A 144,179-nucleotide genomic window follows, 5' to 3' on the forward strand; every position below is an offset into this window, starting at 1 on the left:
AATGATATTATACTATTGATAAAGCTCACTTGGTTGAGTGCTTGCCTAGCATGCATGAAACCCTGGGTTTGGTCTCTAGCGTTAAAGTAATCTACTGCTGAGATAGCTCCAAATCCTTGATATTTTGAGATAAGACCAAATGATATATCAGGAGTTGGCCTTGAGTTGCAGTTCACTAAGTCTCTCAGGCTGACCACATACTCGAGATCATCCTACCTCTTTTCAAGTGTTTCCTTTGTTAAGTATCCATCGACAAAGCCCAGGAGGATGGTTCATCATCTGTAGTTGTTTGTTTGCCTGTTTCATAATTGTAGCAGCTTTGGAAAGTTTATATTTCTATTTATTTGAAAATATCATTTTCCCCACAATATTACTTAAAAAAAATGTTTTCCTTCCCTAGTCTCAAATTTAAAATAAACACTATAATTAAAGGTTGTTGTCCTTTCCTCATTTAAATCTTACCATATCTGAAATTTATTCAGATGTGTATTCTGATATGTTCTCATTCACATGTGAATACCCTGCATCTTAATGATGGCTTACTATCTCTGCAAGATTTCTGGATTTATATTTCTTTTACAGCCTCTTGGCAGTTTTACAGGATTTACAAAAGTATTGTTTTCATGTGAGAAGATAAAGATAACTGAAATTTTCTTGTTTTCTCTAGGAAATTTACATTTTTTCATTTACAGGTAGAATAGCATTTAACTTTGACTTGCAGTATTTTTTCTTAAATTTGCAATAATTACTTTTTGACTCTTTCTGAATCATCACAAGTATTATGGTCTAAACTTCACTTTCTCAACTTGTGGTGGTTTGAATTAAACATTTCCCATAAACTCATGTGTTTTGAATGTTTGAATTCTTGGTTCCCAGGTATTGCAGTCAGGTTCACATTGCTGGCAGAAATCATCTGACCAAGAGTAGCCTGTGTGTAGGGGGGGTATTTTGTCTTACAGACTCGAGGGGAAGTCCATGATGGCAGTGGAATATGATGACATGATCAGTGTGTGGACATCACCACCTGGCCAACAACAGGAGAATATGCACAAAACTGGCAAGGGAAAACTGGGTATACTATCCATAAAAATATCCCCAACAATACACTGCTTCCAAGATGTGATAGTTCCCAAATTTCCATCTGCTGACAACCTAGCATTCAGAACACCTAAGTTTATGGGGGACACCTGAATCAAACCACCACATTCCACCCCTGGCCCCCATAAACTGATATCCATCCATGAAGAAAAATGGAATTAATTAAATCCATCTTTAAAAGTCCCCATAGTTATATTAATCCTAATGGTGTTCAAACATCCTCATAGTCTGAAATCTTATTTTTATTAAAATATTATTTATTAATTTAGTTTTATTTGTCAGAGAAAGAGGGGGAAAGAGAGAGAGAGACAGTGGGCATGCCAAGGCCTCCAGCCATGGCAAATGAACCTCAGATGCATGGACCCCCTTGAGCATCTTGTTAACATGGGTCCTGACAAATTGAACCTGGGTCCTTTGGCTTTGCAGGCAAATGTCTTAACCACTAAACCATCCCTTCAGGCCTCTGAAATCTTTTAACTTAGCCATAATACCAAAAAAATCTCCTCTAAACCCATAATGGAATAGAATATGCATTCACACTTCAAAAGATGGCATTTGGAATAGAAAAGAAATATTAATCCAATATAAGAATTAAAACAGGAAAAATCAAACTCTATACTCCAAGTCCAAGGACTCTAGTTAGTGACAAATCTCCAAGTCTGATAATTCTAACCACAGACAAGTCTCTGGAGTTCAATTCAGCCCCTCCAGTTAGGCTGCTCATAATATTGGAAAACTTTATCTGGGGCTGTCAGCTTTCCTTAGCAACAATCTCATGGTCCTGGCATCTCCACTGCATCTCCAATGCAACCCATGGTCCATCCTCATGGCTCCATCAGGTCTCCATGCAGGCAATCCAGAAAACTGCTACACACTGCCCATGGCCATTTCAAAAACATGAGGATATGTTGCAAATTCAATGATCCTCTCTTTCCTGAAGTTCTTACATTTCATAATGCCAGGTCAATTCTGCAGGGAATAAAACAGACTTTGAAGAACAGGACACTCCTTCAGCATTGAAGCCCCTTTAAAAGACTGAATTCATTCTGTGGTTCCAGTGCAGGTTAGCTACCCCATTTCTCAATTGAAATTTCTCAATTGCAGATGAACAGGTAGCAGTTTTATCCAAAGATTTAATTTTTTTTCTGTGTCATATCCCTCTACTCACACCAGCACATTTCTGTGCAATGCTACCCTGTACAACTTCTTAGGACACAGACATAGCAGCAAGGTACTCACACAAACTGCTTCTAGCCCAGTGCAGGGAAAGCTCTTTTCACCCTTATAAGCCAAACCTCATAGTCCATAGTTCTTACTTCATTCATGTCTTTCAACTCTGACCAGAATAGTTCATCAAGCTATACTTACAACACTGCAAGGCAGCACTTAGGCCAGGGTTTCAAATCCTTCCATATCCCTCTTTAAATTCAGCTCCAAAAGACCAAAGCCAGGCAGTCAGGCCTCAAGCAACAGTGACACCACTCTTGGTACCAACTTTAATGTTGCAGTCAGGTTCACATTGCTGGCGGAAATCACTAGACCAAGAACAGCTTATGTGGGAAGAAGGTTTATTTTTACTTAAAGACTGGAGGGGAAGCTCCATGATAGCAGGGGAAAATGATGGCATGAGCAGAGGGTGAACATCACCTCCTAGTCAGCATCACATTGACAGTAGGAACAGGAGAGTATACCCAAAACTAGAAAGGGAAACAAGCTGTAATACCCATAAGGCTGCCCCCAACAATACACTGCCTCAAAGGAGATGTTAGTTTCCAAATATACATCTGCTGGGAACATAGCAATCAGAACACCTAAGTTTATAGGAACTACTGAATCAAACCACCACACCACCTGATGGCAACTTGAGAGACAGAACCTTGCTGTGGAGGTGTTCCCCTGAGGGTATATTAGATCCTAGCTTGCCATTATTAGTTTGGGTTCAACCTCTTGCTGCTGTTTTCCAATTTCTGTGGCAGAAGTGATATATAGCCTATGATTATGCCATATTTTTCCTGCCCTCATGAAGCTTCCACTAAAAACTCTAAGCTACAATAAAGACTTTCCTCATACAAGATGCTTTTGGTTAAGTGATTTATATTAGCCACAAAAAGGCAATTGCATTGGCTGGAGAGATGTCTTTGTGGTTATGAAACTTGCCTGAAAAGCCTGAAGATCCAGGTTTAAATCTCCAGAACCCATGTAAGATGTAAGTCAGACACACAGATACACATGTTGACACATGAATCTATAGTTCATTTGCAATGACAAGAGGCCCTGGCTCACACTTTCTCTCTCTCTCTCTCTCTCTCAACTAAATAAAAATAAAATATAAAAAAGAAGGTAAGTTTAATGTCCTCAATATATAATATGTGAATTGACTTGTTACAAACTTGTCTTCTCTTAGGGTACAAGAATATGTTGACCTAGAGGATAAGGCATAATTCAGGACCTTCCTAAATTGCTACAGTTCAGGAAGCATTCTCCAATTATATCTATCTCCAAATACACTTTCATTTTGCATTTTTCCAGTAGAAACATAATATTTGAAGGACATTATAGAAATTTGTATTTTGACAAATCAGAACAACTCTTAGATCATATTTAAGTTACGGTTTCCAAGGACAACACACTATGAATGAGAACTATGTATTAAACACGTTAATGTTTCAACCAGGATTCTTTGTCTATATTCTGCATTGCTCCCATCCAAACCATGAAGGGAAGAGACTGGTAATATAAACAGGTATCATGTGAAAACACTTGTGAGACAGGAAAACTCTATTGCATACCTGTTTTCTAGAAATAGTGCAAATTCACTTCCATGTATGAATTGTAATTTTTGTCCTATACTTTTATTGTTTTTCTTTTTTCATTTAGCAAAAAATTACAACTGGAACAATTCTCAAACTTGTCAGAAACTCATTTCTCTGTGCTTTCAAATAAATCTATCAGATAAATATAAAGAAAGAAGAAATTAGTGTCTTAGTATTTGTTTTAAGATAAATCTGACTTTGTGAATGTGGCTTTTGATATAGAATATAATGCTTTAGCAGCTTAGTGGTTTGAATGTAACTTTCCACCATGGGCTCCTGTGTTTCAGCACTTAATCCCCAGCTGATGGTAGTGTTCATGAAGTTTGTGGAACATTTAGGAGGTTGAGCATTAATGGAGGAAATATGTTATTGGGAAGAACTTGAGCTCCATGTCCAGTTTATTTTCTCTCTCTCTCTGCCTCCTTCTTTCCTTCCTGCCCATACCATAGGATTGTGTATGGGTGGCTTCCTGAGCCATAATTCCCTTTCCATGATGGGCTCTAACTGTAAGCCAATAAATAACCAACTTCTCCTTCCTTCCATAAGTTGCTTCCAGTTGAATTTCTTTTTTCCAGGCAACATGAAAAAAAAAAAAAAACTGATACAAGCAATTATGTCATAATGCATAATACCAGAGAACTTACATTCCTTATCATTTAAGTCATTTATCTATCAAAAAAAAAATGCAGATGTGAGCTGCAGAGATGGTTCAGTGGTTGAAAGCACTTGCTTACAAAGCCTAAGTGCCCAGGTTTGATTCCCCCAACTCACTGGTCTGACCTTTGTTTGCAGTGGCAGAAGGCACTAGCAAACCTGTGTATTCTCTCTGTGTCTCTTCCTCAAACATATAAATAAAAATATTTTTAAAAATGCAGATGCTACTCATTTTAAATGATTAGACATTCCAATTTTCACACTCTTGTATATTGCATTTCATTTTCTTTCTTTTTTTTTTTTTTTTTTTGAGGCAAGGCCAGAAGACTAGTGTTTTCTTGCAAGAGCACATGAGAGAAAGAGAATATTGGTATACCAGGGCCTCCAGACACTGTGTGTGCCATGATGTGCATATGTGCAACCTTGCATGCTTGTGTTACCTTGAGCATCTGGCTTATGTGGGATCTGGAGTATTGAAGGTGGGTCCTTAGGCTTCATAGGCAACCACCTTAACCATTAAGAAATCTTTCCAGTTCATCATTTTTAACATTATCTTTTACACATATATGTTGGTATATATTCTTATATTTGTTGTAATTTTAAATTATATTCTTAATATATTTACCTCAATATCCACTTTTTAAGGTTCGTATAAAACCCAGATATTTTAGCCTTTTCAGGATTATTGCAAGTTTTATCAAGTATAACTCCCACATACAGAAGTTGCCTGTTTCCCATAATCAAGATAAAACAGTACATGAAAATAATTAAATATTATATAAATTCTAAATACATTTAAGAATCATCATCACTGAAGCAGACCAAAAATGAACCCAACATAGCTCAGGGAAATTTTGCGGAAGAGGGGGTGCAAAGAATGTCAGAGCCACATTGGATCATGATATGCAGAGGCATTTATCATACCAATAACTGTGGGCTAACTCCACAATGCACAACCCATATACGTCAACAAGGAGGGGCCATTGGGGAGAGGGTAGGTCACAGATGAGCCTAATAATGGTACCAAACTGCCTGTATTTGCTGAATAGAAAACTAATTAAAAGAAAAAGAATCATGTTACTTGGGCAAACAATCTCATATTATCAATTAACTTTTATAGAATAGGTATTTTACTTAAGAATCTATGTGTTACTTACAAATTGATTCTAAAATTGTATAAATTCTTAAAGTCGATATATCTCAAATATCCACAACAGTTTCTATAATCTCTTAGTCTAATTTTAAAATTTGTCTTTAAAATAATTACACTTTACAATCACATAATCATCTTTACTTGGCTTTAAGGAAAGTTCCACCAGCATCGTATATGACACCCTGTGAGTCTTAACAAGAAGTGTTTTTGTTCTTTCATTTCTCTTTATCTAAGCTATAAAGAAACATCTGCATGTTTGAAAATATAGATGCTTTCGTATAGTATTCCTCTGGATAATTTAAAATAAAGTGTTATTGCTGATTAAACATTTCCATTAATGTAGAAATCAAGAACATTTACAAAATATTGTCCTACTCCTTTTCTTTCTGAACAATTGTCACTAAACTAACAAAAAATAGCATGATTCATCAATGTTTGCTAATTATCAGTAACCCTTATCTTGATATTTTTTATTAACTTTATCACTTAATTGTAAGCCTAATTTTAAAGATTAGTTCAAAGTTGTCATTTTGTTCTAGAAGACATAGAATTTTGTTTTGCGTAGGAAGAAGCTAAGTAGGTATTCTCAAAATGTGTTACTCTTGTTTGTTAAAGAGCACTCCTAGGAAGTCAGAAGGCAATAGATGCAGTGGAATCACTAACCAGTCACATTAATATTGAGCCTATGGATGAATAAATGATGGCATTTGCTGGAAAGAGTATCCCTGGAGTTGAAATGTTTGTAGCTGAGCGCCAGTGGTATTACTCTGCTTTAGTTAACCAATCAAGAATCTAAGAAAATATGAGGCTTTAAGCAATATCATTCATGCTGCAGTGTAAATTGGGAGTATTTTAAGCTCTATGTTTCCTGTTGTATGAAGCATTATATGCAGCTCCTAGAGTGTTCATATATTACTCTGTCCCACAGGCAAAATTCAGTATAAAACCATGAACTACAGAGTTATGCTTCTTAGCACAAATTCCTTGCTTTACCTTGTTTATGATCTAAAATTATTGGCAAAGCTTCACACTGGAGATACTACATTGTGTGAGTTTGATAGTTGGATCCTTAACATTACTCCAACTTATTGATCATTGCCACAGTAGTCATTCATAGCCCTAGGATGACATTTATTACATAAACATATTCTATTATCCTTATTTATCTTTCTTACTTTATCATTTTAATACAAATAATTTATATAGTTATGTTTTATAATTATTATAATTCTGTTTTTTAAATATTATAATTATATATTTTATAATTATTATATGAATATAATAATGTGGCTGTTGTAAGTGAATCTTGATCAGACACAAGTTTCATTCCTAACAAGGCAGATTGGCACCTTCTGATTGTCTCTGTGGACTCCTGTCCCTAACTGAAACTGCCTAAAAGAAGCTAGCTTTCTCTGGAGCCTCCTTCAATACTGCTTCATATAAAAAGAACATTGAGAAGAGAAGCAGTTTATTTATAGCTTAATACCAAGGAACCATTTATTGGGAAAGAGTAGTTTAATGATAGAAAGCCAATTGGCTTATTATTGGAAGAATGATGTCAAAGTTTAATGTCAAAAAGCCATACAACTAAGTCCATGATAAAGTTACCTGTGGGAAAATGATATTCTTGTCATAATTTATATCTTTAAAAGCATATATTTTGCATGGAAGTTGTTAATAAAAATATTTTTAAAAAACATATATTTTGCATGAGGGTATTATATTTCTCATAAGATTTCCAAAGCTAAGGGTCAGCAAAAATGTGTACCATGTTGCAAGTAAAACCACAGCATAAGCATGATGTACAGTCACAGCATGCAACATTGCAGTAGCCATCACTTTAATTGTGTAATTCAATCAGCCTCATATGACAATTGATGCAATAATCAGGACCTATACTCACATACCAAAATATGACTAATATTTTCAGGTACAGTTGCTAAAAATACAGACATAAGGTTAATTAACATCAACTGAACAAACTAATTCTGCTCAATTTTTTCCCCAAATGCCATGAAATATTTTCTGCCTATTTTTATTAAATACTTAGAATTATTTAATTTTGTTAAAAACATTTCATTTGTTTATTTATTTGAGAGAGAAAGAGAGAGAATGAACATGCCAGGTCCTCTAGCCACTGCAAACGACTTCCAGATGCATGTGCCACCACGCGCATCTCTCTTATGTGCGTACTGGGGAATCAAACCTGGGACCTTAGGCTTCACTACCAAGTGCCTAACTGCTCAGCTATCTCTGTAGCTCGAAAATTCTTTAACATTCATTTCATAAAATTCACAAATGTCTACATGTATAAGTGTTTTTCGACATTTCAAACACCTGACAAAGGATGTTTGAATTCATCGATGATCATTTATTGTGTTGGTCTGAATGTAAATGTTCCCCACAGAATCATGTGTTGGAATACTTAATTCCTATGCTGCTGGGGAAGGTCAGGGGACCTCTGGGAGGTGGAGCCTTGCTGAAGGACATGATCAACTGGCATCAGGCCTTGTGGCTTTAGAGTCCAGCCCTGTTTACTGTTCTCCCAAGCTCTACTTTCTCCCTGCTGATATGGTAGTGAGATGCTGGCTTCTTGCTTATTCCAGAATTTTCATGCCATAATCCAATCTACCATCAGGAACTGTAAACTGAATCAAAGCCTTTTCCTCCTATATGATGCTTCTGATTGGATACTTTATTTTATCAATGGGCAAGTAACTCACATATCAATCTTTATTCTTATATATGGTAATAATTAATTAATGTTTGTTCTCCAGATATCTACCTATTGAGATGTTCCTACCTATATAATTTTCATGGATGTATCCATGATACTCAGTATATCTAAAATTAGATGAGCTTGTTGACAGTATTTTTAACAATAAAACAGCCAAATTTTTTTACTTCTAGGAGATGACAATCTTTTTTTTTTAATTTTTGGTATTTTTATTGACTTATTTGAGAGCGGCGACAGTGAGAGAAAGAGGCAGAGAGAGAGAGAGAGAGGGGGGGGGGAGGGAGAGAGAGAGAGAGAGAGAGAAAGAGAATGGGCGCACCAGGGTCTCCAGCCACTGCAAGCGAACTCCAGACGCGTCCGCCCCCTTGTGCATCTGGCTAACGTGGGTCCTGAGGAATTGAGCCTTGAACCAGTGTCCTTAGGCTTCACAGGCAAGTGGTTAACCACTAAGCCATCTCTCCAGCCCGAGATGACAATCTTAATTCCAAGTAATCATTATTGCCATTAAAAGTATAATTATTCTACTTAGTACAACAAAATTGTCACTCATTCAAATATCTGTTCCTCCATCTATACGACCTAACTTTTTAAAAATAAATATTTAATTTATTTATGGAGAATGATAGAGAGGGACAAGGACAGAGTGTGAGAGAGAAGGGTATAGATAATTGGTCATGCCAGAGCCTCTTGCAGCTTCTAATGAATCCAAATGCATGTGTCATTTTTGTGTCTGGTTTTATGTGGGTACTGGGGAATAGAATGTGGAACAAATGTTTGAAAGCAAGCACCTTCAAGAACTGAGCCATTTCCCCAACCCCATTTGATTTAAATGACTGTCTTAAGTCATGTTTTTATTATAGTATGGTAAAAATAGAAGTGTATACAATTATGTTAATGGGTTGGAAAAAGTAACAACAATAGCTGATCTTATCTGATTTGTAGCAAATTGCTGCACAGTAAAAGACAGGGACTTCACAATATTTTATGAAGAAATTAATCTAACACAGAAATTGTCATCTATATAGGCTTCCAACCTTTTAATCTTACTCATCTTCCCTCAATTCTTCACATATTCCAATACAATAAGCAAAATATGTTCCAGACTTTCATACCTGCTCACCTTTCTTACTTTTCTGTGTTCCTTCTGTTCCTGATTTGTACGTCATGCATCTATCTTTATGCTCTAACAGCCTGGGGATTATTGTCTTTTGTCCTGGATTGGATACCATACAGATCTTACAATTTTAATTCTTTTGAAAGGCTAAAGTTTTTCCACATGTATGAATCGTCCCTGATATTTTTTCATCATAAATATCTTCTTTATTGTCATAATATGACAAGTATTAATTATTAAATAAGCTAATACCATTAATTACTAACTATGCTAATAACCACATGTCTTTCCTACACCATACTCCCACTAGTTACGTTTCCAAATGCAAATATGCTACAGCTATTCTTCCTATCCTTTTATTGCATTACTATTTTATATTAGGAATGCTTCCTAACTCCTGCCTGGCCTTAAATCCCTATTATTCATTTTCCCTGTCTTTCTTACTTTCTCACTTGTATATGTTTAAGCTCTGCTGAGAATACCCTTCTCTGAATCTATAAGATTCACATATCATGTTTTCAAGAAATCTTTTTTACCAGTAGCCAGTTCTCAAAGTAAGTTTCTAAATATGCCCATTATAATGTACAGGATGTAGTCTTACATGTACAGAGAACTTATCATTTTATTTTTATTCTTCTGGGCAATTATAGAACAAGATTGGACACATATCAATAACCCAAATAATTTTTTGAATGTATAAGCTAATAAATCAGTAAATGCTTTTAATTGACCTTGAAGGTAGGTTTAAATAGAAATAGGTAATTTTCAGTGTAGATTTTGTGATTCTTAAGCACACTTTCAACAAATTTATCATTTCTTCTTTAGTATTTGATATAGTATAATTACATATTGATTATTTAGTTCCCTTTTATGCTACATATTTTAAAGAAAATTTCAAACTAGGATATTCTTAGTTAACCTTGTTGTGATATTTAATATGTATGGATAATTTGAATACATCTCTACAACTAATAGAACAACTTCAGTCAAGGACTAGTATTTTTTTTTATAACATCTGTATCATTATAAAGAAACTTATGGGTGGTTACAATTGCTAGTTTTTTTTTTCTTTTTTTCAAAATCGAGGCAGATTGAAAATCATTGCACTATGAAAGAACTAACAAGAATGCATTTTGTGTGCTTTCTCATGCTAATGAGATATCAAATGTTTAAATCATAACCTCTTCCCTGAGCTGACAGACAGTAAGTACTAAATTGGAATATGTCACTTCATTTGAAATATTTTCATTACTTAGTGTCCCCGTCTTTACCTCACTGGAACCAAATAAAGTACTCAGAGGAAGCATGACTGATATACCCATTGTCAGTGCTGCATAATAGGTTCCATTGTTCTCACATTTAAATATTAAATTTTAATATAGCCATTTCAGAATTACAGAATTATGAGAAGTCTAAGGAAATCAGTGCTCATAAATAGTGCTTAAATGAAAGTTGTGATTAAAATTTTTAGAAATAATTCAAAATACTCAAAAAGGCCCCAGCTGCTTTATATTTGTAGATATTGATTCTTGCTCATTCATTTTGCATTTTAGAGAAAAACTCAGTAACACATTATTTTTAAACTTATCTTCACATGATGTGTGTCTTATTTCATGAAAATAAAATTTTAAATAATTTTAAGATAAGTTATTCAATCACACCATGAATCAATTCACCATATTTTTCACACAAATAAGAAAGAAATTCTGTCACTGAAAGCAGAAATATTTATTTAAAATCAGTGCAAAGGTTTTGTGATATTATTGGGTACTTTTTTGATAGAATATCGAAATTATTTTTTGATATTTTTAAGACTATTCCCTTCTCTATGAATCTTTAAAATTATGAGCTATAGGAAAAGGACCTTTAACACAAGGTATAAAAAATATAAACCTGCTTGAGAATGAAAATACTTAGTAGCAGAGGCCAGTAAGTTAAAAAGGAGACATAAAGGGAAGAGAAAAGAAGGGAGGAGGGTACTTAATAGGTTGATATTGTATATATGTAAGTACAATGATTGTGATGGGGAGGAAATATGATGGAGAATGGAATTTCAAAGGAGAAAGTGGGGGGGAGGGAGGGAATGAACATGGAATTTTTTTTATAATCATGGAAAATGTTAATAAAAATTTAAAAATATTTATATATAAACCTTACTTATTTCTCTTACTAACTAAGAGACCATCACTGACCATCATTATTATCTGTAAATTTTGTCAAATTATTTTAGGTCTGTTAACAGGATTAAGTTAATTCCAATAGCCATACTAGTATACAGTTCAACATTAATTTTAGCATTAATATTTTCATTTAACATTACTGATTAAAATGTATACAAATTTATAAAGCATATTCAATCATTGTATAAATAGCCTTTTAACATAGAATAGTCTGTTGATACAGTATTATATACCTATATTCCAAGAGGTGTAAAATAATTTAAGTATTTATTTTCAGTTTGGATAGCGCCATCAGTGTTAGGTTAATTGATGATAGTTTTCTCAAAATTGCTTTATATTATATTTTATTTATACTATTTATATTATATTATATTATATTTATATTTATTTATTATATTTTTGCCCATAGATTAATGATTATATCACTTTTGGTTAGAGAGGCTTTTCTTTTCAGATGCTAGTCACTACTGTGGAGACATCAAACTCACTAAAGTACTAAGAAGAAATGGCACTGGAATTTTCAAAATTGAGTAAGGTATATCTATCACAGCTGCTAAGGCTCAGGGACCATTGCAGAATAGATGAGTAGAAGAATATAAAAAACAAGGGATGTGAAGAAGTGGTTTGGGATGCTTTCTTCCAGACATATAGTGGCAGTTGCATTCATGATCTCATAGTTGCTATTTTTTTTCTAACCCAAGACCTTCATGATATGAGAGCAGAAATATGATGACATCAAAATTTAAAAGAAAAAACTGACTGGATAGGAACAAGTGGAAGAGATAGAGGGGAAGGACATGGTAGCGGGAGGCTATGATCAGGGTATATTGTGTATATGTGTGGATGTTATCAATAATATATTAAAAATAGATGTTGTCTTTAATATGACATTAGCATTCTTTTAATTTACCATTGTTATGAAAGCATGTAAATAATTTTCCAGCGGATCAAGCTAAAACAAGATCACAGAAAATGGGGAGAGGAGGGAAATTTCACATTGACATCCTTGAGTTAAGTGGGTAGGCATACATATTCCATATCTCTTACCCATTTGTTGAGTGCTCAGACTCAGCTCATCCACCTGTAAAATTTGATGATACAATTACCTCTGACTCATACCTTGCTATAAATTTAAAAATAAATCATTAATAATAGGCAAAATGTGAAGGCTTATGCTTACTACCAATTTTGACAAAAAAATTCCAACAAGGAGTTAGTATCACAAGTTCCAAAGGCTAATGTAATGCTGTGATGTCTTATTAAAAGTCACCGAGGGGCTGGAGGGATGGCTTAGCAGTTAAAGCATTTTCCTGCAAAGTCAAAGACCCATGTTTGATTCCCTAGGACCCACATTAGCCAGATACACAAGGGGCCACACACATCTGGAGTTCATTTGCAATGACTGCAGGCCCTGGTGTGCCTGTTTACTTTTTCTCCTTCTCCTTCTCTGTCAAATAAAGAAATATATAAAAAAAATTGTCATTGAAAGTTTCAGGATTGCTTTCATTTAGATAACTAGCCATAAAAGACAATAAAATTCAGTTGAGTAATTTAATTTGGTTACTCTAGCCATAAATTATAAAATGTACACTTTACTTGAGCACACCATGAATGTGTGAAGTATGTGATATTATGATATCTTGTTTATTTTGATGATTCAGCTAAAGCAGTTTAATACATTTTCACTTTGGAAGAAAGCTATTAAAGAGACTTATTAATACTATGAAATCTATTCTATGAATTAAATTATTTGTCATGCATTTGAAAATAAATTAAGAAAAAACTGGGTGAATAAATCAATAAATTAATTAAAATTACAGCAAAGGAAATAATAGTGAACTGAATATAGCTTCATAAAATATGTGTGAGTATTTGATTTAGAATCATGAATTTAGGGGACATTTAGCAATGTGATGAGTTAGAATTTGTAGGACATTTTTAATGCAGAGAGAGTGTAACCATGCCTTTCTAGAAATAATATTGATAGACTGACATAATACTGTTAATTGACTGTTCTGAGAAAAATACATCCTAGAGAGGCTCAGGCAGCAGAATACAATAAAATAAAAAAATAAAAAATAAAAAAAACAACACTTGTAATGCCCCTCCTGAACAACTTACAATTGTCACCATACGAATCTGCTCCTATTAAAAAGACCTGAAGAGCAAATTGAAAATAGCCTTTCACATCTCAAAATCATATTTGTTTTTCCTCTAGGTTTTCATATCTACTGTTTTTTGCTTATTTATTTATTGGTTTTTCAAGGTATGGTATCACTCTAGCCTAGGCTGACCTGGAATTCACTGTGATGTCTTAGGGTAGCCTTGATTTCACAGAAATCCTCTTTCCTCTGCCTCCAAGATAGCTACTACGTTTAAGGAAGTGTGTCATCAGAATTCAGAGTGACAATTAAGTCTAAATTCCTAGGGAAAAATATAATTTTAATAGAATGTTACAGAATTTGTCTTAGTATTCCTCTGCGGTCAATGTTACTACAAAGCAGTTGGGAAAAAAACAAAAAAAACTAAAGTGCAAGAAGGTTAATTGTCTAGTGGTGCTTAATAGTCAGTGCCAAATAGAGGAAAAAAACAAAACAAAACAAACAAACAAACAAACACAAAAACTCATGACCACACAACAATCTGTTTCCCACAGCTAAAAAATAAAAGAAAGGGGGCATTTCTGAGCACTGTTCCATGTTTTGGCTTACAGTTTAAGGGACATAATCTACCATGGTTAAAAAGGCATATGGACAAGAAAATGCAATAGCTGGCCACATTTATCTCATTGTGAGGTAGAAGCATGATGAATTGTGTTACTATGTTTCTCATTTTTGCATAATCCAAGACTTTATTCCATGGAATATTGTTGCCAATGAACATAACTGGCCCATATGCCGAGAGGGGCTCATTTATTACACGATTTTATGTCCTGTGAAATTTAGAGCTGAGATTAATCATCACATCTTGTCTTGATCCAAGGACTCTCACTTCAAGTGCACAGATCTGATAAAGGTGATTGGTAAGTTTCCTATAGGATTTAAAAAGAAAACATTGTTATCCTTACACAAATATAAAAATCACAAATGTTTGTGATTGGAAGTACTTGCTAGAGAGGTGAGGAGACTCCAGGTTAGCTCACCTTCCTGCTGGGAAGAAGGAAATATTGTGTTAGCAAGACTTTCATAAATCACTTCTCATATGCTATTTTAGAGAAAATAAAAATACAAGAGGAGAAAAATGGTGTAAGGAAGAAATTCACACTGAAAATTGTATAGGAAAAAATTGCATAGGAAGTTTATGTTATTTTAATAGTGACAGAGATTATCCATCAATATGCAAATCCTTCTGTGAGAGGGATCTCAAACACCCTCCCTTAGGTTTGATGAATTGTCTGAAAGCATGACTTGAAAACGTTTATGTCATCATTCCTGTAGTTTATCATGGTAAAAGATCACAGTGAACAGTCCAGAGGAAACCAGGTGCAAGCTTCCTGGGGTCCCAGTGGTCTAGGGGTATACAATTTTTCTAAGATCTATTTGTGATAAAACATATAAAGTTGTGTCAATATTGTAATAATCTATTATTTCATCTGAACATTTATGCCAAGAATGCATTTATTTATTTATTTGAAGACATGAGATTGAGCTACGATCATATAGGCCTTCTAGGAACAAATATATTATTTTCCTCATCAACTCAGAATCTTGCTTATTAGAACAAAAACAACATTTTTCATGTTATTAGCATGTTAATTTCTTTTTTTTTTAAATTTTTTATTTATTTATTTGAGAGCGACAGACACAGAGAGAAAGACAGATAGAGGGAGAGAGAGAGAATGGGCGCGCCAGGGCTTCCAGCCTCTGCAAACGAACTCCAGACGCGTGCGCCCCCTTGTGCATCTGGCTAACGTGGGACCTGGGGAACCGAGCCTCGAACCGGGGTCCTTAGGCTTCACAGGCAAGCGCTTAACCGCTAAGCCATCTCTCCAGCCCTAGCATGTTATTTTCATCTAACCAAAACACTATTCTATGGCACACAGTATCAGGCATATACGACTATCTCATCAGGTACATTATGTAAAAGTGTCAAAGATTATCTAGGAGTGCTGGAGGGATAGTCCAGTATGAATAGTTTAATGAGATGTATAGCCTCTGAGTAACCCAGATTTTTGTGCTGACAGCTTTTCTCTGAAGAGCTTTCTTGAAGAGACAAGTACACATACTTAAAAAAGAAACCTAGTCGGGCATGGTAGTGCATTTCTTTAATCCCAGCACTTGGGAGGAAGAGGGAGGAGGATTACCATGAGTTTGAGGCCACTCTGAGACTACTGAGTAAATTCCAGGTTAGCCTGGGCTGAAGCAATATCCTACCTTGGGAAAAAGTAAAAAAAAAAAAAAAGAAAAAAAAGAAAGAAAGAAATCTATTTTTAAGGTCAGTTTATTTTTTTATATATCTAAGTTTCTAAGAAAAGCAACAAGGAAGAGGTTTTCATGCATGAAAAATCATTAATATATCATTCTCTTCTGTGATCCTGCAGACAGTGATAGTCAAAATCAAACCATATATTCTGACAATCTATATATTCTAAGAGTAACTCTTTACCCTTCTGTCAAAATGTACTAACTTCTAGCATTTTCTCACACATAGGGATAAAGGGAGAATGTGATAGTTATTCTGCACTGTTGACTTAATTTGATCTAGATTCACCTAGCTCTGGGCATGGATAGGACAGAATTACTAGTTTAGGTGAATTTCTAGATTAGGGAACAGCCATGCTTAACTGTGGGAAGCCCTCTCCCAGACTGAATACAAAGGAGAAAGCTAGCTGATTAGCAGCATTTATCACTCTCTGCTTTTCAACTGTAGATAAAATGTGACACACTGTTTCATGTACCTTTTGCCATTCCTCTCCTGCCAATGGATTAGAACCTCAAAAAGTAAGTGAATGTAACCTCAATTAAGTTTATTTTGTCTACAGTTGTGGCAGAAATGTTAAAAGTAACCAATATGGATGGTTGCTAATAAGAATTACGGCCATTACTCTAATAAATCACCCAGTTGCTTGAGCCTTTGGTGTGGGTTTGTGTGAAGAATGTAAAAGAAATTGAAACTTTGGGGTACAAAAGCTCTTGAATGCTGTAAACGGAAGATAATGGACAATTCTGGTAGGATTATGGAATGTAAAAGTCATGAAGATTGGAGGCCTGAGTCATAAGTTTGTAGAAGATAATGAAAGATCTAACAGGGCCCCAGTTACAGGCTATTGAAGTTATATCTGTACAAAGAGTCAAGCTAAATTATGATTGTGTCTTGAGAACTTCAAAAGTAACTGGTTAATTTCTTTGTTGGAGGAGGTTTCTAGAGAGGTCATCATCTTTACTGTAACATGGCTACTACTCATTACTTTCATTAAAATCCACAGTGAGAGAGAACAAAAAAAGGAAAATATGACATTTGCTAATGATAGGAGGTCAACAAGTATAAATGCTTACAAGAATCATGCTAAGGAAAGTACTGTAAATGTTAAAGGGAAACCTGGTGATATACAGCTGTAACAAGAAAAGCATCTTGAGGGCAAGACTCCACTGCTGATACCACAGTCTGGCAACCATCTGTATCAGGTAGGGTTCAATAGAGGGAATAATCTCACCATCCTGTCCAAGAGGTATGTTTCTTACTTGTTTTCTGACCTAATCTACTTGACTTCAGATGTTAATTGGTCCAGAAAAGAAAAAATAAACAATCTATCTCTTGTTTTTTAAGTATTACAATATTTTATTGATTCATTTGTTAGGGGAGAGAGAGAGAGAGAAGGCATACCTGTTGCCACTCCAAACAAACTCCAGAAACAAGTGCGAATTTAGCATCTGTCTTTATATTGTGTATGAGGACTGGGAAATAAAACTGAGGCTGGGAGGCCTTTTAAACACTTTAAAATACTGAGCCACGTCCACAGCCCTCCCACTTATGAATAGTCTGTTGGTTACTGAATGTTACTGAATGTAACAACAGAAAACAAAAAAAACAAAACAAAAAAAAAAACACACCAGAATTTATTTTTTGAATATGTATTTTTTTTCTAGTATAAACAGCTTTGTTTTAATTTTTTATTGTTTCAACTCTTCCAATTATGTGTTTGGTTTATTAGAAGCAATTTTCTTTTAATTTTATGTATTAATACATGAGTGCCCAGTTTCATTATTGCACATATTTTTTTTAGAACAATAGCTTTCCTTTCCAAAGTTTTGGATTATTTTTTGTGTGTAGTTACACATTTGTGTTTGTATGTGTAAAGTTACACATTTTTTATGCATGAAGTTATGAAGTCTACATCAGGCGCCATCCTATACCTTATTATTATAATTTTACAGGGCCTGTTACTGAAACCAGACATCACTGACTCAGCTCTATTAGCTGGTCAAGAAGTCTAAGGGATCCTCCTAACTCGACCTCTTCAGTGCTGGGATAATAGGTTCCCACCAGGTCCAACTTTTAAGTGAGTACATGTATCCAAACTCTGGTATTCATGCTTCATTAGCTTAGTTGAGACCACTAGGGCTCTAGCCATTGCAAATTAACTCCAAACACATATACCACCTTGTGTATCAGACTTATATGGGTAAAGGGTAATTAAACCTGGGTTCTTGGACTTTTCAGGCAAGTACCTTAACTGCTAAGCCATCACTACAGTCCAGTAAATACAATTTGCAATTATGCTATTAAGTTCAGCTAGGTATACTCAATTTAGTAATAATATGTAATCATTTTGTTCTATCTTGAGTCTTTTAAAATTTATCTTTTAAATTGATGAGGATTTTTACAAAAAATAACAAATTATTTACATAAATTATTATATTAATCCCTATACAATTGAACAAATGCCATTTTGTTTCTTATATGTATACATTGACTCATCCCATTTTTTTTTTTTTTCAAGGTAGGGTCTCACTCTAGCCCAGGCTGACCTGGAATTCACTACATAGTCTCAGGCTGGCCTTGAACTAAAGGCAATCCTCCTACTTCTGCCATTATGCCATTATGCCTGGCTTGACTCATCCCACTTTCTAATTGTCTAGTCAGTGGCTTGAAAATGTACTGACATTTTCAAGAGCCTGAAATGTGATTCACTGATTACTTAAAATGATTCATCTTTGTCTTAATATTTATTGTATCCTTACTTCTATTTCTTTGAGTTAAACAAAACACTTGTCTGTTTTTCTAGTTCATAAATTGTAAAGTTAATTTCTTTAGTTTTAAGTCCTTTTGCATTTTCAATATTAGCAATTATTGTAATGAACATTCTCCAAGAAACATTATTCAAAATTTGTTTTTATTATTAGATATGGATATATTTTGTATGCAAAGATTACATGTTAGTATCACCCTTTCCCCCATCCCTGCCCCTTTTCTGAAGAGGCCTTTGTCATTGGAGATTCAGATCAACCCCATGGTATAGTGGGTCATTTGTTATGGGGGCAGCAGTCTGTTATGGGGGAGAGGCAATGTCTCTGTGCAAAATATCCCAACTTGTGGCTCTAACAATCTTTCTGCTCCCTCTTCAGCAAAATTCTCTGAGCCATGCTGGGAACATTTTAAGTCTACTTCAGTGATGGGCACTTAGGAACATCTGGATTTCTGGTTTGGTAGGTGTTAAGTGTCCTCAGTGTCTTTCCCTATCATTCTTGTGCTGATAATAGCTTAACTAAGAAAGTATGGGGTCAATTAAATGGAATAACCATGATTAATTTCGAGAGAACTAGCAGTGTTTAGACAGTCCTATAGACAAAAATTAGTTGGAGCTTGACATTGGAAAGCAGAATCATTATGTAGATATGATTATGACTTGTTTCCCAGTTCCAGATATGGTTTCCTTTCCACTGAGCTGATTTGTTAGCCAATCTAAGAACAGTTGGTACACCACTGTGGCTGTATGCCACTATTGCACTTGTATGAACATCACATCAGGTTGCTTGCTTTGGAGTCACTTAGGCTTTGAGTTGCTTGGGCAGCTGTTGACCACATCCCCTGGTAGATCATGTAGCAGCTTCCAGCACTAGATGGGCTAATTCTCTGGGGATTGGTTCTCCTCTGGGTTCCAACCAGATCACCAGATCTCTCTATGGTCCATGCCAACAGTGTTTGGTATCTTCAAGAGGCTTGTGTTTCTATTTTTATTCTAGTAACATGCTGCTTTTGTCACTATGGTTTTGCAATATAGCATTATATCAGTATGGTGATACTACTAGAGATATTTCTATTGCTGAGGCTATGTTTGGATATCGAAGTCTTTCTGCCATTTCATATGAATTTTGAGATCATTTTTCAATCTCTGTGAAGAATGATCCTGGTATTTTTATTGGTATTGCAGAAATCTCTATATTGCCTTTGGTAGAATTACCATTTTTATAATTTTTTATTAATTAGTTTTGTACTCAGTGAATATATTCAAGTTGGTTCCAGTGTTAGCTTCCTCCATCTCCTACCCACCCCACCTGGCTCCCACTTGTTGAGGCATATGGGTCATGTATTGTGGAGTTAGCTCACAGTTAAGGGCAGGAGGAAATGTCTCTGCGTATCCTGATCCAACATGTGGCTCTGAAATTCTTTCCAATCCCTCTTCCGCAAAATTTCTCTGAGCCATGTTGGGTTCATTTTGGAAGCATTTTCACATTATTAATACTACCTATCCAGAGCATGAGAGGTCTTTCCTTCTTCTCAAGTCCTCTATTTCTTTCTTGAGTGTTTTTATGTTTTCATTGTATAGTTCTTTTACATCATTTTTAGTGTTATTTCAAGGTATTTATTTTTGCTATTGAAAATGGAACTGGCACATAGATTTTATTCTCTGTATATATGTCATTTGCATATAGAAAAGCTAATGATTTGTCTTATTAACTTTGTAGCCTGTCACTTTGATTAAAGAATTTATCAACTTCACAAGTTTTGGGCTGGAGACTTTTGGGTCACTTCTATATAGGATCATGTCATCTGCAAATAGCACTAATTTGACTTATTTCTTTCCAATTTGAATCCCTTTTATTTATTTCCCCTGTCTTATTGCTTGGGCAAGTACTTCTAGTACTATGTTGAAGACCAGTGGTGAAAGTTAGTAGCCCTGTCTTGCTCCTGATCTCAGTGGGAACTCCCTGCATTTTCCCCCATCAAGTATTATTTAGGTTCTATGAGCTTTATATGTAGCCTTTATTGTATTGATATATGAACCCTCCATGCCTACCTATTCTGTCCAGTGTTTTGTTCATTAAGTGGTGTTGTATTATGTCAAAGGCTATCTCTGCATTAATTGAGATGATCATGTAGTTTATGGTTCAGTTTATTTAAGTGGTGTATTATATTGACAAATTCCCTGTATTAAAACATCCCTGCCTTCCAGGGAGGAAGCCTACTTTATCAAGGTGGATAATGCTTTTGGAATGTAGTTGAATTAGGTTTGCATGGATTTTGTTCAGGATCTTTGCATCTATGTTTATTAGTGATCTAGGCCAATAATTTTCTTTCCTCATTGCATCTCTGAGTAGTTTTGGTATTAGGATGATGCTAGCTTAATAAAAGGAGTTGAGTAAGATTTCCTGGTCTTCGAGTATGCAGAATAGGTAGAGGAAATTTGTTTCATTTCTTTTATGAAGGTTTGGTAGATTCAGTTCAGAAGTTATCCAGTCCTGGACTTTTCTTTTTGGGGAGGTTTGTGACTACCTGTTCAGTCTCCGTGGATGTGCTAGGTTTTTTTTTAGGAGATTAATCTACTCAGAGTTTAGTTTTGGTAGGTGGCAGTTGTCTAGGAATTCATGCATTTCTTCCAGATTATTTAATTTTGTGGACTATAGGTTTTGCCCTGATGATTCTTCCAATTTCATTGGTATCTCTAGTGATCTCTCATTTTTCATTTCTGATTTTGTTAATTTGAAACTTTTTTATCAGCTTGGCCAGGGGTTTTTCCTGCTTATTTTTTCAGAGAATCATGTCTTAATTTTATTGATTTAAAAAAAATGTTTATTTAGTTTCCAATTTATTAATCTCTGCTCTAATCCTGATAATTTATTTCCGTCTGGAGCTCTTTGGGTTGTATTCTTCTTGTTTTCCCAGCTCTTTTAGGTGGACAGCCAGGTTATTGATTTGGGATCTTTCTGTCTTTGTAATGAAAGCATTTAGGGCTATGAATTTTCTCCTTATGACTGCCTTCATTGAGTCCCATAAATTTTGGTAGGTTGAATTTTCATTACCATTCAATTATAGGAATTTTACTTTTTTTGTTTTTTTTAATTTCTTCCATGACTCTGTCATTGTTTAAAAGAGTGTTGTTTAGTCTTCAGGAGTTGCTGGGGTTCTTGATGTGTCTCTTGTTGTTAATTTCTAGCTTTAAAGCAGTGTGATCTGACATGATTCAGGAAGCTACTTCAATTTTTCTTACTTTATGAAGATATGCTTTGTGACCCAGTATGTGGTCAGTTTTGGAGAAAGGTTCAATGGGCTGCTGAGAAGAATTTGTATTCTGTAGAGTTTGGGTGGAAAGTTCTGTAGATATCCATTAGGTCTAGTGGATCTATGATGATGTTGAGCTCTTTTATTTCCCTGTTGATTTTCTGCTTGGATTATCTGTCTATTGATGATAGTGGAGTATTAAAGTTTCTGACTATGATTGTGTTGGTGTTTATTTCTGTTTTATTGTCAAGTAGATATTTTTATAAACTGTGGTGACCCTGTGTTTGGTGCATATATGTTTGTGATTGTGATGTGCTCATGTTGGATCATTACCTTGATGAGTAAGAAGTGGCCTTCTTTGTCTTTTTGATTACATTTGGTTTGAATTCTATTTTATCAGATAGTAACATAGAAATACCCACTTTTTTAAAATTTCCATTTATATGCCTGGAATGTAATTTTCCAACCTTTCACTCTAAGGAGGTATATTTCTTTAGTTGTGGTGGTGGTGGTGGGGGGGTTCTTGAGGAAAGCAGATAGAAAGGTCCAGTTTTTTATCCATCCTGATAATCTGTGTCTTTTGATGGGTGAGTTAAGCCCCATAATATTTATGGTCATTACTGTGAAGTTTGAATTAATCTCTGGCACAATGAGGTGTTTTATGGAGTTTGGTGTTTTCTTGGGTTATATACTATTTTGTGCCTGGTTTATTCTGGTTATTGTGATCTTCTTGTTGGCTCTCAGATTGGCTTTTTGACTGTTCTATGTGTTTATTCCTTCAAGTATTCTCTGTAGGTTTGGCATTGTGTTTATATAATCACAGAGTTGACTGTTTCATGGAAAGTTTTTCTTTTACCATCTATTATGGGGAACATTTTTGCTGGGTAAAGAAGATTGGGTTGGAAGCCACAGTTTTTCAGACTTTGAAGTGTTCCATTCCAGGCCTTTCTGGCTCTCAGAGTTTTCTTTGGGAAATCTGAATATTATTCTAATGGGATTTCTTTTGTGTGTTGTGAATTGCTACTCTCTTCCTGCTTTTAACACTCTGTCTTTATTTTCATTGCTAGGAGGTTTAACTATCATGTGTGTTGGAGAGTTTCTTTTTGGTCTCACCTATTTGATGTTCTGTGGGATTCTTTTATCAGGTTGGGCCTCTTTGTGCAAGATTCATAAAATTGTCTTCAATAATTTTGTTGAGTAAGTTCTCTATGCCTCTGGTATGGATTTCCTCTTTTTCTGCCATACCCATAATCTAGATGTTTGGTTGTTTTAGAATGGCCTACAGTTTACTCATATTCTGTTTACTTGATTTTTTTGAATTTAGCAAAGTATTTTGCCTCCTGATCAATTTCTTCTGTCTTATCTTTCAGGTCAGAGGGTCTGTCTTCCATGTGAGTAACTCTGTTGGTGAGTAGTTATAGAGAGATTTTTATAATTTCTACTTGATCTTTGTTTGCTGTTGTGTTGCTTTGTATCGTGTCCATGTCTTTTTTAGGTACAATGTTAAGTTCTGACTTTCTCAATGCTTCTTGTAGTTCATTTTTGCATTTGTTGAAGCCTTCATTATGCTTAATCAGCTGGGTGTTGAGGTTTCCATTTCTTGATTTACCTTTAATTTATTCATATTTTTGGAAGGTTCTATTGTTTTTATCAATCAGGTTATACCTACTGTCAAAGGCTGAATTATTCTGTTCAATTTCATTAATATGATTGTTGGTTCTTTGATAATTTGGTTCAAGTTCAACGTATTTCTTTTTAATCAGGGTCTCATTGGTTGTTGTGTTTTCATTTTTAAAATGAATTTCTTTTGATTTCTCTATTATTTCATTGGGGGCTTCCATAATAGGCCTAGGTATCCTTGGTGGGGATCTCAATTATCTGACTTTTGTAGGCTTTTTTTGCATTGTTTTCTACCCATTTTAGGAAGACTATTGTATTGAGGAAGAAGGAAGTTTTTGTCCTTTGGGCCATTCATCCTCTGACTCAGGTGAACAGGGATGCTGGTACATAGTGGACAGTCAGGATACCAGAGCAAAATCCCTAATTCCACAGCTCACACAGGTGTCAGGCTACCCCAAGCAAGGCACAATTGTACATACCAGGACCAGGGGACTAGGCGGAGCAAGGGAACAGGGATCTGGCCTACTTCATGCAGTGTCCTCCAGGACACCATCCAAAGCATTCAACCCAGGCTGGGAAGGTGGGAGGAGACCAGATACAGGAGTCTGACATACTCACCCCATACCACCATGCCAGCACACACACTGATCTTGGCAAGGAACTCAGACACTGGAGGTGAGAGTACCCCAGAAATGGGTCTGGTCTACTCAATCCAGACTCCCACACCTTCCCACACTCTGTGCACAAGAAATTTAGTCCCAGAGGTAGACCCCTACATACATTTTTGTGAGACTCCTGTTTAGAAATGATATGTAATTTTTTTGTCCTATCTCTTCTATTTTATAAATTTTCTTGTAAATTCTCCTTTCATTTATAATTATTGCTTAATAAATTATTCAATTTAAAAAATAATGTAAACTGTTTTCCTTGTTAATTTATAATTATATGTTTCCATTTCATCAAAAACACTTTATATGACATGTACCTTTATGGCAGGTGTGACTTTTCTATGTTTGCACATGCTAGCCTAGATTTCATAGTGTGATTCAGTCTAAACACAAAGTCATGAAAATCGTTGTGCATTTGACTCCCAAGACCTTCTTGATGGATGTGATGCACCTTGGCAAGGATTACATTGTTAAACTTAATATACATCCTAACATAATTTCTATCTCAGAGACTATTCTATATTCATTCAAGAAGTGTGTTTTAAATTGCTTACCCAATTTCTTGAGCTTTTACTAAGTTGGGTTTTAAAGGACTATTTTTTTTAAGTAGATATCTGGTACATCTGCCATCAGGTCTTTTTAATGATGAATTCCTGTCAGTCTATTGATTTTTTTGAATGAGTAATCATTTCTATTTCTTTTATACTCTTCTACTCTTGGTCAAAAACAAAATGCATATGTCTCTCCTCTCTCCACACACAGAAACAATCATGGTATGTGCATATAGTGTATGAGCAGGTGTGGTGACTTTCTGATTTATTTTCAGTGTGTGTGTGTGGTTCCTCATTGGTCCTAGTTGACATCTAGAAGGTGAAAATAATAAAAATGAAGAGGGAGAGAAATGGGAGGCATAACAAGAGGATGAAAAACTTAAAAAAATAAAGCATCTCTTGAAAGTCAGTTCAGTTAGAAGAGGATGTGATTATACCAATGGCTAGTTATCTCTTAGAAGTACTAAATCTAGGATTCTGTGTCCTAGAAAACAGAAAAGAAAAAAGAAAAAGAAGAGAAAAGAAGTACTAAATCTGTAATCATGGCATAAATCAACAGTAGATAAAATGGGTTGTCTTCATTGGCAACTCATGTAAGCTAAGAAAAGACAACTGCAAAATCATACATAGGGTGTCGAGCAATGGCCTGCAAAAGTTTGTGTGGAAAACATAGCTACTAAACAACAATCTAGAATTGTCCAAATTTATTAAATGTGTGTTCAGAAATTATTTGGAAATTGTTTGTCACAAGTTGATAAGAAAATCATCAAGACTGCTGGTAAAATTATTATTAATATAAGATGACATTTTCCTTTTTTCTCAATTTTTATTAATATCCCAAGGTAATATTCTCCATCCCCTGATTTACCCCTTTGAAATCCCATTCTCCATCATATCTCCTCCCCATCTCAATCAGTCTCTATTTTATTTTGATGTCATGATCTTTTCCTCCTCTTAGGATGGTCTTGTGTGGGTAGTGTCAAACACTATGAGGTCATGGATATCCAGGCCATTTTATGTCTGGTGGGAGCACATTGTAAGGAGTCCTACCCTTTCTTTGGCTCTTACATTCTTTCCACCACCTCTTCCTCATTAGAGCATGAGCCATGGAAGGTGTGATCAAGATGTTACTCAGTACATTTTCATTGTAATCCCAAATATACAATATTGCCAGAATTTTTTAAATCCACTTGTTATTATCTCAGTCTACATAATTACCAATGATTGGTCTCATGCTGGTACCCTATATTTGCATATCAACTTAGTGTTAGCTTTTGGAAATGATGGATGTATATCAAGTAAATTACATTGTGCAGAATTAATTTTAGTTTAATTTTTCTTTGTAACTATGTTTAAAAATATTCTTATTCATGATGCTAGGAAGAATGCTGCACTGTTTGAAGTTATTGAAGAAAAACATATTAAAGTCAAGTGACAAGGAGTGACACATCACTTTGAAGCTGCCAGATAGGAAGTTAAAAGCCAAGATTAATAGACACTGAGAATGATAGTTGTAAAAAGCATTAGTTCTATCCCCCACAAAAAAGAGACAAAAATTAAAGAGTTGAGAACAATGGTTTTACTCTTGCTGTTGAAAATGCTAGAATCTTCACACAAACATTCAATTAAAAGCATGGTGACAGCAGTTGAGGGGCATCTAACACTGAAAATAGAACCTAGAATTGCATATGTTCAGTTTAATAAGTGCTTCAGAGTTACAAATTCATGTCAAAGTAATATAGTTAACAGAATAAAAAAGATACAGGCCATGTTCGCTCTCTTAAATTGATTCACTTACAAATATTTCTTTTCTCCTTTGTACTTAAAAAAATAAGTCTTTATTTTTGTATCAGTTTATTTTTACCTCAGAATGGAACAGGATATACAAAATTTCCATCCTTTCACCACTCCCAACATATTCCTCACAATTGACATTCCGCATAGAATTGCACAGTTTCTACTTTTGATAGAGGTATGGCAACACATTGTTATTACCCCATGTCTATTGTTCAGATAAATGATCATTATTGTTGTCAATCTTCAGTTATCCACAGTTACACTGTGTTATGTATTCATAATTCCATCAGCATATAGAGTATTATCAAAAATCTTAAAATTGTCTGTCTACTCAACCATGTTTCCTTTACCTCTCTGATGGTGTGTATATATACATATGTGTATATGTATGGACTATATATACATATACTCACCATTATCTTTATGAACTGTAATACTTTTAACTTTTGATTAAATGATTTCTTTTAATAGCATATGTATGCTATTTCTCCAAACCATATCTTAAGCACTTGTTACTATTCAGAACTTAGTAATATCTAATTGCTTATAAATATCTCAGTTTATTTATACTTTGCCTACTGATGTATATCTATGCTCTTTCTAGGTTTTGGAAAACTTGAAAGAAGTTGCTCCTCAAGCATTCCAGTGTAGGTGTTAAACACATTTGTGTATATGCACAGGTCTATGATTGCTCAATCATATGAAATTGCTTGGGTAAGAAAATGCCAGATTATTTCTTAATGCACTGTGTGATTTGCATTTCATGCAAGCATAAGGTATCAATGTTCTGGATCACAGAAATTTGTTTAGTTGTGTGGTGAAACCCAGCTTATAGGAAGGACTCAAAACGATTGATTTGATTGTATAACATGTTACTTAGAAATTTCTGCTACGGAATATTCTGGATTTAGTAGAAATTAATTTCCTTAATCTTCAAAAAATGCAGTTTCTGATATTTTCATAGTTTTAATATATGATGAGTTAAATACAAAGAAATCAACACGTGAATGTGAAGATGGTTGTGTTTGTTTGATTCAGGTGCCCCCCATAAACTTACAGGGCTCTGAATGATTAGGTCCCCAGCTCGTGGCAATTAGTAATATGAAGCCTCTTGGAGGCAGTATACTTCTGGCGGTGGGATTATGGGTGGTACAGTGAGCTTGCCCTGCCAGCCTTTGTCATACTTTCCTGACGCTGTTAAACACCTGGTGTGAGCCAGAAGATGATGCTCATTCTACTCATGTCATTGTTTTCCTGCCGTCACAGAGCTTATCCTTGAGTCTCCGTGTAAGTCAAAACGAACCTTTTCCTCCCACAAGCTGCTCTTGTTTTCTTTTGCTAACAATGAGAGGAAGCTGACTACAACAACTTGGACTCATAACCACACTAAGACTCAGAGGGTGAAATCAGGCAAGAATTGGCTAAGGTCAGATGGGCAGCGTGGTTCCATCATCTGCCTGTCACCACCAGTTCTCAGACAGAAGAACAACCCACTGAATGCTACATGCAGATCCAGTGCCCACGTTTCAGCCCCACCCTTCTGTACCCTGGCAGGTCCCCCACAATTCTGTGCATCCCTTGCACACACCCCTCAGATTTCCCCCACAAAATTGCCCCTCTAGTCATCCACACACAAAGGCCTGTGCATGTGTGTGCCCAAGCACCCTGCACACCTTGCATCTCCCTGCACTAGTCACCACCCCCGACCCCTTTTGAGACTCTTACACCTTGCACCACTCGCAAGTCAACGGTGTCCCATTCAACCCTTGAGCCCCTGCAAGTCCCCCTTATCCTGCACCAACCCCGTGTGCCCTGGGTTGCCCAATCCCTGTGTGGCTGCACACCTCTACCGGTCCTCCACACCCTGTGATTTCCCCAGCTTGTTGGTTCCCCCATACCCTGTGCCACTGGCACACATTCTAGCGAGTCACCTATGCGCATTGCTCCTTTAAGGCCCCCACCCTACCCTGATGCCCTCATCCTCTGGATCCCACAAATTCTCTGCTGTCCTCTCACCTCTCACCCCTCACCACCAGCCTCAGCAGAGAGTTCCTGCCATTGGTCGCCTCCTCTGATTGCTGGCTGCCTCTGCACACCAATAACTCCACACTAGCCAACAGCCCAATTCCACAGACCCAGGTAGATCTTTCTTAGAGGAGCCCACCAACCCCACTACCCCTCCAATGTACCTCACACCCAGCAACTACTTGGGGCATTGCTTTGGTTCCAGATAGGGAGGACATGGGTAGCTGGCAACAGTCCATCAGGGGAATGAGTAACTCCTCCATAACCTTCTCAGGTGGTAACAGCAAGGTACCAGGGGTACGTGCTACTACTCTTCAGCCTCACAGGCAAAGTGCAGCTGCGATCTAGGTGGAAGAGATTCTGGAACTGCAACCACAGTTCTTGTATCAGCCAGCAGCTCTGGGATGGTGGCTGACTTGAATCCTCCACAATCTGTGCATCCAGAGACAATAGGCCACCCCCAAAATTCTGTTCAAACCATAAACAGTGCAATCACTGAAGATCCTACAAGATAAAATACTTTTTTCTCCCTGGTTAATAAAATAAAACTTTTTTAAAAAGCCAGCCATGGTGGCACATACATTTAATCCCAGCACTAGGGAAACAGAGGTATGAGGGATGAGTTCAAGGCCACTCTAATACTACATAGTGAATTCCAGGTCAGCCTGACCGATAGTGAGACCCTGCACACACACAAAATTAATTAATTAATTAATTAATATAAAACTTTTACACCTAGATGGGGAAATCCTAACACACACATACATACACACAGAGAAAACAGACTGAGAGACCTCAACCAACATTGCCCAGCTCCACAATGGAAGTCTCGGATGAAAACATGGAGATAACAAAAATACTATTCCACAATTGAAGCACAAAACATATGGGACCACGAATAAGTGAATCACTGAACTGGAAGTATCTCATCAACAACAACAAAAAAATTGCATAAGTGAAATGCAATGCAATAATCTCTTATAGAACATAGCCTTTGTCACTAAACTTAACTAAATGAACTGAAAATGAGTCAACAAATAGAGGATCTCAATAAACAGCTGATAAAATTTAATGAAGACATGATTAAATGCAAGAATGAATTTTCAGAAGCATCAAGAAAATCAAACTGCAACCTGAATTTGGAACTCAAGAAAGGTGTGGACATGATACAGAAAAATGCAGCAAAAAAAAAAAAAAAGTAAATCACATAGAAGTTGTTAATGTCTTTTAAGAAATCTCAATAATGGAGTTAACCATGTGTGGGACAAACCTCAGATATGGAAGACAAGAAAGCAGAAATTGTTCAAGACTCCCAAAACTTGGATAAGTTCAAAAAAATCATGTGAACAGAATATGAGGAAATTGTGGAATACCCTGAAATGAACAAACATACAGATCATGGTGATACCAGAAAGGGAAGAAACTAAGGCCAGCGACATGGAGAATATATTACAAAATTATAGAAGAAAAAATTCCAACCCTTTCAAAGGAGAGACCCACTCAGCTACAAGAAGCTTGCCATACACCAAAAAGAGGACCAAAGAAGAAACTCTCTGAGGTCTATCGTAGTTAAAACTCTACATAATGAAAACACAGAGAGATTGCTAAAAGTATCAAGAGAGAAACAACTCATTACATACAAAGATAATCCCACCACAATTATTTAAGATGTTTCAATGGAAATCCTGAAAACCAGAAGGGGTTAGCATGGAACACTTTAAAGTCTAAAAAAACTATGGCTTCCAACCCAAACTATTGTGCCCAGGAAAACTATCCCTCATAACAGTGAAAGAAAACTTTCCAATGTAAAATCTAGTTCTACGGTTACATGAACACATAGCCAAAGCTACCGAGAATATTTCAGGTACTATTACACACAGTAGAATAAAAGCAAACATCCTTATGTGTCTATAAGAGGAATGTCGCAATAACCAAAACTATAACACACTTAAAAAATGTACAAAACCAATGAAAGCACAAAACCCTATAAAGCCTCCAACATAGCAGGGTTAAATCAAACTTCACAGTTTTAACCTTAAATATTAATGGCCTTAACTCACTCATCAAAAGACACAAGGTAATAGCATGGATCATAAAAATGGACTCTTCTATCTGCTATCTTCAAGAAAACCACATCACCAATAAGGATATACACCTCCTCAGGGTGAAAGGGTTGGAAATGATATTCCAAGCAAATGGAAATAAGAAAAAAAGGGGGGTGGTGATATTAATGTCCAACAAAATAAACTTCAAACCAGAAGTAACCAAAAGGGAAAAAATGGCCACTTTTTACTTAAGGAGATGATAGAACAAGAGCACATCATAATTATAAATGTATATGCTCCAAACACAGGTGCAATACATTTTATACAACAGAGCCTAGTTGATATTATATTACTATTTCCAGATTCCACTGAGAAGAAATTTGACAAAAGATTGAAAAGGCTAATGGTCATGGTGAAGGTCTCTGGGAATAAGACCCATGTCTTTGTTTCTCCTTTTGTTCTCAGAGTTGACTTCCAGCAGTTATTTCTTCAGTGAGCATCATGCTTTATAGATACATATGAAATAGACTTTGGGAGGATATACTTTCTTATGCTAGAGAATGGGAAAGTGAAGGGGTTCCTCTGTGACTTGTTAACACTTCATCTGAGTTGTTTAGTCAAGACTTGACATTACATCAAATTCATTAGAGTTCCTTTCTATTAGCTTCATGTGAGTCCCTTGACAAAGCTATACCAACCAAAGATACAAGGCTTTTCATCTCTAGCTCTCCAGATGCTGTCTCAGTGTCTTGCTCGTTCCTTTTTTTTTTTTTTTCCCAAATAAATGGCAGTTCTCATCAAGCTTGGAATGAGAATACATATATTTATCTGAGTCATAGATACCACTGACTTCCAACAAACATTTAAATTAGAAACCAAGCCAAAAAAAAAAAAAATCTCCATTGTAACTGGAAACCCTACGTTCACACAGACGTAATTTCTATTTATATATAGCTCTGAAGAAATTTTTTACTACTTCTTACATGGCACACAATGGAACTTCATTTGGATTAATTTAAAGCCCAGAATATGACAAATCCAGTAACAATGAGCAAACAGGTTGCAAGATCCAGAAATTCTTTAACTGTATGTTTTGTTTGTTTTAGTCTCTGCCTAAGGAATAAAAGCCAAGTTTTCTTTCGAATATTCCCTTTGAAATGTTTCTAACAGCTAGACAAGACAACCTAAACAGAACATTGTTATGATTTCTTATTTTCCTTTTCATAGCAGCCTATGAACATATTCTCTCCTCCAACATATGTCAGATAACAGTTTGGCCACTGGGACTAGAAGCTATCTCAGTGATTGAGGAAAATGCCTGCAAAGTCTAAGGAACTGGGTGCAGGGAATCATGCATCTGGAGTGCATTTGCAATGGCTAGAGGACAAGGAATGGCAAGCTCATTCTCCCTACCTATCTGTGTCTTTTCCTCTCTTTCTCTCCCTCTCATAAAATAAATAAGTAAATAAAAAGGTTTGTCCACCAATTTCCCACTGTTTATTAGACATGCTCTGCCAATCCATACCTGAGTCCTTGCTACCCACCACCTGTTCCTATCAACCATACAACTACATAGAATTTTTCATTTTATATGTAGTAGGTATTCATTTAAGTTTACTTTTCTTCATTAATTTTTGTATATTTAATCCATTATTAGTAGTAAAATGCAAGTTCTGAACCAGTAGCTTTTTGTGGGTTTTCAGTTTAGCATATCTAACAAGCTCCTAGCCAATCCAGAACTGTGCTTTGGTTAGCAATATTAATATATGATGCTACTGCCATGTATAAATTCTTGATGGTATAAAATCATCAACTAAAAGCACACAATCTACTATGGTCCATTTAAATAGAAAGGAATCCATGTATAAAGCTCCCCTCATATGGAGTCACCTTGAGAGTTGAACAAGCTCACAGGGTGGCTCTCTGAAGTTCAATGAGCAAATTTCCAAATAACCCATTGGAGTTGGCCATAAAAAAGTGTTCCATCTTTGCCAAGAGATATTGGGTAGATATTAAACTTGTGTCATAAATAGTTCTTCCAAATCTATTGTTTCTTCCAAAACTGAAGAAACTGCTTTGGTAGCCCTTAGCTTTTAAGCAATAACCCATAACAGTAGAGTAGACTTTCCACCCCTTTGTGCATCTCAACACTTAATTCAGTAATGAATCCAACTTTTATGAAAGTGCTTCTGATGGGGAGAACCTAAGCTGCTCATCCTTCTCCATAGCCACAAGTGGCATGGAAGAATAAAATATAGTTTTTAAACATTCCCTCTCCTGCCTTCTATGTACAGGAGAATGTCTCAGGGTGTGATAGCTTTATCCATGGTCCTCATCCTCATCATCATACTTTGTAAGAGAAACATAAAGACACACCACTGTTTAAGTAACAGAGATAAAAAAAAAAAAAAGGAATCAGGAGAAATTCAATTAAATTGATACATATTTAGTGAATTTAATTCATATGGAGTATCTAGCTTTATAGTCAAACAGAAGCTTAAAATAATTACAAAAGAAAGTGAAACATTTAAAAGAGAATTTATATTTAATTTTATTTGTGTTTCAAGAATAAATGTATATACAAATTTTAAATATAAAACCCTCTACTTCCTCTGTTATACTCCTTCTTCCCCTGTTGAACATCTGTCTTCCCATCTCTCATCATTAGCTATACTACTGAAGAAAATGACTGTCTTTCCATTAACTGCCATTAGCTCCAGATACAGGACTATGGCCTCATGAGCCCCTCCCTCCATCTATAAGAGAATGTTGACAGGCTCAGTCTTATGAAGTACTTCTACAGGTAACCAGTGCTCCTGTGTGTTCGTGAGTGCAATGATCATGTCATGTCCAGATGCCAGAGCACTATAGGCCTCTTTCCTATCCTCTGATTCTAAATATCCCAGGTTCAGTGGTTTCCCCCTATTGCGGCACACTGCTGACTTATTATAGTTAGCTTGCTGCTTCTAGATTTATTGCTTTTATAAGTTTGAGTGTAATGAATGATCCTGTGACAGCTTAAGAATCTTGAAAATATTAAGTGTTTGGTTTTATATAACAGATATTTACAACAAACTATTCTACAAGTTTACTCAGGGAGGCAAGCTATGAAAAGCCAAGTTTTTGTTGTGGTTGCTTTTTTTTTTTTTTAATGAGAGTTATTATTGACTATATGTTACTAAGCCTGGCAACCAAAATATATTCATATGAGGTAGAAATATCTTCCAAGATTCAATATTCTGAAATATTTCATATGCTTTTATTCTCTCAATTCTTTTTATATATTTTTATTCATTTTTATTAATTTATTTGAGAGTGACAGAGAGAGAGAGAATGGGTGTGCCAGGGCCTCCAGCCACTCCAAATGAACTTTAGACACATGTGCCCCCTTTTGCATCTGGCTAACATGGGTGCTGGGGAATTGAGCCTCAAATTGGGGTGTTTAGGCTTAACAGGCAAGTACTTAACCGCTAAGCCATCTCTCCAGACCATTCAATTCTTTTTATTTTACTTTGAAAAAAATATGTATTACTTCATTGGATAAAGAGTTGTTACTGAAAAAGTAGTAATTCACAATAAATAGTCTAATGTTTTGTTAATGATTAATATGTTTCTCAGTTAATAAAGTGTTCAAGTAATATAATGGATCAAAACTTTACAGTGGTATTGAGACTTAAGCATTTTATAAATTCCCTTTATATCCTGACACATTTTATTTTTACAGAACCAGCTGTACACTGCTTAGTATCTGAGCTGAATATTCCATCTGTTACCTTCCTTCACACTTTGCTGATTGAAAGGAATATATTAGTAGATAAATTTGCATTTAGCTTGATTGCACTGAATGTTGTGTTAGTGTGTATTTGGTTAAGTACAAGAATTTCCACAATTTACAAGTACTTACTATTAAGGAGATGTAAAACCAATGATATAAAATTAACCCAGCTGTGAATATTTGAGGAGCTTTTTTTTTTGTTTTTATCCACTTAAATTGTTACTAACATAAAAGATTACTCTGAATTATATTTTATTTATTAGAAACTGAGAGAGGGAGAGAGAGAATGGGCATACCAAGGCCTCTTGCCTCTGCAAACGAACTTCAGATGCATGTGCTACCATGTGCATCTGGCTTATGTGGAAACCTGGAGACTCAAACCTGAGTCCTTAGGTTTCACAGGCATGTACCTTAACCACTAAGCCACTAAGTGCTGCAGCTCTTTATTCTTAGTGATATTAAGTAGTCCTGTTGCAGTTACCTTCTCACTGTTGGGACACACACCTGACCCTAGGCAGCTTGTGGGAGGAAATGGTTTATTTCAGGCTTGCATAACTAAGAGAAGATTTATCATGGCAGAAGATGTGTCTCACTTCATTATACATCAGAGAAGAAAACACAACAAGCACCACCAAGCATTAGCTGACTGTGAACACACGTAGAGACGGATTACACCCTAAGGTCTGCCTCTGATGACACACTACTTCCAGCAAGACTCCAACTCTCAAACAGTCTGCTAGACAGGAACTTAGTAGGAAACAATCACAAACACCTGAGACTATGGGGATATTTGTATTTGAAAATACCACAGTGATATTAACTGGTAACTATAAAAATATAAAATAAAAATCTTGTGCTGAAACTCTGTTTTCTTTTTCTTTTTCTTTTTTTACTTTTGCAGGTAAGATTTTACTGTAACCAAGACTGACTTGGAATTCACTATGTAGTTTCAGTGTGGCCCTGATCTCACAGTGATTCTCCTACCTCTGCTTCCCTACTGTTGGAATTAAATATGTGCCCCATACACCAGGCTTATTTTCATTTATTAATGGGTACTTGATTTATTAAACATAAGAAGAATAAAGAATAAAGTCAAGGAAAAAAACTCTGCATTAATATTACAAGTTATTTTATTATTAATGCTTATATAGTGAATATATAAATCTACTAATTCATATCTTTTATATGGTACAAGTCAATTGTTATCTCTAGTAATTTACTCTTCTATAAGTATGGCTTAGAGGGTGAAAATATTGTCAATAAGATGTAACATGTTTTTCTTTAATTCTGTCAGCAACTGATTTTTTTCCCCACAAATAAGAAGACAAATCAAAATAGGTTAAAGTGTTTACATGTTCTACAATAAGTAAGTAATGCAACTTGGAATCCATTCTGGAACAATTCATGTGTTCTATAGTGTCTACTATACCTTTCCCTGCAATAATCTTGAAATTAAAATTATGTTCCTGAGGCTTTATCACTGCACCAAATCAATTTTGCATTTGAGATAATTTTCATCATTGTTATTTAACTGCTGAACAGGTCACATGATAGAACAATTTCCTAGAAGACCTTAAAACGTACTACAGATATCACTATTATTCTGATCCTCATTATTATGGATTTTGTTTTTAAATCTTTATTTATTTGAAAGGGGAGAGTGAAAGAGAGAAAGACAGACAGAGAGAGAGAGGGGGAGAGGAAATATAAGTGAATGGACATTACTGTGGCAAACAAACTCTGGCTATATGTGCCACGTTGTATATCTGTCTTTATTTGGGTTCAGGAGAATTGAACCTGGGCCTGCAGGCTTGGCAGCAAACACCTTTAACTTCTGAGCTCTCTCCTTGCCTATTGTGCCTGTTTTAGATATGGTCTCATGTTACTCAGGCTACTTAGCTAGAATGACCTTGAAGGTGTGACTCTCCTGCCTCTGGCTCCCAAGTTCTGGACTTATCTGAGTGGAATACAGTATTATCTTAACATAATTTGAACATTTGTTATTGAATTAATGTGTGCAATAATATAAAATATTTTTGTGAAAATATATGTATGTAAAACTTAAAATGTGTTCTTTAATCACAAATACATAAATACATTTTGTCTGATGTTTGCTGTTCCCACATACAGAAACACTCTTTTGCACATACAGTTTGTTCTTTTCTGAGGACCCTTTCTTTCTGAGGCTTTATAAATGGCAACTACTCTTTCAGTAAATGTCCTCTCACCCTGAAAAAAAACGACCCTGACAAGTTTTTGACCTGCCTTACATTTTTATTTCTGAAGAACATTCTATGTAACCTAACCATATCACCTACACATCTATCACATGACTTACATCTTGAGCATATCTCCTGGTATATAAGAAAAACCCCTAAGTATTATCAGTTTCAGTGGGTGCACTATTATCACACCCACAACAAAGTTTTAATATGAAATATTTACACTTCATATTTATGTTTATCATTACAATGCCATTATAAGAAGAAACATGATGTTCCATCTGCCTTCTTTGCAAATGTTTTCAGTACTCAACAAAGTAATATAAACTACACTCTTTATGTTTTGCAGGCAATCTGTAAAATGTTTTCAGTTTGCAGAACCAAAATTTTATCAAATGATGGAAAATAATTTTAGTTATATAATTTATAGATTAAGTGAAATTCAGTTAACAATAGTATTTTATAAAACATTTTGTTATAAAATTTTGCACATGCAAATGATACACATGTTCACAATATATATATGTATTGGCATATGCATAAATTCCATAGATATATTACAGAATGTGCTAAATGTAGAAATGTATTTTAAAGTGAGCAAGCTTCCGGGTATGGTTGCACACACCTTTAATCCCAGCACTGGGGAGGCAGAGGTAGGAGGATTGCTGTGAGTTCGAGGCCACTCTGAGACTACATAGTGAATTCCAGGTCAGTCTGAGCTAGAATGAGACCCTACCTCAAAGCCTATATATGAAGTAAGCAGGCAGGGGATTTAAAATGTCACAAAATTGAGTAAGTAAATCCTTACCAATTATTTTATAATGATGACTGCACTGTATAAAGAACTTTACATAAGGCGGATTGGGAGTTGGTCACTTAAAATTCCTTCTATGGACTAATTGATGAAAATATGAGATGTGATGGACTCAGCAAACAAGATAACTCTGTAGGCCACTTTTGTCAATGATGTCAAAGGCATGAATAATAAAGTGTTCAGCAGATAGCACTGGACGATGAAGGCAGGCAGCCACGCAGCTATAGTGCAGGTGCTAACTTAGTGACTGTGGCAGCAGGAGTGCAGCTGCATGGGTGGTTGAATCATCAAATATGCAGTGGAATTAGTGGAGTCGAAAAGCCCCGCACTGTTACAATGCGTACATGAATCAGCAGAGCTTCCTGGTGATTGCTAAATACCCGAAGCCATCCTTGGTGGCTATGGTGCTTGGATAATTTCCTAAATAAATATGGAAATGGCAGCTAATGAAATGAAATAATGAGCAGAAAATAATGTTTGGTAAATTTGGAAAAAATGTGACATCATTTGAAAAGAACTGGATATGCCAACTGAACTATAGGGCAAACAAGAATTTAGTGGTCACTGTTTTTGTTCACTTAACTTTTGGGGATGGTTTAAGTGTTTTCCTCCAGGCTGTCCTCTCAATGGGAAAATTCCTCATCTAGAGAACCCAGAGGAAATACAGTATGTGCATTCCTTACAACAACAGCAATTATGACAACTATTATTTCCCAAGGGGGAAAAAATCTATGTTTTAAGACCTTTCCATATTGATAAGTAAGAGTCTGACTATTGAAGGAGACTCAAAATGATGTTCTGAAGATTAATCATCCCAGATAAGGGAAGTCTCATATGTATAAAAATACCAAAAAATAAAACAGTTTTATTTCCAAAGTGTCAGACAGGAATGCTGTACATGTGGGTATATGGAAATTTTAAGAAAATTTAATATGTGTTATGTTTTCCTTTCCTTCAAAGATTTATGTTTGGAAGTTTAAGGCCATAATTTGAAAACATTTTTAATAGTATTATTCAGTTGCAAAGGGCAAATATTCCTGAACTTAATACTCCATGTCCTAAATGAAATATTTGAAATGTTTTTTAACATAACCACATCATAAATAAAGATATTTTAACATTGTATTCTCATTTTTGAAAATCCAAAAAAAATTCAGTGGTAATCATTCAATGTCATTACCACAAAATATACAATAAGAGTTCATATGAAATTGGAAATATCCAGTCAAAGCAGTTTTAGCTTTTCTTTCTTTAAACTTCTATGCTTGTAGCTAAAAGTTGCAAAATGGGTATGGAAACCAGGTGATATTAAGACTGAGATTTAAAGACACAAAGAAGTCTGAATAGGTCTATAAAAAATAATAGTGCATGTGCTCTGAAGGGAAAACTATTTTCTACTCCATCAAAAAATTGCTGTTCAGTTTGATAGAGCACATAATTTCAATGCTGCTACTTTGTGGAAAGAAACCATAAGTACTTATATACTTTTTTAAAAAAATATTTATTTATTTATTTATTTATTTATTATTTGAAAGTGACAGACAGAGAAAGAGGGGGAGAGAGAGAGAGAGAGAATGGGCATGCCAGGGCCTTCAGCCACTGCAAATGAACTCCAGACACGTGTGCCCCCTTGTGCATCTGGCTAACATGGGTCCTGGGGAATCAAACCTTGAACCAGGGTCCTTAGGCTTCACAGGCAAGCATTTAACCGCTAATCCATCTCTCCAGCCCTACTTATATACTTTTAAAAATCATTTATTTCTATTTATTTATTTGAGAACAACAGACATCAAAAGGGCAGAGAGAGAGAGAGAGAGAAAGAGAGAGAGAGAGAGGAGAGAAAATGGGAGCACCAGGACCTCCAGCTACTGCAAACAAACTCCAGATGCATGCATCACCTTGTGCATCTGGCTGAAGTGGGTGCTAGAGAATCAAACCTCAAACTGGGTCCTCGGGCTTCACATGCAAGCACTTAGCTGCTAAGCCACCTCTCCAGCCCAGTACTTATATTTTAAATAACTTATTAAAACATGGAATTTTAAAAATATCAAAATGAAAGTATGGGGCAAACATAATAATCATTTCTCCATAAATTTTAGCATCTTTGTAATTTTTGCATGTGTGAGTGCGTAACATATGGGGGTGTGAAGTGTGACATATTATGTATGTGGTATGTGTTAGGTGCATACTCACATATGTGTGCATGCACATGCCTTGTGTGCAGGTATGGGGAAGCCAGAGGAGAATTTAATAAGTGTTGGCCCTCTTGTAGCCCACGATTGGTGGTAGCATCATAATGGAGAGTGGGCTCATGTTTGGATATGGTTCTGACTTGTTTCCCAGCTCCAGCTATGGGTCCTGTTCCACTGAGCAGATCAGTTAGCCAAATCAAGACCAGTTGGTTTCCCACCATGGCTGTGTCACTATTGCACTGTGTGAGCATCACGACAGTGTATTGCAGCTAAGTAGGTTAGACCATGAGTTGCTTGGACAGATATTGGTTATGTTCCCCCAGTCGCCCATGTAGCACCTTCTGGCACTAAACGTGCTGTCTGGGGACTGACTGACTCTCTTCCAACTTCCAGCCATGTCATTCCATTTTACTTGTCAACCACACAAGGTGTCTTCAGCAGTATGGTCTTATCACTGACCTTTGGTGGGTCATCAAGTACTCTGACAGAAATCTGTCATTCTTTTAGGAAACCTTGTAGGTCCTTCTGATCAAAAGCTCACTGTGTGTGTGTGTGTGTGTGTGTGTTATATACAGATGTGTTTGCAGGTGCTCAAGCTCAGTGTAGGTTGAAACCAGAGAAGAATACATGATATGTCCCCTACATAGCTCATCCACATGTTTTCTTAAGATAAAGTCTTCTGCTGATTCCAGAAGTAGTGGTTTTTGTGGATGCCTGTTCTTTGGTCTCTGTGCCCACAGGACTAACGTTACAGATGTGTATGAACCAACCCAGAATATTGATGCTGGGGAATTGAACTCAGGTACTCTCTTGCTTCCACAGGGAATACTCTTATCCTCCAAGCCTTCACTCCATTCTCAATGTGGGAAGTCTGCGAATAGTTACTTTTCAAATTTAATCTTCAAATATGTTCCATATTGTATAAATATTTAGTCATACTTCACAGGCAAAATATATTATGGCAATTGGGCAATATTATACACATGCTTAGTGGCAGACTAATGACCTGGAATAGGTTTCCTTACCCTTGAGCTAGCACCTTCCATGTTGTGCATTTAAAATAATGAAATAAGTAATAATTTTCTCCTATGAACAATAAAAAAGTGACTCTGGCTGAAGCTTCAAATTAATGCTATTCATGCTATTTACCCTTCAATAGAAATTCTGATTATTTACATTAGATAAGTCTGTTTTTTTTTTAATATTTTAATGTTAGCAACCGAAGACTGCAATGACTATTTCTGGTTATATCTGAAGATATGCTCTCTTTTTTCTTACTGTATACAAAAGCACAAGTGAACCATTTAAACCTTACTGTCTTCAAAATCAACCTCAGCTTGCCTTGTGCCAAGTGCCATTTTAGTGACTCCTCACATTCCAGCTGGGACCTGTGCCAAAGGGCTTTAAATGGTAGCAGACACTCACTGGGCTGTGCCTAGTAGTGTATATCCAGCCATCATCCTGGCATTGAGGAGTTTTCCACTGATATTACCGTAGATACCCCAGGTAAACCCAGCATAGGGTAGAAGTCACTTAGACTAAATGAGTAAAGAAACCATAGGTCTAATGTTGGCCCAAATGCAATACATGATACAACAATGTAAATGTAATGATGTATGATGAAAATTCTTAAAATTTGAAACAAAAATTTCTGGCAGCACTCTGATAGCCATGTACATATGTGTACTAGGGCAGCATTTCCATGGGCAGCTTCTAGCCAACTAGGAAACACAGCAATAATATTTGCTATGTGTCTTCTTAGAAGATGAATAAACCTCTGATTTGTCACTGTGACTCGAAAACTTCTCATCAGCCTCACTGATATTTCTTTATATTGCACAAGAGTTAAAAATTCTTATTTTACTCTCTGAACTTTTCATAACAGCTTTCCTAAGGCTCTTGGTAGTTTTCGTTAGATGTCTTCCAGTACATTTTTTGAGAACTTTCTTGGGCTTTTGCTATCAGCAAATTGAGAGACCTGGACCACTGTGGTTGGCTAAGATTTTTACACTACTGACATCAAAATGCAGTAAACAGATAAAAAGTAGAACACTTTTACATTATCTTTCTCATGTGAAAGGTGCCCTGTAAGTTTGTTAAGCATTGCAGATGCATTCCATTGTTTCTCATCACTATCAAAATCATCTATGATAGTGTCACAGTTAAATACCAGTATGAACAAATAAATCTTCAGAGTCAATGATGAGCTAGCAGCAGATGAATAATAAAGATTAATTTTTGGAAATTAGAAAGCAAGGGAAGGTTAGTAAATTAATTACAAATACCTAATTTCAAAGAGCCTCAGAATCAGTGTCAGCGGAAAATGGTTCTATACATTGACTTTCCCATCAAAATGGAAATTGAGTATGTTCATTGGTGATTTCTGTCTCTCCAATTGAACTGCATGCAGCATGGCTTTTTCCAGCTTTCTGTCAGCTAGCCTACATGGAGGAGGTTTTCAGCTCAGCTCCAGCAGGATTTCTCAGTGACCTTACAGCCCAAGTATGTGGAGTCTTTAGCAATAAACTCTTGCCATCTATTCCTGGTGGGAAACCAAGGGCCTCAGCAATGGCCTGTAAAGTTTTGGGGGCATCAGGGACCTCCCTGGCCAACAACTCACTGGAAGGAATCCCACCCCTGGCACTGAAATTTTTCTAGTAACAGTCTATGGTTCCTGTGTGTTATATTGTCCATAAAAGTAGATTTCCATATGAATTATTCATATCCTCTTAGATGTAGATTAGCCCTCCACCTTTCCTTACAGGTTGTTTGCATTGTACTTCACAGAAATTAAGGTTATGCCTGTGGTAGTTTGGATCAATGTCCCCCATAAACTTACGTGTTCTGAGTGCTTGATCCCAGTTGATGGGAATTTTGGAACTGGATCCTTGCTGGAGGAGGAGTGTTGCTTGTGGAAGGATTAGGGTTCTTATACATCGGTCCTCTTTGTCAGTGCTTGCCTCTTGATCTTGCTATCGTTTTCCACCTGCTGTGTCAGAGGTGATGTACACCTTCTGCTCAGGCCATTGGTTTCCCTTGCCAGCCATCATGCAGCTTCCCTCAAGAGAGTAAGCTAAAATGTTTTCTTTCCATCAGCAGCTATGGGCCAGGTTCCTCATTGCAGCAATGAGACAATAATGGTGTCAGTAGATTTCAGTCACTCAGAAGTTAAATTGCCTGCCTAGATTGGAAAAAAAAAAAAAATAACACATACATTTATCTTTTTTTTCCACATTTCAAATAACGTGTAATTTCATATCAGAATAACTGGAAATTCACTAAAGTATGTAAATTCTCCAAAATGGTGGAGACATCACCAAATGACCCAAATAAGAGAGTATGTAAATTCATAGAGACAATATTAAATTATGCCACCAAATTAGAAATGGAAAAACAATACTTCATTTTATTCAGAATCAAAAGTAGTTTCCAGGAAAAGGGGTCTGGGTAAAGGTATCCATCTTGATTGGAAGCTTGTTACCAGTGAACACAGCTATGCAAAGGTTGAAAGTGGAAGCTCGCTGTTCTGACCATGTCATTTCTTCTCTGCACCGTGTATCTCTTTCAGCCCCATGTGTCCCTTTCAGCTTCAGGAAGTCTTTCCTTATCCTTGTGCACAGAACCCAACCCATACAACTTCTTTCCAAGTTTCATTATTTTAACTCTAAACTGTCTTAGTTTCATCATTATACCAACTATATTTTTTATCAACTATTCCATATAAATATTTTGTGTTCTATTGTTTGGATTTAGAAGACAAAGGAAAAAGCAAATAATTTAAAACTGGTCCATGAGGCCAGTGGGACATCATGACAGAGGAATGTGTGCTTAAGTGCTTATAGAGGTCAGAGATCCAAGGCGGGGAAGTCTGGAGCCAAGGCGGCTGTGATTTGGAGCCACCCTTGATCCTGCATGCCCACAAGAATCTTCCAAAAGGAGAAGATGCTTCCTAAACATTAGGAGGCGTTACTTCATCTTAGAATTAATAATTTCCAAAATCATCCATAATATTAATAACAAAAGTAAGACTGAAGATTTTCTGAAATTAGGGGAAAAAATGGTGCTGGAGAGATGGATGAGGGCTTAAGGTGCTTGGCTGCTCAAAGCCTAAACATCTTGTTTTGATAAACATAAAGCCAGATGCATGAAGTGGCACATAAATTTGGAGTTCATTTGCAGTGGCTAGAAACCTGTTATCTCTCTGTCAGCCTGTTACTTTCTCTCTCCCTCTCAAATAACTAAATGAAAAAATAAAATAATTGGACACCAGTAAAAAAAGTCTATGTCCAGTTGTTTGATAGCAGTGAACATACCTGTCACTTCTGAGGCAAATTAACTATATTCATTAATCATAATCATGCAAATAGCTTTATCATAGAGTCCCAACAAGCTTCTGAAGTATACTTGTCATCAGATATTCACGACTCAAGACCCATAGTCCATCTTGTGTATGAACTTGGACACGTGGAATATCAGTTCTGCCAGAAACTGTACAGAGATCCTAATCCTTCCACTCCTCTCCCGCCTCTTGTCATGAGCCACAAAATCCCACTGTTCTGTTTTTCGTGGATCTCAGCTCATTTTCTCCATTCTTTGGGTTTTCCTGAACACCAGGATTTAGCAGCAAAATAGATGCGCAAACATTTCTTTCTGAGGTAAAAGAAAACAGTGAGAGATTTGAAAGCTGATGTGCTACACAGACTTCAAAACTACATAATTTTTATGAGATGTGTGAAGTGCATGATATTTAGCATGGAGTTTGGTACATATTTAATGATCACTAAATTTACAGTGAGCCAATTAACCAGCTTATTTTTCTCCTTATTCTGACTTCTGTCCTCCTCACTGGAAAACATGGAGTTTCTCTGATTATTGTCTATTTTAATTTTTATTACACCTCTTTTCTGCTTGGTAACATTACTGAGATTATCAATCAGTGACTGCCCTGTTTTTTTAAATGGTATGTTTCTAGATACATATATAATTTAATGGAAATAAAGAATTTAGGATTTTAACAAGAATTATTAAATCAGAATCTCAAAGAAAAGTCTCCAGAAAGCAAGGCCCTCTTTGCATTCTGAAGTTTGAAAATCATTGACTCACAAGCACATTTTAAAATGGTTATCATACTGTGTGTATCATGTCATTGTTTGGTCCTTAAGTTTCTCATCTGAACTTTTATGTTGTTGAAGTGCCTTTAGAGTTTTATACCAACACCACAGGACAGCTATTCTTTTTTTTTTAATCAAGTAATTTGTCTGTTAAGGTGTTTCCTCCCACTCTGTTCTTCGGGCTTTTTTTTTTTTTTTCTCTCATCCATTTACAAATTTCAAGTCTTATACTTCACAATCCAGATCAGGGATTATTTCTTCAGAAATCTCATGCAGTGTCTTACAAACCTGATAGATTTTATGGCATTATGGTTTCTTACAATTATTATACCTGCTTGGAACCCTCACAGGTACTGTAATTGGTTGCTATCTCTCTTGGTAGACATTAAACAGGTGTCTATTTCTGCTCATAGGCAGTGAATGTCTCAACTTCAGGTCTGAATTACTTCTATTTCTTTAAAGTTCTGGCATATCTGGGATTTAGTATATGCCACAGAAATATGTCATGGGTGATTGAATACAAATGAAGTTGGCTTTTCATTTAATATTTGTTGCATTTATTCTTTTTCTTTTCCAGTTATCCTTGAAACACAAATATGTACATGGAAAGCTTACGTATTTGTAAAATGACATCTTACTTATTAGAAAAATAGACTCCATATGGAATATACTGAATTTTAGTTACTAATTTATTTGTAATATAATTAGAGACCAAATTACAAATAAAGACAAGGGTAATCTAATGATATATTTTCAATATAAGTGAAAAACTACTTAAATGGGTTTTATACTGATTTTGTTTATAAATGTGGGTATTATTTGCTAAAATAAAAACTTGAGGTTGTAACAAAAAGAAATGTCCTTGTTTTTTCAGCTAAGACCAAATGCTTTCAAGCCGGTTTGATAGGGAAAAGAAGCCAATATCTCAGTAGTTTAAACACCAGATTAGCACCTGCTCAAAGAATTTTGGAGGTACTAATTGACCTGAAAACAGCCCAACTTGAGCAGCAGGCACGGTGCTATGTTTGCTTCAAAACCTCAGTGTCCTCGCCAATGCTTGCCTAATGTGAATATAGGAAAAAACAAATTGAACAGTCAAGGTGCTTCTGCACTAAGCTATTTCACATTGAGCCAAAATCTCCCTGGAGCATGCCATTCCTTAGAACCCAGATAAACATCCGGTGAGATGGATTAACACTTTGAAGCCACAAGGGTATCGTTCAGACTTTTGTTGATGACACTGTGTCTTTGGCACTGGGGGAATCTGGCTCATCTTGTTAGAAGCTGAAATAATGTAATTTAAGTGAGCTGCCAGGATAATTAGAGCAGGTGAACAGTAGACAGAAATAATGCCCCAAAGAGATGAGAGAAAATGTTTAGATCCTTTTACCCTTCCCCCTTTTTTTCAGTGCTTTTTAAATGCTATCTGTATCTGTTTGTTTCTGTGTACCCCCTTCAATCCTGAGAAGCAAATTGGGCAATTGGGGAGACATTAACTCTTCCAGAATAGTCAAAGACTACTGAGTATAATTTTAAGCAATACTGATTGACAGAGTTTTACAAGAAAACATAGCAAAAACGTGATATTTATCTGTACTGAATTAGGAATTTTACAAAGTTGTAGGAGAGTGACTTTTGCCATCCTGTTTATAAAGAAATACAATTCTAGATTCCTGTGGGTAGTTAATTATATGAGAACAATGAATGAGTAGCTTTTTATTTTGGGGAAGTATAGACAAAAGTAAAAGCTCTGCACTCTTGAAAGGTAACTTTCAGCCAATTTAGCTCGGGCTTGTTACTCCCAGTACCAGAAATTGGTTGCTACCCATATTGAGCTGTTGATCAGAGAGACCTATGATGACAACACAATAAGGCAGATTTCTGTCAAACACTTACTTACCTGAGTGAGGTAAAAGGTAAGCCCCTATTGCTAAAGACAACTTATGCTGCTGCCTACAAAGAACACAGACTGACCTGGCTGGACACAGGAAGTCAGCCAGTGTCCAGACCGCCTATGTAGTGCTACACAGTGCTCCATAAGCTACTGGGGAAAAGTGGCCAGCAAAGGCCTGAGCGTCAGTGGTCTCAGCTACGTCTCAGAAGCAGCCAGCCTAGAGAGAAGTACATACCAGTACAATGGTGGCACGCAGCTTTAGTGAGTAACCAATAGCTTTTTGATTGGCTAAGAGGTCTGCTTTGTGGGAAAGAACCCATGTCTGGAACTGGTAACCACATTAGTATCCTAGGGAGACAAAGATATTCTCTCCAATGTCAAGCTCCTACTAGTCTTTGGCTAAAAGAGGGGCTACATCCATCATATTCTCCTTAAATCAATAATGCTTATCTCATTTAACCTATGCTGATTTATTTTCCATTTCCACCTGAGGATCCTTAGAGTTTATCAATGACGTCCAATTAAAACACACTCACCAAGGCTCAGGGAATTTTGAAGAGGAGGCAGAAAGACGGTAAGCCACAGGCTGGGACATCATACCTAGATGAATTGCTCCATCCCCAATAAGTGACTGCTTCTCCCCAAGCATAGCCCACAACTACATGGGGAATACCAGGAACCTCATTGAGGAGGCACCCCAGAGGAATGAGGTCAGGGAAGAAGGATATGATTGTATCAAAACATGATGTATCCACAGTAAGTATGTGAAGAAGGAGGAGAGGAGGAGAAGAAGAAGAAGAAGAAATGTTACTTTCAAAATTGTTCCTTATGTTTGTGTTTAAATGTATGTGTGCACACATGCTTGTGTATACTTTTGCATGCCAGAGGACAATACAAGAACTGCATCCACCTTTCTAAAGAAAGGATCGCATATTGGCCTAGAGATCACCAATTAGGTTAAGCTGTCTGGCCAGGAATCCTGCTGTCTCTGCCACCGCAGCACTAGGTTTATAGGTATGGAGACTGGGGACTGAGCTCAGTTCCTCATGTTTATGAGGCAAGAAACTTGACCAAAGGTGCTGCCTATCATACCCAACAATTCCTGAATAATTCAGAAATCCATAGGAATAATGAACATATGGCTGAATTCCATGATCATTGAATCACAGCCTATATGACCAATGATATTTTGATAATTCTATGTAAACAAATAATCATTTCAAAGTTCAGCCTTCTGTTCTGACCCCCTCCAAAATGAATTTTATTCATTTAGGGTCAAGAATATTTTTATACTATCGCCCTTAATAAAAAGTACAGACTAGGCAGATGTGATGCTGCACACCTTTAATCCCAGCACTTGGGAGGCAGTGGTAGGAGGATTTCTGGGAGTTCAAGGCCAACCTGGAGCTACACAATGAGTGTCAGGTCTGCCTTGGCTAAAGTGAGACCCTAACTTAAAAAAAAAAAAAAAAAAAAGTGCAGTCCCTATGTCAGAATGGAAGTCCATATCATCTCTTATGTTTACGTCATGGTTAGTCAACCAACTAATCGATAAACAAAAAATTTAAAAATACTATTAGTTTGTATATGCCTCCCATAGTCTTATTGTGATTCAGCTTCATATTTAATCTCCAGTGAGTGAATTCTTTAGGGAAAAATGTAAATATTTGAGGTTAGATCTTGGTAATTTATAGTCCATCCTGGATTGCCAGTGCTACGAGCCCAGGTTGATGCTTCCTACCTGTGGCTGATGAGTGACGAGGAGAGCTGAGAGCCAGTTTCCTGCTCCTGCGCTATGCCTTCAGTGCCATGACATGAAAAATCTCTCTAGGAAACTATAAGCCATTTCCTCCAGAATTGAGTCTTCAGTGAATTAAATAGCAAAAGTGATGTGGTAATAAAGCTGTAGAAATAATGCAGCACTAAAATCCCTAGCATTGATGTTGAAAAATTAAGGTAATGAGGAGAAACACACTCAAAAGTGAAATAATCAATACCGATATCTATAAAAAACATAAATGAAATGAATATTTAACATAAGGAAATGTGTATTGGATTGATAGTGTCAAGTATATGGAGGGAATTCATTAAACTATCTCACTTACATTTTATATATATATATATATATATATATATATATATATATATATATATGATGATTTTTTGAGGTAGTGTCTCATCACTCTAGCTCAAGAGGACCTGAAATTCACTACGTAGTCCCAGAGTGGCTTCAAACTCATGGTGATCCTCCTACCTCTGCCTCCCACATGCTAGGGTTAAAGCTGTGCACCACTATTCCCAGCTTATTATGCGTATTTAAATTTTTTTTTTTTTTTACTTATTTGTGTGAGAGAGAATGAGAGAACCAAGAGCATCTTCCTTCTGCAAACTCGAGACATATGTTCCATCTGTGCATCTGCCTTTTTATTTACGGGCACTGGGGAAACTATCTTGGAGGGTAGGCTTGCAATCCAGCACCCTTAACTGCTGAGCCATCTCTCGGGTCCTTATTACATCCATTTTAATGTCTTATTCTGGCACTTTTAAACAAAAACCTAAACAAAAAATTCTTCTATAATTCGTCATGCTCTGACAAGAGCATTTAACATCCTCTATTTTTTTTTAAATTTAATTTATTAGTTTTCTTTTCAGTACATACAGGCAGTTTGGTACCATTATTTAGGCTCATCTGTGATCTACCCCCTCCCATTAGACCCTCCTTGTTATTGAAAATGGGTCGTGCATTGTGGAGTTAGCCCCCAGTTATTAGTATGATAAATGTCTCTGAAAATCATGACCCAACATGTAACTCTGACATTCTTTCCGCCCCCTCTTCCGCAAGATTTCCCTGAGCCATGTTGGGTTCATTTTTGGTCTGCTTCATCCTCTATTAAAATTCTCCATCTCCTGTGACATGTGTCTGCATTGCTTTGGTACATGGAATCTGTCCCAATAGCTCCTTGACCATAACCTTGGTAGAAACAATATTTGTGACTGAACAACACTATGTATGAACTTCATACCATGTACATAATTACTTTTGAAGTGTGTCTTAACTAGCATCTCCTGGAAGATGTAGCTTTAATTCTTTGGGAGATCTCAAGATAATAACAACTGGAAGTAATGCCAGTGTAGACAAATGACAATATTTTACACTGAACTTCAATTATAGTTATATCCCTCAGCTTTAGGGATATTGGTCTTTTAGTATTTAATTTTTAATGATATGTATGTATGTATGTATGTATGTATGCATGCATGCATGTGTTTTAGTGGGCCAGAAACCCTTGCTACTGCAAATAAATGAAATCTTGTTCAGAATTATGTGGAAGGCTGGGAAATTGAACCAAGGCCAACAGACTTTGCAATCAAATGCCTGTAACCAATGAGTCATCTCCCTAACACCAAATACTTTCACATCTGGAGATGTGCTCTCTTTGAAGATGGCTATTAACCCTTGGATACTGTCTGTGATGACGGCTTCATTTTTGTCAGTAACTTCATTATTTTTTTTTTCCTGGTTTTATGAGGTAGATTCTCACTTTATTCCATGCTGACCTGTAACTCACTCTAGTCTCAAGGTGGCTTCGAACTCACAGCAATCTTCCCACCTCTGCCTCCAGAGTGTTGGGATTAAAGGCGTGCACCACCACGCCCAGCATAAATTTAATATTCTTAAAAAAGAAAGCGTGTTTTAAAAAATCAAGTTGAGGGGATGGTGAGATGGCTGAGCAGTTAAGATGCTTGCCTGCAAAACAAAGGACCCAAATTTGACTTCCCAGGACCCATGTAAGCCAGATGCACAAGGTGGCACAAGCATCTGGACTTTGTTTGAAGCAGTTGTAGACTCTGGTGCACCCATTGTCTTTGTCTCTCTATCTAGCTATCTCACTATTAAATAACTAAATTAATCAATTTTAAAATCACATTGGCTGAAAGCAATTAGTCAGAAGAAATGCTATTGAAAAATGCGTGGTTGAATTAACTTACTTGCTACATGGGATATTATAATAGGTAAAACATTCAGTTGAAATCTTTTGACTATGGCAGAAGTTCTACTTTGTGAAGTTTTTGCTATGTAGAGTTTTTAAAATGTACATGTGAAAATTACAGGTGGTCAAAATTCAATTAAATTTAATTGAATTCATTGGTTCATTTTATAAACATTGTTCATATCTAGTCTGTTTAGAAAGGAACTAGATACAAACTAACATGATTTTTTTTTTTCCCTTGGATCTAGATAGATGGCTTAGCACTTAAGACACTTGCCTGTGAATCCTAAGGACCCAAGTTCAATTTCCCAGTACCCACATAAGCCAGCTGGCACATTGTGGCATATGAGTCTGGAGTTTGTTTGCAGTTGCTGAAGACCCTGGTAGGCCCATTCTCTCTCTCTTTCTCCCTCTGTCTCTTTCCCTCTGTCTCTCTCAAATAAATAAAATAAAATTAAGTTGAAATAAAATTAAAAATACCTTATTCATACTATATACATTCTTTACAAATACCTGTTTGGCCAAATTTGTGTGTGTGAGATGGGAATTTTTTAATGATATTTCTTTTTTCATAGCTAGTTATGTACAGTGTGCATACAGCCATGTTGGTACGATCCATAGCCTCCGGCCTGTCCTCCCCGCTGTGGAGGGACCCTCCTCATTGGAGAATGTGGGTCGTGCATTGTGGGGCTAGTCATCAGTTATGAGGAAGAGGCAATGTGGCTCAACATGTGGCTTTAACGATCTTTCCGTCTCCTCTTCTGCAAATTTCCCTGAGTCATGTTGGGTGCCTTTTAGGTCTATTTCAGTGATGAGGTCTTGTGAACTTCTGTGTCTCTGGATCACTGGTTTGGTAGGAGTTGAGTCTTCTTTGTGTCTATCTCCTTCACCCTTGTGCTGATACCAGATTCGTCAAGAAAGCAGCACAGGGCTGGAGAGATGGCTTAGCAGTTAAGCGCTTGCCTGTCAGGCCTAAGGACCCCGGTTCGAGGCTCAGGACCCATGTCAGCCAGATGCACAAGGGGCACACGCGTCTGCAGTTCCTTTGCAGTGGCTAGAGGCCCTGGCTTGCCCATTCTCTATATATCCATCTGCCTCTTTCTCTCTCTGTCTCTCTTAAATAAATAAATAAAAAGAAAGCAGCACTTTTGCTCATTTCCCCAATTACTCTCTTACATTCCTCACAATTAATTCCATATGGGATTAATACCCATTAATATGCTACTTAATATTTTTACACAAATAATTTAAATCCAATAGCAATCACACTTTTTGTGCAAGTGTGTGTATGATGTGTGGAATGTTGGATGTACATGTATGTGTGTTTTCACACACCCCATGAACAAATGTCAGGCATCTGCCCCTATCACTCATCCTTGCTTTGGTCAGATTATCTGACCCATGAATCCAGACAATTCTTCAGTGCCCAACCCCACTTACAAGCCTGGGATAACAGGCATATATGTCCATGTAAGTTATTTCCATGGGTACTGGTGGTTGAATTCAGTGAGCTTCAAGTTCTCCTGCTTGTGCAGTAAAAGCTTTTACCTGATGAGCTATCTCATCAGCCCATATCTGTGGGTTCCTGGGTCCTTGTGCCAGGGGCTGGGTGTGGTCCCTCCAAAGGCACCCAGGAAACCGGAGTGGGTGAGCCACGAAAGTAAAAGACTTTTGAGAGAAGGTGTGAGCAGCTCTCTCAGTTTTTTTGTCAGGGAAATGGGTTTATAAGCATCTGAGGGCAGGAGGAAGGGTCCTAAGGGGATTGGAAGTAGCAGTTCATTTCTGATGCCTAATTAGCATATGGGGGCACCCATTCCAGGAGTTAGACAAAGAAAGGGTGGGGTGGTCAGGAGATCTAGAGTCTCAATGGGATGGGCTGTGTGAAGGTTGATAAGGAGTTTCCAGCAGAGCCTAAATTCATGTGTGCTGGGCTTGGAGAGGGAGTGGCCTCCGGAACCCCAGGGGTCCTTAGCCTTGCCTGGCAGCTCAGAATCTCTCCTGAAGGATCCAGAGTGTGCCTGGCAGTGCCCTACACATATTCACATTTTTTAGCACTTAGAAGAACAAAATGTTTCTCTTACCTCAATAAAGGTGTATATGAGAGATTGGGCGTGGTGGTGCATGCCTTTAATCCCAGCACTAGAGAGGGAGAGGTAGGAGGATTATCATGAGTTCAAGGCCAACCTGAGACTACATAGTTAATTCCAGGTCAGCCTGGGCCAGAGTGAGACCTTACCTTGAGGAAACAAACAAACAAAAATAAGGAATATATGATAATATGTATTTAAAATATACAAGGAATGCTTTCATCATTGCTTTTTTTTTTAATAAGAGACTACTATTTGGTATTTTTCTTATGTATTTCCTATTTAGTGAAACATTGTTTTATTACTTGTAATATATTTATTTATTTGCAAGCAGAGAGAAAGAAGAGAAAGAGATAGAATGGGTGTGCTAAGGCCTTCAGCCACTGCAAATGAACTCCAGATGCATGCACTACTTTGCATCTGGTTCTACTTGAGTACTGGGGAATTGAACCAAGTCGTTAGGATTTGCAGGCAAACACCTTAACTGCTGAGCCATCCCTCCAGCCCTGCTGTAAATCAACTCCTACCAAATCAGACAGCCAGAGCCCCAGAGGCCCCCAACACCTCATCACTGAAGCAGACCAAAAATGAACCCAACATTGCTCAGCGAAATTTTGCAGAAGAGGGGGCAGAAAGAATGTCAGAGCCACATGTTGGGTCATGATATGCAGAGACATTTATCATACCAATAACTGGGGGCTAACTCCACAATGAACGACCCATATACATCAACAAGAAGGGGCCATTGGGGAGGGGTAGGTCACAGATGAACCTAATAATGGTACCAAACTGCCTGTATTTGATGAATAGAAAACTAATAAAAAATAATAATAAATTAATTAATTAATTAAAAAATAGCTCAAACAGTGTATCTATTTCTTGATGTGGGATACAATAATCAAAGATCCCAATTCTTTTATGAGAAAGACCTGAATGCCTGTTTTTTGTACTTCTTTAAGCAATTATATATTTTTTTTTCTCTTTTAAAAATCCTAGTTGAATGGCTGGGAGCTAACACTATTCTGTGTAACTCACTGAACATATTCTGTATATCTTCTCTGTGTTGAAAATAACAGTATAAAAGTGAATACAGGGCAAGGCATGATGGCACATACCTTTAATTCCAGTACTTCGGAGGCAGAGATAGGAGAATTTCCATAAATTCGAGGCCATCCTGAGACTACATAGTGAAGTCCAGGTCAGCCTGGGATGGAGTGAGATGCTACCTCAAAAAAAAAAAATGTAAATACATTTATGAAACTAGAAATATATTTTAATTTTTATTTATTTATTTATTTGAGAGCGACAGACACAGAGAGAAAGACAGATAGAGGGAGAGAGAGAATGGGCGCACCAGGGCTTCCAGCCTCTGCAAACGAACTCCAGACGCATGCGCCCCCTTGTGCATCTGGCTAACGTGGGACCTGTGGAACCGAGCTTCGAACCGGGGTCCTTAGGCTTCACAGGCAAGTGCTTAACCGCTAAGCCATCTCTCCAGCCCTAGAAATATATTTTGCATCTATTAAAAATTCAATTTTCAAATAATACAACCACTTACTATGTGAATTGTATTTAAACTATTTTATATAATAAATGATAATTTATTGAATAAATATTCTATTAATAATTAGCACATATAGGTATGACTAAATTTAAATGTAAATTAATTCACTAAAAATATGTAGTAGCTTAAAAATGTTCAAGTAGCCCACTTTTCTTAATGAAACACTGTAAATTTTTCTAACTTATGCATAAGTTTTATCAATCATTATAAATTTTTAATTTAAGATATATATTCGTAAGTATAAGCTATTTTCTAGAATAAAAATTCATGTTGACATTTTATTTAGTTTGTTTTCTCCATTTCCACTATTTTTCAAATTATGCCCTTGTCTTTTAGAACTACACCCAAGACAATGATATTCTCAGAACAGAAATTATAGCTTTCATATGTGAATTTCTAACCAATACAGTTACACATTTTTAAGTGAAATATTTCAAAAAATAAAAGTAGTTTAATTAGTCAAATTAAGAAATTCTGACATTGGTATTAAGTGTATTATTTCAATAACTATTTGAAAATATATTACTTTATCCTTGTGGTAATAAAAAAGAAATGAGCTGTTTTTCTACCTTCAGGAATTTTCTGAACTAGGCAATAAATGGGTATAGAAACCAGTTATATACAATGTTTTATGTTTAGTGAAAATCTGATGCTGAATCTAATGTAGTAAAAAAAAAAAGATTTTACCTCACAGAATCAAGTGTAACTGAATTAGTAACATTTATAAAGTTTATATTTTAAAAATGTTCAACATACATGTAAAATTATTTAATTTTGATAGCTTATTTATATGGCTTCAATTAATTTATATTGGTTGACACTGCCAAATAATAAAATTCTTCTCCCATATAACATGTAACATATAACCTATATTTAATAATGTACTGAGTAAAAAACAAACAAATAAAATGTATTCATTCATGGTTGCTACTAACTAGGCATATATCTTTATGTGTATAACAATGTTAGACCTTGATATTCAAATAGTTCATACTAGATAGCTGCATTTAATATCTCTTGCAAATATGAATTATGATAGCTTTTATGTGTTATTTTCAGAATCAGAAGAATGGAGTTTATCTAGAAAAATATACCTTGGAGAATCTATTTTTATTCTTGAATAAAGCAACATCATGTAGAACAAAAATACATATAAAAATGAAAAAAAATCTAAATTGTGTTTACATCTTTTAGAGGCATAACAGTTTATATCAACTATCTATTCAATTTTTAATTTATTTGCCCAAAACTCTATGAAATTCTTATTTTTATGATCTCATTATTTTTTGTGTCTCCATTTCCCTCCCTGTATAAATAAGTTTTATCATAGCTAGTCCCTTTAAACCAGTGGAAGAACAGCTAACACATAGCCGGCATTAGAAACATATATGTAACTACACTTGTAAGCTACAGAAGACATGTCTTTGGTATTAAAATTACCTGAGAAAATAATTAAAAATAAGAAATAACAAATCACACACGTGGCAATTAATACAATAGATACATTGAATTAACAAGGGAGTTGGTTGTCAAGGCTGGAAATGGCAGCAACGAGACTAAGGTAAGGCAGATATGTGTCCTCTGCATATGTGTGGCTGTGTATGCTACAGAAAGAAAAATGCGTTGCTGCTTAACATTGTGGAACAGCAAGGAACGTCACAGATAGCTCTCCATCTTCTGAAGCTAACCTCAGAGAGGGTGGTAAAAGAAAACAGATAGACGATTTTTGAACGGCTTGTTGGGAAGAAGAGTGTGGAATGACCACAGATCAAAGTGGGACGCTGAGTATCACTGTATCGATGCTCATGCAGATTTACAGGGTTTGAAAATAATCCTCTCAATTTCTCCCAGATTCCATGATGCATTATAATTATATATGTACCTGACAAGAAACGTTGAGCATATCAGAATTCAGAAATTAGAAAACTGGTTTTCTAAAAGACTTATCAACTCTCCAATATCGACTATCAAACACATTAGGCTTACATAAACTAATAATAAGGATTTAAATCTCTCACCCTGAATAGATGCTTTGATGTAGGATTTGGTGGTCTGGAGAGCTCCTCCAAATTTATGAACCTTAATTTTGGGGCCTGTACTATCTCTAACAAAGAATTGATAGAAACAAACTGAAAAAAGGAAAAATCATGAGTTATTAAGTTTATTTTGGTAGGAATTATAAACTGAAATGTTTATTTAAGGGAGTTTGGGATCTAGGAAGACTAGAGCAGAGTCACAAGCATGTGGAAAGTAGGAAACATGTATTCACGTGTAAATTACAGCATAGTTCATAAGAGAAATGGCCAGGGCAGGGCCATGAACACATGGAAGATAGAACCTAGGAGCATGTGTAGGGAGATTTATAATAGAAAAAAATCCAACATCCAACCTGAGGTTCCTCATGGAAGAAAGTTAAGAGGGTAAATGTTATTGGCTTAAGGAAGAATAGTAGAAGGTAAATATGAAAGCAGTGACAGAAATGAGGGATAGGAAATAAGTAATAAAATCAGTTATATCCACTGTTATTCCAAGTTAAGAGAAATTTATAGAGGTAACAGGACCAGGATTTAGAGAAAACACCAACATGGCAGATCTAAAGTATAAAGAAAAGAATCACTTTCATCAGATTCAAGGATACAAAAGGAAGGAAGAACTCACTAGTTTATACATTTTTTTAAATTTAATTTATTATTTTTCTTTTCAGTAAATACAGGCAGTTTGGTACCATTATTTAGGCTCATCTGTGATCTACCCCTTCCCATTAGACCCTCCTTGTTAATGAAAATGGGTCGTGCATTGTGGAGTTAGCCCCCAGTTATTGGTATGATAAATGTCTCTGCATATCATGACCCAACATGTGACTCTGACATTCTTTCCGCCCCCTCTTCCGCAAAATTTCCCTGAGCCATGTTGGGTTCATTTTTGGTCTGCTTCAGTGCTGAGGTGTTGGGGGCCTCTGAGGCTCTGGCTCTCTGCTTTGGTAGGAGTTGATTTTTCTCTGCGTTGATCTCCCTCCCCTTTGTGCTGGTATCCGGTTCACAGGAAAACATCACCCTTGTTTATTTCGCCAGTTGTCCTTAGTTTCAGTTGGGCCCCTTTTGAGGCATGTTGGGGCAGCTCTCTTCTTAGGATCTGCATCTATCTGGAAAAGAGAAGCAGATTCTCCAACGGAGAGTAAGTTAGCACCCGGAAAATTGAGATAAGACTTACTTCTACATCTTCCCTCCCTCCCTCTCCCCATCTCCCCTCTATCTCTATCCTCTCTAACTCTTGTATATTAGTTATCTTTTTCCTCAATTTCTTAGTGGACACTGACCTGTAACCCCCAGTTCCAGCTTGGGCCTACCATCCACAATGAGCTTTTGATCAGAGAAACCTACAAGGTTTCCCAAAACAATGACAGACTTCTGTCAGAGTACTTGATGACCCACCAAAGGCCAGTGGTAAGACCCTATTGCTGAAGACTCCATACACAGCTGATGTGTAAAATGGAATGACATGGCCGGAAGCCAGGAGAGAGTCAGTCCCCAGACAGTCAGCGTGTCTAGTGCCAGAAGGCGCTACATAGGCGACTGGGGGAAATGACCAAGATCTGTCCAAGCAACACATTGTTTAACCTAATTAGCAACAAATAACCGGATGTGATGCCCACACAAGTGCAATAGTGGTACACAGCCATGGTGAGGAATCAATTGCTCTTGATTTGGCTAACTGATCCACTCAGTGGTACTAGACCCATAGCTGGAGCTGGGAAACAAGTCAGAACCATACCCAAACGCAAGCCCACTCTTCAATATCAAGCTACCATCAATCACAGGGTATAAGAGGGCCTAAATCTACTATACTGCCTATCAAAATAGTTTATACATTTTAAGGGCAGGTTTCAGGGCCAAACCACCTGTGTATTGAAGTGCCCCCCCTCTCAAAAAAAAATCTAGTTAGCATACTAGACTGTGGATAGCATGGAGCACTATAGCTGTTATAGATGAGTCTCTATCAGACAACACTTCTGTTCCTGCAAAGAATTCCATATGTCAGGGAGAGGTGGCATTGGTTCTCCCTGGGCCACAGTTCCTAACGGAACCTGCCTAAAAGAAGCTAGCTTCCTTATATTTTCCTTCACTTTCAACTGGATGTTCTATACACATAAGGGAAATCTCTGAATATTGTTGTTCTGAGAATGTAAGGCAAAAACCTAAGATTACAGGGTCTGTTATCCTAAAATATGCATTATATACTTTAACCAGATATAACAAATTATATTCATAACAACAAAATTTTAGAAAACAACCAATTGAAAATTCTCACTATAAAATATAATATAGAATTATGCCTTCTAATGTATCTACGTTATCAATAAGAGCAGACATACGAACAAGACAGGAATGAATTAAAAGGTAGAAGTTGGAAAGTACTTCAGGAAATGGCAGAGATATGTCATATATATAAATATATCTATATATATTTCATATTTTTATATATCATATATATAAATATATCTATCTCTATATAAATATATATATATGATATATACACATATATACATATATATGTATATATGTGTATGTATGTGTATTTGTGTGTGTGTGTGTGTGTGTACATTTGCAAGGAGAAAGAGATTGAGAATGAGCATGTGGGCATCCCAGGGCCTCTACTTGTTACAAACAAACTCCAAATGTATATACTTCATGCATTGAGCTTTACATGGATACTGGGGAAATTAACTCTGCAGTTAGTCTTGTGCCTTAATCACCCTAAGGCATCTCTCCAGCCCCTGTATATACATATGTGTATATATATATATATATATATATATATATATATGTGTGTGTGTGTGTGTGTGTGTGTGTGTTGTGTTGTGTTTGGAAAGGAAGAAGTAAAATTATACTCTCATATTAATTTCCCCAAATGATTAAAATCAAAGGGAGAGATATCTAGACAAATATATAAAATATTCTGACACTAAAGGAAACAATTATCCTTAGATGGAAAAGTTAGGTAAGTGTCTCAAAAAAGAGAGCTGATGAATGACCACATATTTGACCAAATTTCATTGAAGCATAATAATGAAACAACAACAAAGAAAGAAAACTTCTAAAATATACCTAGGGAAAAGAAGACCTAATTATCAACAAAAGAATTATGTTTATATTGACAAATGACTTCAATATCATCAATGACAAGTGGAAGAACATCGTGAAATGTAATCTTCAAAGTGTCAAATAATCTAAGCATCAAACATATTTTATATCATGCATAAATCGCATTATTGAAAGGGAAAATTATTCTGAGAAATACAAGTTCTCATAATGTTTAATTTGGTATCATCTTTTAAAGCTCATATATGAAGTAATTATATAATTTTTTATCCATGTTCAATAACACATGTTTGTCTCTGTGTGTATCCCTCTGCTCCACTTTTCCCTTTACTCTACCCTCTCATACTTTTCCTCTCTCTCTCCAAACACAAGGAATGCGTCATCTAAGTAGAAAAGAAGATGGTGTCTTGTTATGCATTCATAAAATAAATGGCTTGAAGTCAGGGAAACAGAACTAGTTTATTTACTCTTACAGATAGGCACTAAGAGAAAAAAACAAAAACAAAAACAAAAAAAAAAAAAAACAGTCCTGTGATTAATGGGATTCATAGAAGGTGGACCAGGGGCTGGAGAGATGGCTTGGTGGCTAAGGTGCTTGTCTGTGGGGCATAAAGAGCCAGTTTTGATTCACCAGTAGCCATGTATGGCAGATGCACAGGGTGGCACATGCCTCAGAAGTTCATTTGCAGTGGCCAGAGGGCCTGGCAAGCCCATTTTCTCTCTCACTGTCTCTAAAAAATAAATAAATAAATAAATAAATAAATAAATAAATAAATAAATAAATAAGTAAGTAAAGTTGGACCAACATCCATGGCATGGATAACGCCTGTGCCTTAAGTCTACTTTATTCATGCCCCATTTACACCATAATTGACATACATTAGAAGGCAAGCTGCCCACATTTTATACTCCAGGTTTACAGGAAATTCTGTGGCAGTATGTTGAAAGTCATTCTTTTAGGAGTACACTCAAGCTGTTCTAGGGCGTCTTCACAGGATAACAGAATTTCAGCATAGTCTGCAGAGCACTGTACAACTATCAGTGAGAAATTGAGAGAACCGAGGAACCTCAGTGCCACTTTGATTACTTCTGCATAAGCTTAGAGAAGCCTCACCTTGAGTCCTACATTGTTCTCATTTAGATATTGGCTATATAGCTTCCAAAATTATGAAAAGCAAATTTCTTTCATCAATTTCACCCATCCCGTGAGACTATAATTTTGTGATAGAAAACAAATAAGGACAATAAATATGAAATAAAATACTTGCTTTTTATCTGAAACTGGTTCTTGTCAGGTTTTCCCTTTGAGAAAGCAACTATACCTCCAAAAGGGTTACATACATCAAATTCTCCATACATTAATCATGCTTATCCCATTTAATCCAAACTGAATTCATTCTCCATTGGGAAAGCTGTTCTTCCTTTTTCAGAAGGTAGCAAAACCAGAGGAGATAAACTACTCCTTGCATTTCAGCCAAGCCACAGCTGAAACCACAGAGGAATTGGGGAAATGATCAAGAGTGCTGCTTCTATGGTGGACCTGATAATCAGCACTAGGGCCTAGGAGACAGACCCTGAGAACACTCACCTACCAAAGCAGAGAGTCCTAAGAGCTCATCACTGAAGTAGACTTAATACCCACCACAGCTCAGGCAATTTTGCAGAGGTGGGGGAGGAAAGATTTTAAGAGCACACGTTGCGACGTCATGCACAGAGGCATTTTCTCCCCTCAAAAAAAAAAAAATAATAATAATAAATAACTGACTGCTGCTCCCACAATGCATAAATCACAACCCCCTGGGGAATACCTGCAACCCTACTGAGGAGGGTCCTCAATGGAGTGGGGGCAGGGAAGAAGGAAAAGATGGTACCAATACATGATGTATCTATAAGAAATATGTTGTTAATAATAATTAATAATAATGATAAAACAACTATACCTATCCAGATACCTCAACAGTATCACAGTAAGGCTGCGCTGTATCCTTTGCCTCCCATAAAACCTATCCAATGTCAAGCCTTACCCTGAGTCTTGACTCTGCTTTGCACTGGGAATTTTTCCAATACTTATCATCCCTGCTAATGCCACCTTGTCAAGGCCACAGTCAATATTTGGACCATCTCCAGAGATTTTTTTTTTTTATTTCTTTCTCCAGGGGCTTCCTAATACATCCCTTGCTGCACAGTATTTTTTTAAACACATTTAATTTACATCATGTTGTTCACCTTCTTAGATCTTGTAATAGCTTCCCATTAGATTTTTAATAAAATCCAAACTACATAACATGGTCTAGTGACCAAGTGTGATTGGTTAATTCAAGTGTCCCCCATAAGCTTAGGTGTTCTGAATGCTAGGATCCCAGCTGATGAAGATTTGGGAATTAATGCCTCCTCAAGGCAGTGTATTGTTGGGGGCAGGGTTATGGGTGTTATAGCCAGTTTTCCCTTGCCAGTGTTTGGCACACTCTCCTGTTGCTATTGTCCACCTGATGTTGGCCAGGGGCTGATGTCCACCTTTTGCTCATGCCATTGTTTTCTCTGCCATCGTGTAGCTTCCCCCTTGAGCCTGCAAGCCAAACTATGGCTCTCTTTTTTTCACACAAGCTGTTCTTGGTAGGGTGATTTCTACCAGCAATGCCAACCTGACTGCAACACTAAGCTTCAGCTCCCCCATGACCACAGCTTCAAGCCAGGTTCTGTGACCTTTCTTACCTGATTCAAATCTCAACATTCCTGTCATCTCCTTATCACGAAAATGGGTATCACTGCCTGCATGTATCTTGTCCAACTTGTTCAGTGTTCCAAACTGAAAGAAAATTCTAGAATTTAGCTTACTCTTTTCTTTATTTTTAGAGATTCCAAGCTCAATACTCTGGTCATGTGAAAGTCTCCATCACTGTATTTTTTTTAATTTGATTTATTAGTTTTCTTTTCAGTAAATACAGGCAGTTTGGTACCATTGTTTAGACTCATCTGTGATCTACCCCCTCCCATTGGACCCTCCTTGTTGATGAAAAAGGGTCGTGCATTGTGGAGTTAGCCCCCAGTTATTGGTATGCTAAATGTCTCTGCAAATCATGAGCCAACATGTGACTCTGACATTCTTTCCGCCCCCTCTTCCACAAAATTTCCCTGAACCATGTTGGGTTCATTTTTGGTCTGCTTCAGTGCTGAGGTGTTGGGGGCCTCTGAGGCTCTGGCTCTCTGATTTGGTAGGAGTTGATTTTTCTCTGCGTTGGTCTCCTTCCCCTTTGTGCTGATATGAGGTTCACCCTTGCTTGTTTCGCCAGTTGTCCTTAGTTTCAGTTGGGCCCCTTTTGAGGTATGTTGGGGCAGCTCTCTTCTTAGGATCTGCATCTATCTGGAAAAGAGAAGCAGATTCTCCAACGGAGAGTAAGTTAGCACCCAGAGAATTGAGATAACACTTACTTTTTTGATAGACAGCATGATAGGTGTAGGCCCTCTTATACCCCGTGATTGATGGTCAAGCTACCATCCATCACTGTATTTTGTGGTGAACTCATGTTTCTTTATTGAGACAGTTTTCCTTTTTTTTTTTTTTTTTCATCATTTAGTTTTCTCTTTTAATTGAACAGATATTTCCTCTCTTCTGTTAGAATGTGAAATCATAAAGAAAAATGTGGTTGTGAATCAATGTTTATTATCATATTGGTTGAAAATATTAAATTAAAAATTTAATTTAATAGCTAGACAAATTTTTATGATTTTGACCAATAGTGAGTTATAAAATTATTGTAAAAACTATTTATATAAAATTTAAAAATAAATAAACATGAAGCCAGAACTGACTAAATATCTGTGCCAAGCTAGATAAAATAATGAGTAGGAAAATAGCAAAGAAAACAGAGTATGTAGATTTAAAAATAATGAAATAGGTTTACTTTTAGAGTAAGTGAAAACAAAACAAGATTCAAACAAAATAAGAAATGAAAAGGAGACATTGTCACTGCAAGGTGAGAAACTGGAATTCTCATAAAAGCTATGGAAAACAATACTCCAACAACCTAGATCAAAAGGAAAGAAAAATGGCATCCAAGCCAATAATAAGGAAGAAAAATTCTCTCTATGCAGAAATGACGTGATTATATGTTTAAATATGCAGGGGCATCAATAAAAGATAGAATTATCAAATTCAAGAAAGTAGTATGTCACAAAATTAGCCAGCAATAAAAAGAAAAATGTGTAACTATTTCTGTTCCTAAAATGTACTATCTAAAAGAAAATTATGATTTTGTTAAGATTACAGTAACAAAATTGGTAAGTACTCGGTTGGAGTGATGGCTCAGCAGTTAAAGCATTTGTCATCAAAGCTAATGACCTGAGTTTTATTCCTCAGTAACCACATAAAGCCAGATGCAGAGTGATGAATACATCTCGAGTTTGTTTGCAGGGGCTGGAGGCTCTGGCACACCCATTCTCTCTGTCTGTCTCTTCTATCTCCTTGCAAGTAAATAAATAAATAATTTTAAAAATTAGTAAGTACTTCAAATTATAATAAATGAAAACCTTGTGGGACTTCTACAGTGAAAATTATATTATTTTGATTACGTGACTTGAAGAGACAGATAAATAGATAGCTGTGTTGCATGAATAATATTAAGAGAATCATTTTTAAATATTCACAATGTTCTAAATGATCTATAGGTTGAATTCAATCCTTATTAAAATACTCATGAAATTAATTACAGACAGCAAGAAAAGGATGTCCAATGTAATATTATGTTGAACATTCAAAAGCATAAGAATAATTACAGTTTTTCACAACAGTAGTCGTGATTTATGGCACTCTCACAAAATGGACATAAAGAGTAGAGAAACAATGAATATTCCCAATTTAAGTACATACATTTATGTTCAAGTGGTCTTCAAAATACATGAATGAAAGAGCAAAACATCTTAATAAACAAATAGTTCTGGGGAAACTGTATATCCACATGAGAACAAATGATACTGGACTCTGGTCACACCAATTAGAAAAATTATTTTAAAGTAAAGTTGACACTTAAGTTGATGAGATAAGTAATTTTTTTTTTAAAAACAAAACCTTAAAATTTGCCTATACAGTGTTACTATTTTGTGTTTGGGGTTGAGAGGGGGGAAGATCTATCTCAACATTCACAAACCTCAAAAAGTGGGCTTGCCTCAAGCTTTGAAGCATCTGTCAAATCAAGGTTATAATAGAGTGTAAACACAATCAAAGAATGGAAAATATCTGCAATCTTTATAGGTAAACATATTTGTAAAACTCATATAGGCTATCAATATCCAAACTGCATTAATCACTTAGAAGCAAAAGAAAATAAATAGGAAATATATAGCAAACCAATGAAGAACAAAGATTATAGTAAGTATTCCTAAAATTCTGGGAGACAAATGATTAATAGATAGATAAAGAGGTGGTTAACACTGCCTTTCTATGAAGAAAATGTCAACCTATACCACAATAAGATATCATTCCATAAAGTTCAGTGTGGAGTTTATCAAAAGCCAACAGATTGTAAGTACTTTTGTGAATTTGATCAAAAGGACATATTATTCTGTTCTTATTTGAAGATTCTTCAATAAACAGGAAACAGAATCAATAGATGAGCCAGGACCACTTTTATGTCTATCTGAAGTAATTGAATTTATAGATATTTGAAGAGAGTCCTTTTCTTCAATATCAATAGCATCATTGTTCTTAGTATTCAAGATAAGAAAACAATAAAATTATGTGCTGATGTACAATTTATAAAAACAGCTGATAGTTTCATTCAATCTTTATAGAGAACATAGTATGTTTCTCTACAAGAGCATCTACATAGGGTTTTAAATTCATTTCCCAGTTTGATTATAATCATGACCCTTTCACTATTCTTCAAATTTAAAAATTATAACAAAATATGCTTAGCCATGTAGTTGTCATTTGTGGACTTTGGTGGGCTTTTACAACTATTTAATTTGAATTTTCTTGGTTAAGATCGATTTGTATTCATTATATGTTTGTTAACTATTAACTTCATCTCGCTTCTTCCTTTTTCCACTTTTCCTTCCTTATACTCCTTCCTTCCTTCTTCCTTCCTCCCTTCTCTCCCTTTTTTGATAGACTTTCATTATGGACACCAAGTTGGTCATGAAATCATAATCTTTATGACTCATCCTCCCATAATGCTGAGATTACAAGGCTGAACATAATTTCCAGCTCTGCTTCAGAAATTCTTCTTATATCCATAAAAAATGTTTCTAATGCTATTCATCCTTTCTTATTTTACTATACAAGCCTAAAGTTCTCAGGAATATTTTAGCTTCCCCTTTGCTGATTCTAAATTTGAATTATCTTAATAATGGTTTATTTCTGAAGTATAACTTAGTATTAATATTTTATTTGTATACCCTCCATTCTCCATTCTGAGTGCAAATACTCTATGATTTATAAGTAAGAAATTCTTGAATTTTAATGTTAACCTAAATATATTAGCTGATGGTGCAATTACTTTCACCAAAAAAAACAAGTTTATAGCTGCTCTATCCATTATTGCTAAGAACTGGAATCCACCCAGGTGCCCATCACTGGATGAATGGATAATGAAGTTGTGGTACATTTATACAATGGAATTCTACTCAGCATTAAGAAAAAAATAGCACAATGAAATTTGTATAAAAGTGCACAGACTTGGAACTGATCATAGTCAGTGAATTCACACAATTACAGAAAGACAAATGCCACATGGTATCACTTGTCTGTGGTTCATAACCTGGATATGTTCAAGTTGCTGACACACGTGATAGGCAACTCAAGGCCCAGACAATAGGGATGGAAGGATGTGGGGGCAGAAAAAGGGGAGGTGGGGTGAAACAAACACAAAACTAAATCCAAAACGCGCTGGTACTATAGAACCCCTTATCCTTGGAGATAGCCTAGAAGGTACAACCTTCAAAAGGAGTAAAGGGGGATCACCTGCAAAGTAGGGCCCTGCAGAGGGTGGGATGAAGCCTAAAAAGAATTTTTTTTTTTTTTTTTTCTGTGTCTGGCCTGTTACTTCCAGTACCAGAGATTGGCTGCTACTCAAAATGAGCTGTTGATCAGAGGGACCTATGAGATCACCAAATCAAGACAGTTTTCTGTCAAAGCTTTGATTACACACCTGAGGCAAAAACTAAGACCCCATATGCTGCTGACACAGAGAATGGAGGGACGTGGCTGAAGTTCAGAAGAAAGCCAGTCCCCAGACAGCCTATCTTGAGCTGGAAAATACTACATGAGCTATTGGGAGAAATAGCCAACAATTGTCTGAGCAACCAGAGATCTAAGGTACTCAGAAGCAAACATCTTGATAGGATGTAAATGCCAGTGCAATAGTGGCATATAGCCTTGGTGGGTAAGCAATAGTTTTCTGATTGGCTAAGAGAGCTGCTCAGTGTAAAGGAAACCATATCTTCAACTGGGAACCTGATCAAAATTCTATGGAGACAAGTATGTTCTCCAGTGTCAAGCTCTCGCTAGTCTTTTGCTAAAAGAATGGTTACATACATCAAATTCTCCCTAAATGAATAATGCTTATCTTTTTTAAACTATGCTGACTTCACTCTCTTGCAGAATCTGTTCTGTTTCAGAAGATAGCTAGACCAGAGGAGATAAACTACCCCTCACACTTCAACGAAGCCACAGCTGCAACCACAGAGGATTTTGGGAGACCATGCCAGAGGGCTGCTTCCATGGTGAGCCTGATACTCAGTGCCAGGATAAATCCGAAGGATGCTCAACATCTAAGAAAGTAAAGATCCAGAGTCTCCTAAGAAATCATCACTGAATTAGACATAAAACTCACCCACCACAGCTCAGGGATTCAGAAGAGGACGCAGAAAGATTGTAAGAGCCACAGGTTGAGACATCATGCCCAAAGGCACTGCCTTCCCCCCACAAATAACTGACTAACTGCTTCCTCAATGCCTAAACCACAACCTCACATGGAATACCTGCAACCCCACTGAGAAAAGACCCCAGCAGGATGAGGGCAGGGGAAGGGGAAAAGACATACCAACACATAGTGTATCCATATGAAATATCTTGTTAATAATAATAAAGTTAAAGTGGAAGTTATCCTGAAAATCCCCTTCTAAAATATTGGTAACAACATTATACACATTTATTGATTTTTCTCTATATATGCGTTCTTACAAGTAAAATTTTAATTTTGCTGCGCAACAAAATTTGACTTAAATTACATCATTAATTTGGGAGTTCTTGAATCTAAACTTGTACATCAAATAGATGTTATTAAATTCCATTTATAACTTTATTTTTTTTCCTGTTTCAGAATTCCAAACTTGTGAATACAGAACCAACAATAATAACATCAAGAAATAGATCATTTGTCTTCAAAAGAATAGGTCTTTATAGGAAATTATGTTTAAAGTCCCATTTCTCCCTTGTGTTTCATGAGACATGAAGCGTCCCCCCACCCACAGAGGGGAGTAAAAAGAAACCAAATAAATAATTTCTCATGCTTTAAAACCTAAAAATAATTATTTAACTTATTTATTTATGAGAGAGAAAGACAATGGGCATGCCAGGGCCTCTAGCCACTGCAAACATACTCCAGATGCTTGTACCACCATATGCATCCGTTTTAAGTAGGTTCTGTGGAATAGAACCTGGGTCCTTAGGCTTCACTGGCAAGCACCTTAACCCATAAGCTATCTGTCCTGCCCTCAAACCAAAACTTTTGATACAGAAACAATTTTGAAAAAAATTCTTGTAAACTTTGCTCCCACATTACCCATTTCCTGTTATAACAGAATAATGTTTAAAGAAAATAGGTATTGTAAGGAGAAATAAGTTTGAGAGATGGTTAGGACTTTTTCTGAGTAGAAGATCTACTCCTTACATACCACCCCAGTGCAAAATTTTGTTTTCAAGCTGTGTGATAGCTTTGATCAACCATGTACACCCCATTAAATGTAGGCTTGCCGATGTGAAAACCTTAGAGAAAATTTAGGCAGGCTCACCATGGCTTACTTTGTTAAGTACCTGAATTTTCCAGAGGAAGAAAACACATTCAGAAAAGAAAAATGAAAAATGTATTCTATAGTACTCACGAATATGTGCTGAGAAACTATTAACAGAATATGGCCCAGAACGAAGAAAGTGTTTTCCAGTCATATTGGGGTATTTTGGTGTAAAACTGATATGACTAAGCTGTGGCAATTGGGAGATAGTGACCAGTAAAAATCAGGACATGGCTAGTCTTTCTACATCCTTCTATACAGGGACCTATTAGGAACACAGATTTATGTTTTAATCGGCAACAGATATCTGTCTGTACCGGCAAAATATAACAAACTCTATTCATGCACCCCAGGTATAGATGGACACTGTGTGGCCCTTCATATCTGCATTACCAGCATCTCAGCTCCTGAGAAGTGAGGAATGGCAGGACACATTCTGACATGCTATATCTGAATATGTTTTCCACATTCCTAGTGATTTAAACATACACTCATTTTTTTAGTAACATTTGTCTAGACACTATCTCATATCTTAATGATCCAGTATAAACCCTTGCCCTTTAAGTTCAAACAGAGGAAGATAACAGGAAACACATTAAGTCTCAACTAACTCAAGTTTTGCCAAACTGATTGGCTCTACTTCAAATTCATCAGCTTAGATGCACTATTGAAATAGAAACTTCCATCACATAAAAAATAAATGAAATATTTCAGGAGGTGATCTCTTATGTTCTTATAGAAACTGAAAACAGTGTTTCCACCTTTTCATGTCCCATCAGCTACCTTTGTATCTAGACAGACAGCTTGGTCAAACACAGTCTCAGTACTGGTACCACCACACACTCTTGTAGAATGCCGGTAAATTATGTACACTTGATTTCTCTCCTTACTCTCTAGAGTTTGATCTAAACTGATAGGCATGTCCTAGAGCGAGTGTCTTTCATTCAATTCCCAGGGAAACTTTTATTAATTAGGATTTATAGCTGGTGCACAAGCTTCTTTATGTGATATTTAAGTAACCTCAAAATGCCAGTGACAAATTCCATGAAATTTCCACTGCATTGTTATCCCATAGTCCCATTTTTTTTTAGGGAAGCAATGTCTCTTCTCCATACAGTTATTTTTGCATTTTCATATTCTGGTCAGACATAAAATGAAGGATTGTAAAATAGACTGATAATTTCTTATGAGTATCTAGAAGTCTTGGGAAGATATTCTAAATCAAATTGAAATAAAATGACTTTCCACTTCTACTTTATCCAAACAAATGAATTGAGCAGGATGGGAGCAAGAGATGTGGATCATGTGAGAAGAACGGGTCCAAGAATTTAACAGGCATGCCATAGAAGTTTCATCCAAACCATATCTATGTGAATTTACCTTTTGTCTGCCAGATCAGACTCTAGGGAGATTTTGTTATGATTTTCCCTCCACATTTATTTATGGAGGCCTTGGTGAGATGTTATATTGGATCTCTGGGAAAATATACTTGATAAAGCTTTCTACATAATAGCTGTTTTTCAAAGATGGTTTTGGGAAATGTGTTGCAGGTTTATTCTATGTGTCAAGAAATATATTACATGTAGAGATAGTTTATAGTAATGTTGGGATACATTTATTATCACAGGATATGGGACATCTTCCAAATGTAAAAATCCTCCTCAAACTGTACCACATACTATATATTTGGAAACTCCATTAAGAAGGTCTCAGGTATATTGTTGAGAAATATGCAGAAGCAGAGTGCATGCAGGAATTATGAGTACAGATATTAAGTAGTAAAAACACTTTAACTTAATGAGTGGAAATATTATCTTGTCACTAAGAGGATAAATCCAAGCCAATAGCCACTATACACAGTATGTTTGAGTGAAAATGATTATTTCCTTTGAGGAAAGTAAAGATAGACATTTTAAAATGTAACATATATTAGAGGTTCTTTTTCCCAAATCACACATGGATTTTTAAACATCCTAACAGACTAGTCTACAAATTGCTTTTTATGAAGTTATAACGAGGTCATTAGATTAACTATCAATTCTACCAATTCTGCAAACTCCATGTACTGCTTTCCTGTGTGCACTAGAGAAACTGTGCTGTTTGTGAACTTTTTAAAATGGGAAACTAATTTGGGCATGTCTTTGGTGTCATTGTTTCCAGGTTACTTTTCATGGAAAGGGAAACTACACTCATCTCAAGAGTCCTGGTTTCAAAGGTTATCAAAGCTCTTTGATTTTATACACCATGGTGGTGGGATACAATATAAGCAAAAACCTGAAACTAGTACGAGTGTAAGTGGATAAGGTAAGTATGTGGTAATAGCTTGGAGCTACTTTAGACCTTTGGAGCTCACCTTCGAAAGGGATGACCTTTGTTATCTAGCAGTTACAGCTGTGTACCAGATACTAAAGACTCTCCAGGAACTGTACCAGTGGAGAGTTAAGCCATCACAAATACTACCATGATTAAATTTTCCTTTTCTTATATAAATAGGGAGTTTAGAATATCTATTACTCTTATACAATGTGGCAGAGAGTTACTGGCCTGTGACTTGTTTGATTGTAAAATCTCTATAGGCATCAGGGACTTTAGGAATGGAACCATCACATGTCTGAGGACATCTTGTTAAACCTTTCTAGGGTTCTCAATGCTCATTATCCCAAATCTGTAGACATGTCTTTTAAAATATATTTTTATATATGCATTTGTGTGAGATATAAATAGAGGGAGACACACAGAAAGAGGTAGATAGAGAAAGAGACAGAGTGTGTGGTGTCCAGGGCTCCTGACTGGTACACATGAACACTACATGTCCCTGCCACATTGTGCGTCTGGTTTTCCATGGGTACTGTAGTACTTAACCAGGTCAGTAAGCACTGAAAACAAGTAACATTAACTGTTGAGCCATCACCCCAGCCTACCATGTCTGTTGTCAATAGAACATAGCAAATTGACACATGAAGAAATTTAAATAAACGGAGCTTGCTTTATGCAAGAGAAGAAAAAGAAGTCTTCCAACACAGGAAATGCCTGTATTGGACATAAAATTAGATATAGATTTATGTATGAGAGGATATTATTGTATTTGTTTATAAATATTACTTGAAAGAACACAAAAAAGAACTTAAGTCAGTTTTGTTAAGAAATTAGATAAAGCATTAGGTTCAGATTATGAAAGAAATAAATAAATGTAGAAATATAGAAATAAATAAATAAATGTAGAGTTTTTGCAGAAATTACTAGAAAACATTTTTTTAAAGAAATGTATAAGTCATCCTTCTCCCATGACTATTTGAAATTATGGTGAGCCATGCATAATATAGGGGTAGGGTTGTATATAGTGTTCTCTTATAAATGACAATGCAGTCTCAGGCATTTAGCCTACTTACTTAAGGATCAGTTTTCCCATCTGTAGAACAAAATGGATATATATGGTATTTTTTTTTCCTCAAAGAATTGTTTAAAGCAGAATTTAGGAAAAGGCTTAGTACCTAGAATAATACAGAAGAATAAATATTATTCTATTCATTGCATACATGATATTGAGCTATAAATATTTTCATATTTGAGCCAATATTCAACTAGCATTAGTGTACATTATTCAAGAAATAGAGAAGATAGAACACCCTGGTACATTTGTATGGTTTCTTATTTTAGATCTCTTTTTTACTATCTCATAAAAAAATGGCATTGGAACAGAAATGCATAAGGAATAGTAGAACAAGCCCACACAGATCTAGAAAAAGAACAGTCCAGGGAAAAGAAATAGTAGAACAAGTTGAGATTGATGTGTTCTTGGTAGGAACAAAATAAAAGAGGCAGGTGGTGATAGAAAATGAGGTTCTTGAGGTGAGGTACATCCCAATCAGAATGGGGAAAGAGAGTTGTATTCTTAACTTGAAATTAAATCATGAGATCAGGGTTGACAAGTAAATGATTTGAGATATCAATGCAGATGGGGAAAACACTGAATCCAGGGAACTCAGGCAGATATTGAGTAACCTGATGAAAAATACTGTATTAGGAAGTGAAATTAAAATGATGAGGAAGTTATATTGGTGAAGCAAATTTTAAAAATAAAGAGATTCCATGTTAACTCATTATTTTTTAAAAAATCACATTTTAAGCACCGATTTCTTGGATAGCATTTCACTGTGTGTTCTTAGAACATCCCAAGCCAGTCTGGCTAAGGTGTTTCATGGGGGGGGCGGGGGCGGATACATTTAAGAAGGATTCATAAAGGATCATAAAGGATGAGAATTATCTACTCATCTTATAACTTGAGATTCATTGTACACAACAAAAATGAACTGGGCATGTTTGAACTGACAACTACTGATGTGGAATTTGGGTTCAAGCAAGGGATTAAATTCTATAAAGACAAAGGAGATGCAGGCCCAAGGGCCTCAAAGTTTTTGCTTCTTATCCAAATTAATAAAGAATTGAAAACACAGACTCCAAGAAGGGTAAATAATGAATAATGAAGTTTATTTTAGGGTGAGTTAAAAACAGAGGGAAGGCTAGCAAGAAGCCCCAGGCCAAAAAGAAATTCTCCTCCTTATCATCACAGCTGGGAATAGGAAAGGGAAATGGAAAAAGTCTCCCTTACATTGGGAAATGTCTGAAGATACACACACACACACACTAATGCATGCACATGCATACACACCAAAGTAGGAGAACTTAAAACAAAAAATCCACTTCACATAGGAGGGTAAGAAAAGACTAAGTGATAGTAAAGGACTAAGGAGCTTAAAGAGGCATCAGCCATGTAGCAAAGCAAGAAAAGATTATAAAAACATAATCTAAGTAGAAAGCAAGCAGGAAAATGCCCAGGCAAATAAGATATTTTCCACTTTCCCAGCAGTTGGGAAGGGGGAGAGGCTACCAATGGATGGCAGGAAGAAAAAAAAAAAAAAAATATATATATATATATATATATACAAATAAACAAACAAACAAATAAATAAATACTATGAGCCCGAAGGAAGGGCCAAGAGAGAAATATACAAGATATATAAGAGAGCACCCAGAACAAGACACATGGAAAATGAGCAGACAAACACACAACCAAAAGGGAATCCACCCCACCCCACCTTCGCAGCCTGGCTGGGGAGAGGTAGAGCAAGGACCAGGAGAGCACGGTGCTAGGAAAATGAAGAGATCAAGAGACTTAAACACCACATGCCAAGTCGATTTATGGATTAAACTTCCAATTAGGATGAACCTCTGGTATGTAAGGGAGAGTCCTGATTATTTGTTGTACTCAAGAGGCTTCAGCCCACAGGTGAGCTAGGCTGAGGAAGAATCAGGAAGCTGCTGCTGAGAATTGCTTGTGGTCAATCTTGGGTGAGCCTGGGTCACATGTGACTTCCAGTTCCCTGCCAGGGCTGACAAGATGATGTCTGTGCTCTGTGTGGGCCACTATCCTTGGCTGACTGCCTAGAAAAATGCTCCCTTTCCTCCTTCACCACCATGCCGGTCACTTCTCCTCTTAAGTCTTACAAAACAACAGAGGAAAAGCGTTGAAGTGCAAATCAATTTCAGAATCTGCTTCATAGTCACATATCCATGTTACTATTTTGCTTTTAACAAAATAATAAGGTTTTCGCTGATATACAGAATTCTGGCCTTGCAAGAAATGTGGTGTTCAGTATGTGGATACGTGACTTCACAGCAAATGGGAAACTCAGCTATTCTAATGTCCTGGCCTTAACTACCCTAGATTACCCAGGTATGTCCAGTTTAAACACTGGATTCTTAAGTATAGAAAAGGAAAAGTATGAAACTCATAGTCTGGATAACAAGATAGTGGCCTCAATAGTGACATCTTTGGAGATGACAATAAAAATGGGAATATGTATTATATGTAAATTCATAAACATAATTATAATATATAATATAAATATTAAAGGGCATAAGTAAAGAATTTAGATTACTCTGTATAATATGATCAAGACAAGAATCTGGATTATCCTCTCATTTAGATACTCAAGAAAGGAGAAAACTTCAGTTGATACTTAGATTTCAGCTAGGGAGATTCATTGTTTTTTTTAATATTGAGAACTTTATATTAATAAATATGTGTTATTACTAAAGCTATAAGAAATTTACAGTTTTTGTAAAAAATATGTAGAACATATGGAACATATGAACATTGTGATATGTTTATGACTTTCTGGAATTCTTCATAGTTCACAGTTATCACTGTTTTCATTTTAACACATATGACCATCTTTGTCCCTATATAACTGCAAGCCATCATATCCTATTTTCAGTAGCATTATTCCTGGTCAAGATCTTGCATTATCAATTATCTGTCCCTTTGTGTCCTTGACATACCAAACTCCAATAACAGTAAAATTCCGTCTTCAACTTGTACACACAAGATTCAACATATGGTTTCAGATAAGTATTTGTATCTTGCATATTCTGTGACCTTTATTGACTCATTAGTAAAGAGTGATGACCATAATAAATTGACATTTCCATGTTGTTGGATGGTGTCATTTTGCGTGTTCTTTTAAAAATTGTATTATGACCGACAGTGAGGATGAAGAGTAGGGGAAACACATAAGAACCTTCTGCCACTGCAAACAAACTCCAGTTGCATGTGTCCTTTGGTAAATCTGGCTTTATGAGGGTTCTGGGGAAACAAACCCAAACCACAGGTTTTTGCAAGCAAGTGCCGTTAACTCTTGAGCCATCTCCCCAGCCATGCATTTTTTTTAACTGACAATTTCAATCATTATAGGCAATAAACTATGAAAGCTCCCTCCCCCTTCACAACTCCACTGTTCATCATATCCTCTCCCCCTCTCAATCAGCCTCTGTTTTATTTTGATATCATCTTTTCATCCTATTATGATAGTCTTGTGTAGGTTATGCCAGGCACTGTGAGGTCATGGATATCCAGGGCATTTTGTGTACAGAAGAGTGCATTATAAGGAGTCCTGCCCTTCCTTTGGCTCTTACATTCTTTCCACCACCTCTTGCACACAATGGACCCTAAGCCTTGGAAGGTGTGATAGAGAGAGAGAGGAGCACTCCTCTGTTATTTCTAGCACTATGGTACCTTTTGAGTCATTCCAAAGGTCACCACCATCTGAAAAGAGAAGCTCCTCTAACCAAAAGTGAGATTAGCACTGATATATTTTGTATGAACATTAAGAGAAGTGCCTGGCGGGCAGTTTAGTGAACCTAATATATACATTGAGCCAGCCAGCAACAGGCATTACACCCCTAGGGCTCATGACTTGCTTGGGCCATCATAAAATGGTGTCACTTTCTATGAATTTACACAATATCAGTTGGACCATCCATGGTTATGTTACTCGGTACTGTCATAGTACATGTCACTTTGTATGTATGAATGCTGCAATCATGTATACAGCCCATCAAAGCATAGAGAAGGTCTTATTCTTTTCTAGTTATGGCTGACTACCTCTCTTATCAATGGTGTGAAGAACTGGTCATAGAGAGGATATATAGCTCAAGAAAAATTTAAAGTTAAGCTTGGTGTGGTGGAGCACACCTTTAATTCTAGCACTTGGGAGTCAGGGGCAGGAGGATCACCATGAGTTTCAGACTGCCCTGAGATGACATAGTGAACTTCAGGTCAGCCTGAGCTAGAGTGAGAACCTACCTCAACCCCTCTGCAAAATAACAACAACAGCAGCAGCAATAATAATAATAATAATGTTTGTGACAGATCATCTTGTTTATTTGCATAAATTATATTCATTTACATACAATATCTCTTGATCTGTGACTCCATGGTTGTAGAGTTTACTAATATTGAAATAAAGGAGCTGAAAATATGGAAGATATCTTCTTTTTATAATGATCCTTGGTATCTATCAAGCTTTACATGTCTTTGAATTCAGAACAAAGGTGCAAATGAAAGGCTTGGCACCCTTCCAATGCTGGTATACATGGCACAGGTAGTATTATCTTGTCAGACACATCTGAGCATGTGAAAACTAGTGAGAAGCTCGTTAAACTTAGAAGTACTAGAAATTATTAATTAGGCATCATGATTTGATTGTGACATAGTATTTGAGGCCTGGTATTTTTCATTTTTCAAAGTAAACACTAGCATAGTAAAAACAGTTCTCATAGGAAAGCAAGTGACAATCTGGGCGTTATGGTGCATACCTGTTATTCCAGCACTCTGGTGAGGCTGGAGGAGGACCCTAAGTCAAAACCTTTTTTTTTATTTTTATTTTTGTTTATTTTTATTTATTTATTTGAGAGCAACAGATAGAGAGAGAAAGAGGTAGAGAGACAGAGAGAGAGGAGAGTGGGCACGCCAGTGCTTCTAGCCACTGCAAACGAACTCCAGATGCATGTGCCTCCTTCTGCACCTGGCTAAAGTGGGTCCTGGGGAATTGAGCCTTGAAACGGTGTCCTTAGGCTTTACAGGCAAGTGCTTAACTGCTAAGCCATCTCTCCAACCCCAAATATTTTTTGTTTATTAAGTTAAACAATTTCTATTACAGTTCTATAGGCATATATTTAGAGATACACACAAAACAACAGAGATTAACTTAACCCCATACCTTTGGGTCATGTCTCTCATGATACTCTTACAATTCTGATAAATAAAAGAACAGATTTTTCATTGCTAGGATTCACAATTCAGAAAACATACCCTGTGAAAACTGAGCAAAGAGAATGAGAAACAGGCAACAAAGAAAATATTTTTGTATAGCATGGGCATTTTGATATCACTATGAGTTTTAATCTGCATAAAACAAACTGTCTATTATTTCAATGTGATTTATTATAAAGTGAAGCATACACACCCCCAAAGGATGGCTTCATTTTTCAGGATAGAAGTTCAAAATATGAGACACAACATTTTAGGTAAGTCTAGGGATGTAAACAAAACAGAAGAGACATTAAACAATAAAAGTAAATCATCCAGGAAAAGCTCCAAAGGGGGATTTAAAATAGTCTCTTACCTGCTAACATGATATATTCATTTGATTTAAGTTAAAACAACATTACTAAATGCATGCTGAAGATAACTGCATTACTCTATATTTTGTTAGTGTGGATAATTAACAGTCAATGTTACCTACCGCTGCAGTTACCTTCTCATTTGTGGAACAAAGCACTCCACCAAAAGCAGCTAATGGGAGCAAATGGTTTATTCTGGTTCACAGACATGAGGGGAAGCTCCATGATGGCAGGAAAAAGGATGGCATGTACAAAGGGAAGATATCACATCCTGGCCAACATCAGGCAGACAACAGCATCAGGAGAGTGTGACAAACGCTTGCAAGGGGCTCTGCCTATTACTCCCCAAGTGCTTACCTCCAACATAACATCTCCAATAATGCCCGGATTCCCAAATTCCCACCAGCTGGGTATCTGCCATTTGGAACACATATATATTTATGGGGGACAGCAAAATCAAACCAGTACACTCCAACACTGACCCTCATGAACTGACAAACATCCTCCAAGATGTAAAATGGAATGCATTCAGTCCAATTTATAAGTTCCCATAGTCTTTAAAAATCCCAACACTGGTCAAGTATCCCCATAGACTAACATCTCTTAATTACCTGTAATATAAATACATAAATAAATAAATAAATAAATAAATAAATAAATAAAATAACAATGATAGTAATAATGGAACAAAATAAACATTTATACTTTAAAAGATGGCATTGGGTATAGTAAAGAATGATTGAATCAATACAAGGTTAAAACAAACAGTGCAAACATATCCTGTAGCTCTAAGTTTGACGTCTGTAATCAGTGATGAAGTTTCTGAAGTTCCAATTCTGCCCCTCTACCTCGGTGTTAATAGCCCAAGTTATACTCCAACCCAAGATGGTTTATCCTCATATCTCTGTTGACCCTGCTAATAGGTACTTCCAATAACTCTGTTTGACATTGCTCATGACCATTTCCAAAGAGGAAAGGAGTATTAAATGCAATGCCACTCTCGTTCCTGCATTTGCTATGTTCCACAGCACCAGGTAGCCTACTTACTTGTTAACCAGAGGATAATAAATCCAGCTGTGAAGAACAAGACTCTCTTTCATCTTTCAGGCCTCTTGACAGTCTTCAAATGGTTCTGTATTCTTCCTGTTGTCCTAATGCAGAACAGCTGGCACAATGTCAACGGTCATTATTTCTCAAACAATTAGAGCCAAATGGGTGCTGTCTCCCACCTGACCTTTCATTTCTGTGCTGTATCATTCTGCTTATTCTAGTAACTTTTAAAACAATGCAACCCTGCACAAATTCTTAAGACATGAGCATAACAGCAAGCCTCTCACACAAACTGCTTATAGCTTAGTCCAGGGCCAAGCTCTTCTTCCTCTTATAAGCCAAACATATCAGTCCATGGTTCTTATGGCATTCTGGTTTTTCACACGTGACCAAAATGACCCAACAAACTCTGCATTCAGCACTTCAAGACATCCCTTAGACCAAGGTTACAAATCCTTCCACATTCTTCCCACAAATTAGTTCCAAAATGCCAGCAGCCGCATAGTCAGGTTTCTAGCATCCATGACCCCACTTCCAGGACCAGTTTTACTATAGCGCAAAGCATCTGATCAAAAGCAGATTATTGAAGGAAAGGGCTTTTATTTTTTCATCTTAAGGGGGAGCCCCATGATGGAACAGAAAAGGATGGAATGAGAAGAGTGTGCACATCACCTCCTGGACAAAATCAGGTGGACAACAGAAGCAGAAGTGTGAGTCAAAAGCTGGCAAGGGGAAGCTGACTGTAGCATAAACTGACCCCCAACAACACACTCCCTCCAACAAGCTTAAAATTTTCAATTTGCCAAATACTGGGGATCAAACATTCAGGACATGTAAGTTTATGAGGTATACCGGAATCAAACCACCACATCTTCTGCCACATCCCTCATTTTCTCCTCCATTGACTATGAGTGTCATCCATGAATATCTACCCTCTTTTTATATAAGATACTTTATAATCACATACTATCATTATTTAAAAGCTACTCCACAACTCTCATAAGCACAGTTCTTTCTCAATCCCCTTCCTTAGTTTAGATATAATTTTTTTTCAATTTTAATTTTTCTTTTCACTATTTTTATTAACATTTTTAGATATAAAACTTTTTAAAAATTGTGCCGTTTTCCTGATGAACCAGATACCAGCACAAGGGGAACGAGACCAACACAGAGAAAAATCAACTCCTACCAAATCAGAGAGCCAGAGCCTCAGGGTCCCCCACCACCTCATCACTGAGGCAGACCAAAAATGAACCCAACATGGCTCAGGGAAATTTTGCAGAGAGGGGGCAGAAAGAATGTCAGAGCCACATGTTGGGCCAAGGTATGCAGAGACATTTATCGTACCAATAACTGTGGGCTAACTCCACAATGCACGACCCATATACCTCAACAAGGAGGTGCCAATGGGGAGGGGTAGGTCATGGATGAGCCTAATAATGTTACCAAACTGCCTGTATTTGCTGAATAGAAAACTAATAAAAAAAAAAAAGAAAATGTTTAACATCCCTAATCATCAGGGAAATGTAAATTAAAACAACTATCAGATTCCAACTTACCCCAGTAAGGGTAGCAAACATTAAAACATCAAATGTAAACAAATGCTGACCGGGATGCAGAGAAACAGGAACCCTCATTTATGGTTGATGGGAATGTAAGATGGTATGACTACTCTGGAAAGCAATATGGAATCAATCCAGATGTCCATCATTAGATCAATGAGCTGTTGACCATGGAGACTACAAGGTTTTCCAAAAGAAGACAGATTTCTGTCAGAGCACTTGATTACCCACCAAATGTTAATGGTGAGATCCTACTGCTGAAGACATATGATGTCAGTACAGAACATGGAGTGACCTGGCTAGAATCTGGAAGAGAGTAAGTCCCCAGACAGTTTGCTTGTCTAGTGCCAGAAGGTGCTACATGAGTGACTGGGGAAAATGACCAACATCTGTCCAAGCAATTTGTGGTGTAAGCTACTCAGCAGAAAACAACCTGACGTGATGCTCACCCAAGGGCAATAGTGGCACACAGCCATGGTGGGTAACCAACTGCTCTTGATTTGGCTAACAGATCTGCTCAGTGGAACAGAACCCAAAGCTGGAACAAGGAAACAAGTCAGAACCATATTGAAAAATTGAGTCTGCTCTCCAATATCAAGCTTCCACCAATCTTGGGCTACAAGAGGACCTATACCTATTAAATTTCCCTTAAAATAAAATAATGGTTATCCCATTTATCTGGTGCTGACTTTCCTCTCCACTGGAAAACATGCTTCCCTTTTTCAGGAGGACTCAGAACCTGAGGAGAGATTCAGCCTATCGCACCTCACCAGGGCCCCGGCTGAAACTGTAGAGTAATTAGAGAAATGAGCAAGAGTACTGCTTTCTTGGTGAACCTGGTACCAGCACAAGGGAGAAGGAGATAGACACAGAGAACACTCAACTCCTACCAAACCAAATATCCAGAGACACAGACGCTCCTAAGACCTCATCACTGAAGTAGATCTAAAACAAACCCAACATGGCTCAGGAAAATTTGCAGAAGAGGGGCCGGAAAGATTGTTAGAGCCACAAGTTGGGACATGAGACACAGAGACATTGCCTCTTCCCCATAACTGGTGGCTAATCCCACAATGCACATACCACCCACATTCCCCGAAGATGAGGGTCCCTTTGGAGGGGGCAGGACAGAGAGGAGGCTAACGATGGTACCAACATGGCTGATTGCACACTGAGTATGTGCATCACTAATAAAGAAAAGAAAATCCAGAAAAACAACAATAACAAAAAATTATTTATCAATTTTGAGACAGATAGAGAGAATATTGTTGTACCAGTGCATCCAGCCAGTGCAAAACTCTATCCATGTGCATATGGCTTACGTGGGTCCTGGGGAATTGAACATGGGTCATTACACATCGTCTTAACCGATAAGCTGTCCCTCCAGCCCTAGTTTAGATATAAAAGTATGTTTCCTTTTCCTTTTTATGTTTTGTTTATTTTTATTTCTTTATTTGAGAGAGACTGACAAAGGGAGATAGAGAGAGAGAGTTTGGGAGAGAATGGGTGTGCCATGCACCCCCTTGTGTTTCTGGCTAATGTGAGTCCTGGGGAATTGAGCTTTGAACCTGGGTCCTTAGGCTTCACAAGCAAGTGCTTAACCACTAAGCCATCTCTCCAGCCCATGTTTCCTTTTCTTAATCCTACCTAAGTGCCTCTCAGGTTTCATCTGCAGAATAGTGTTTTTTTTTTTTAATTATTTATTTATTTGAGAGTGACAGACACAGAGAGAAAGACAGATAGAGGGAGAGAGAGAATGGGCGCGCCAGGACTTCTAGCCTCTGCAAACGAACTCCAGACGTGCGCCCCCTTGTGCATATGGCTAACGTGGGACCTGGGGAACCGAGCCTTGAACCGGGGTCCTTAGGCTTCACAGGCAAGCGCTTAACCGCTAAGCCATCTCTCCAGCCCCAGAATAGTGTGTTTTGTTAGACACCATAGAAATCTCCAGCAAGGTGTTACAATATTAAGCTGCCAATTGCTTAGGAAGAAATTTAAAAAAATATGTTCAGACTATTGAGAAATTCCTACAGAGGATGCATACAAAACCCAAAATGTAGGATTCTGATGGAGGGAAGAAAGGAAAGGAAAGGTATTTACCTTATACTGTATACCATCTGTGTCCTAAAGCAGCAACAGAAGGAAGTATCAAGAGCCAGGGTGGTATGTCAAGGTGCTGGAATACAGGTTTGGACAAACATATCAGGGAATTCAAGATGGATGTAGCAGTTACTTTCTTATTACTGGAACAAAACGCCAACTAGATATAACCTTCTCTGGTACTTACTATAAAAGATCATTCAATTTTATAAGCATAATGACTTTGACATTTAGCATTATACAATATTGAGGTTTTGAGCTAATGTGCTACACAGAAAACAAATGTGTCACATAATTAAAACTTTAAACCAGGAGAAGTAGTCTGTATTGAATTAATTTCAATATTAAGGTTCAATATTCAGTACTCAGTATTGACCTCTAAGTTAAAATATAATAACCAAAATAAACACTTACAGAATTTTATTTATGATTAATATTAATATTATAAATCTACATCTGCAAATGTTCCAGAGTGCATATGATGTGAATTGTTGGATTAACTACTTCTTGGAAGAGACAGCACAGAACTCTTTTCTTCAGTCATACTATTTAAGGAAAGTAAGACTTCAGGCTCTAACTTTTTCCTCTTTTTGTTCTGTAGTTTTATAGTTTCCCCCAAAGACCTATTGTAATATATCAGGCTACAGTGTATCTAATTATATTGAATGAGTTCATAATATGACAAATGTCCCTTATTTTCATTCAGTAAATTTTCTGCTTAGTGAAGAAAGTGGAAAGAAAGTCAAGATTACCTGAGGGTTTTCTCTTTTAATGTTAAAGCCATGGGGATAAAAGCATGGAATGAATCAGCCAGCCTCAGGTTTCAAAGGTAGAATTCTTCATTCAAATGTTTACTTCTAGAGCCCTGGTGAAGCTGCAGAGATGAAAAAAAAAAAAAAAAAAAAAAGAGGATCTTACTCTCTTGCCTTATCTCCCACCTCGCTTTAGGCGGTAATAATCTTGTCATCACTTCTAACATCACCACAAATTTCACTTGTGCTTCATAAACTGTTTAAAAATATGTAGTCCAATTTAATAATGTCTGATTAATTTTATATTCTACTTCTTGTTCCTTTGATATATTATTGCATGTTACATAATTAGAAATGTGTACTACAATTCTGAAAGTAAGTCTTGTTCAGAAGGATGCACATCCCAAGGAAAGAACTAGCCCATCACACCTCAAAATGGCTGCAGCTGAAACTAAGAGTAAATGGGAAAATGAGCAAGAGTACTGCTTTCTTGGTGAACGTGGTATCAGCACAAGGGTGAAGGAGATACACAGATAACACTCAATTCCTACCAAACCAGAAATCCAGAGACACAGAGGCTCCAAAGACCTCATCACTGAAGCAGACCTACAATGAACCCAACATGGCTCAGGGAAATTTATGGAAGAGTGGGGAACGATTGTTAGAGCCACACATTGGGTCATTATGCACAGAGCTATTGCCTCTTATGCGTAACTGATGGTTAACCCCACAGTACATGACCCACATATCCCAATGAGGAGAGTCCCTGTGGAGCGGGGAGGACCGGGAGAAGGCCTACAATAGCATCAACACAACTGTGTACATACTGTGTACATAACTGATAAAAAAAGAAATTAAATTTCTATTTTATTTTCATGCCATGGTATTTATTTCTTGTGGACTCTACCAATGACTTGCCTTAAATTTATTTTGTTCCTCAACATATACTGATGATGAAGTTTATATTAAATGGGGAAAATCATATTCAAGGAAGAAATTATGGCCAATAAATTCATGGAATTAAATGCAATATTTGAAAGCTATAAAACATGTAGGTAAAGACATTATTATAACATTTAATTGAAAAAAGTTTGATAGTTGTTAGTCTTTTGCCACATTTAATCATGTTGAATCAGAAAGTAAGAAAGAAAATTATAAATACATCATTTTGTTCTTTCAAGTCCACATTGGAAGGACTCATTTTCAGTGTAGATTAGATGTTTGTTATGACTAATTATATCAGAGGTTAAGTATTCAAAAAATAGACCAAAACTTCAAAGAAATAGGGGATGAGGGTGAACGTTTCATTTGGTATGTATAGTATATGAGAAAACATTAAAAATTCAAATGTCACATATACATATATATATAATGGAACATTCATATAATTAAAACCAGATGTACAGGACATACCCTTGAAACTGACACTTGTCAATTAAACTAGTGTACCATCCCAACTATGCCATAGGACCTGTTCCATCCCCTCTCCAAAATTTTATAAGGAGAAACCTCAGATGACTTCTTGGTACACTTGAGAATTCTCCATTTAAGTTACCTATTGCCCCTCTTGGCAGTGGGTTCCAAAATTTGCTATTTTCTGGCATACAGACATGTAGAAAATTTGGCTTCATTCTGGTATTCTTTCCTTTCCCTTAGACCTTATTTTCTTGTTTACAATCTATTATAACCTCACCATAGTCTCTTACCATCATATCTACTTTCATACTTACAGCCTTTCTCATATCCTCTAATTTATATATACATAAACAATCAAAGTTACATGAAAACTATATCTGAGAGGGAATAGAATTTTGTCTTTCTGGACCTCAATTACTTCACTTAGTATTATCTTTTCCAGTTTTATCCATTTTCTGAAAAACTATATATTTTTTTTAATTTTCATTTAAATACCATTACATTGTGAATATGTAACATATCTCCACTATCCAATAATCATTTGATGGGCATTTAAACTGATTCAGTTTCATAGCTATTGTGACAGAAGAGCAGTAAACATGGATGCACAAGTATCTCTATGGGAAGATATAGCATCCTTAGGGTATATGCCAAAAACGCAGGACAGCTGGGTCATATGGTAATGTGAGTTTTAGGCTTTTGAGAATTGATGGCTAACCCCACAATGCATGATCCACATTTCCCAATGAGGAGGAAGACAGGGAGGGAGATAAAAATGGTACCAACATGGCTATATACACAGTGTATATACATAATAATAATAATAATAAAAATATATCTCATAATGTTTTAATTAAGTTTGCAATGATGTGAACTTTTTTTTCTAAAGCCACATTTCTAGCTATTGGCCACACATGGGCTGTTGGTTGTGGGTTAGTTACCTTGATTAACTTTATCCCCATGTTTCAGCAACTGTGGTGGACATTACAAAATCAATGAGTATACATAATTGTACCACTGCATTACATTTCCTGGAGAATATACCTAGAATGTGATTTGATATATTATATAATAATCCTTTTTAATGTGTCTTAAAAAATCTTAGTAACCTAAAATTACTTGATTTTTTTTTACTTCTAGATACATTGTTTTTAACACGTAATTATATCTGATTGAAATGGTTAGAGGAGACCATTTTGTAGTTTATGTGTATCTGTATACACAGATACACATGGATATATCAGATCATGTAGGTACTAATTATCTGTTTCTGTTAATTTTATAATTAATATCACTTCCAAAGAGGTTTGGCTACTTATCGTGTAATGCTTCAAAAGTTAGTGGATCTGCTTTTCCTTATATCTGATTTGAACATGAAGACCAATGTACATATGAATATATGCAAGATGCACTCTTCTCTTACATCTGGTTTGAATGTGGAGGCCAAAGTATATAAACAAAGAGCTTTATTTTTTTAAAATATTTTTAATATTTAATATTTTTGTAATGAGACTTCCTTCGAAGAGTCCAACTTGCTCCCAAGCAAGTGTTGATTGGCTTAGCAAATACCAATAGTATGAGGCTGTATCGTAGTGAGATGGTAACTTTGGGCAAGGATTTCAGCATGCAGGATAGAGTTTGAGTGGTTTGTACTTCTAAGAGAGCCATGCAAGGCAGGAATGTAGGTGTTCTACCACTTTTCTCTGGTCAGTAGCCACATTGTGAAGGACTGAGATGGAAACTAAGCTGGCCAGCAGTCAAGCACCAAGAAATAGAGTAAAATGTTAAAAATAGAATGCATTCTCACTTAAAACACAGGTTTATTTTTCCCTGTTGTCAAATTAACTTAGTATATGAGGTAAATAGTCAAGAAAACCTTAAATTTGTAATGATTTTGAGGTTATAAACAGGTTATATTTTAAGGTAAAAATGTCAAAATCTTTTGAAGGAAAAGTCATCCCAGATGGTCAGTGCCCTGAGAATCCACGTGCTCAAGTTTGACATGTGCCGCCTTAGGCCTTGTTTTTGTTTAACCAATTTCCACCCCAAAGTCCAGAACATGCCCTGTGGCTTACACAGTACAATCTCGATGCAGGACAATTCACATTCTTCCTTAGTTTACAGCCCTGTCAAATGAGTTACACTCCAGGAATATTGTCAGGATTAAATTTTTTATTATATCACTTGCTTAAACAGTGATTTTCATAGAAAATCATAGTGTTTCATAGAAAACAACGCATATAATAAAATCCAATAATAAGATACTTATTGGTAAAGAGGCAAAAGAATAGCAGTGTCCCTTCTATAAAGGTATTTTATTAGGAACAATGTTAATATATTTGCTATTTCCTGGTAGAATGTTTTCTTAATTTATAATGTATATCTTCTCAAACTAACATAATACTTTACATTAATTTTAATACAGTACAAAATTAAAAATCTAATATGGTACATTAGAGCATCTTTAATGCCTTTTTCAGTAATAAATCATCAATAATAATTCAAAAAGTCAATCACTTATCCAACCCCTGTTTCTCTGAAGTTGACAGAAAATTTTGTTTTGTTTTGTTTTGTTTTGTTTTTCGAAGTAGGATCTCACTATTCCCCAGGCTGATCTAAAATTCACCCTATAGTCTTGGGGTGGCCTTGAATTCACAGTGATCCTCGTAACTCTGCCTTCTCGGTGCTGGGATTAAAGGCATGCACCACCACACCCAGTTCGACATGAAATTTTTTTTAACCCAGTAACAGCTAAATTTTAATTTCAAACATGTTCCATTAACATTTGATGGAGTGATGTGAGTCTGTATATACTCAGCCAAGATAGGGCACTGAGGAGTGGTTAAAATAATGATTCCATCAATCTGTATGTTGTTGAAACAGTTAGCTTGTTGGGCTTACTTCTAGGAACATGGATGGGGTGCTACAGAAAATCAGGTGACTTTAAAGCACACAAATCCCTGATGATAACAACCTAGCACAAGTGACAATTTCCCCATAACTGTGTAGATGAGTACCACTTTCCCCTCATAAGTTTCTTTCATTATTTCTTCCTGAATCTCCCAAAGGCACATACAGTGCCTCGAAGATCACAATCAGAGGAGTAAGTTGCAGGAAGGAAGAAACAGGTCAGTGTAAGGAGACTTTGCCACCCACTTCTAGGAGGGGATGACCACAGACCCTTTGATGCAGGACTATGACGTTCATTGTGATCTCCAACTTTATGACGTACAATTTTGTGTCATGTTCTATTGTTAACAAGCAGTTGATAAAAATAAATTAAAGAAGGTTAAAATATAAGTTATTAAGTTTATTTAGGAAGAAATTACAAATTGTGAGTATTATTTATGGGAGATTGAGATCTAGGAAGAAGGCTAGAGCAGAAGCACAAACACGTTGGAAGTAGGAAACATGCTCTCATGAGGAAAACACTGAATAGTTCATCATTTAAGGAAAATTGTGGTTTTTAGGGAAAGATGGAAAGAAAGCCACAAGCATGTGGAAGGTAGAATTTAGGAACTTGTACAGGATGATTGAGAAGGAACAGCCATAGCATCTACCCTGAGTTTCCCCCAGAAGAAAGAGCAATGGTAGTGACTTAAGGAAGAATAGCAGAGAGAAAATATCAAAGAAGAGACCATGAAATCCAGATGAGAAATATTAAGGAGGAAAGAAATTTATATCCATAGTTACTCCATGTTTAGAGAAGTTAAAAATTGAACAATCCTAGACTAAGGTCCAGTGGTTCTGGAATGTAAGGGAAATACACATGTGGTAGATTCAGAGACCAGAGGAAAATTACATGTAATTGAATTGAAAACTTACTCCAAGGTATGAAATGGAGACAAACAGAGAATTATTCTGACAAAGAAACAACATGATGCCCTGTCCCCCACCCAGCCTAGTTGGGTGAGTTGAGGGAAGGAGGCCAGACGCACATGTATCCAAGCAGCACAGAGTGAGGCCAGGAGATTCACACAGAGAGACTCACAGGGAAGAGGGCAGCAGCCTTATACAGGGATCAAAAAATGTATTCTTGCATCAGTTCCAGGCAAGCAAGGGCAAGACCTGACTGGCTTTGTAGACTTGTGGGGCAGACCCAGGGCCAGTCCACCTGGAGCATCTATACAGGTACATGCTAGAGTGCAGACAGCAGTAGATCAATGTAGATCTGCAATGTAGATCAGTCACAATCAGACACAAATTCCATTCCTACCGAGAGTTCCACTTTTGTGCTTTATGTGGACACTTGGGAATCAAACCCAGACAAGACTTTGTGCCAGGATAAGTTGGCAGGTGGGATGGAATCTCCTGGTTTGTTTTGGGTCTTAATTTCTAAGGGAAACTGCCGAAAAGATGGTAGCTTCCTCCTGCTCCCCTTCACTATCATGTTGAGCAACACGTGAAGGTAATCAGGGCCACTCTGATTAATGTGGAACAGGTTGCTTTGCTCAGATGATCACATTCTAAAATAGCCCACTACATATTTAATGCATTTCAATGGGACTGAACCTGTGTCAACTTTTGAAAGTCTGAATAGTAGATATATTAGAGTTCATATTCATAATTATTAAAATGAAAATATCACACACGATATTAAACCTATATGTGGCTGCCATTTCAAAACCCCTAGGTGGATTTTTAAACATGCACTTGATAAAAGCCTAGGATTTTCCTTTGGAATATGATTTTAACTATATATCCCTGTCTGAATCAAAGGTAACTTGCTCAATATATCTTAGCCCTACATTCTTCTCATTAGTGACATAGTTTAATATGTTTTGCAGGCCTTAAAATTCCCATTTCTAGATGAGAAAGTTTTGAGTAAAATGCAGAGTTCTCTTGGATCACACAAATGTATGTGCATGCACAAAGTTGCATTTACAGAGAGAAGCTTTCTTCAATATTTTGTAATGCATGCAAAGGTTGATCATGTCAAATATTTGTGAAAAGGGGTTGTTTAAGAAACTCTAAAAATGGGCTGGAGAGATTGCTTAGTGGTTAAGCGCTTGCCTGTGAAGCCTAAGGATCCTGGTTCGAGGCTTGGTTCCCCAGATCCCACGTTAGCCAGATGCACAAGGGGGCGCATGTGTCTGGAGTTCGTTTGCAGTGCCTGGAAGCCCTGGCACGCCCATTCTCTCTCTCTCCCTCTATCTGTCTTTCTTTCTCTCTGTGTCTGTTGCTCTCAAATAAATAAATCAAAAATGGACAAAAATATTAAAAAAAAAGAAACTCTAAAAATAAAATGAGATACAACACTTATTGATCACTAAATGTTTTTAGTAATATTAACAAGAAATGGATTTAAGCACAAAAGTTGGCTTCACATGATATCTTTTTACATCTTTATATTATTGTTTTAAACCAATGGAACACAAAAGAATTCCTTATTTATTGTCATAAATATATAAATTATTTAAAAGGGTTGAACACATGAAATGTCTGAAAGAAATTAATGTGAAGTCACATTATACTTCATGATTTGTGGTAGAGGAAGACTCAGGCTGATATGAAAGCTTGGAAGTTTCCTCAAGTGATGCTCTACTCATATATACATTCCAATTATCTACATTACTATTCTGACAAAATTACAGTGCTGAAGTGTTTCTATTATCCTAAATTACTTACTTGCATGTATGTGGTGGGAAGATGACAGACCTTCTTGTCATTGCAGATGAAGTCCAGATGCATGTGCCACTTTTTGTTTCTGATTTTGTGTGGGCACTTGGTAATCAAACTCAGACCAGCAGACTTTGGAAGCAAGTAACTTTAACAAATAAGCCATCTTGCCAGCTCATAATAATTTTTAATTTCTTTCTCTACAAATATTTAAAAAATGTGGGCTGGAGAGATGGCTTAGCAGTTAAGCGCTTACCTGTGAAGCCTAAGTACCCTGGTTCAAGGCCCGACTCCCCAGGACCCACATCAGCCAGATGCACAAGGGGGCGCACGCATATGGAATTCGTTTGCAGTGGCTGGAGGCCCTGGCAGACCCATTCTCTCTCCTTCTCTCTATCTGCCTCTTTCTCTGTCTATAGCTCTCAAATAAATAAATAAAAATATTTTTTAAAAATGTAAGTCATTATATTTACTAATATGTGGTAAAGGAATTTAAGAGATTATATACTATTATTTGTAATTAGTAAAGTGAATAAATGACATTGAGGATATGCGAGTGAAATTGCACTTTTATCAATGTCAGGATTGTTTTAAACAAAAATAAATAATAGTTGATAGTTTCAAAGAATCGGATTATAATACTATTTATTTCTTATACAAAATAAATATTTCTGTATTTATATATTACTTAAGTTTGGAGAATTTGTAGAATTCTAATAAGGAAATAAATATACATGCTCACATATTAGGCCATTTTATCTATGTTTCCCTTGTTAGGATATACAAATAAAACAGTAAAAAAATACAGTGAGATCATTTGCAGAATAATAGTCATAGGGCAATAAATGGCAAAAATGTAAATAAACATAAATCATCTTGATAGGAATCAGTCCCTTAGAATCCACAAAGTGCCATTTTAAACACCCCTCTGGTTTTATCATTACTCCTCATATGTAACATATCCAATGAGGTTGTTAAACAGGTTGTTAAGATTCAGACATTGCCCCAGTCGTTGTAGTATATTATTGCATTTCATTTTGCTTACAAAGAAAATGTGTGTTTTTTATCTTATTGGAAAGAATTTGTTCACAGATTCTAGCTCAGGTTTAGCCTGCACTCGATGGCTTATTAGTTTAATAAATAGCAATCAGTCACACCAGAGAGAGTTCTGTCCTACTCAGCCAATGTCATTGGAGAAGAAATGTCTGAGCTGTTCATTTTATGATACTGGACACAAAATAAGATGAAATATAAAATTATTTAATATAGTAATGATATTTTGCCAGTGCCTTCATGATGAGTAGATTACAATTGAAAATGAAATTATATATCATTATTTTGCAGATGGAATGGAAAACATGTCTGTGATTTTGTACAATTTTGACCAGAAAACTCAAAGGACTATTTCCAAAGTGAATAAAATACATTTGTAAAGTACACTTTATTAACTTATTTGGAATTATTTAAAATCTACAGAATATTTTCTAAAACTAATATTGAGAGTTCAAATACATTCTTCACCACTCTTTCCCTAATGTTCACAATTTATTTTATTATAGTAAAATTAATAGAAGGAAGCTTATCTTGTTAATTAAATTACAGAGCTTATCCAGATTATACAATTTCCCCCAATGACATTGTCTGCTCCAGAATTCAGTATGGAATCGCATGATGTACTCACTGCTTATTTACCCTTAATCTGTAGTTCTTGTTATTTTCTGTCTTTTGTGATTCTCCATGACCTTCCTGTTGCCTCCCTATGTGAATTATATGATGTGTTACTATAATCATATTTCCTTGTGCATTTTGATAAGGATGCCATAGATATACAATTCTCTTACTCATATAAAATTTGGAATATACAAGCTATCACATATTTTAATCTCACATTTTATGGTATATCTTCATTACTTAATAACTATCACTGATATTTCTCTACTATTATATATATATATATATATATATATATATATATATATATATATTATATTCATATAAATGTATCTATGTTTTACTGAATATCTTCATTCTTCTCAAGTGTAACAGATTGTTTTAAGAATAGTAAGCTTTAATATACCTCCATATGGATATTAAGTATTAAATTGGTAATATATTTATACTTATATGTACTCATGAATGTTTATTTAACTTCATTTATAATATTTCTTATACTATATGCATGTCTATGTTCATAGAGCATGCCACTAGTGAGTAGTTCAGATTGGTTAGTTTATCTTTTGACTTGATTTCCATTTTTCACATCTTTATCTTCTCAAAATTACAAAAAACTGAAGGTAAGTTTTCATTTAAAGCTGTTAGTCTGCTGATGCTGATAGAAAATTTATAAATTATTTATAATCACTTGGATTAATGCAATGATGTGACAAAACCAACATTTCACTTGCAATAGTAAACAGAAAGGCTTAACACTTATGAAGTTAAATAATGAGTTTTTCAAAGAGAAGCAGTGCTAGAATACTTATTTGAAGAGAACAAAAGTACAGAACAGAGATTAAGCCAAACCTGCGCTTACTTATGGTATGCACTTTTTCAAGGTCATATGCTTGTTAAATCATTTCCACAAGCACATATGAATCAAGTCACATATTGTATTTACATTGCAGTACTAGATGTGATAAAAGCTCTTTCTCCACCAAAGATATAGAAATAATTATTAGGATAATAACTGAGAATTCAGTAATTACTGCATATTATATCAGGTGTCATATTAATTACTGTACTCCCAAAGGTGACCACAGAATGTGTATCTTTATAATTCTAATGTACATGGTATCAATATGACAAAGTATAAATACAGAAAAGAATAATCTTCAAGTTCACATTGCAAAAAACGGAAAAAAACATGCTTGCTTTTCAATACCTGCCTGCAGTTATTGCTCAAAGAGAATAGTAAAGTCAAGTGAGAACGGAGAGATAGTGGAGCTCCACCCCACTCGGAGGAGGTATAGAGGAGGAATTAGATCTGATTAGTACTTTAAAGAACAGCATAATTCCCTCATCATACAGGACTATGGGTGTAATATTGTTAGTCAAGGCAAAGAAATTGATACACAGTGTAGCCAGGTCATCTATACATCAAACTCAAACACAGAGTGGGTCAATAATATACAATGACAGTTCTTAAAAAAAATCTGCGATATTCTGGTTTAGCTTTGCATTGTACCAGAAATCCCAGAATGTTTCTCAGCACTAAGTGGCGTGACTACAGTTTGTTCTTAACACAGCAATCCAGTGGTTCAAGGGATGGATTGTGTGAATGCTGTTGGGATTCTAGCAGCAAATCAGAAGGAAGCAAAAGAAAAGGTATCTTTCACTTAAGAACATTTTCTCAATCATCCATAGAATGTTTGAAAGCTGAAAGTGAGTATGCCTCAATATAACAACTTATTGTAACAGGCAAAATGAATATAATTATAATGATCATTATGTAGGAATGTGATAGAAATTCCATTTTAATATTAATGGTTAGAGTTTATGAAACAAATGCTGCTGGCATAGCTTACCTTATTATAGAAAATATTTCTAAATTATTATGCAATAATGAGAGGCAACTAGGCAAATGAAATCATAATATTAAAATTGATAGATGTATTGACATGTTAATATTTGGGTAGAAAGTATCTAACTGGGAAGGGAGAGAACGGCTTCTCATGGCCACCTACAGAAGTATTCAAGAAAAGTAGTCACTCTAATTTTTACTTTGAAAATTAACATCCCCTTTTTATCAAGTTAGCCAAAATGAAAAGTCTGATGATTAATACTGGTTGTCAACTTGACATGTTCTGGAATCACCCAGGAAACCAACGTCTGGACATCTCTGTGGCAGACTTTTCAGATTGAGGTAATGAACGTGGGAAGACCTATCTTGAATGTGTAGAGATCACCATTCGTTGGGCTAGGATCCTGGATTGAGTTAAATGAGAAAGCAAGATGCGATCTTATATTATGCTTTCTCAAAACAGATACAGTGTGCCCGCTGTTTTATTCTTCTGTAGCCACATTTCCCCTCAAAAGTCATGAAAAATAAGACAAAAGCAGCAGCAAAAATATAAACTTCTTTTGCCTTTGTCTGAGATTTTGTGGTAACAACATAAAAACTAAAATAGTAATGTTATGAATACAACAAAAACTATATTTATGGCTGAAGAGATGGCTTAGCAATTATAACGCTTGCTTATGAAGTCTAAGGACCTAGGCTCAATTTCCCAGTACCGATGTAAGCACCGTGGTGCATGCATCTGGAATTTGTTTGCAGTGGCTGAAGGCCCTGGTGTGCCCATAATCTCTCTCACACACTTTTTCTCCTTTTCTGAATCCCTTAAGTAAATAAATAAAATTTTTAAAATGACTATGTCGATATCAGTCTGGTGAAGAGCATGTGGGGCACATTGAAATCTGTTATGAAACTATAGCAGCTAATCTCATTGAAAAATGTGAAAGCACGAAGTAAAGAATGGAAGATATAAAAGGGTAATAGAATGTCGTTCTCTATTAAAAAAAAAAATGTTTTATCTACATTCAATGTCTACGCCTGAAGTGTTTCTTCAAGTTTCCTGAATGCTCCACCTGCCTCAGCAATCTAATGCCCTGACTTTTAGGGCCCAACAACAGGTAAAAGTCACCACATCTGAGCTGTCCCAGAATTCTCTAGGTACTCCAGGATTCAACTGATTTATTTGTATGTTTGCTCACTTGCTTTTGCCCATAGGAAATTTTATCTTCATACACCACATTTCATTCACAATAAACAGGAAAAATTTAAGTTTGTGCTCTGGATAATTCTAGGCTTTTGCTTGAAGTATAGTCCTGCTTTTACCCAAGGAAGCTTAGAAATTTATTACACAGAAAAATAACAGCTCCTATGTGATTTAACCTTGTATCCACAAAGTCAGATGGGATAGTCCATTAGTTCTGTATTTGTTTTTCCTTTTTCACTTCCAGCACATATTTCCCCTCAGTGAGAGCAGGGTGTTTGTTTCATGTGTAGCTTGACCAAACTCTGTAGTAATACCACGAGACATTTCTAATATTGCCCTGCTTTGCCAAGGAAGAAAATTCAATCTCTTGAAATTAACCTGTTGAATGTTACCATAACCACACTATACAACAGTTTTAGTGTATTAAGTATAATTATGTATAGTAGGTCACCTCCTGTAAATTACTTTTACTGATGCAGAAGAAAATATAGATGAAAAGAGATGGAGAAAACTTATTCATAGAAATCAATGAATGTATGAGTATATTGTTATAACACATCATTATTCACTGCATACTATAAAGCAAGAATATTTTGGGTGGAATTGTGAATCAGAAGATTGAGTGCATTTGGATAAAATTTTAAAAAAGAGACACTATGTTGATAAAGGCACCCAGTGATGACAACGACTTTTGGTTGAAGCCAGCCATCATTATTATGGTTGGATTTCTCCTTTTTTTGACTCATACAAAATAAAATATTTCAATATGTTATATATTAATATAATCATATAAGGTAGTTGACTCTTTTAAAATTTTTATTTAAAATAATATGTTCATGCATATCTATTACATTTTGACCACACGTACTACACATCACCCCCACTTCTCCCTCTCAGTTCTATCATACTTCTTTTTCACTTACCAGTGGTTATACCACAGAAGAAAATAACTCCCTCCTCTGGAAACCAGTATATGTCATTAGCTCATCTAGGTGAGCAGTGTCCCACTTAAGCCCCTCTCCTATCCGTAAAACAATATTGATAAGTCCTACCATGTGCAGGTGGTATGTAAGCAACCACAGATGCTACGTGCATGAGTACAATGCCTTTCTTGTGTCTAGATGACAGGGTTCCACAGTGCTTTGCCCTCATCCTGTAGCTCCCCTCTCCTGCAATATTCACTGAGCCCTGGATGGAATGATATATATACCCTATGTAGGACTAAGTACTTATCACTTACTTATTTTCCGCACTTTACCAGTTAACTGACAGCAATTCAATACATCCATTTAGAAGCCCAACAGCAGTAGGTTCTTCACTATATTCACTCAAGCCATGGGCTTTCAACTTGGTTTTAAGTTCCATGCATTAATTGTCTCATATGCAGCTGACCTGAACTCCAATCAGCGAATCACATCACTATTCTATCAGAGAAGTGAATTGCTAGGGATTCGGTATTGTTGAATGAAGGATTTGCCACTGAGAAATATCACTGATGACATTTCTTTGCCAGCTGCCTTGAGCAGTCATTTCCAGAACTGTGAAAACGAGCCAGCAGGAACGAATAGTCTACCTGACCTCCAGTTTGCTTTTTCTGTCATGCAACCAAAAGGTTTTGTGTCTTCACCAGTAGGGTCTCATATTTCAGTCCTGTTGGGCCACAGAGATGGCAGGAAGTGTGGGTTGTTTTGTTCTAGAGACATTAAAGGTTTCACTGGCCTACAGTCCTCAGGGAAGAATCCCATGGCTGGCATTGATGTGATTGTTTGGTGACTCATGGCTACTCAGAACAGTATTATCCATATTAGTAGAGAACTTCTGTTCATACCTATTTTTAATTTATATATTTCTACTAAGTTTACTGAGTAGCCAGCTTACTTATGGCCTTTTCATAGACCCTATGTTTTCATCACACTTTTCCTTACTTCTTAATAAATAATTGTGTTACTCACTGTTTAAAATAAAAGTGCAGTCTGAAGAGATGGCTTCATAGATAATGTGCTTGCCTGCAAAACCAAAAGACCCAGGTTCAATACCCTAGGACCCAAGTAAGCCATATGTACATGGTGGCACATGCATTTGGAGATCATTTGCAGTGGCTGGCATACACATTCTCTCCCTCTTTCTCTTCTCTCTCTCTGCCTCTCTCTCCCTCTCCCTCTCTCTCTCTCTCAGATAAGTAAATAAGTAATTAAATAATACAAAAAAGTAAGAGTTTCCCTAGTGTGTATAGTTGTATCAGGAATCTAGTTCATTACTATTAAGGGTACAAATCACTAGACTTTGTAAAATATTATCATATTATATTCCTGTTACAGATCTCTGTAGACATGTAAAAATTCTCCTTTTGCCACATAATATAACTTTCAATTTCATGAAGATGTTCAACTTGTCTTCAGACTATTAAGAGCAAAATTGCTTATATTGAAGTTCTACCTCCTGATAGTATCAGTTATTGCTTGGGACATATAAATTTCTTATTAGACTAACATCTGTCGGATCCATTCCCACAAATTACATTTTAGTATAAAATGTTAGTATGCAACCTCACATCCACCATGTAAGTGTTTCCTCAAAGCAAAGAAGGACTAGAGGACTGTCAGTCTAGCCATAATATTTAGAGAACCAAATACTCAAGGTGTGAAGCTGATGTGGTCCCAGGAATAGAAAATTTTCTGAAGTCCACTGGGGTTGAGGAATATCTTTGTCCACAGATTTCAATGCTGTCAATGGCAAATTAACACGTAGGATTACTGGAAGTTTGTTCTCAAATGTAAGTGACATGGCTCATGGTGTATTGCCAGCTTTACTTTCACTGTGTCATAGCAGGTTCTTGTAATGGCAGTCTGGGAGAGAACCCCTGATGCTGGCACTCCTCGGTAACAGCACTCTTGGGCATACTTTAACGCAGACTGACTCACAGCACCACACGTATAACTTAGGGAATGTGATATTCAAATCTGATTCCTCTGAGTTCTATCCAGATGTCTCATCACTAACAATCTAAAATAATTTATCCAAAGAAGTCACTCACATTTATGAACTGCATACATGTCCTGAGTCTCTAATTAGCACAGCTATAAGAAATAGGTAAACTTTGGAATATATAATTCTTTCCTGATGAAAATTTCAAATCATAATGCAAGCTGAAAGATATTAATGTGGTGAAAAGCTGTGTCATTATCTGAAAGAATCATAAGAAGGGAACATATAAGGTTATATGCCAATAATTGTAAAGATGTGGACTAAATCTATTTGAAAAGAAGCTCACATGGATCAAGGCAAACTATGACCACAATAAACATATCAGTTAATTATGTGTGCAAATTTGTATTATAGAATTAAATGTCTCAGTTTTAATGGAGTGACATGATACACAGCATATGAATTTCTAGATGATGCAAGATTATTTTTTTATCTTTTTACAAATTGAGAAGGTAAAAACAGCAGTTTAATATACTGAACATTTTTTTAAAGCAATGTTTAGCAACAGTCTGTACTCAGGCTGTGTGATTAGAGCAAAGGTGTATATCTTTCCATTCATTTTTTCAAACAAGTTTCACTACACACTTTAACCTACTAAGCACTTCACTGCACTAGGACATATCATAGAAGAAAACCACACGGATATCTCACAACTTGTTACCTGTCCTATTGCATTTCAAAAATTCAGTTGAAATAAATAAGGGATGATTAAACTTATAAATTTTGTATAATATATAGACAATTGGGGAATAATAATCATTGTTTTGAAATAGGTCAGTTTTGATTTACATGATTTTGGAGTTGTAACAAACATGTTCTCCTAAGGTTGAATGTTCAGTAGTGAGAGTGGAGCCAAGTTAATGCCAACTTCAGCCTAAGCAAAAGGAAGGTTTGCCATTGACTCTAATGTCTCAAATTATAGGAGAAGAAGGTTTGACAGAGGAAAGCAGGAGTTCGAACTGGAGCAGTGTAGATTTGAAATATTCAGGAAACACATGAGGAAAGATAAGTTAGGATCTAGTCCATAGTAAGTTTGGATTTGCTAAGACTTGGCCTCTTAAATATGAATGGTGCCAGTATGTAAGAGACATGTCAGGACAGAAGCTGGAATAAACAAGAGAGATATCATGGACATAGATGATTAAAGATCTTTTCTTCAGTAATTATAGTTATCAATCAAAATTTCTGCTTTTATTTTGGTTATTTAAAAGCATTTGGAAAATACTGTCACCATTTTTTAAATATCTTATTGGGGGCTGGGGAGAAAGAGAGAGAGAAAGACATAGAGAAATGGATGCACCAGGGCCTCTAGCTACTGCAAAGGAACTCCAGACACATGTGACATCTTGTGCATCTGCCATGGGTGCTGGGGAATTGAAACTGCGTCCTTTGGCTTTGCAGGCAAGAGCCATAACCACAAAACTATCTTTCCAGCCCTGTCACCATTTTTATGGAAATTATTAGAGTTACAATGTTGAGTTTTATTGTTCATGAAGTTGAATGTTCATGAAAGTAACTAAAGAGCCATCAAGTGCAGAGTAGGACCAAATTTACAAATACTTGCCTACTGTGGTGTAATCAAATGCAGACTGATATTTAACTTAAAAAGAACATTGTTGGGGCTGGATGGATTGCCTAATGGTTAGGGCATTTGCCTACAAAGCCAAATTACCCAGGTTTGATTCCCCAGGACCCTCGTTAGCCAGATGCACAAGGGAGTGTGTGTATCCAGAGTTTCGTTGCAGCAGTTGGAGGCCCTGGTGTGCCCCATTCTCCTCTCTCTCTCTCTCTCTCTCTCTCTCTCTCTCTCTCTCTCTCTCTCCTCCTTTCTCTGTCAAATAAATAAATAAATAAAATATTTTTTGAAAAAGTACATTGTAGAATGTGACACTTTCTCAAGAGCTATGGTAGTGAGCATCAATTAAAATAAAAGGTAATCTTTATACTATAATAAATGAATGGGTATAATTATAATAGAAGCTGCTTTATTACCATGAAGAAAAATTAATTTCCTGCTTAATTAAAAAAAATAAATGTTAATGTGGACTAGGAAATAGAATAGTAATATTAAAATTACAAAATAGATACCCATGATACAAAATACATATTCATGTGTTGTTACATAGATTCTAAATTGAAACAAACAAAAAAAATTTATATGAATATTAAAAGCTTTTACTTTCATAGATGGTGACCGCAGAGAAACTGATACATAGAACGTAGCACCTGATATTTCACTGAGCAGTCAATTATGTGCACAAAGTGAATATTGAGGCTATATCTGGCATTGGTACTAATCAAAGGAATTTAATTGACTCTCAAAATAATGCCTTCCTCAAATTTGTCTATGTTTTCAATCTTGTATCTATCATATCCTAGCAAATTACTTCCACTGAACAATAGTAAAAGTTTTTCTTTCATAATTAAAATATAAAATATGAGAAAGAGATGACATTTGGTCCCTGTGAACTTGTCTGTCAGCTAGAAAAGAGTAGTTGTTATTAGTGTTTGTTTGTTAACATTTTATCTTCCATGGCCTCGCAGTTTTAGTTAAATCTATGGCATGTTACTTTAACTCTCAAACTATTAATGTAAAAACAACTGGATTTATTTCTCTGAAAATCCTGAGTTTCTGTCCTCATCAGAATGCTATCTTTTCCTACCAGCAATTATAAAGATGTATTTGCTAAAAGTCACCAGAATCATCATTGTGATGCATGCAGTGGGAAACCAGGTGCAGAATAAACATCAGCCCTGGCTGTTGAGGGATATAAAATAGGAGTACAATTAGCTATTACAAGATAGCTTTTAGGGAAACTTTCCAAGTAGAAACCCAGTGCCTTGAATAACTTAATTAACTTCCCATAGGATCAAATCCATCACTGTTAAGTATCTGTCATATATAAGTATTGCCCATAGTGTGGTTCAATAAATGTTTTGTATTAATGTCGAAATTATTTATTCCTCTATATTACATTATCTAGGGAAATAAAATATTTTCTATATTAAAGGGGAACTTTTGTAATTGAACTAGCAACTACTGTAATATTAAAAGAAAAATAATATTGATAATATCCAACGGGGGAATATATTGTATAGTTTATTAGAGGGTAGTAATATAAAACCATTTTTAGGAGATACTGTTTTCATCATCTTAAATCAAATTGAGGTGGAAATTTCTGTCACAATCCATAAATACCTACATCATCATCTTTCTTATGACTGCTTGATGCTCAGCCTGAAAAAAAAAAAATCATAAAGAATAGCTATTTTAAACTCAGCGAGAAATATGTTCATTTATTTTATTCATCCACTGAAGTAGATTTTTGATGCCTATCATGTTTATAAATTCCATGTCCAAAATGGTGTTAGCACCTTGTCCTTCAAGATGCAGATTACCAATTTAGTTTTATAAAACTAAAGACTCATGGGACAACAGCAGTCCCAGGGGTATGACCCACATTGAATACACTCAAGCACTTCATTGTAATGGAGATTTAAAAAAAAAAAAAAAAAAAAAAAAAAAAAGGAAAACAGAGCCTCTGCATTCTATTCCTGTCCTCAAGCCTGCTCCCACAGCTGATTTCTCACTTTCCTGCCGTAGTGCATAGCTGCAGAGCACTTTGAGGACAGTAGGATCCAAATTCAGGCATTGTGAGACAGAGTCATTGTGGCATTGATGTCCCACGGGTTACACATTCTCTCTGACAACTGAAACAATTTAACTTAGGTCAAAATGGGAAATATTGACAAATATTGTGTGAAAAAGAAATTAACATTTAAACTATAAAGTGAAAAAAAAGTTATACATTTACTGTCCATACACAGAAATCCGGGGCTATTTATGGGCTGCATTTGTGAAGCTCCCAATTTTTATAACTTATATAGGTTTATTTTTTTGTCTCAATTGTATTTACATGCCATAACATTTAGTTAATGCTTACTAATATATTTAGTGCAATAAGTACATATATGAATATATAGTGCTAAAACAAATATACATGCATCTCTCTCTCTCTTGAGATCCAAATTGAGTTTTAGAAAGTCCAATGTTTTATTTATAAGAAGTGAATTTTGTTCTTAATATTTGATATCAATCTTTGGGGAAAATACATAAATTGCATCAGAATAGACCTATTCTGTGAACTTGTTATTAAGAAATTTTCTACTATGGATTGAACTATACATTTTCTAATATAAAAGTAATTTATGTGAGGAATATTACCATAGAATCCATTGATATTTACAATTTTGAATGTCATAGAATATATGCATGTGAAAATGCATTCCTTATCCACAACAATATAAAAGATTATTAGATTCAAGACAAGACACAAAAGATCAGTTTTAACAGATTTTACTTTTACATAATGTCTATGTTTATGTTTTGTCTGGATTTCTCCCAATTATTTTGTGGTTTAAAAGCAACACTATGTCATAATGTATTTTATTAACAGGATCTGTTCAACAGACAATCCACTTCAATAACAAAAAACAACTTCCAAAGGAAACAAAAAATGGGGAGGGAGAATTGAATGAACTTATTTCAGTGATATAACCTTTCTACATTACCTTTATTTAATCTGACTTGCCACCATCTAAGCTAACATTTACCAAGGCTATTTAATTATTTGAAATTTTCTTATGTAAAGTTATACCTGGAATATAGTTACATGAAGGCATGAATGATCAAAGTAATTTTATGGAAGTTTATAATAGAAAAAGAAAAAATTGCATACTGAGCTCCTATCAAACTATCAGCTACCTATTCATTTGATAAAAACAGTAAACAGAGAGTAGGGTTATTAAAGAACATTATTATTCATTAGATACATGTACATTAAATAACTTTGGTTTGATATTTAACTTCTTTTGAGAGGAAGCATCATTATATTAAAAAATGAATCATAAGTTGCTAAATTAAACCTACATAAAAAGAAATCTGGCTCAAGACCAGAAGACCAGTTTCTCCAAGGGAGAGTGAATTCAGCATAGTTAAATGGGTTAATTTAAAGAGGTTTTTATGGATGTAGCTCCTCTTTTGGCCAAAGACTATTGGGAGCTTGTCAGTGGAGACCATAATCTTAGTCTCCATGGGATTCTGATCCAGTTCTAGTCCTCAGTTTATTTCTACTGAGCAGATCTCTTAGCCAATCAGTCACTGGTTACCCACCAGAGCTATGTGCCACCATTGAATAGGTGTGTACGTCTTGTCAGGCTGGTTGTTTTGGAGTAGCTCACAACATTGTTGGCCACTTTCCCCCAGTAGCTCAAGCAGCATTTTCCTGTTAGAACCAGAATGACTCCATCTTTAGACTGCCTGTCATCTCACTGTAACCCTTCTGTTTCCCAAGAATGACCCAACCATCCCACCCAATTATTACTTCACCGGAATGAAACAGACCACCAATTCCCATTATCACTTACTGTAATGGCCCACGCCCAGAGGCAAAGTGGGCTCTGCAACCAAGCAATTCCACTGACTCCCACTGCTCCCTGAATATCCTCTAGTCTGTAAGGAAAGTGGCTTCAGTCCTTGCTGGTTAGTGCCCTCTTTATATTTTCCCAAATAAATCCTTTCTATGCTATCGAACTGACTCGTCCCTCGCTTGTTTCTTTCCTTCTTTTCTAACAAAGCCTTCAATGAATGTTGGTATATTGGTGGCAGTTAATCACACCACAGTACAAGCTTTTGAACCAACTGAATGCCAGACCCAGCTGTAAAATGGATAGGAGCATATTAACTCTATTCCTAATGAAGCTGAGAATGAGAGCATGATTCAAATTTGAAATGTCATCTATGAACCTATGAAGAGCTTCAGTTCTTATATGAACAACTCAGGTTTGCCAAAGTAGATCAGGTCAAGGAGAATATTCCTGTCACTTCTGACACATGACATTTACTATTATGACAGGTGAGACTATCTTCGCTCCAAAGTATTTCACTGTTAAAAACCTTTACTTCTCTAAGGAGGACAAAATGCCAGGCTGAAAAGAAACATTTTGTCACTACTTCAAGGAATGAAGGAAATTTAATTTTGAGAAGGGATAACAGAGCAGTGAGGTAAGTAAGCACAGCGTTTGAGTTGAGGTCTCTGGAGCTACATGGTCAGGGTTCACAGATTTCTCTGCTTCATTTTATGGGGTGACATTTAGTGCCATAGAAATTGTATATCTTTACAGTTATGGTACTCAGAAGAAAACATGGCAGGGAAAAGGAATAAAGGAATTTCCCCAGTGCGTGTTCTTCTCTGTCAGTGAGGTAAACACACAAACACACACACACACACACACACACACACACACACACACACATATGCATGTATGTATAGTTATGAAATATATGTTTGTGTATGCACAATTTTAGAATGCAAATATTGATTACAAACAATATTTTCTTTCACTTGTGGGAAAAAAAGTATGTATCAGTTACCTTCACAAATTCAGTGAAGATAATTTTTTTTTAAAGCTAGGCAGTGAAACCCAGTTTTATTACCTAGGAATTAAACACAGGAATGCAAGTAGGTTGAAACTCAAAACTCTAATTGTATTTTCATAAAAGTTACTCTGTGTAAAAAAATGATATACTTGCTATTTCTGTTGTTGTTGCTGATTTTTCAAAATTACAGGAACATTCTTCACAGAATTAGAAAAAAAAACAGTCTCAAAATTCATATGAAAGCACACAAGTTCTTGGATAGTCATAAACATACTGTGCAAAAGGAACACCTCAGGTGGTATCAACATACCTGACTTCAAGTTATGCTATAAAGTTATAGTAATAAAAACAGCATGGTACTGACATAAAAAAGGCACATAAATCAATAGAATAGATTGAAAATCCAGGTATGACTTCAAGTAACTACAGCTACCTAATCTTTTTTAAAGACGCCCAAATCTCTCACTAGCACAAAGACAGCATCCTCAGCAAATGGTGCAGGAGAGATTGGATAGTCACATGCAGAACATTGGATTTTGAACCCTCCTCATATCTTGCACTAAAATCAATTCCAAATGGGTGAAGGGCCTCAATATAAGAGCTGAAACTTTAAATATACTAGAAGATAAACTATGGAGAATGCACCAAAATATAAACATGGGAAGTCTTTGTGAATAAGACTGTTTTAGAACAGGGAATAAGGCTCAACACCTGGGACCTCATGAAAATAAAACTATTGTACACATAAGTAAAAAACCTACTGAATGGGAGAATATCTTCACTGGCTATACCTCTAAGAAAGGCTTAATATCTAGAACCTACAAAGAACTGAAAAACCTAAAGAATAAAACATCAAGACCATACTCACAAATAAATAAATAAATAGGGCAAGAAATTGAATAGAGAGCTCTCAAAGGAAGAAATGCAAATGTCCACTGAACACTTAAAGAAATGTTCAACATCACTACTCATCAAGGAAATGCAAATTGAATGAATATGAGATTTCATCTCACTCATCAGAATGGACCCCCCCCCCCAAAAAAAGAAATGTCCAATAATAGCACATGCTGATGAGGGTGTGGGGAAAGAAGAACCCTTATCCACCGCTGATGGGAATGGAAACTTGTACAGCCACTGTGAAAATCAGTATGGAGACTCCTCAAAATGCTTCAAATAGAACGACCATTAGATCCAGCTATGCCTCTTTTGGACACATACCTTAAAGACTACTACCCAGCAGAAAGGCAAAATGAAACAATCAAATTTGCAGGACAATGGAGGGAGGGGGAAAAAAAATCATGTTAAGCAGGGTGACACAGGCTAAGAAGGATAAAGGCCATGTGGCCTATCTCATATGTAGTTCCTTAACTGGACCAGTGTCAGTTAATTGAAAGCCACAATAAATACCAATATCAACAACACATATATAGTACTAGAATAAAGGCAGTAAAAAAAGTGAAAATAGGAAGGGAAGGAAGGGAGGGCTACTTGACACCAAGTCAATGGTCAGCAAAAAGAAACAATAAAATGAATGGGAAAGTTTGGGGGTCAGAAGAAGAGGGAGACATAAAACCAATGGCAACATGAATCACTTCCATAGAAATGTTCTTCTCACATATCACTCTATACGTCATTACCTTCAATAAGGGGAGGGGGCCACAAACAGAAGAGCTCCACAAAAGGGGGTGAAAGCATAACCCTAAATTCCTGGGCTCTGGCTAGTAATTGCAGCAGTGGTTATTAATAGTGAGCTGTTTTTCAGGGAGACATGAAGTCTCCAAAATGATACAGGCCATTTTCAAAACACTGCCAAGTGCTAAAGAGTAAATCCCTATTTCTCAAGACACCAGAGAGGACAGTCCCAGGACACAAAGTGACCATCCTGGAACTGAGAGGGAATCCAGTTCCTTGCCAGGTAGCTCTCATTGTGCTGGAAAGTATTATGACACAATCTAGAGAATAGTTGTCACCAACAGATTAAACAAGCAGTAGCTCCTGGCAGTTACGAAATCAACCAGCCAAACAAGGAGTACACATTTGTGCAATAGTGGCACACAGATGATACTGTAATCAACTGCTCAGGGATTAGAAATGAGACCCTCGTAAATGGGGACAACTCATATCTGGCTCTGGGAACTAAGCCAAGTTCCTTAGAACAGCAAACCAATGGGCTCCAGAAAGAACTCCCACCACCCTTTACCTAAGAATATTGGCTATACACATCAATATATCTCTCTAATGAATAGTTTTCTCTCCTTTCATTCAAACTCTTCTCACTTTGGGTTGGAGATTCTGTTCAATGTTACAGATGGAGAATACTGGGGAGAACAAGGATACATCTATATGTCAAGAATACAGAGCTAGATATCTACCAGGAGATATGCCACTTCCACCTCATCTGCCTGGACCCAGAAGTCATGACTGAGGAAGCAGTAGGTAACATGAATACTGCCCTAATGGCAATCTTGAAAAGCAGTCCCAGGGAAAACTGCAACAGACCCTGAGGAAACCTAAACTTCACACAAAGAGAAATCCAGAGTCTAAAAAGCAATAGTAAATCATATCCCTATCTTTCCTCCCAAAGTTCAGGGACCATTGCAGAAGGGGCTGGAAAGGTTGTAAGAATCTCAGTGTGGGTGAGAATATCCTGAGGCACTGTGTTTCCCCCACCCCTGCATAAACTGATTATGGCCTCTTGGTTCCCACACTTATAACTTATACTTATAACCCCAGCCAAGGAAACCTTCAGCAGAATTGGGCTGGCGAGAAGGGGTCTAAAAGTACAATCATTTTATTTAAAAAGTAATAAATAATTAAAAAAATATGTTTATTTGCAATGGCAATGGGTGGGGAGAGATAGATGAGAATGGTTGCATTAGTGCCTTTGGCTACTACAAGCTAATTGTAAACTTATGTGCCACTTTTGGCATCTGGCTTTATGTAGGTATGGGGAAAATTAAACTGGGCCTCCAGTCTTTTCAAGCAAGTGCCTGTTAACTCCTGAGGCATCTCCCTAGCTCTTAATATACTCCTGTAGAAGACTATTGATCTTTATTGCAAATAGATTCTCCACAGAAAAAAGGATACATGTGTATCCATATGATTCCATAGGAATGTGCAGCAGTTTTCAAGAGGACATGGGAAGATTGCATTGTGAAGTTGCATATTACTAGAAAATCTGGGAGTTAAGTAATGAAAAATAAGAGAAGTATAGGAAAACTGGCCATGTGAAACTTGAGGGCATTGATCACATATATTTGAATTTATATAGCACTTAAGTTCTGACAGGCATGTCTGTGACCCTGTGACACAGGAAATAGATATTGAGACTGCAAGCAATTTTATTCCAGCCCCCCTTCCAAAACAGAGCATTGACATAAGAAAAATCCTGCTCTGGCTCTCCTCCCAGATAAGACAGTAAGGACAATAATGAACAGATGCCCTGATTTCTTTAGAATTTAAAGCAGCTTTTGACCCTCAAGATATTTAATGACTTAAAAAAAATTTAGTTAGAAGATTTTGCCTAATTAAAATGTGAGAAAAGATCAAGGTGGTATGCAATGCAGAGAATGATATTTGAATCTATTCATAAATAATGCTACCTAAAATCCTTAAAGTAAACTGGGGGGGTTCCTGTTCACTTTTGCACAATTGCAGCCAGCATTCGTGAATGCAACAGTGCTCAATGAAAAAGTGGGGGATTAACACAGGAAATGGCCTTACAGATGTTATTTATTTATTTATTTTCTTTTTTTCAGGCAAGCTCAACAAACTGGACTTTTTATTTATTTTGTTTATTTTTATTTTTGTAGTCACTGAATACAGTAGAGTTGGTAGCATTGTTAGCCTCCTCCCTTTTTTAATGCAAGTGTAATAAATAGAAATAAAGAGAGAGAGACAGAGAGGGAGAGGATTGTGTGCCAGAGCCAGAGCCTCCAGTCATGTAATCACACTTCAGAGGGACCTGGTGAGTCCAATATGGATCCTTAGGCTTCTCGGGCAAGTGCCCTAATTGTTAAGCCATCTCTCTAGCCCCAGATATTATTTCTTAATGACACTTCAAGTACATGAACTTACTTTTATTTTTATTTTATCTTTATTTATTTATTTGAGAGCAACAGGCAGAGAAAGAGGCAGAAAGAGAGAGGAGAGAGAGAGAGAGAGAGAGAGAGAGAGAGAGAGAGAGAGAGAGAGAGAGAATGGGCGCACCAGGGCTTCCAGTCACTGCAAACGAACTCCAGACCCCTGCGCCCCCTTGTGCATCTGGCTAATGTGGGTCCTGGGGAATCGAGCCTCGAACAGGGGTGGGGGTGGGGGGGTCCTTAGGCTTCACAGGCAAGCGCTTAACCGCTAAGTCATCTCTCCAGCCCACATGAACTTATTTTTAAGCATACTGTGGTGGTTTGAGTCAGGTGTCCTCCATAAACTTAGGTGTTCTGAATGCTAGGTCCCCAGCTAATGGAGATTTGGGAATTAATGCCTCCTGGAGGGAGCATATTGCTCTGGGCAGGCTTATGGGCATTATAGCCAGTTTCCCCTTGCCAGTGTTTGGCACACTCTCCTGTTGCTATTGTCCACCTTATGTTGGCCAGGGGGTGATGTCCACCCTCTGCTCATGCCATCATTTTCCCCTGCTGTTGTGGAGCTTTCCCAAGAGCCTGTAAGCCAAAATAAACCTCTTTTTTTTTTTTTAATTTATTTGAGAGCGACAGACACAGAGAGAAAGACAAATAGAGGGAGAGAGAGAGAATGGGCGTGCCAGGGCTTCCAGCCTCTGCAAACGAACTCCAGACGCGTGCGCCCCCGCTAAGCCATCTCTCCAGCCCCCAGAAGCTGCTCTTGGTTAAGTGATTTCTACCAGCAATGCGAACCTGACTGTAACACATACCATTCACAAATATAACCATGTATTTCTATTTTATTTCATATATTTCTAATGGACTCAGTTGCCAAATACACATTTACCATGGTTTCTTCTTGTTATACAAAATATTGGAAAATATGTAAAAGAAGAAATTTAAAGAATGATGAAACTAAAAAAAAAAACCTTGTGTCAAATAACCACCACCAAATATGAATTCATCATATTTAATAATATATATCCACCAAACAGAGTTAACTAGATATGGGCTGTTGTAGTCACCTCCATGTTGCTGGGACAAACATCCAACCAGACAGAACTTATGGGAAAAAGGGATTTATTTCAGGTTTATAAAGACCAGGGAAACACTATCAATGGCAAAAAAAAAAGTCTTATTCACTTTCATAGGTCCAAAGAGAGAGACACTAACTACTGTCAGCACCACCAGAAAGTAGGAACAACCAGAGCTCAAACTGCTCTAAAGATATATTAGGCTCATTTCTGATCTGCCTCCAAACAAATCCTAGGGCTGGATGCCAAGATCTACTCCAGTGGCATCTCCTCATCCCTAACAGGACTCAGTCCACTGGAGAATCAAGATTCAAACCCTAAACTATGGTGCCATATATTCAAGCTACCACATGGTCAATAACTCCTGGTCGTGTATAGTACAAGAATTACACAGATGGTTCTAAAAAAAAAGGTTTTCTTTTAAGTCTTTAGAGAAGCATACTCTGAACTTTTTCCTTAAATTATGAAGTACCTGAGTCATCAGAATTTGAAGTGTGCATAATGTCACACATTCTTACAGAAATATTGTGATGTTTTGCATTTCTGCAGGACCAATCCATTGTTCATGTTGATCAAATTATCGCTCATTTCTCCTTTGCTACGTGAGTGTTCTCTCATTTTTTTTGTTGTTGTTGTTCTTATTAATTTCTATACGTACAGACAATAAACCGTGATACTTCTCTCCCCTCCCCGATTTTCCCCTTCACAATTCTGCTTGTTATCATATCCCCTCCCTCTCTCCATTATTCTCCCTTTTAATTTGATGTCATCATATTTTTCTCCAATTATGAGGGTCTTGTGTAGGTATTGCTAGGCACTTGCAAGGTCATGGATATTGAGACCAATTTCTGTCTGGAAAGTTGCAATGTAAGGAATGGTACCCTTGTTTGGCTCTTATATTCTTTCTGTCACCTCTCCTACAATGGATCCTGAGCTTTTGAGGGTGTGTAAGATACGTTTCAGTGCTGGAAATTCCTCGATCCCTTCTTCTCAGCACTATTTTGCCTTTTGGGTAATCCCAGTGTTCATTGCCATCTGAAAAGAGAAGCTTCTCTAACCAGAAGTGAGAGTAGCATTAATATACGAATGTGGGTTCCTGGGTCCTCCCTCTGGGGCCATCCATGCCCCCCACCCAAGGCACCCAGGTAGCCTGGGGTAGTGAGCGAGTGAAAAAAAGACTTTCAGGAGACAGTTTTTATGAACAGCTCACAGTTCATTGGGAAATGGATTCATAATCAGTTGAAGGATGGAAGAGGATCCCAAGGGGATTGGTGGGCTTAAAAGTTGCTAGCCTATGCCTAGGGATATTCATTTCAGTACATATGGAGTCTGGTGCAACATGTAGGGAGAGAGTCAGGTGATCTACAGAGGGTCCCAGGGCTATGTAAAGGCTGCAGGCTGATAAGGAGTTTCCTAGGCCACTGGCCAAAGGCCACAGGGTTATGGCCTAAGCCTAAGTCTTATCTGAATGTCCAGGTTTCCCTTGCTTCATGCCAATCTCAGAGTCCAAGATTTTGCCTGGTGGTCCGGGCTCACTGCCCCCCAAGAATTAGGGGAGGATCTTGGCTCACTATAACCCCCAAGAATGCAGGGAGGAGCTTCCCTGCCCCTCTGGTCCTTGAGATGTGACCAGCAGCAGTTCAGGCTGCTGGGACCTCTCCCTAGCCTGGGGGCTTTGTGTAAAACAGTTTAGGTTTACTTTAACCCAGGGCCCTGCCCATGTCTGGCAGCTCCCCCTTTGTTTTTGTAATGGGGAGGTGTTATGATATTGAGTGATTTTTTTTTTTTTTTAGTCTAACATAGGCTTAGATAGGGATAGATGGTGCCTGAGAAGAACCTTATTAGCAATTTTGGAGTTTGACACCCATGGGGGAGTTCAATTGTTTCTGAAGAGTTTTGAGGCTGTTGGTGGTGGATATCGTGGCCTGCTCAAGCCTGTCTGAGAAGTCCCCTGCTAGGTAATTGGTCTGGGCAAGAGTGATTCCTTTGGCATCAGAGGCAACTATGGACAGCAACTGGCCAAGGCCTGCCAGCCAGAGCTGATGGGTAGCTTCCTCTTCCTCATAGAGATACATCTGTGGAACAATTAAAACTGGGGAACAATAAGTGGGAGAGGAAATATTTATGCATGGGATGGTTAGCCCCTCACACCATACGAGAGTGTCTTCACAAAAGTGGTCCCAGTAATGAAATATATGTTTTGGTCTCAGAACTTGCTTACATACTTTTATTTATGAAAATAGCCCCTTTTCTTATATATTTAGAACTATGGGGAAAAGATGTCTTAATGTCTTGGTTATTTCCCCTCTTGGAAAGCTCTTCTTGCAAGAATTAATAGGACATTTGTATATATAAGTTATTTTTAATCTTTGGTTATACATTTCTCTCTGAGTATTTAAAACCAAGCAGCCAAAATTTAATTAAGGATTAATTTTGGAGGTCACTAATGGCTCTCCAAAGAGACTTTAGGGACCCAGGAGTAGCCATGTAGCTTACTGGTGTTTTCTGTCTGTTAGGATGAGTCAGGGCCATGCTGGCCAAGTAGTTTTCCCTTCTTTGGGAAATAAGGAGGACTAATTGCTCCTCAATTGTGACTCTTCTGTATCAAACAGTACACTAATTTTTGTTTGGTCCTCTGCATCCTCCCTGCTTAGGAAGATAGGTGACTTACCAGGGGGCTAGTGGAGGAATGTCCCATTATCTCCAGTGGCCTCATGACCTGGGAGCACAGGCCAAAAATATTGGTGCTTTTTGCTCCAGTGATTCCAATTGGCTTTGGCTTCTACATAGGTAATTAACACACTTAGAAAGTAAGCTACACCAGCCTGGATGTATGTACATATAGAGCATATTTGAATACTGAAATAAATTTAGTTAAAGAACGGCACAAGAGCTTCTAAAATCATTTTGCCCAGCCTTTTTAAATTTTGTTGTACTGTGGCAGCATAAGCCATATCTGCAGCATAGAAAGTAGGCACATCTTACACTTTAACCATCTAATAGCTATAAGTACAGTCTTAAAAACAATACCAATTAATTTACAAATAAACTAATTAGTTTAACCTAAAAATTGTCAGAAAAGGATAAGTAAAACACTATAAAATCTTAGCACCAGTGTTTGAAAACATCTTTGATTAGTTCAGATACCTGTGTGGGTACCAGTTACCCAGAGAACATTGGAAACAGAACCATCGAGCTTGAAGTTATTTTTCACAGATGAGGAACATTGTTTGAGCATGAGGCTATACCCTAAATTAGGGAATATGACTTAAGAGTTAATATTGTTATAAGCACTAGACTTAAGATGCTAAAAATGAGACAGTTACTTTACATACAAGAGAGCAGAATCTGGTCTTTTTTGAGCCAAAACATCCAGCTAAGTTCTAATATAACCCTTGATTTAAATTTGGCAAACCTTAAGCAAGCTATCCCAAAATATTTTAGCCTAAAAATTAGTTTTTTATTACTTAAGCATTTGTAAACAGTTGAAAAATGTCTAACTTTAGGCTTGGTATTTAGGTTTAGCCTGAAAATTCTTTCCTACACATGCACATCTTTACCTACATACCATGACATTTTCATCTAAGTTCCACTCAAAAAGCATTTTTAACAAGCATTCTATGTCCAACACTGAAAAAAAAAAAAAAATTCTTTCCAGTTCCTTCTATCAACTCATCTCATCCTGTAATTAGCCATCTTTCTCACAGGACTATTAAGAGAAACTACACCAAATTGATAAATATTATTTCTGTCAAGCAAGTAGTCTAGATTAAAGACAATTTTATGTCATTAAGACAAATAACACACTTGGAAATTATTTTACTAGGACTAATTAAGGCAAATTTTGTTTCTATCTTGAGGCAGGCTGGCCTAGAAGTCAGGTCAGTTACCTCCCCTTTTAAGTAACAGGATATTACAATCTTTTCTTTTTTTAATTTTAAGATATCTGACAAATTATAAGTCACCACCTCAGAGAGAATTCTATTGTTTGCAATAATCCTTTATGTAAGTTGAAATTTGACCTAGAACATAAACTTAGTAATTATATTTATGATATCTTGTAACAAAGCATGGCATTGTTTATGTAAACTTAAGTTCACCATAGGCTTTAGTTAAATGTGAGCTTCTTTTTTTTTCTTTTTTTCTTGTCGCTTCTTGATGTGGGCACTGTGGCATCTGGGCAGGGTTCACATACATCACCAGCCTGAGTCTGGCTACCCAAAGGGGAAAGATGGAAGATGGCCCCTGGGGTCTGCTGTAGAAGGAAGTGGAAACATGGCACCTGCATGGGCTGAGGCGCCATTGTCTGGGCGCACAGGAGCCCGTTGCCTGACCTGCGCTGTTTTGGACTGCCTGCAAAGCCAGCTTGCAGTTTTGCTGCATCCATAGTGGGGAAACATGAAAAGAGGTGAAAAAGGAGTGAAGGGAAATTTCCTTCCTGAAATTTTGTTCCCAGCCAGATAAACTATGCAGATCCATGTGTCTGGGTCACATGGATCTCCAGAAATCATCCAGGGACCAACCTGGAGGGCTTCTTTCCAAAAGGAGCCAGCCTCCCTCTGGGATTGCTTAATTCCTTTAACTTTCAGGAAAGCCTATAATCTATGAATCTGTGATTCCTTTTGGTGGGAGACAATATTATTAATGATAGAAAAAGAGTGGGCTGCTGGGCTAGAGAGATGGATTAGTGGTTAAGCGCTTGCCTGTGAAGCCTAAGGACCCTGGTTTGAGGCTTGATTCCCCAGGACCCACGTTAGCCAGATGCACAAGGGGGCGCACACATCTGGAATTCATCTGCAGTGGCTGGAAGCCATGGCGTGCCCATTCTCTATCTCTCTCTCTGCCACTTTCTTGGTCTGTTGCTCTCAAATAAATAAATAAAAATAAACCAAAAATATTTTTAAAAAAGAGAAAGCATGGGCTGGTGACCTGACCTACAGACTTTTAAGAGGCAGGTGTCAAACAAAAGGCCTTGGCAATGGCCTGTAATGCTCTGGAGGCAAGAGAGACCTCCTTGACCAACAATTCACTGGAACATAATCCATCCCTGTTACTGAAAATTTTCTAGTAACAATCTATGGCCTCTGGATGTTTCATTATTAAGAAAGTAGGTTTCATATGTCTTATTCAGAATATCTTGAATTTTAAGTGACCCTCCCCCCAAAACCTTTTTTTTTTTTTTACACAATCTTTTCTACTGGCCTTGCTTAGGCCTTTCCCCTCCCTGTTATCTGTCCTTCTACTTACACATATACAATACCATCCCTTTAAGTCTTTCCCTCTCCTTCCTCCCCTATAGCCTATTTCTAGCTTACTGGCTTCTGGTACCAATATTTGGTTACAGCTCACACACAAGTCTACTCATTTATAGCTAGGATCCACATATGAGAGAGAACAGGTGACATTTGGCTTTCTGGGCCTGGGTTACCTCATGTAGTATAATCCTTTCCAGAGTTATCCATTTCCCTGAAAATTTCATAATTTCATTTTTCTTTACCATTGACTAGAATTCCATTGTGTAATGTACCACATCTTTATAATCCATCCATCTGTGGAGGGACATCTAGGCTGATTCCATTTCCTAGCTAGTGTGAATAGAGCAGCAATAAACATGGTTGTGCTTAGTATCTCTAAGATAGTGAGAAGAGTCACTAGGGTACATGCATAGGCATGTTGGTCATTTCATACTAACTTACTGAATATTTCTTTTCAGGTACTACTGCATGCTCAAAACATTAACAATGAGGAATATTTAAATGTTTTGCACAGTGTAAATTAGAACTACTTTATATATTATACAATACTATAAGCCTCAGAACTCTGACTTTTTATGTATTTATTCATTAATTTATTTATTTGAGAGAGAGAGAGAGAGAAAGAGTCAGATAGGGAGAGAGAAAAAAATGGGTGTGCTAGGGCCTCCAGCCACTGCAAATGACACATGAACCATCTTGTGTGTCTGGCTTTACTTGGGTTCTGTGGAATTGAATCTGAATCCTTAGGCTTTACAGGCAAATGGCTTAACCTCTAAGCCATCTCTCCAGCACTGACCATTGAATTTTCCATTCTCTCTGCCTGGATTTGGAGATACTTTTAGTTTGTTATGTTTTAGGTGCTTTATGGATATTTCTCTAAGACTTTCAAAAATAAATCAAAAGCAAGATGAGATATATTCATTACTTATACATAATAGATGCCATATTCTCTTGATATAAAAAAACTTTCATGATCTATACATTTATAATTTATAAACCTTAGATTCAAATAAACTTCAGTATATAATATCATGTCAGTTTGCTTTGCCTCTTCATATATTTTAAGCTTTAAAAATACTTCATCATAAAAATGATGATTAACTAAATATGAACTATTTACTTGTATATGTATGATTTTTAAATCAGTTAGTGATTATTGATGTGTCATTTGTGTTTAATTTGACTCAATGACTAGGATTCTGAATTTTCTTTGATAGATAAAACATGGGGAAATAGTCAAAACCATGAAAATTTGTATTCAAGATATTTCAAAACTGAAAAAAAAATCACTAGGTATACAAAGGTAATTCAGTTGTTGCTTTATATGTCTTAAGAATAAACATAGCTGGCTGGAGAGATGACTTAGCAGTTAAGGTGCTTTTCTGTGAAGCCTAAGAACTCATGTTCAAGTCTTCAGTTCCCATGTAGCCAGATGTACAGTGACTCAATTGTGCAATCACTTATGCACACAAGGGGACACATGTATCTGGAGATCATTTGCAGTGGCTGAAGGCCCTGGTGTTCCCAATTTCTGTCTCTCTGCCTCTTATTCTACTCTCAAAAACAATGATTAAAAAAGAAAAATAGCAATAATCCAGAAAAATACCAACTAAATCTGCCCTTATAAGAAAAAAAATTCTTAAAACACTTAAAGAAATCAAACATTAATAATTTGTATTTGCAAAGGTATATATGACTTATGTAGGTTTGGAGAAAAAACCTGTTACAGCCAGGAACCAAGTTTTCCCTCTGCTTAAGAATGTGAGGAAATTTTTAAGCTCAATTAAAATAATTAAGAGACTAAGGCATTATCCTTAGGATTGATTTTGCTTCTGATGTGTGTCTACCTAATAGTACTCTTCTGTTAAGTTCTACTAGCTCCCTTGACTACAACCTCACTTATTCCCCATATTGTTGACCATGTGTCCTTTAGTGACCCTTGAACGTCTGAGTCTGATGTCTAGGTTAATTTAGTAACTGCATTTCTTGTGCATCAATTGTATCTTGTTAGAAAAAATATACAAAATCATATTCACTTATATTGCATGTGAGATACATTTACATTACATTAAGAAAACATGAGTTGAGTCCTTAGTGATTGATATTAACCCATTAAGGCATCATTAACATTCCCTCCCAACTGTCTAAAAGTTTTACACACTTTTAACTGAGCTAAGCTCCCAGTCATTTGTTTTCTAAAAGCATGTCCTTCAGAAAGCATAAATGCAAATTCTTTCAGAGATTACTAAAATGTGTATTCATCTTTCAATCTTTCATCTTTACCCAGCCCCTCTTGCCATTGCTTTTTTATTTTATTTTATTTTATTTTAATTCTAGGAACACCCGTCCTAAGACCTGGGAATCAGCCCTTTGAAATAAAATCACTGAAGGATAAAGTTGTGCTCCCTGCATCTCTGGTGGACAGGTAGGAATCTAACTTTAACAATTGCCAATTAGCAACCCCAGATGTTTTAATCACATTGGCCAACCTCCTCTCTAGTGTACTCCTGGACTTTCCCATTAGTTCACTTCAGGGCTTAAGAAACCTTTTGGCTTTGGCATCAGGGGACTTGTGTTCATTCTCTTTCCTCTAACTCTTTCCTCTGTATCTGCACTTAATGCATTTTTTTTTTTCCTTATCCTGACTTGAATAGAAGTATTCAGCCATGTACCTTGACAACTTCAGGTCAATTTCCTTAAAGTCTGTATCTTTCCAGTGACCTGAGTCATCCAAGAAATATGGGTAACTTTGATCTAATCTTGTGGACTTCTGAAGACAGAAGTAAGATAAGATAACAAGCTTAATTTTGATAAGTGATCTTATTGTAAATGAGATCTGATATGGTTGAAATTCAGATACTTAGTATTTTAGATATCGGTACAAGTGGAGATTATAAAGATGAGCATGTACATTAAATGTTCTTCAGCTTCCTACATATTGAAAGCGATTTGAACCTTTACTACTTACAATATGAAAAAAATATCACTGACTCAAATGTTTTAAGAATTCATGGTCCCATAGATTAAGTATATAGTTGGCAAATAGTACTAATATTATTGGTTTCATAAAACAACTATATATTTGGAATTATAACTATTGAGCATGTTGTAAGCATGCCTTCCTATTTTATGTGAATTTAGCAATCAAATTATCTATCAAATATCATGTAAAGATATTACATGTAATACCCAAACATTAATATAAATTTTCAAAGAGAAATATGTTTTTATATGTCTAGTTAGTACTAGTGTCACTTACCAGGCCTGCTTAATTAGAGTGGCATTGTCAATCATCATTTAACCCTCTGTGGCAGTCCCTGATTTACCACTGTGATGTTCAGAGGAAGACAAGCTGACCTGGATGTGCAAGCACTCCTAAAGACTACCCAACTTTTTTAGATCATTATCCACAATGCATCACAGAAGGAGCCGACAGTGCAGGCTCCAAGTACATGGAGCAGATGGGCAGTCCCTCGGAGGGAAGGCTATGGAACTGATGGACAAGACCATGAAGAGGTACAAGGCCATCCAAGGGCATCCAGAAATTAACACAGCTTGGGAGAAACTGTTTTCCATATCTAGGGAAATCCAGGCTTTGTGTTTACCAAGGAGGACCTCACTGAGACCAGGGCCATGCTGCTGGGCAATAAGTTGCCAGCTGTGGCCAGTACTGTTGCCCAGTGCGAAGTCACTGTGCCAATACAGAGCACCAATTTGAAGCTCTGGAAGACTACCTTCTTACAGGTTTTAGGTTTCGCCACCAAAATCTCTGGGAGCACCATAGAAATTCTCTCTAATCCCCAGCTGATAACCACCAGACATAGAGTGAGCTCTAGTAAGGCTGCCTTGCTAAATATGCTAAACGTTTACCCTGCTCCTGTGGGTTGATCATACAGCAGGTGTTAGACCATGGTAGCATTTATAACCTCAAAGTGCCTGGCATCCTAGAGGAAATTTGGCTTCCTGAAGAGTGTCTGTAATGTTTTTAGTGTTGGAGAGCAAATTGGTTACCCAACTGTTGCCTCAATTCCAGATTCTGAAATCAGTGGTCCAAGCCAGTTCTGGCTTTGTCTGTGGACACTTAAGCATCGCGCACCACAGGCTGAGAAGGACATTCTTGACTGACCCATCTGCTTCTGTGCCTGCTGCCCCTGTGGCCTCTGCCATGATTGCTTCCTGATGCTCTTGTGGTGCTGCAGTCAGGTTCACACTCCTGGTAGACATCACCCAACCAAGAGCAGCTTGTGGGGGGTGGGGGGAAAGAGGTTTATTTTGGCTTATAGTCTTGATGGGAAAATCAATGATGGCAGGGGAAACAACAGCATGAGCAAAGGGTGGACATCATCCTCTGGCCAACATAAGGTGGGCAGTAGCAACAGGAGTGTGCCAAACACTAGCAAGGGGACACTGGCTGTAATATCCATAAGCCTGCTCCCAAGAATATGCTGCCTCCAGGAGGTGTTAATTCCCAAATATCCATCAGCTGGGAACCAAGCATTCAACATACCTAAGTTTATGGGGGACACCTGAATCATACCACCACATGCGGCTATGGCAAAGTTTTAAGTCAAACACAAGGGGAAGGAGCCAGAGATGATACCAGATTGGATACCAAAAGGCCGCTGAGTTCAACCAGCTTTATCTGGTAAAAAGGGATATACAAGCTCACATCTTTTAAAAAAAATAAGTTCAAAAAATCTCATTGACAATTTATAATTCTAGACCTATGTGAAATTAAATCAAATAATAAACATTTATTGGCTGGAGAGATGGGTTAGAGGTTAAGAAGCTTGCCTGTGAAGCCTAAGGACCCACATTTTATTTCTTTCCAGATCCCACATAAGCCAGACAAACAAAGATGAGGAAAGTGCAAGGTCACACATGCCTACTAGGTGGCATAAACATCTGGAGTGTTATTGCAGTGGCTAAGGCCTCTCTCTCTCTCTCTCTCGCTCTCTCTCTTGCTTTCACTCTATCTTAAAAAATAAAAATAAAAATTTATTAGACAGGTAGGTGATATTTGAGATACACTGACTCATTTTTTAGTAAGCATAGAGTCAAAACCAAATATTTCAAAAGTTATTTTACTTGCAATAGGTAGGTTAAGTTCCAGTAAGCCTTCCTTGTTACTGCTATCGGCAAGGTGGGCTGTTCTCAAACTAGCCCGTGATGGCCCTACTTTCTCTGTCTTAATTGGAATTCTCAGGAAAGCCAGGGAATGTGCTGGAAATATGATTCTCTGAAATATGGAAAAACAGTCCATGCATATTAGCCTCCTCTCTCTAGATTTTCCGAACTGCTCTAGCTCAGTGAGCCACGCTTCCCTGGAGCATAATACTTCAGGGATTTCTGAGCTGTGACAGAGAAAGAACTGAACACATGGGAGAGTCTATCTGCCTGGAGCAAGTTTCCTGAGTTTACGAATTATTATCACTCTGGATCCTAGTGTTTGTCTATGGGTAATAAACTGATTTGACTGACTTGTGGGAATGTACACTTGCACAAATCCTTGCCTTGGCTTCTTGGTTTGTCCAAAATTTCATGCAGTAATGGCAGCCAGAACTCAAAACATATTAGAAATTGGTGTTCAAACAACTCCTCAGTTACTGGTAGTCATTTCATAACATTAACCTTCTGGGAACTAAGACGAATAACCTACTGTCTTCACTTGATTACTGAAGTAACTGAGATTGAGATAAATTGAGTAAAACTTCATTAATCATGCAGCTGTCTTAGGAATCCCTATCTTACCTAAGACCTGTGAAAGAAGTGCTGTTTTTAAGATCTTCAATTTTATTTTCTGAAAAGGCATTACCTAACCTGAATCTGACCCCACAGTGCTGATATGTGTTATGTCTATGTTTGAACTTGGTAATGTGTGATTTGGGTGTCTATGTATTCTTTATAGTACAGTTATCTTTTAGGCTTGGGCTTCTACTATTCAGGAATATGAATTGAGAAGCAACTATGGGCTATTGGAAAAGCTAAACTTGGCCAGCTCCAGTCCAATTGCAACCATACTACCCCTGATTTTTTTTCTCTCTGTGTTCATCTATTTCTGTGTCATTTGAGCCAAATTTATATACAATAAACGATTCTATGGGAAATAGTGCTTGAATATCATGGTTCACTGCATTGCTGTTTCATCCCCATTTTCATTGGATACATGTTTATATAGGCGAGCAATTTTGGAAAGTTAATTATATAAAATGTATTAAATATATTTTGAGCTGAAAAGGCCAAAGAAATTATCTAGCCCAACCTCTTCCTTTTGTGGATAGGAGAATGAATCTCAGAGGAGAAAGTAATTTACCTAAGGTCAAAGACTAGTTCAGCACAGAATTACAATTATTAAGCTCTCATAATACATTATGTCACTTGCCTATTTGAAGGGTACTTTAAAGAACTGCTTAATGAAACTTGTCATTATATTGACTGTAGTGATGTTTTGGAGGTCACTGTTCACTACACACCACTTTATTCTTTTTTATGAGTGAGTACAAAAGATATTTATCTTGTCTTTAAAAGCCAAACAAATGGAATTGTGGAGGTTTTTGGTGTTGTTTTGTTTGTCTTAAAATGTCCAATAATTGATTGAATTTACTTCTTCAATAAGCTGTTAGAACTATCCCTGACAAAAGGAAATATAGTCATCAGTATACTGCAAAGTGGGTTTGTTCTCTTCCAAATGTGTTCCTGATAATTATAGCTTGGTAGTTTAATATCTTTATACCTTATTGTCATTCGATCTTAGTATACATTTTGGTATTCTGCCACCAACTACTTACATTGTACAACTGGGACTAAAAGTTTATTTCTAATTACTATAGATTTTAATACAGCAGCTTGTACAATTTGCACATCCAGTAAATATGAATGTATTAAGTATAGACTTGTATGAAAGTAAGACATATGGAATCAAGACAAATTTAAAAGTTTCAATGGCTATGAGAAGATAAGGATGAGAATTTATTCCAACAGTTCTCAAATTACTGGAAGGAATTAAGCCATACACCAGAGCTCATGGTGTCTATGTTCTGCTATACCCCTTGGATAAGCTGTCACATTTCATAAAGTTATGTGGTTAGGCACTTCACCTTGTTCTAAAGGCATGAAGAAGCTAAGGCAGGGCTGAAGAGATGGCTTAGCAGTTAAGGCATTTGCCTCAAAGTCAAAGGACCCAGGTTCAATTCCCCAGGACCCATGTAAGTCAGATGCACAAAGGGGTGATAGATACATCTGGAGTTCGTTTGCAGTGGCAACAGGTCCTGATGCACCCATTCTCTCTCTGTCTGCTCTTTTCTCTTTCCCTCTCTCTCTCTCTCTCTTTCTCTCTCGCTCTCTCTCTCTTCTCTTGCAAATAAATAAAAATATATAAAAATATTTTTAAAAATAAGCTAAGACAAAATACCATCACTTGAAATGTGAAAAATTATTTTACCCTCTCTATTCTAGTCACCTTTCCCCCACAAATACTATGTCCCATCAGTAGGCCAGAAGGGGACCTTTATTTCATGGTGTTTGCTTATAATCCCAGCCCTTGGGAGTTGGAAATAGGATAAGTGCCATGAACTCAATTTCTTTTTTGGACTTTACTTAAGGATATAATAAAAGATAAAGAAGGGGCTGTAGAGATGGCTTAGCAGTTAAACGCTTGCCTGTGAAGCCTAAGTACCCCGGTTCAAGGCTCCATTCCCCAGGACTCATGTCAGCCAGATGCACAAGGGGGTACATGCGTCTGGAGTTCATTTGCAGTGGCTGGAGGCCCTGGTGTGCCCATTCTGTCTCTCTCTGCCTCTTTCTCTGTCTGTCACTTTCAAATAAATAAAAAAAACATTAAACAAAAAAATTAAAAAAGATAAAGAAGGCTTCATATCTGTATATTTCCAACTCCCAGAGGATTTTCCACAACTCAAAGACTCATGTATCAGAGTCTTTGAGATGGAAAATAGGAACTGGTATATACTAATGACTGTTTTTGAACACCTTATACAGTAAGCTATGTAAAGGCTGAAAACCATATACATACATACATATATATATACATATATATATATATATATATATACATATATATATATATATATATATATACACACACACACATATATATCACTTCCCTTTTTAACAAAATCCAATACCCCAACCTATAGACCATATACAGATATGTCTTGTTAATTATGTTTGGGAACATTTCAGTGGTACCAAATATGAGTAGCTTTGTTTTGAAAGATCAGAATATAACAAAGTTAACAGTAAAGGAGTTCATCTAAACAATAAACAACTTCTAAAATATGATGTAGTTAAGATCCAAAATGCAGGGGCTGAGAAGATTCTTTGTAGTTAATGGTCTTGCTTACAAACCTGGCCCTGGTTTGACTCTCCAGAACCCCTATAAAGCCAGCTAAAGAAAGTAGTGCATGCATCTGGAGTTAATTTGCCATGGCAAAAGACCCTGACACACCTATTCTGTCTGTGTATCTCCTTGTCATTATTACCAGCAGTAGTAAAAGTAACTTATGGTCAAGATTATATCTTAATAAATTTGGAATATTTTGAACTAACAGCCCTAGTTTACCTAAATATTCGAAAGCTTTGTGTTAAAAAAAAATGCGTCAGCTTGATGTAATGCTCCCACAGCTTCAGGTGTTTTAGTCGAGTGGAATTTTGGGATGTGGAGCTCTGCAAGAAACAGGGGTAAGCTTGGGGTGGTTTCTACACCTATGGTGTGTTCTGAGCTAGCTTGAACTCTGGCTATTTGATCTTTCTCTCTCTGTTATGGACATATGATGAAGTAAACCAGCTTCCTCCACCATGAAAAACTGCCCTTTTGAATCATCAAGCCTTAAAAATGCACTTTCTTCCCATAATCTGCTTCTAGTCTGGTCTTACTACCAGGAATGAGAAAGCAACTGCTATATTAATTATTGGATTACATCATTTAATGGGAAAACTCTATATGTGCTTCATTATAATTTTTCAAAGGATGTTTCCTACCTGAGTGCATAAAAAGACTATTCCAATAGGAAAAATGAAATTGATAATCTATTTTACAAGCTCTATATGAGGGAATACATCAGTCCAGGCATGAAATTTGCATATCGGAGCTAAAATATTTAGTCAGCTTTGATATTAACATACCTGACAAAATACATTTATAAGCCTATAAATATTAAAGCTGAACTTTACCTAACAGTAAGAACCTAAACTTTTATGAGAAGAAAAGTTGGTAGTTGATGTGAAATGAGCATAGGTAGAAACATGAAATGGGGAATTTCCACCACTCTAGGGATGGGCTCCAGATGGAGTCCCACATGGACAGTCATCTGACACCCCAGCTCTATCTTGTCCATGTCTTGCCCCTCATACTTTTTCTTTTTTCTTTTTTATACAGGCACTGCCAAAATAAACTATGAGATCACCAGATGGTGTCTAAGATTCATCTTTGAATAGAATTAGACTAAAGGGGAAAAAACACTACTGGGGAAGCTGATTAAGTAGAACATCCGGAAAGTGCCAGGCCATGCAGGTAGTTAAGGCTATGTGCAGAACAACACCAAACCGAGAAGAACTAGGCTTACTACATTTGTTGGCAGGTAGGAGAAATAGAAGTATTGGCTTTGAAATTCATCATAGAAATACTATTCTATCCTATAGGAACTTAATCACTATGAACACACCCAGCCATATGTTAAAATATTTCTTAAGTGTTGCTCACATATATTACATAAAAGGTGGAACCATACTGTCAAGCATCAAACAAATCATTGTAGGTAGCTTTGCGTCATAACTACCTAAAATAAAAGATCTGTAATAACTGAAGACATGAAAATGAGGTGGAAAATTAACAAGGAATTAACAAAGAATTGCCATTGTTTTCCCTGCCATCATGGAGCTTCACCCTAGAGCCTATAAGCCAAAATTAACCTCTTTTTTACAGAAGCTGCTCTTCATTGGGTGATTTCTACCAGTAATGTGAACCTGACTACAACAGAGGATAAGTGTGCTTTTGCTCAAGGATGGCAGTATGAGGGTACCTGAAGCTGACCAAGGTAAAATCTCTAGAACTCAAGTTAAAAAAAAAAACAAACAAAACTAATATATGTTTATAGTCATGTGCATCTGTAACCTCCCATAGTATAAAAGAGACCCAGGAATCACCAGAACTCACATCACAACAAAAGAGCCATCTCCAGAGTCAGTAAGACTCAGGCTCCAACAAAACAGGCAGAATAATGAAACAGGACACCCGGTGTTTAGGTCTGGCCACATGGGTTAGTTCATTCCTTAGGAGGGAAGCATATTCCACCACAGGTGACTGCACGGGGACCCACAAGTGTACACACATGTGGACAAAGCACACATACGTATGAGCAAAACAAAATTATTTACACATGCAATTAAATTTAATAATCATATGGCTAATGTATCCCTTTAGAAATGATGTGCATTATTAGATGTCATAAGAGAAGTCAATCATATTTTGAGTGTTTTCAAAAAACCTTTTAAGGTATTCATTACAATGATTGCCTTTACCCTCCCTTTTCGCTATTCTTACTTCCCCACCATCCAAGAATATAACACTATTCACTCATGCAACCAGCTGCTGTGTAGTGCAGTAGAATATTTGAAAGATAGCTGCAAAGCCAGATGGAAATCACAGGTAGCAGTGCCAAACAGTATATAAAAAGCATAATTTAACTTTCATATTCCAGTGGAATCTATTAATATTTTTTATGAACTCAGAGTTAGACATAAATGTGTGCTGATTTGGGGAACTATGTTGCCTGGAACAAAAGTAAAAATATCAAGGGGGAAAGTTAGATAGCAGAGCAGAAATGGGCAGAGACTGGAACCCCATTTCAACAGAGCCAGAAAATACAGAACATGCAGTCTTAGTGCAGGTTGCTAACATGTGAAATAGTCCATATGAGATGATAAAAATATTGTGTTAGCAAATAGAATTATTATAAGGATTGTAACTAGGATTGTCACTGTTGGCCTTTACATATTTTTATAGAGTCAGAGGATCTTACAGCTATGTGGATTTTACAGTGGGGAAAATATTTGAAATAGTAGCCACTCTGAATATATAGTGTACTTTGTGATATTCTTACTAAAATATGGGTGAAATGTTTTGGGAGATAAATTGAGCAATCCAAAAGAATTAGAGAGGACATACCACAAGTATACACAGGAAATGAGAAACTAGGAAATGAGAGACTAGGAAATAGGTAGGAATTGGGGAGGACTATTATAAGCAATGGATAGATTTTAGAGAGAGAAAAAATAAACTCTCCAATAAAGTGAGTATTCAATATGTATAATTGTCTTTATTCAGAAATGTTTCAATTATTTAAGGTCTTAATAAAGAGTTTTACAGTGCTTGTATTTGTACTATAAGAGGTCAACACTACTTGTAAATTCTCAAACAATGATGTGGTACATGGGAAGAAGATGTGAGGAAAATCACATACATAATTACCTAGTATTTTAATGGAAATACTATGATCCCTTAATAATGTTAGTAATTGATATTAGCCTCCAATTTTGTGTGGGGTGTGTATGTGTGTGTGTGTGTGTGTGTGTGTGTGTTGTATGTGATGTGTATTATATGCACATGTGTGTGCAGATGCACACACCCTATGCACATGTATTTGGAGGCCAGAGGATAATGTCAGATATCCTTCTCTTACTCCTATGCGTGTGTTTCTTTTCTTGACATAGGGTCTCTCCCTCAATCCAGAACTGCTGTTCATCAGAGAGCTACAGTTACTTTCTGCATCACCCTCACATTGGACTGGTATTACAAGTTTGTAGGGCCATGCCCACTTTTTTGCATGGGTTCCAGGGAGGCATACCTGGGAGTGTCTGGCTTGAGAAGTCCTCATGCTTATGAAGAAAGCCCCCCTAACCTCTGAGCAATCTCTTTCATTCCTCCAACATTTTGTTCCATAATGCTGTCTTTCCAAAGTAAATTTATGACTTTATAGACTCCTGTGGTCTTACTAATTTAAGCTATAAAGGAGGAACATGAAACTTCTACAACAAATTTTAACAAACATGATAAAATTAATCCCCTATTCACTGTAAACATATCGATCCCATTGTACTGAGATTTATTTAGTCCTTTGTAAGAAGTATAGAACACACAATTACCAGCCCAAATAATACGTTCTCAGCAGATAAGAGGGTTTGCTCTTACCAGGCGTATCAGTTAATTTTTTTTAATTTAAATAAAATCTTGATTTTGTTATTAAAATTTTGCACATAAGCCAGGCTTGGTGGTGAATACTTTTAATACTAGCACGTGGGAAGCAGTGGTAGGAGTATGGCCACAATTTCAAGGCCACCCTGAGACTGCCAAGTGAATTCCAGGTCAGCTTGGGCTAGAGTGAGACCCTGCTTCCAAAAATGTTTGCACACATAGAACCACTTTGCCCCAGTTCTGCTGATGGCCTAAAGTGAGGTTATTGGTATTCATTGTGGTGACCAAGAGGCCTTAATCAGTCTCTGCAAAGATGAGGAAACAGGTTATTCCCACACACCTGAGGCTCTTACAATCTTACTGCATCCTTTTCCACAATGTTCCCTGAGCCTTGGTGGGAATGATAGGGAACAGATTTATTGTTGCTTCCTCTGTAGTCTCTAGATTTCCGTGTTGATGAGGTGTGAGTGACCACAGTGTCTGTTGACGTGTTCCTGGAACTGGTTTTCAGTCTAACCATGAATGCAGTATTCATGTCATCACTTTCTCTCCAATGACTTCTGGTCCCAGGGAGATGAGGTGGAGGTGACCCATCTCAAGGTTGAGAGTTGGATCTCTCTTCTTGATACATTCATGTATCCCTTTTCTCCCCAATATTCAACTCAGTCTATAAAATAGAAAAGATTGTCCAACTAAAAGTGAGAACAGTTTGAATAAAATGGGATAAACCTAGTAATTAGAGGGATATGTGAGGTGTATATGCTATATTCTTAGTTAAAATTCAGTGGAGGTTCTCTCTGGAGCCCATTGTCTTCCTGTTATGCGGTGTCTGGTTTGGTTCCCAGAGACATATATGAGTTCTATCCCACTGAGTGGGTATCAAGTTGAATCTGTGAGCAGTTGGTTACTTACATCAGCAGTGTGCCACTATTGCACAAGTGTATGCTTCTTGATTGGCTTATTTATTTTGTAAATGCCAGCATCTCCTGCTTATTCAATCTGATGGCAACCATTATTCTCCAGCTGTTCTCATTGCTCTTTACTTCTCTCATTTTTGTGACCAGATGTCTAACAGAAAGCAACTTAAAGAAAAATAAGTACTTGACTAATGGTCTGAAAGTACAATCCATCATTTTGGGACAGCAGGTTGTCTTAAGTGTCTAGGGTGAGGGAAGAGAGAGCTCATTACTTACGTCTTGGTAGATTAGTAGGCCAAGAGATCAGCTAGAACTGGGACCATGCTCTATCCAACACGTCTTTCTACCATTTTTTTTATTTTTTCTGGTGATACCTATCACCTTCAGTGACCCACTTCCTCAATTATAAAATCCCATCTGAATGTTCCAAACCTTCAAAACTAGTGCCACCAGGTAAATACTAAGTTTTCAAATGCATGATACTTTAGAGACATTATCAGTGTCCCAATTTATGTGATTATCATAACAAATTTATACAAACATAAGTATGCTATTTTCCAAAGGATAAGTACACATCAAATGCCAAATTAGAATGGAAACTATGATGGAGCAAAAATAAAACCTTGCTTATTTATTAAACAGTTTTGTAGCTTATATGGAATGTCTTAAAGAGGCTAACCCAGGACAGTCTTCATTTTCATATTCATACAAATAATTATATAGCTTGATACCTAAAAATTGAGCTACTGATCATAAACAAATGAATAAAACCCTCATTCTTTGTGATGACTAGTCTCATTTAACAATTTTATTGTATCTAGACTAATCTAAGAGTTAAATCTCTTGGAATATAAATGAAGAAGTTTGTAGATTAGAATCTTTCAGGTGGAAAGACACACTCTACCTATTGCAGCTTTGTTCCATAGCTGTAGACTAAGACTAAAATTAAAGGACAGGAACTAACAATATCAGTTTTCTCTATGTCAAGCAAGAGGCAGACTTTTTTCCAGTGTCCTGAGCATTTTAGTGATGCTGAATTCGAATGTCATTGACTAACTTGTTAGCAGCAAACTCAAGACCAGGGTGCCATACTGCTCACCACTCTTACATTGGTCTGTAGGTAGTAGAGAAAAAGGTACGAAAAGTGCAGTTTAGTGAGGAAAGTAAGACGACTGAATTTAAATATACACACCAAACAGATTTGAAAGCTGAAGTAGTTGTTAAAGGGATGGGCACCTCAAAAAGAAAAATCAAGTGCTCCACATTGGGACCAAAAAGTAGTTTCCCTTGAGGACAAGGCTCCACACACATCAAAGTCAAACATTATGAAAGTGTAAATGTAAATGAGAATGCCACTGAAGAGATTCAATACCTGAAAACAACTTCCAAGAGAAGAATTTTTTTTCTTTCTTTCTTTCTCGGCACCAGCCTGGAAGACACAAATACCCAGATGCAACTTTACTCCAAGGGAGCCTGGCTACATCTTGAACTGGGAGAATAACTGGAAGAATTGTCCACGTGGCACTGCTTCTGATTATTCATTCAGTTGTGTGTAGAGTCCCCAACAACATAAACCATAAGGGATGTTTCTGAGTGAGGTTTTAGATTAAGTTAATTAGGGTGAGAAGACCCACCCTCCTTGTGGGAACACCAATCTCTTTTATGAGTTTCCAGATTTAATAAAAAAAAAAAAAAAACGTAGAAAGCAAGATGATCACTAGTTTTCATTTCTCTTCCCACTTTTAGCCAAAATAAACACTTTCTTCATTAAGTTGCTCTTATTAGAAATTTTGTCCCAGAAATGACAAAAGGAACTAACACATGCATTAACCATAAATGTGCTTTTCTACTTTTCCATCATTCTAAATATGTTCCCTCCCATGTCATTCTGAGTGTCTGAAAAGCAAAAGTACTTTTTCTATCTTCCATAATTACTTGTGTTTTTCGTTACTCATTACTTTAGTCCCATAAAATAGTTATTAATGATGTAGAGGAAAACATGGATCACAAGCTAATATTAGTGAGACTCTGTCTTGACTTAATCTGAGACTAATCATTTAGAAACATACTATTTTTTTTTGTCTAATTCAAATATATCATTTATTAGAATGTACAGAGTAAGAGATAAGGTATAAGGACAAAATGTAATTTTATCTAATTAGTATAATTTAATGATTCACAAGTATGAAAGCATATTGAGAAACATTAATGATACTGCATATTTCATAACTGTGTGACAGAAAATTAAAATTAAATAAGTTGAGACAAAAGCTTGATATTTCATTCTATGTATTATAGATATCAGCATAGAGTTAAATGTTACTTAATGTAGATTAAATTCGCTAATGAATAAAGAACATTGTAAAATATATCATAGAAAAATGAGACTTTATTTCAGTCCACACAAATGCTTTGAACAGATCTACACATTTAAGTAGTCTGTTTTTCATGCACTGGCTTGGAGATTTAGCAGATGAATCGCTAACTTTTTAAGGAAAAAAAAAAAAAAAGTAAGTTCTCATAAAATCATGTTTCCTTTGAACCCAATTTCCAAATGAAAGAATGAATTATATTGTGAGTCTGTACTGTTAAAGTCTGAACATACCCATGTGTATTCTTTAGTCTCCGTCATCATCTTTAAAAGTCCTTTGCCTACACTAAGTGCCTGCTCACTCCCTCTTGACTGGATTTTAACCAAGACATCATGATACTGTAAGGAAATTTGTTGAGACTTTTTATACTAATTATTGTTATTTGGGCACAATATGCATAGCCATATGTATACATGCTATACCATATATAAAGTGCATACATTTTAGTCAAAATTATCATGGAAAAAATTGAAATGAATTAAAATCTGTTTGGTGATATTTAAAATTAAAGCAAAACCTTACATGATCATGTAATTAAATATTTCTGCTATAATCATATGAAGTAAATTACAGTAAGATTTAAAATATGGCAATAAGATTATATATGCATATGGCTCATCTTTGAAGCACCATTTTTGGGTTGCAAGTCACAAAATATTAGATAAAATTTAAAGTTACAATGTAAAGTGAATTTCACAAAAGAGGATGTTTGAGAATCAAAAACTGAAATGAAAGCATAAAGTTTATTTGAGGGCTATAGTACAGCCTTATTCTCTTGCTCTAGATGCAGGTTGGAGTCACTAGAAAGTTTGTTCTTTCAGGGTAATCATTAGAAACCGTAGGATCAAGAACACCCCCATTAAACACTTGATGATGTGTAAAGTCAAGGTTATATACTGGAAATTAGAGATAATGTGAATAGTATGTAGTCCATATTATCCTTATGGCTTCATAGTAGTATTTAATAGAGTTCAGACAGATCACTCCTGGAACTCAAGTTCATAAATCCATAGTTAAAACATGAGGAGCAAAAAACTTCATCCCTAAAGAACAGTGAACCTAAGAACTGCTGTTGTTAAAGTAATATTATTCTTAATATTATTAATAAATATAAGGAATTTTTTCTTACGTATTAGTTAAAATATATGTAAATAAAAGAGTAAATCCAAAGTACCACTAAAATTGAACTAAAAGTTGTGAAGAAAATCAATGGCTGACCAGTAGTTTAAAATTGCAGAAAACTAGGTTTAATTATCAATAGAAAAGTAAAGAGCCTTTGGAGTGTAGCTATCACTTAAACAATGTATTAAGTATATACTTTTACAAAGGGAATGGTGATTTGTAAAATAATAGATGACCTCTTAAGCTCAACAGTGAAAAAAATTCTAGGGAGAATTTAACCCTGGAATGAAATTGTAAAGAATAATGTTACTGAGCTAGAGAGATGGCTCAGTGGTTAAGGGGTTTGCTGGCAAACCCTAACAATCTAGTTTTGATTCTCCAGTACCCATGTGGAGTCAATGCAAAGTGTCACATGCAGCTGGAGTTTGTTTGCACTGGCTGGAGGTCCTGGAGTGCCCATTCTCTCTGCCTGTTTCTCTATTCTCTCTCTGCTTGTAAATAAATAAATGAAGAAACCAACCTTTTAAAAGTAATGAGTTAAAAACAATTATTAATTTTTGCATCCTTGGGACAAAAATGAAGCTAAAACTTTAATAACTTGGGGACCACTGGACCCTAGTAATGTTACTCTTTGTAGCTGGAGCTGCAACATACGAAATTCAAACCTTCTGAGTAGTATGCCTTGAGGTTCTTAAGCCATGTAGAAGGCTTAGAAATCTTCCAATGGCTCAGATTTACAATTACACTTTCGAAGGGCCCAAAATCTGAGTGGGAATAATGGCAACATGGTCCTCGAGTTCCCTCCAAATAGGGCACTACCCTGCCATTTTGAGAACAAGTGTCACTCAGCAAACACTTCCTCAGCTCCTTGAGCCATACAATCTTGAGGTAACTTTACACATCTGTTGATTGACCTAGTGGGCTCTTTTGACAGACAGGACTATAATTACATATGTATAAACATTGCAACTACATTATATGTGAGAAAATTTGTTTTCACAAATTCAAAATAAAAAAAAAAAATCAGAATAATAGTTTACCACTTTGAGATTGAAGCAACACATACTTTTTTAACCACAAGAGATGTGAAAATATAAGAAAACATAGTCTATAACTTGATAAAATATAATTAAATGGATTTACTTGATAGGGAGAATAAGTTAATAGTTAAAATATCATTCTTGGAGGACCAATTTAATGCAGTATTTTGTTGGACAAAATATTTGTATCAGTCAATGCCAGTATAACTGAGCATAGTTTTTTTGAAGTTAAGGTATTCAGGGAATTCTTCTCATACTAATCTTTTAAATGTTGTGGACAAAAGTTAATAAATAAATGAAGTTGAGCTTTTGATCAGAGAAACCTACAAGGTTTCCCAAAACAATGACAGACTTCTGTCAGAATACTTGATGACCCACCAAAGGCCAGTGGTAAGACCCTATTGCTGAAGACTCCATACACAGCTGACACCTAAAATGGAATGGCATGGCTGGAAGCCAGGAGAGAGTCAGTCCCCAGACAGTCAGCGTGTCTAGTGCCAGAAGGTGCTACATGGGTGACTGGGGGAAATGACCAATATCTGTCCAAGCAACTCATTGTCTAACTTAATTAGCATCAAATAATCTGATGCGATGCCCACACAAGTGCAATAGTGGCACACAACCATGATGGGGAACCAACTGCTCTTGATTTGGCTAACTGATCCCCTCAGTGTTACCAGACCCATAGCTGGAGCTGGGAAACATATCAGAACCATACCCAAACATAAGCCCACTCTCCAATATCAAGCTACCATCAATCATGGGCTACAAGAGGGCCTATACCTATCAAACTCTCTATCAAAAAAGTAAGTGTTATCTCAATTTTCTGTGTGCTAACTTACTCTCTGTTGGAGAATTTGCTTCTCTTTTTCAGATAGATGCAGATCCTAAGGAGAGAGCTGCCCCAACATACCTCACAAGGGGCCGACTGAAACTAAGGACAATTGGCGAAACAACCAAGGGTCATGTTTTCCTGTTGAACCGGATATCAGCACAAGGGGGAAGGAGACCAACACAGAGAAAAATCAACTCCTACCAAATCAGAGAGCCAGAGCCTCAGAGGCCCCCAACACCTCAGCACTGAAGCAGACCACAAATGAACCCAACATGGCTCAGAGAAATTTTGCGGAAGAGGGGGCGGAAAGAATGTCAGAGTCACATGTTGGATCATGATATGCAGAGACATTTATTGTACCAATAACTGTGGGCTAACTCTACAATGCACGATCCATTTACATCAACAAGGAGGGCCCAATGGGAGGGGGTAGATCATGGATGAGCCTAAACAATGGTACCAAACTGCCTGTATTTGCTAAAAAGAAAACTAATAAATTAAATTAAAAAAAATAAAAAGAAAAAAAGAAAAAAAAGAAAAAGTTTAAACTTGTTAAATGTTCTAATCATCCTAAGATAAACAGTTTCTATTCAAACAAAGCAGTAATTATACATATCTTTTATTTATTTATTTTTTTTGGTTTATTTTTATTTATTTATTTGAAAGTGACAGACAGAGAGAGGTAGAGAGAGAGAGAGAGAGAATGGGCGTGCCAGGGCTTCCAGCCACTGCAGACGAATTCCAGATGCGTGCGCCCCCTTGTGCATCTGGCTAACGTGGGTCCTGGGGAATTGAGCCTCGAACCGGGGTCCTTAGGCTTCACAGGCAAGCGCTTAACCACTAAGCCATCTCTCCAGCCCCGAGTAATTATACATATCTTATAATACCAAAGAAAAAAAAAAAAGAGTCTAATTTATCCAGAAGGTATTGGCTGCCATTTCAGACAGCTTGCTCTGAGAACATTTGTATAATCATTAGTCATTTTTTTTAAATCAATGCTACAATGACAGTCAAATGATTTTCACATGTAAAACACAAGGGGCATGTCTTCAATTCATACATGCTAAAAGAAAAATCTACTACTGAATAATAAGTCATGTTTATCATTACATCCCTGTCATTTTTCTCTTACAAGTCATTAGTTATTTGTTGAGAGAAAGTTCATGTTTACTCACTTTTATGGAGGAACTTATGCATTCCTACCATCAGGGATATGATAAGTATCATCCTTTAAAAACCATGCTAAAAATATTGATCACCAGGAAAGCCGAACACTGCTCGTGGTTGTCTAAACTGTGCTTCTAAATTTTCGTAGACCGCCAGAAATGCCATCACCTAAAGTAGGGTGTTGCAGCTCCACGTGAAGGAACAGCAGCTTGGCCATCTGGAGAGATACTTTAAAGGTTTTCATTGTACAATTGGGTTTCTTTAGTTCTGTATGGAAGTCTGTATACACCCACATTTTTCTGTCTAGAAGTGCAAATGGATGCTTTTATTTCTGGCAGCTCATGTAAATAGCCACACTCCAGATAGCCAGACTGAAATGCTTCTGGCAACCAAAATCATTTCATTAGCCCAGTTAGAATGGCATGCATAAAATTCTGATTACTCCCTGTAAAATCAATTCTCATTACCAATCTCAATGAGGCCCACATGTTTTACTATATACAAAACAGAAGAGTTTAGCTAAAATTAGAATCAAATGAAAATATATATTTCTGAATGTTTGTGAATGTTGTATAATTTGCTATAACAATGGTAGATTTTTTGTTCTTAAGGATGAAAAAAATGGCTAACAAAGAACTACTAAGCATCATGAAAGATTTAGCATTAAATCATACTATTTTTGTCTTAAAATTTCACTTCTCACAATAATTAAATCTGTATTGATATTTAAGTTAAGTAGCATATGCTTATAAATATTTCTTTTGTCTAAATAAGAATAAAAATGCTTCTGTATGTCAGCAAAGTTAAGTTAAATCAGTTAAAAGTCCATTATTCATTACAAATGTATTAATTTGGCTATTACTATTTAAGAACAATTTATTAAAATATATCCCATTGGCCTGGAGAAATTAGCAGTTAAGTGCTTGCCTGTGAAGCCTAAGGACCCCGTTTCAAGGCTCCATTTCTCAGGATCCACTTTAGCTAGATGCACAAGGGGGCGCAGGCATCTGGAGTTCCTTTGCAGTGCCTGGAAGCCCTGGTGTGCCCACCCCCCCCCCCGTCTCTTTCTCTGCCAGTCGCTTTCAAATAAATAAATAAAAATTAAAAACATTAAAAGTATGTCCCATAAATTGGTCCAAAATATTCATAAAGCTTTATGAATAAATGCAGATAAGAAACAACACATTTTTCATAAAAAACTAAATCAATAAGCATACTTTTCAGGTATAACCAAATGTCAGGCAGAAAAGAAGTACTAATAACACTCAACCAAGCAATGTCTCTAGTAAGCATAAGGCAAATTTGCAAACGATGAGCTTGATGGTAGCTGTGTACAAATGTGAGATACGTGAAGAAACTATGTTCAGGTACTTAATGAAGGAGAAATGGGGAAAAGGCCAGCTTCTTTTTGGCCGTTTTAGCTAGGGACACGAGCCCAAAGAGGACCAGAAGGTGCCACCTCGCTTTGGCAGTGAAACTTGCAGCTGATCTACTTTCTGCCACAATGGCTGTACTGCCCCTGCTGCCTCCAGAGGGGGGAGCTGGCTTTCAGGTCATTCCCCTAGAGTCTGCAAACCACTCATGTCTTCCCCTTATACACCTGAGTCTGAAGAAAGATTCATTTTTAATTGACTGTTAAGGCTTGTCCATGCCGATCTCAGTTTTCTCTGCTGTGTGATCTCTGTCTGGACACAGGTTAGTCTGACTCAGTCCTATCAGGCTTAGCTGGGTAGGAGACAGCAGTGTTTGCCTCAATCTGCTTTATGCTTTGAACTTCTGACACCAATTACAATCAATTATATATGCTTTTTCTCTAACTCGTATTCTACTAAATGTGCCTTTTCTTTCACTCTAGATCGACCACGTGGGCATTTCCTGTAAACTCTTGACCTGCTACCTTTGTAATTTCTCTAACTTGGGGTGACCAGGGGCTTAACTCTCCTTACTACACACTTCTCAAGTGAAGTCTCTTTCTGGTCTCTGCTTTGCTACTTTCTCCTATACCTAATCCATCACCACTTACTCTCAACTTTACTCCTTAGGGAGGCTCAGGGCAGACGCGGTGCCCTACCTGAACTCCCTGGTCTTATCTTCCTTGTGTTTAAGACTCTGCTGCAGAATAATTTATGTTCTTAGATTCCAACTTCCGCTAAACGAACCCCTCAATTCTACAGTTTATTATTTCTCCCTAAATAAATGTAATACTTCATAATTAACCTTATTTAATAGGGTAAGATCCCAAAATTGGGGTTCATAAGTTTTGGTGAGCCTTCCTGAACTCCAAATTCTGCATCATTAAGGAAGAAGCTGGATCTGAATGGGAGTTGGTTTAGGGCTGTATTACTGTAAAATATGGCTCTAAGTTGTGATGGGTAATAAATAGCGTACAATGATACATTGGACATTTTATGAGGAGCAAAATATTAAAAATATCAATTGACTTATGGTCTGATTGTCCCTGGATAGATTTTTAAACTACCTTAAAATTTAGGTGAAAGGCAAATTTCCTTTGAACATATGATTGCAAAAGTATGTATGTTTACCAAAATAATAAATTGACAACTAAATGATGCAAAAGCTAGAGCCACGTACATGCGTACATGTTGCAACCACAAAGAGGAATGTGTTTAAACAGAAGTCTACGCATGTTGTACGTGTGTACACGTTACCTGAATGATATTCTTGATAATGCAGCAATTACTGACAGAAGTGTTATCTCCAAAGTTTATAAAAGTAAATATATTCATGTAAAATCAATGTTTGGGACATCAAATGGATAAAGATCATGTTAAATATGTCTCATATCAACAATAGTAACCATATAATTGTGTTTCACTTGTCCATCATTCAAACACATTCTTGTGAAAAAAGTAAATAATCACAATTACATCAAAGATGAAACAAGTTGATAAAAAAAAAACACTCACATTGATCCTCTTATGTTATAAATCCCATTGATACTTAAACAATTATTTAGAGTATTGATTGAGCTAAATCAACTTTGGAAAAGTAAATGTGTTCATTTAAAACAAAGCTGAAAAATATTCATAGATTAGATATAATTGAACTCTGTACTGGGGAGATGTCCCAGTGGTTAAAGGCATTTGATTGCAAAGCCTGAAAGCCCAGAACATAGAAGATGGAATTTGGCTTGCAGCTTAGGGGTGACAGATCCCAAACCAAATACTTTTTGTTGTTTTTGTTGTTTGTTTGTTCGCTTGTTTGTTTGTTTGTTTTACCCTGGGCTAAGTACAGGAATTATCCTTGGGTCTGTAGGGGCAAATGTACATCATTACATTTTACTACAGGTCAGAAATGCCCAAAGTATCTGGCTTTCCTTCTCTGTTACCTTAGGGAGTCCTTCCATTCTTAGAGAATTAAGATATCTTTGGAAGAGATCTTGACTACAGATACCTCATACCAAGACTAAATTGACTAAACAAACTACCCACCCTCAGGGTCAAAAATGTCTGTGACCTGAGCCTTGAGGTGGGCTTCTCGAACACCTTCTTGCCTCTCTGGGCAAGAGCTCAACTTTACTTCCTTCTCAAAATATTCTGGACTGAAGATGCTCTTCTCTTAAAGCTCTCCCTCCTAAAATTATTGGCTTTAATAAAGTCTCTCTGAACCTTATCCTCAGGTCTGTGGATTTTATTCATTGAATTCATAAGAGAAGAATTAAGGAACACCTCAAAATTATCAGTTTGTTGGCATATGTTGGTAAATTGCATGAAGACACCATTTTTCCTCCATAACAAGTTAAATTTCTCAATACTTAGGTATAGGCACATGCATAAAATGACACACAAATCTAGTTCATTTTCAGTGGCAAGAGTATTATGGTGCACCTATAATAACCTCTATCCCTTTCCCTTTCTCTTAAATAAATAAATATGTAAATAAATACATAGTTGAACTTTGAGAATTTCCTTAAAGATAAAATTATAAAGCATGTATTCCAGAAAAAGAACATCTTCCATTTTTTTTTTCCTCATTAAAATTTCTAACCATGCTGATGTCCTACTAAAAATACCTAAAAAATCAAAATCAAAAAATTGGGACTAATAAACCTTTCCAGGTTATTTCTTTCTTGGTTAAAGTCTTTATTGATATTTCAAATATGTAATATTGCATTCTAGTTACCATATTTTACTACATCAGGGTATCCTGTGAAGACAGTAATATGACTTGTATATTATGCCAGAGGCAGAATTAATCCTCATGTGGAGATACCCCTTTATATATCGTTGACATGTGGCCATCAGGTAGAGAGCTTCCCAACTCACATTAGGGATAATTTGGGAAATTGGTAAATTTTTTAAAGAATCACTATTTATTGGTCAAATTTCTTTCTTTTTATAAAATCTATTTTGTTTAGTTATTAGTTTATGAGAGAGGGAAAGAGGCAGATAGAGTTGTGCGTGTGTGTGTGTGTGTGTGTGTGTGTGTGTGTGTGTGTGTGTGAGAGAGAGAGAGAGAGAGAGAGAGAGAGAGAGAGAGAGAGAGAAAGAGAGGGAGAGAATGGGCATACCAGAGCCTCTAGTCACTGCAAATGAACTCCAGTTGCATATGCCATCTTGTGCACATGGCTTTACATAGGTATGGGCACTGAAGAATTGAACCTGGGTCCTTTGGCTAAGCTGGCAAACACTTTAACCACTAAGTTCTCTCTCCAGCCACTATTGGTCACATTTCTGACTATTCCTTGTTTCTAGTTCTTTCGGTTTGCCTAACACTTATATTTATCATGCATATGTTCTGAAAAACAGCATATAATGATTTCTTATGAATATAATTTTAATTAAATATTATAATAAATGTTCCAAAGTAGATACTTAGAAGATTAGATGACATTTTAATGTGTATACCCTGTCATTTTAGGTAAAGAACAGTGAAAATTTCCTTCTAGGGTTTAAGACTTTCCAAGGCACAGGCTTCTGTATTGGTTCTCAGTACCAGGTATGGATTCCTTCCAACTGCTCACGACTCATATCCAATCAGAGAGCTTGTGCCACTACTGCCCACACGTGTCCACCTTGTCTGGCAGTAGATTTGGTTGCTTGTAGGTTCTTCTGCATATTCAAGCTATTATTAACCCCTAGCAGCAGGCATAGTACTTTCCAGCACTATGAGGGCTAGCCAGCAGGGTGACGGCTTCCGTATTAATTCCAACATGAACTCCCCCTGACCTGCCACTGTAGCTTGTGGTATCTTTAGCATCGGGGTCTCTCCTTTGAGCTCTGGCTGTCAAGCAAGTGCTTTGACAACGGCCTGCATTGTTTTGAGAGCCTAGTGAGCTTCCCTGACCGACTGCTCACAGTGAGGAGTAACCTAGTTCTGGAACTGGGATTTATCAGCAAGAGCCTCTGGTTTTATAATAAAGCTGCCTTTTCCCTACAGGATACTTGGGATTATCCGTTTGGTTAGAGAAACTGCTTGGTACACTCCACAGTGAATACCTGGGAGACCCAAGATCCACCAGTATGACCAGAAAAGTAAGCCAACTGCCTAGCAATCTCTGTCACAGCTGGCAGGCCACAGGAGGAAGTGGTAGACTAAATATGAATGATGCTTTCACTGATGCCTTGAGAACATCCTCCTGGATGTTGTTGGTAGATGCTCAGAAAACTCAAAATTAATGAAAGCAGAAAATCAGGGGCTGCTGAGAGCTTAACACTAAAGGATACTTTTAGCATGCTCTCTGAGGATCAGAGAACTTTGGGGAAGAGGGTGCAAAGATGTATCCTGAAGCAATGAAGCAACAGAGAAGGATTAGTGTATGAATGACCCCACAGTGAGTACATGTAATCCCACTGAGGAGGACCCTCAGTGAAATGGAGGTGGTGGACAGGGAACATAAAGTGGGAATGTGACCCACTGTGAATATGACCAACATGTAATAAACAAATAAGATAGCCAGTTGTGGTGTACACACCTTTAATCTCAGTACTACGGAAGCAGAGGTAGGAGGATTGTCATGATTTCCAGGCCACCCTGAGACTACATAGTGAATTCCATGTCAGTCTGGGCCAGAGTGAGACCTTATCTCAAAAAAACAAAAATAAAATAGATAGATAATGATGATAGGTAGGTATGTGATAGATAGATAAATACATAGATAGATACATACACAGATGTATTAAATTTACAAAAGAGTGGTGATGTAATTTAGTGGAATAGTACTTGCTTAACATGCACAAGGTTCTGTATCGCCTAACAGTGCTTTCTGCCCAGAACGAAGTGAAAGATTGCTGTAGACTTGTCCATTTGAATTTTCCTTTAACAGCTGTTCTAGACAGTGTATTCTTGTAATTCTATACCTCCAGAGGATAAGGTACAAATATCATAAATTTGAGGCCAGTCTGATGTACAAAATGAGATTAAAGTCAACCTAATACATATAGTAAGACTGTGGTTCAAAAAAAAAAAATCAACCTCTCAAAGAGATGTATATGGAAACAAAGATTAAATAATTAAATAGTATCTATGTCTTGTACTTCCTTAAAATATTTAAGAAATATGAAATCAGTTTGTCATACTTAAAGATGACTAGACATTAAGATGGTAATTTTAGAAATGGGGCTAGGAATCATGCTCTCTACTTATGTGCATAGTTTTAGTGAGCAAAGAAAGAGTATATAACATGATTTTTTCACACTAGTTTCAGGTTTTAGTTAGATTATGTTAAAAAGTGGCAAATGTTTGAATTTCTGCATAAGAGATATCATTGTAATGTAGAAATATTGGCCAAATGTGACATGATTTCCTGATTCATCAATCTTAATTATTTATGCCTCAAAAACCATTTAAAGTCCTGAATGAAGTAACTGAAAAAAATCATCTAAAGATAAATGTGGGATGAAAACTACTGTGGGAAGTGTGGAAAAGTCTGGAGCTGCCCTGAGGACATGTGCTTATTTTAAACTGAAAATCGTGGACTTAGGACTTTTGCAAAGAAGTTAGTCACTACCAATGTGGAATTAATAATAATCTACCAGAAACCACTTATTTATAAGATTGAATGTCTTGAGAAGAATTGGGTGGGGAAAGGAAAGTGGAGGAATGGAGGAAGCTGTTTAAAAAAAAAAAAACATTATGAATTAGTAATATTAGAGTCAGTTCAAATTATAAGCAAGTAATCATTGTCTGGGGTCTGGAGAATATAAGCTTGCATACTCATTTGGATCTATACAAAATGTGCTGTGCTATCTCCTTAGTAGGAGATTTTAATATAAATCTGTCTATGATTGGTGGCACTTGCAAGTGATGTCAAGGAAAAATACAAATCCTACTTTAAATTAAGGAGCTCAGACTTCCAACAAAGTAGGGCCTAGTGGACTTCAGATATAGACATTACTGAGTACTCAGTTATAAATTACATTTAATCTATAAACAATGTGAGTGACATAGAAATGAAAATGTATCACAAATCAAGAGCACCTCATCTAGCCTTACTGTATCACATAACTTCTAGACATATGCATGCATTGGTATCTTCAACCATGTATCCTTCTATTTAGCTTGTTAACTTTGTGTTGGAGCATAAAGTGACTAAAATGACTATCTAAAATTATATTTAAATTAGCTTTAAAATAAATAACCTACATAGATTAATATTCAGGGGCAGAAGCACAAAAATGATGATACTTGATTTTCAACAAAATAGGACATTATTGTTAGAAATATTAATTCAACAATGATATTAGTAAGGACATTGTAAAGTTAAGCTGAGTGCAATACAAAATATTTGCCACATATTTATTCAACAAAATCATAACCAAATTATACCAAGAGTTCCTTTCAATAAGCAGAGATATGAAAAATTATAAGAATGGTGAACAAAATTACTATTTATAGGGAAATCTGAGATACCAATAAATATTTCACAGGAAAATGCCTGATATTGCAGGAAATAAAAAAAGAAAATCTAGGCCTTCCCAAAGCACAATTAGAAAGGATGAAATGAATAAAATCATAGAAAGAAGATAACAGTGAGTATAGTGGAGGAAATGAGAATTGTTGCTTATTCTTAGTGATAAGCATTATTTATTACATTTCAGTATTTTCATATTTGTGACCCCAAAGCAAAGAGATACCTAAAATAAATGGATTCACTTGTGCACTAAAGAGTAGTTAAAGAGATTTTATAGCAGCACTGTGCATTCAAATAAAAGGTGTCACCCCCAACAACAAAAAAATACACAAATAATCTTTGTATATTATACATTTTATTGTTACAATAATAGCCAATGTTGCATTAGGTACTCTGTTTTGTTTTGGATTCCATACCAATTTTTAGATTTCATTCTGCTTTTACTGAACACAAATTCAGTTGTAATTTTTTGTTTGTTTGTTTTTTTGAGGTAGGGTTTCACTCTAGCTCAGGCTCTCCTAGAATTCACTGTGTGTTTTCAGGGTGGCCTCAAACTCATGGCGATCTTCCTACCTCTTCCTCCTGAGTGCTGGTATTAAAGGTGTGTGCCACCATGCCTGGCTTTCAGTTGTACTTTTTTTATTATTATTTTGTTTTGTTTTTCGAGGTAGGGTCTCACTCTGGTCCAGGCTGACCTGGAATTAACTCTGTCATCTCAGGGTGGCCTTGAACTCATGGCAATCCTCCTACTTCTGCCTCCCGAGTGCTGGGATTAAAGGCGTGCGCCAACACACCCGGCTCAGTTGTACTTTTGATGAGAATTATATGAAGTCTGCATATAGGCATACTTTCCTTCTTTGAACCTGAACCTATCATTGCATGTTTTACAAAGTGGAGGTTTTGGACAGCTCTGTGTTGAAAAAGTGGATATTTTGTTTGTTTGTTTGTTTGTTTGTTTAACCATTTAACATTGTGTAAGATTCCTAAAATGTCAATACATACATATATGTATGTATGTATATATATATATGTATATATTGACATTTTAGGAATCTTACACAATTTCAAATCTTTGCATTATTATTGAATATATTATGATGGTTTGTGATGAGATATCTTTACTACCTTTTTTTACAATTGCTTTGATTGCTTTGGCATATCATGAATTGTGCCCATATAAGATAACATGAATAATCAATGTATGCAGTATGTATTATGACAATTCAGAGGCTCTATATCTCTATATGTATCCCTCTTATCAAGCTTCCATATTGTCTGTTAAATATTGAAATTAGACCAGTTAATAACATCTTAATAAACTCAAAGTGATAAAGTAAAAGGGAAAAAAAAAAATTGTATCTCACTTACACCAAGTAATTTTCTTAGAGAGGAACCAAATAATAGACCTAGAGAGGAACAAATGTTTAAAACTAGTTTAGGGCTGGAGAGATGGCTTAGCGGTTAAGCGCTTGCCTGTGAAGCCTAAGGACCCCAGTTCAAGGCTCGGTTCCCCAGGTCCCACGTTAGGCAGATGCACAAGGGGGCGCACGCGTCTGGAGTGCGTTTGCAGAGGCTGGAGGCCCTGGCGTGCCCATTCTCTCTCTCTCCCTCTATCTGTCTTTCTCGCTGTGTCTGTCCCTCTCAAATAAATAAATAAATAAATAAATAAATAAATAAATAAATAAAATTTAAAACTAGTTTAGCCAAGAGTAGGCCACACATGACAAATATCAATAAATGCCAAAAAAATGTTATTGCAGAACATTAAAAGTGTTCTTCCAATCTACACACAAATACCATCTCCCATTGCCATATTTCAACAATTCTTCACTTTCTAACCCTTTTCTTCCCCCCAAATAATCCCCCTTTATCTTTCATTTTCCTATATTTCTCACCTTGGATATCTTCCTTTCCTCTCATAGGCCCCTTTGTTTTTTCCACCATATCAACAAGAAAAAAATATCGAGTACAAGAAGCCA

This window comes from Jaculus jaculus, chromosome 3, assembly GCF_020740685.1.
Source record: "Jaculus jaculus isolate mJacJac1 chromosome 3, mJacJac1.mat.Y.cur, whole genome shotgun sequence".
Taxonomy (NCBI): domain Eukaryota; kingdom Metazoa; phylum Chordata; class Mammalia; order Rodentia; family Dipodidae; genus Jaculus; species Jaculus jaculus.